This window comes from Salvelinus alpinus, chromosome 24, assembly GCF_045679555.1.
Source record: "Salvelinus alpinus chromosome 24, SLU_Salpinus.1, whole genome shotgun sequence".
Taxonomy (NCBI): domain Eukaryota; kingdom Metazoa; phylum Chordata; class Actinopteri; order Salmoniformes; family Salmonidae; genus Salvelinus; species Salvelinus alpinus.
In genome coordinates, this window is record NC_092109.1 from 16,167,195 (window position 1) to 16,297,932 (window position 130,738).

The 130,738-nt window shown below is 44.0% G+C and overlaps 2 protein-coding genes across 11 annotated transcripts; one reads left to right on the top strand and one right to left on the bottom strand.

Annotated features, from left to right (window-relative positions):
• Nucleotides 1-28,462: 28,462 nt before the first annotated feature.
• On the bottom strand, nucleotides 28,463-113,605 carry LOC139551756 (matrix metalloproteinase-17-like). Its single transcript, XM_071363068.1, has 10 exons — nucleotides 113,035-113,605; nucleotides 65,661-65,793; nucleotides 65,363-65,498; nucleotides 45,629-45,915; nucleotides 36,077-36,253; nucleotides 35,055-35,157; nucleotides 33,998-34,080; nucleotides 33,120-33,272; nucleotides 32,085-32,342; nucleotides 28,463-30,455 (listed from the first exon to the last, which is right to left on the bottom strand). Exons 1-10 carry the CDS (start codon nucleotides 113,224-113,226, stop codon nucleotides 30,130-30,132), a joined length of 1,848 nt encoding a protein of 615 aa, XP_071219169.1. The 5' UTR covers nucleotides 113,227-113,605; the 3' UTR covers nucleotides 28,463-30,129.
• A 2,188-nt stretch (nucleotides 113,606-115,793) lies between these two features.
• LOC139552242 (putative nuclease HARBI1) lies at nucleotides 115,794-119,495 on the top strand. 10 transcript variants are annotated; one of them, XM_071363784.1, is made up of 10 exons: nucleotides 115,794-116,774; nucleotides 116,865-116,926; nucleotides 117,009-117,095; nucleotides 117,183-117,224; nucleotides 117,293-117,467; nucleotides 117,547-117,582; nucleotides 117,681-118,235; nucleotides 118,305-118,420; nucleotides 118,517-118,628; nucleotides 118,723-119,495. In XM_071363784.1, exons 7-10 carry the CDS (start codon nucleotides 117,764-117,766, stop codon nucleotides 119,091-119,093), a joined length of 1,071 nt encoding a protein of 356 aa, XP_071219885.1. In that variant the 5' UTR covers nucleotides 115,794-116,774; nucleotides 116,865-116,926; nucleotides 117,009-117,095; nucleotides 117,183-117,224; nucleotides 117,293-117,467; nucleotides 117,547-117,582; nucleotides 117,681-117,763; the 3' UTR covers nucleotides 119,094-119,495. The 10 variants fall into 10 exon arrangements, 7 of the variants coding, with proteins under 7 accessions (XP_071219885.1, XP_071219883.1, XP_071219884.1 ...); XR_011670399.1 differs by having other exon boundaries at nucleotides 115,796-116,510; nucleotides 116,598-116,774; nucleotides 117,681-118,420; XR_011670398.1 differs by lacking the exon at nucleotides 118,305-118,420 and having other exon boundaries at nucleotides 115,796-116,510; nucleotides 116,598-116,774.
• The last annotated feature ends 11,243 nt before the right edge of the window (nucleotides 119,496-130,738 follow it).

Genomic DNA, 130,738 nt, shown 5'->3' on the forward strand with positions numbered 1-130,738 from the left:
TGGCCCACTTTTCTGCGTGCAACCACCTAGACTAGACCTATTACCTGGAAAGCAAAGTAAAGAACAGTAACCTAACCTACAATTGGCTGACGTCAACAGAAATTGCCTGCTATATTTGATAGCAGAACTGATGTAGTGTGTTATTATGGCCCAAGCACAAATTGTATGGAATCTTTTATAGCCTATACACATTTTTGGTGAAGTGAAATAACATGATGTGTGTTTGTATGATGTTCTCATAAGAACAGGTATGGGCTGAGTCAATCATTAACTGTCTTTAGTTGAAACCAAGTTTACATCTCTACTGGCACCATGTGTTATAAATCAGTGTTGCATGAAGGTCATGCAAGCGGCAGACCAGACACAACACAAAAAATGTCATTTAGCAGACACTTACAAGGAGCAATTGAGGTTAAGGGCCTTGCTCAAAAGCCTGGTCTCATAGACTAGACGTATTACATGTAAATCCGGGATGCTAAAATTAGTATGATATGTTACATAAGACAGAAGGTTACTTAAGGCAAAAATGAAAGGAGGGTGGTTGGTCAAGGTGGATGAGTGTGCATATAATGTGAACATCCAGCAACAGGTTCAGGTTAGGGTTAGCTAAAAGGGTTAGGGGAAGGGTTAGCTAACATGCTAAGAAGTTGCAAAGTAGCTAAAAAGTAGTAAGTAGTTGCAAAGTTACTAATTAGATAAAATTGTCCATCATGAGATTTTAATATGCAACCTTTGGATTGCTAGATGTTGCAAAGGATGCGTGTTTGCATCTCATCGAGGACAACTTTAGCATTTTAGCTAGTTAGCAACTACTTACTACTTTATAGCTACTTTGCAAATACATAGAATGTTGGCTAACCCTTCTCCTAACCTTAATCTTAGCCCTTTAACCTAACTCCTAACCTTAACCCTAACACCTAGCCTAGCTAATGTTAGCCAGGTAGCTAATGTTAGCCAGGTAGCTAATGTTAGCCAGGTAGCTAATGTTAGCCAGGTAGCTAATGTTAGCGTTGGCCACCTAGCGTAACAAATCATATGTTTTGCAAATTCGTAACATATTGTACGTTTTGCAAACATATTGTGCGAATTGTAATTCATAACATATCATACAAAATGGATATCAACAAATGAATACTAACCATACTAAATGGAGTGTTCGGATTTATGTACAGAATAACCCAAAATCCTCTGAGACCAGGTTGTGCTTAAGGCCATATCAACAGATTTTTCACCTAGTCAGTTTGGGGATTCAAACCAGTGACCTTTCGGTTACTGGCCCAATGCTCCTAACCGCTAGACTACCTGACACATCTTCCACATTGTCTATGCGCGTGTGCATGTGAATTATGCCTAATTATTATAGTTTATAATATGAATATTGAATAAGAACATGTAAGAAAGGGCCATTACTATGAATACTAGCTGCATGCCTATTAAAATATGAGTATGTGTTGTCCTGAGTCTTCTATCATGGCTACAAAACATAATGTAGGCTAATAATGAGGTTTGACACCACAATAGAATAGAATGTGAGAATATAATGTTGTCTATTCTGCAGTAGATTGGGCAATGTTTCTAATTCTAGGGACAAACTGACTAACAGACAGTACTTCAATTCGATGCAATGTACAGTATTTTCCCTTGAATGAATTTGAGGAGGCTACGTAGAAGACAACACAGACTAAAATAACATAGAGGGCAGGACATAGAGAACAAAATATCAAGAACAGCAGCTTACAGCAGATAAGGTTAGCTCATGTTGATATTTGTTTGCCATTCTTTTAAAAACATAGTTTTTTTTTAAACATCAGAAAGTATAACCCACTGGGCACAGACGTCAATTCACCATCTATTCCACATTGGTTCAACCAGTGGAAACAACGTTGATTCAACCAGTGTGTGCCCAGTGGAAACCACTTATGAGGCAAGTAATGTATTGGTTAAGAATCTTTATTTTGTACATAAAAAACAAAAAATCTAAAGGCTAGGCTACTTATTATGGGTGCTTAGAGGACACAGTCAGAATCTACCTACAACATGACGTATTACAGTAACCTAATGTCCTGAAATGAGTTTCCTACTGTCAATCTTAACCAAATTGACATCTCAGCACAGCAAGTTGGATGTGCGATTCAACGCATGCAGTACAAGGGTGAAGAAAAGATAAGCTACTAAATGGAATGTGGAAGCATTTAAAGTAGAATGAGCTAAATTGCAGTGTGGTTATTAATGACGATAATGATCTAGGCCTAATTATCTAGTTCAGGCTTCTACTAAATGATCTCATTAGCCTATCTTGTCATTATTGATTCGTTTCATAGGCACATTTGTGTAAAAGTATCAACATGGTCAGTAAAGCAAGTTCGAGCTTTGTGGTGGTCACATGTACATTGCATTCAGAAATTATTCACACCCCTTGACTATTTCCACATTTTGTTGTGTTACAAAGTGGGATGAATTGTCTTTGTCAACGATCTACAAAAAATACTCTCTTATGTCAAAGTGGAAGAAAAATTTTAAAAAATATTATTATTAATGGAAAATAGATTAGATAAGTATTCAACCCCCTGAGTCAATACTTGTTAGAATCACCTTTGGCATAGATTACAGCTGTGAGTCTTTCTGGGTAAGTCTCTAAGAGCTTTGCAAACCTTGTACAATATTTGCCCATTATTCTTCAAAAAAATTCTTGAAGCTCTGTCAAGTTGGTTGTTGATCATTGCTAGACAGCCATTTTAAAGTCTTGCCATAGATTTTCAAGCCGATTTAAGTCAAAACTGTAACTAGGCCACTCAGGAACATTCAAATGTCGTCTTGGTAAGTAACTCTAGTGTATATTTGGCCTTGCGCTTTAGGTTATTGTCCTGCTGAAAGGTGGATTTGTCTCCCACTGTCTTTTGTAAGCCAACTGAACCAGGATTTCCTCTCGGACTTTGTCTGTGCTTAGCTTCATTCTATTTCTTTTCATCCTAAAAAACTGCACAACAGTTTGGCTCTTGCCGATGACAAGCATACCATAACATGATGCAGCCACCGCCATGCTTTGCCCCAAACATAATGCTTTGTATTCAGAACAAAACTTTTTTTCAAGTATTGCTTTAGTGCCTTATTGCAAACAGGATGCATGTTTTTGAATATTTTCATTCTGTACAGGTTTCCTTCGTTTAGGTTAGTATTGTGGAGTAACTACAATGTTGTTGATCCATCCTCAGTTTTCTCCTATCACAGCCATTTAACTCTGTAACTGGGTTAAAATCACAATTGCCCTCATGGTGAAATCCCTGAGTGGTTTCCTTCCTCTCTGAACACTGAATCACCTGTATCTTTGTAGTGACTGGGTGTATTGATACACCATCCAAAGTGTGATTCACAGAGTGAGTCTATGTAACTTATTATCTGACTTGTGTTGTGGAAATTCAACACAAGGGACACCTGAAGTCATTTTTTTTTTGTTTTTAAAAAAAAAACTTTTATTAAGATAGGATTCTAGGTGTAATTTAGATTTTTTCCACAAGATGGCAGCAGTTTCAAAGTTTCAGACTGATCCAGTGAAGATTACCCCACTACACAATGAGCAACAACCGTCCCGGTTTAGGGACACCGATCCCATAGAGGTTTTTAATAAGTTTGAAGCAGAAAGTAAATATATAACAGAGATTTGTAATAAATATATAGAGTAATATTGTTAGGGTAGACTAAAATGAAAACAATGCCTTCCAATAAGGATAATGTTATCATGTTTGTTTAGTTTTTTAACATTACAATAAGGGTAAAAGAAGAACATTGTTTGAGAGTGATCCGTGTGTATTAGCAGTAGTGATTGAGAGGGTCTTCCTATTGGGAAGAAAGACTCCTAGTTGAAGGAAACAGACATGGACAGTAGTGAAGGTAACAAATTTAATGGTAATATTAGTGGCTTTCAGATATCACTCTAATAATGCAATACTTTAGTAATTTGAAGAAGTAAATGTTTCAATATAAGGTCACATGAAGAACAGAGGGATTGAGCCTTGGGACTGATTATATTAGAGGCTGCCATCTGGTGTTTGGGTTAGATATAAGCTTCCTGTGGACAAATAGATAAGCAGCCAGTGAAAATGAGTGGTACTCACTGAACTCAAACAGGCTCTAAGGGACACAGTGGGACATTTAGGCAGAGCTATGAATAATTGAATAAAATACGTTTTTGACTATTTCCTATTATTATTACTGAATTCTATAGTTTGGGTAAACCAGTGATTTAAGTAAGAAGGTAACGTCATCTAAAACAAGAATCTGTTTCCATTATGTGGAACTGTGTCCAAAATTGAACTAGATCCAAGTAAATGTTTTTAGTACCGAATAAAGCCAGCACCAACTTTTTGAAGGACCTATCATATTAGTTAAACAACAGGTTTCATATTTTGGCTAGTTTATGTCACAGGGACAGTCAGTACAGGACATATTATGTCAGTGCAACAGGTCAAAATGATTAGATTACAAGAAAGGGGATCTGGGATTGTTTACTTTAGAAGGTGCCTATTCCGCTTAACGGGACACTATATCATCTGATGTGTCTGAAATATGATTCTGCACACACATACATTTTCAAATATTACACATTTCTAATTTGGTCAGATTTGCATTGCTAGTTATAGCCTAATGTTAGCTAGCTAACATTGGACCTGGTTGGGGTCTGGCTGGGCCACTCAAGGACATTCAAAGACTTGTTTCCGAAGCCACTCCTGCGTTGTCTTGGCTGTGTGCTTAGGGTCGTTGTCCTGTTGGAATGTGAACCTTTGTCCCAGTCTGAGTTCCTGAGCGCTCTGGAGCAGGTTTTCATCAAGGATCTCTCTGTACTTTGTTCTATTCAGCTTTCCCTAAATCCTGACTAGTCTCCAAGTCCCTGCCGCTGAAAATCATCCCCACAGCATGATGCTGCCACCACCATGTTTCACCGTAGGGATGGTGTCAGGTTTCCTCCAGACGTGACGTTTGGCATTCAGGCCAAAGAGTTCAATATTGGTTTAATCAAACCAAAGAATCTTGTTTCTCATGGTCTGAGTCCTTTAGGTGCCTTTTGGCAAACTCCAAGCGGGCTGTCAAGTGACTTTTACTGAGGAGTGGCTTCTGTCTGGTCACTCTACCATAAAGGCCTGATTGGTGGAGTGCTGCAAATATGGTTGTCCTTCTGGAAGGTTCTCCCATCTCCACAGAGGAACTCTAGAGCTCTGTCAGAGTGACCATCGGGTTCTTGATCACCTCCCTGACCAAGGCCCTTCTCCCGCGATTGCTCAGTTTGGCTGGGCGGCCAGTTCAAGGAAGAGTCTTGGTGCTTCCAAACTTCTTCAATTTAAGAATGATGGAGGCCACTGTGGTCTTGGGGACCTTCAATGCCGCAGAAATTGTTTGGTACCCTTCCCCAGATCTGTGCATCGAAACAATCTGTCTCGGACTGACAATTATTTCGACCTCATGGCTTGGTTTTGCTCTGACATGCACTGTCAACTGTGGGACCTTATATAGACATGTGTGCCTTTCCAAATTTCTAAAAACCTTTTTCGCTTTGTCATTATTGTAACAAGTGCATCAAAGCTTGGACCGAGAGACTGAAAAACAGCTTCTATCTCAAGGCCATCAGACTGTTAAACAGCCATCACTAACATTGAGTGGCTGCTGCCAACATACTGACTCAAATCTCTAGCCACTTTAATAATTAGAAATTGGATGTAATAAATGTATCACTAGTCACTTTAAACAATGCCACTTTATATAATGTTTACATACCCTACATTACTCATCTCATATGTATATACTGTACTCTATACCATCTACTGCATCTTGCCTATGCCGCACGGCCATCGCTCATCCATATATTTATATGTACATATTCTTATTCATTCCTTTACACTTGTGTGTATAAGGTAGTTGTTGTGAAATTGTTAGATTACTTGTTAGATATTACTTGCATTGTCGGAACTAGAAGCACAAGCATTTCGCTACACTCGCAATAACATCTGCTAACCATGTGTGTGTGACCAATAAAATTTGATTTGATTTATGAACTCAGTCACCGTGTCCATGTATACGGTCAGACCAGCATTGAATAAACCTTAGGACTGGTACTTCCTGTTTGAATTTCTGCCTATAGGAAGGAAGGAGGAAAATGGAGACATAATCTGATTTGCCGAAGGGAGGGCGGGAGATGGCCACATAGGCATTTTGAATGGGAGAGTAGCAATGGTCCAGTGTTTTACCAGTGTGAGTACTACAGTCAATCTGTTGGTAGAACTTCGGTAGCGTTTTCCAAAAATTTGCTTTGTTAAAATCCCCAGCTACAATAAATGCAGCCTCAGGATATGTGGTTTCCAGTTTGCATAAAGTCCAGTGTAGTTCCTTGAGGGCCGTCGTGGTATCGGTTTGAGGGTGTATAGGTTCAGGTAGCCTATACAGGACAGTTGTAAATTTAAAAAAATCTATTTGTAACTGATTAGTATGCTATTACAATAGCAACTTTAATTACTGAACAAGTAATGACATTATTGCCACCAGCCAGCATTCTAAAAATGGCAGCATTAGGACACTGTATACAGCTTCGTGAAATGTTAGGCTTAACATGAGAAAATGATGACCAAATCAAACCTTTATCCATTAGCTGTAGCAAAGCTTCAAGCAAAAATTGTGCCTAATGACTTTCGGCAATTGCCATTGATTAGGCCTAAATTAATTGATGCATCTTGCTGACAAATTGACCTTTTTTTGCAGCCTGAAAAGTTGGGACATCTGAAATGGGGCTGAAACTGTCCTGGGAAAAACGTGATGGTCACCCTAACACACATGGTCAATTTAGGTCAATTTACTAGACCAGGCTACAATGCGTATTACCATGAACTTCTAATAAGCATACTGGTAGCCAGTGATGTAGTGGTAAAACAATTGGTGGGTAAACTCTTATTGACGGTCACGGTAAAAAAAAAGAAGTTATGCTCCCTGTACTTTCAATGCATTTTTCTGAAAAAGGTGAGTAAACTTGCGCTTACCCTCCAGTAGGCCTACAGCACTGCCGATAGCCTACCCTGTCAGCCGAGGCAATTTTACACACGCTGTAATACACATGAACACACACAGAACAAGTAGCCTACATACAATATAATAGCCTACATGAGTTTGATCAAAACATCTTTTACACCCTAGTTTATGAGTTGTCCATAATTCATGAATTAATGCTTGGAGTCTAAACAGATCGAAACGCAAACCGTGCCAACAGGTTCAAATAATGATTGACATATTTTCATTAAAAACGTTATATTGAGCAATTTATTCATACTATTTCATCCTTCCACAAGATATAGTCGCGGCATAAATCTAGGGTTGCTACCCAAGCCGGCTGGTCGTTCATTCTATTGGCTTGGTTGCTAGAGACGCGACCCAGTTGTTCAGTCTTTTTGTTCTGTGTCTATGAACCCGACCCTGTCGTTTGTTCTAAATGTTCCATTGCCATACTGGCTGGCAACATTATTATCCCTTGCTTGCTAGCTAGCCAGCCAACTACGGCTAATTTACAGTCATGTCAAACAGTGCCGCCAGAATAACAGCAAAGTAGCCACATTTGCATTTGTTTAAGCTGTTTTCTAGTGACATTTATTTGGATACATCCATAACAATGAGCTAATGAGGTGGGATTTCGCCCTGGCAAAGAAAATGTGCTCTCTCGTCAGGACACTGTTGTTCAGAGGAGTTAGCCAACAACACAGCTGACACAATCACTTCAAACTGAAGCTGGAAAGACTGCAAACTAGCTGCACTTCGTTTCGTTTGACCTTTTTTCAATTGACATTCCTTTGTATATATACATAAAAATTATGCCAGCTGATTCATGATTTCGACTGGCTGAGAAACGCTGCCTGCCTGTCTGTCTCGTCCCAACTCCCGACACGTTCATTACTATTGGACAGCTGGAGATCAAATTTGAATATTGAAACGTTGTTGCAAATGTTGGAGAAACAGACAGCAAGGTTATACAAATCTAAATGTTAGATTAAAAGAAGTGTGAGATAATGTCTAGATGCTTTTTTATAGTGGAGATCAAGTTTATAAATTGCCTGGCTTGGCTGATGAGACAGTGAATTGCGTAGTCAGATGGAACAGAGTAAATAGGCATTTTAATGTCATAGATTTAGCAGGTGGTAACTTGTGGAATAGACACCGTCTGGAATGCGGTTTTAACCAATCAGCATCAAGATTAGACTCACCCGTTGTATATTTGTCATTATTAAGCATTTAACAATTGAATTAGAACATTGAACTTAAACCCTGTATGAGTCATGGACCTTGGAGATCTCGAAAAATACACTGTGAGTGTAACTATGGCAATGTATCATTTCATTATGTTTCACTGTGAAAACAGTTCTCAAGGGCACACAAATCCAAAATAATGTAGTCCTATGCCGTTACAAAATCGAATGCTTCTAACCTAACTTTAAATTCTTCTAACCGAAAGAGTCACCTTACTGTCATTATGTATAGGCGACTTGTTGGATGGATTGGATGCGCATCGGTGTCTAGCTGTAGGCTAGTTGTCTAGTGATATTGTTGACCATCTGGGAAAGAAAACAAATAATAGAGCTAAATAAGTGGTCTACTACTTCTGGCCAAGGATGGCACAGAGAACATATGCACACACCTGAGCACTCTAAACAGATGACTGACAAAAGCAAACAATGATAAATCAACAGATAAATCTAATGCATTGGAATAAAGGCATAGGTTATTTTTTTTATCAAGGACGCATGGAAAACAAATGGTGAATATGACGAGGTACAAAGGAAATCTATGCATAAAGGAGCTCAGCTTGAGGCCGAAATTCAGCACTACTAAATGGACAGCAACTGCCACATAGAAATAAATGGTTTAAACCATAACAGACAGGTGGGGGTGTTCGTTTAATTTGGAAGCTTTTATTTTCGTATTTACCACTGTAAAACATATTTACCAATACATTTTAAACAAATAGGGAATGGATACATTTGCATTTTTTAGAGATCCTCCAAAGTTGGACTTTGTTGCTTTTAGGGGAGCTAATGTCTAATTCAGGGGATCTTAACCCCCCCTGACTCCCCCGTAATTTGCACCCTGCTAGCACTACAGAAAGCCTACCATCGATTCGATAGGCATGCAACCACATACATAGTATAGACATGTCACAATTTCAGCACCATGGACGGCGATCGGTAGTTTATACTTTGTGGCTGTCGGTCTGGCTGACACATTCGAGGTCTCTGGCCTCCAACCTTGCGGGGGTCCAGAGAAACTGCATTACGCCAGTATGAACAGGGTAAAAAATGCACCTACCATTGGATTGTATTCAAATTTCCCAAAGTATTTCATAGTTTTGATGTCTTCACTACTTTTCCACAATGTAGAATAGTAAAAATAAAGAAAAACCCTTGAATTAGTAGGTGTTCTAAAACTTTTGACCGGTAGTGTATATGCCTAAAATATTTAGTCATGGCTCCGAATGTCTTGAACGTGAGATATAGAATACATCAGAATAGATTAGAATTTAATTGAATACTGAATAGAGCATTGCTTCATTATTCTCAGATGGAACTTCATAATTAGGCTAGTTAGAAGTGGTAATGGAAATGTTGCAATAGGCTGCATGGATGGTCACACTGTCCAATATAGGCTATTAAATAAAATGCAGTAATGTCATATGGCTGCATCATTAAGCTTAAAACACATTAGCTGTTTGTTACTGCACTTATTGATCACAAAACATTGGCTTTATTGGCTGTGTGTTGCGTAATGTGGGTACAATTGAAGCCTCATACACTCAAAAAGACAGCCAAAAGTTAGTTGAATTTCCAATATGTTGTCACTATGCTTTCAAACATTTATAAGCACAGCAAAGTTCAAATAGCAGAACCAAATGACCTGGATTGCAGTTGAGATTACATTAAAAGTACGTGGTGCAGGTGATCAATGCCGTTTGAGATTCTGCACAGATTATTACAGAAATTCGGAATATCTCCACAGACCTGCGACGACTTATGCATGATATCTTGAACATGCATGCTTTATATAACAAAGGAGTTGATTGTTGACTTCAGGAAGCAGAGGGAACACGGCCCGATCCACATCAACAGGACTGTAGTAGAGAGAGTCAGCAGTTTTAAGTTCCTCTGCTGTCTATGTCCACATCAGCGAGGACTTGTCATGGACCACCAACACCACCACTCTTGTCAAGAGGGTGCAATAGCATCTCTACTTCCTGGTACGGGAATAGCTCCGTCCATGACCGCAAGGCCCTTTAGCCGGTGGTGAAGACGGCCCAGCACATCAATGGACTCCACCGAGGACTCCGATTATGATCGCTAAATACTGCACAATTCAAACACTTGCCCCTCAATCCCCCCTTCCCCAAAACACGTGTAAGTATTGGACTATAAATTGTGCCTTCCTGTATTATACTTAGGCTAAAATATTATTTATATTCTACTGAGCCATATACAGTTGAAGTCAGAAGTTTACATACACTTTAGCCAAGTACATTTAAACTCAGTTTTTCACAATTCCTGACATTTAATCCAAGTAAAAATTCCCTGCCTTAGGTCAGTTAGGATCACCACTTAATTTTAAGAATGTGAAATGTCAGAATAATAGTAGAGAGAATAATTTATTTCAGCTTTCATTTCTTTCATCACATTCCCAGTGGGTCAGAAGTTTACATACACTCAATTAGTATTTGGTAGTATTGCCTTTAAATTGTTTAACTTGGGTCAAACGTTTTGGGTAGCCTTCCACAAGCTTCCCACAATAAGTTGGGTGAATTTTGTCCCATTCCTCCTGACTGAGCTGGTGTAACTGAGTCATGTTTGATCTGCACATGGGGACAAAGATCGTACTTTTTGGAGAAATGTCCTCTGGTCTGATGAAACAAAAATAAAACTGTTTGCCCATAATGACCATCATTATGTTCGGAGGAAAAAGGAGGCTTGCAAGCCGAAGAACACCATCCCAACCATGAAGCACGGGGGTGGCAGCATCATGTTGTGGGGGTGCTTTGCTGCAGGAGGGACTGGTGCACTTCACAAAATCAATGGCATCATGAGGCAGGGAAATTATGTGGATATATTGAAGCAACATCTCAAGACGTCAGTCAGGAAGTTAAAGCTTGGTCGCAAATGGGTCTTCCAAATGGACAATGACCCCAAGCATACTTCCAAAGTTGTGGCAAAATGGCTTAAGGACAACAAAGTCAAGGTATTGGAGTGGCCATCACAAAGCCCTGACCTCAACCCATAGAAAATCTGTGCGAGCAAGGAGAATGTACATACACTAAGTTGACTGTGCCTTTAAACAGCTTGGAAAATTCCAGAAAAGGATGTCATGGCTTTAGAGGCTGCTGATAAATGATGTCAATTAGCCTATCAGAAGCCTCTAAAGCCATGACATCATTTTCTGGAATTTTCCAAGCTGTTTAAAGGCACAGTCAACTTAGTGTATGTACATTTCTGACCCACTGGAATTGTGATACAGTGAATTATAAGTGAAATAATCTGTCTGTAAACAATTGTTGAAAAAATTACTTGTGTCATGCACAAAGTAGATGTCCTAACTGACTTGCCAAAACTAGTTTTAATGACTCCAACCAAAGTGTATGTAAACTTCCGACTTCAACTGTATTAACTTACCTTGATGTGATAACAGTCTGTTTGCCATGACAATGAACGAGCATGGCAGAGGGGAATGGGCTAGCCCAATAGTTTCATTGAACAAAATTATGAGTATGTTGGGACAGGAGGACTGAATGGTTTATTGGTCTATAATCAGGCATTGGGATTAAAGACATGATGCAGTATGTTTGTTTCTACTCAGCGGCAGACGAGCCACTTGGGTTGGAGCAGAACAATTCTATCATTGGTTCCTGAATCAACTAGGGCTAGTTGTGCAACAATCTAAGAACAGTGTTTACATTACCGATCCAGGAACCAAATAAGTATTGGGGACGCATTTACAAGTTTTAGTTTGAGTGGTTGTTGTTGCAGAACAAATGGGCCATGACTTTGATGTAATGCTGGCTGAGCTGTGATAAAATATGAGTAGGTTAGAGTTATTTGTTTGGACTTTCCAGAGATGCAAAATAAAAAAAGAGATCAGATCTCAAGAGGACAGGCAAAAAGAGACGAGGGGTTCAAAAAAAAAAGTTTGCAGTTGGAGACAGGAACATCCTGTGAGAAAGTTGAGAGTGATTGACACAGTTTCAATAGTTCTGTATAATCAATACCATTGATGTATAGAAAGTCACAAGCATGGAGGATCCTATCATTGATCTATTCAATTCTGTAGCCACAAGTATGTACAAAAGTGGATTCCACTCAAATTAGTGGATTCGGCTATTTCAGCCACACCCGTTGCTAACAGGTGTATAAAATCGAGCACACAGCCATGCAATCTCCAAAGACAAACATTGGCAGTAGAATGGCCTTACTAAAGAGCTTACTGACTTTCAGCTTGGCACCGTCATAGGATGCCACCTTTCCAACAAATTTCTGCCCTGCTGGAGCTTCCCCGGTCAACTGTAAGTGCTGTTATTGTGAAGTGGAAATATCTAGGATCAACAATGACTCAGCCACGAAGTGGTAGGCCACACAAGCTCACAGAAGGGGACCACTGAGTGGTGAAGCGTGTAGCGAGTAAAAATCATCTGTCCTCGGTTGCAACACTCACTACCAAGTTACAAACTGCCTCTGGAAGCAACGTCAGCACAAGAACCGTTTGTTGGGAGCTTCATAAAATAGGTTTCCAAGGCCGAGCAGCCGCACACAAGCCTAAGATCACCATACGCAATGCCAAGCGTCGGCTGGAGTGGTGTAAAGCTCGCAGCCATTGGACTCTGGAGCAGCGGAAACGCGTTCTCTGGATTGATGAATCACGCTTCACCATCTGGCAGTCCGACGGACTAATCTGGGTTTCCCGGATACCAGGAGAACGCTACATGCCCCAATGCATGGTGCCAACTGTAAAGTTTGGTGTAGGAAGAATAATGGTCTGTGGCTGTTTTTCATGGTACGGGCTAGGCCCGTTAGTACTAGTGAAGGGAAATCTTAACGCTACAGCATACAACAGCATTCTAGACAATGCTATGCTTCCAACTTTGTGGCAACAGTTTGGGGAAGAACCTTTCCTGTTTCAGCATGACAATGCCCACGTGCACAAAGCCAGGTCAATACTGAAATGGTTTGTCGAGATCGGTGTGGAAGAAGTTGACTGGCCTGCACAGAGCCCTGACCTCAACTCCATCGAACATGTTTGGGAGGAATTGGAACGTTGACTGCTAGCCAGGCCTAATTGCCCAACATCAGTACCCGACCATAATGCCCATGATTTGGAATGAGATGCACGAGGAGCAGGTGTCCACATACTTTTGTTCATGTAGTGTATCTTATGAGCCATTTACACATTCACTTTGTATTTCAGAACAAGGGCAAGTGATTGAAAACTCAAACTAAAGAATCTATCCTGCGAGAGTGGGACATTCAGACCAAGAGAAATAACAAATAGATAAAATGTACACTGGTCTACAGAGACGCAACAGGGGAGACAGAGAGATGGCGATAATGGAAGCAGTTTTAAGAGAACATCAGGAGAGGGAAGGACATTCAGGAATGAAAGACATCGGCAGAGAGGATAGATGCGATGCATGAGAGAAAGATGGAGGAGATGCACTGGGAGATTGAGATATTTAGAGAGATGGTGAGAAAGGGCGTGTCTGAGAGGGACAGAGAGACTAATACACATGGAGAGAGAAATAGAAGACATGCGGAGGAAGATAAAGACTAACAGAGAGGGGAAGAAATGGCCAAAGTCAGAAAGAGATAGAGACTGCTACAAATGGAGAGAGAAGGAAGATATGCAGAAAGAGAGAGACTGCTACAAATGGAGAGAGAGAAGGAAGATATGCAGAAAGAGAGAGAGACTGCTACAAATGGAGAGAGAGAAGGAAGATATGCAGAAAGAGATTGAGAGACTTGGAGACAGGGGCGTCATTTCAGCTATACGTAGGGAAGGCAAAGTGAAGCTCATTTTCTGCATTCCTACTCCCGCCCTTATCACCTTGGCTGCTGTAACTTCATTCAATCTCAGTCGATAGGGGACTTAACATTCTGCAAACACGTCATACAGCAATTAATTGCTACGCGCTAGTTCAGCCCCGGGATCAAAAACTCTAGTTTAGTTTCATGTCAAGTCAAACAACAGTTACCTATCTACAGCTATTTTCCACCTCTGCACTGTTTTGAGAGAAAAGTTGCGCTATTCACTGCAGAGCTGCATCGATGCGCTGTCCCAGAGATACTGTATATAATGACGAGATGGTCTTGTCTCTGCCCAAACAATGGGAGTCATTGTCTCAAAGGCGGGAAGACAGGCAGTCTGGTTATCGGTCTGCTTATTGTGGACAGATTTTGAGTAAACTCTCTCACTTAGCCTATTCCTCTCTGGCTGTCCATGGTCGATATTCCCTTAATAACACATGCCACTTCGATACAGCTACGACCGGAAGTTTAAAAAAATCGTAGCAGGTTAGGAGAACTTACGCAGCAGGTTCGGAGAATTAACGTAGCAGGTTAGGAAAATTAAGTTACGGTTAGGAAAATGCACTTCTAACCTGCTATTAAAAGTCACTCCGGTCGTAGCTGTATCAAAGTGCTGTGTATTTAAGGAGTACCAAAGTCCAGCCTTCCCGCCCTGCTCTGAAACGCCCGCATGGTCCTAAAGCCATGCAGCTAATAATGCTACACTGCGTTTGCCTTTTAATCGGGATTGGAATGATTTTAGTAGCCTATTTTAAATTGTTGGTGTTGAGCTAGGGTATACCCATTGAGGCCTCTGCTTGGAGAGGTTTAGAGAACGGTGGAAAGTCAGAAAGAAACAATGGAGGATGGAGAGTGAAACCAGGGAGATGGAGAGGGAGATGGAAGGACTCATAGAGAAGGTGAGAAAGGGTGATGAAGAGAAACAGAAAGTGATGGAGACACTGGCCAGAACGGAAAGAGAGATGGATGTGATGCAGAAGGAGATAGACCTAATCAATTATTGAGGAAGATGGAGAGACAAAGGGACGCAAAGAAAGATGGAACATGGAGATGCAAGAACAAAATAAATTATATAAAAGACAGAGGTGGAGATTAGAGAGGTGGGGCAAAACATGAAGAAAGAGAGAAATACAAATTCAACAACTGAGAAACAGAATACAAACGTAACAAACAAGCTGAATGAAAGTGGCGAAGAGAGAGAGAGAGAGGTTCAATGACACAAAGACTAAAATGTCGGGGGGAGGAGAGGAAATTGTGGGAGGAAAGAGAGACAGAAAAACAGAAGGGACAGAAAGACAAAAAGAGAGAAAAAAACGATCTAATACAAAGCATGTTTAGGGATGGTGGCAAGGAAACAACTATGAGAATTGAAAATATAGAATATATAGAAAATATAGAATATCAGAGAAAAAAGAAACAGAGACAACACTACCTAAAAACAATAGCGTAAAGTGATGTGGACAAAGTCATGACAACAAAAGGGAAAGAGGAGAGAAAGGAGGAGGAAAGAGAGATCAAACTGAATGAAAGTGACAAGAGAGAGAGAGAGAGAGAGGGAGAGAGAGAGAGAGAGAGTCATTGACACAAAGACAGAAGGAAGTGACAACAATGGCGGATAGAAGCGATATTGGGGAGGAAAGAGAGGACGGGAGAAGAGAGTAAAACATACATATTTAATGCAAAGCTTGTTTAACTAGGCCTGTCAGTTAAGAACAAATTCTTATTTACAATGACGGCCAAACCCGGACGACGCTGGGCCAATTGTGCGCCGCCCTATGGGACTCCCAATCACAGCTGGATGTGATACAGCCTGGACAAGGAAGATACAACAGTAGATACATTGATAATTGAGGAGGTAGGTCTACAAAAAATTGAGTCAGAGAGGGAAACAATTTCAAACATCAGGGAACAAAGAAAAAGGGACAAACCACTTAAGAGCTGTCTTGTGATGGCAACGGGGGAGACAGAGGAGGGAGGAAAGAGAGATGAAGACAGACAGAAGAACAGAAAAGACAGCATGGCTACATGAATTTAAAAGCTTTCAAGATTTAAAAAATAGACAAAGACAGGGAGTTAGAGTGGAAGAAAATGAAGGTAATGGAGGGAGTGAGAATCCAGAAAGAGGAGGAGAAACAACAGAAAGAACAAGAAAAGCTAATTTACTTGGAGGAAAAGAGAAGAGTCAAGACAAATAGTAGAAGAACAAAGGAAGTCCAAAGAGAGCTGGATGACAGGCAAAAACAGATAGAGGGAGATAGTCCAGAGAAAGGAGGATAAATGGATGGCAAGGGAAAAGGAAGAAACAGAGAGTAATATAATAAAAATACAGAGAGAACAAGCTAAATAAACTGTGGGGAACAGCAGAGTCGAGCCAATGAGAGGAGGAAAGGTGGAAGGCAACTACTCAGCAAATGGATGAAGAGAAAAGGAAAAATCCAGAAAGTGGAGAAGAAACTGATGTGGAAATGCAGGAAAGACAACAAGAGATTGATAATGAAGATAAAAAACAGACAGAACTAGAAAAAGCAAGGGAGAGGACGAGAGAGAGAGTACAAGATGGAAATAAAAGGATGTGAGGATAAAGGTAACAAATGGATGGATGGAGAGAAAAGAGAGAGAAAGGGGTGCAAAATGAATCAGAGAGGAGGGGAATTGGAGAGCAGAGGTTACACAGTTAGCAATACAATTCAATTGTGTATAGAGGCAGAAAAACAGCTAGTATTAAAACAGGAGAGGAAAATAGAGACAGAGATGGGAAAAAAGAGCAGAGTTAAAAGGTTGGAAGAACAGTTTGAAGAACAGTTGAATAGGGCAAGACAGGCAGAGGCAGAGAAACATTGAGCATTAGAGCAGGAGAGGAAGATGGAGAGAGAAGGAAGAAAGACAAGAACAGATTGAAAGACAAAAGAGTAAAGAAAATTGAGTGGCAGAGCAAAGAGGAAATGAGGACAGAAGAGAGTAAGGATGATGTTGAGGGAAACAATCATACAGAGAAAAAGAAAAAGAAAGCATCAGGAGGAAAATCAACTGGGGAAATGATCAAATCGAAAAAAGAAACACGGAAAATCGAGAGAACGTTTCAGAGGAGGAAGGTGGTACCTAAGTTATACAGCATAGGTAAGTTAGTTGCTTCCATCTCTTCCACTGAAGTCAAAATGCCAGAGAAGCCGGTGTTTGGAGGATATATTGGCACAGGTGTTGTTAGGCCCGAGATGAAGTCGAGGGCCGGCAAACCGTGCCAATATATCCTTCAAACACTGGCTTCGAGGGCATTATCACTTTTATACAACGGGTTACCAACATATTAAAATAATGATTGACATATTTTCATTAAAAACTGTATTTCGATAAATTTATTCATACTATTTCATCCTTCCACAACATATAGTCCCGACATTCGTTCTATCGGTTCGGTTGCCAGAGATGCGACCCAGTCGTTCACTCTTTTTGTTCGGTGTCTATGGATGCGACCCAGTCATTTGTTCTAAATGTTCCATTGCCATATTGGCTGGCAACGTTCTCATCCCTTTCTTGCTAGCTAGCCAACTACGGATAACTTACAGTCAGCCAGAATAACAAGAGTAGCTGCATTTGCATTTGTTTAAGCTGTTTTCTAGTGACATTTATTTGGATACATCCATAACGAGCTGAGGCGTGATTTCGCCTTGGCACAGAAAATGTGCTCTCTCGTCAGGGCACTGTTGTTCAGAGGAGCTAGCCAACAACACAGCTAACACAATCACTTAAAAGTGAAGCTGGAAAGACTGCAAATGAGCTGCACTTCGTTTTGTTTGACCTTTTTTCAATTGACATTTCTTTGTATATATCCATAAAAATTATGCCAGCTGATTCATGATTTCGACTGGCTGAGTAACGCTGCCTGACTGTCTGTCTCGTGCCGACACGTTCATTACTATGAGACAGCTGGAGATCGAATTTGAATATTGAGACAGACTGCAAGGTTTATACAAATCTCCGCTGTTGAAAACTAAATGTTGGTCTAAAAGAAATGTGAGATAATGTCTAGATGCTTTTTATAGTGGAGATCAAGTTTATAAATTGCCTGGCTGGGCTGATGAGACAGTGGATTGCGCAGTCAGATGGAACAGAGTAAATAGGCATTTTAACGTCATAGATTTAGCTGGTGGTAACTTGTGGAATAGACACTGTCTGGAATGCGGTTTTAACCAATCAGCATTCAGGATTAGAACCACCCGTTGTATAAATATTTTATAGTTTTGGATTCGACATTTTGAACATTGAGATATTAAAGACATAATAGATCAGAAGCATAGTATATTAAGGAGTGAAAGAGACTGGGTCTCTGTAGAAAGACAGATAGCTGTGGAATGTGTTGGGTGGACAAGAGGAGAGCAACGTGTTGATACAGGGGACACTGATGGACATCTGTGGATTAGTTGAGGTCAGGAGGTGAGGACAGGTCCCCTGAAGGGAGTAATAAGGGTTTGGTATCTTGTTACTCTTTTCCTGTTAAACCATAAGATGTAAGGATTGGAGAGAAGGAGGAGTGTCTTAAGTGGGATATATACACTGCTCAAAAAAATAAAGGGAACACTTAAACAACACAATGTAACTCCAAGTCATTCACACTTCTGTGAAATCAAACTGTCCACTTAGGAAGCAACACTAATTGACAATAAATTTCACATGCTGTTGTGCAAATGGAATAGACAAAAGGTGGAAATTATAGGCAATTAGCCAGACACCCCCAATAAAGGAGTGATTCTGCAGGTGGTGACCACAGACCACTTCTCAGTTCCTATGCTTCCTGGCTGATGTTTTGGTCACTTTTGAATGCTGGCGGTGCTCTCACTCTAGTGGTAGCATGAGACGGAGTCTACAACCCACACAAGTGGCTCAGGTAGTGCAGCTCATCCAGGATGGCACATCAATGCGAGCTGTGGCAAGAAGGTTTGCTGTGTCTGTCAGCGTAGTGTCCAGAGCATGGAGGCGCTACCAGGAGACAGGCCAGTACTTCAGGAGACGTGGAGGAGGCCGTAGGAGGGCAACAACCCAGCAGCAGGACCGCTACCTCCGCCTTTGAGCAGGAGGAGCACTGCCAGAGCCCTGCAAAATGACCTCCAGCAGGCCACAAATGTGCATGTGTCAGCATATGGTCTCACAAGGGCTCTGAGGATCTCATCTCGGTACCTAATGGCAGTCAGGCTACCTCTGGCGAGCACATGGAGGGCTGTGCGGCCCCACAAAGAAATGCCACCCCACACCATGACTGACCCACCGCCAAACCGGTCATGCTGGAGGATGGTGCAGGCAGCAGAACGTTCTCCACGGCGTCTCCAGACTCTGTCACGTCTGTCACATGTGCTCATGTGCTCAGTGTGAACCTGCTCTCATCTGTGAAGAGCACAGGGCGCCAGTGGCGAATTTGCTAATCTTGGTGTTCTCTGGCAAATGCCAAACGTCCTGCACGGTGTTTGGCTGTAAGCACAACCCCCACCTGTGGACGTCGGGCCCTCATACCACCCTCATGGAGTCTGTTTCTGACCGTTTGAGCAGACACATGCACATTTGTGTCCTGCTGGAGGTCATTTTGCAGGGCTCTGGCAGTGCTCCTCCTGCTCAAAGGCGGAGGTAGCGGTCCTGCTGCTGGGTTGTTGCCCTCCTACGGCCTCCTCCACGTCTCCTGATGTACTGGCCTGTCTCCTGGTAGCGCCTCCATGCTCTGGACACTACGCTGACAGACACAGCAAACCTTCTTGCCACAGCTCGCATTGATGTGCCATCCTGGATGAGCTTCACTACCTGAGCCACTTGTGTGGGTTGTAGACTCCGTCTCATGCTACCACTAGAGTGAGAGCACCGCCAGCATTCAAAATTGACCAAAACATCAGCCAGGAAGCATAGGAACTGAGGTGTGGTCTGTGGTCACCACCTGCAGAATCACTCCTTTATTGGGGGTGTCTGGCTAATTGCCTATAATTTCCACCTTTTGTCTATTCCATTTGCACAACAGCATGTGAAATTTATTGTCAATCAGTGCTGCTTCCTAAGTGGACAGTTTGATTTCACAGAAGTGTGATTGACTTGGAGTTACATTGTGTTGTTTAAGTGTTCCCTTTATTTTTTTGAGCAGTGTATATCTGGATGGGACAAATGTTGGGTTGTCTGATTACAGCTGTACAGAACCTTTGGGAAGAATTAAACTTGGTTAAAGCTTCTCTAGTGTCCTTGAGTTATTTACTCTGAAAAAGAAGAACCTAACAATAGTTAAGTTCCTTTTTGAGAAAGGAAGTAAAAATGTCATGACTTAGGTATTGTTTCATTATACAATACCAGTCAAACGTTTGGACACACCTACTCATTCAAGGGTTTTTCTTTAGTTTGACTATTTCCTACATTGTAAAATAATAATGAAGACATCAAAACTATGAAATAACACATATGGAATCAAAAATGTGTCAAACAAATCAAAATAGATTTTATATTTGAGATTCTTTAAAGTAGCCACCCTTTGCCTTGATGACAGCTTTGCACACTCTTGGCATTCTCTCAACCAGCTTTACCTGTAAAACTTTTCCAACAGTCTTGAAGGAGTTCCCACATATGCTGAGCACTTGTTGGCTGGTTTTCCTTCACTCTGCTGGCCAACTCATCCCAAACCATCTCAATTGGGTTGAGGTCGGGTGATTGTGGAGGTCAGGTCATTTGATGCAGCACTCCATCACTCCCCTTGGTCAAATGGCCCTTACACAGCCTGCAGGTGTGTTTTGGGTTATTGTCCTGTTGAAAAACAAATGATAGTCCCACTAAGCACAAACCAGATGGGATGGCGTATCGCTGCAGAATGCTGTGGTAGCCATGCTGGTTAAGTGTGCCTTGCATTCTAAATAAATCACAGACAGTGTCACCAGCAAAGCACCCCCACACCATCACACCTCCTTCTCCATGCTTCACGGTTTGAACGACACATGCAGAGATCATCCGTTCACCTACTCTGCGTCTCACAAAGACACAGCGGTTGGGAGCCAAAAATCTCAAATTTGGACTCATCTGACCAAAGGGCAGATTTCCACCGGTCTAATGTCCATTGTTCGTGTTTCTTGGCCCAAGCAAGTCTCTTGTTCTTATTGGTGTCCTTTAGTGGTGGTTTCTTTGCAGCAATTCGACCATGAAGGCCTGTTTCACGCAGTCTCTTCTGTACAGTTGTTGAGATGTGTCTTACTTGAACTCTATAAAGCATTTATTTGGGCTGCAATCTGAGGTGCAGTTAATTGCAGATTTCTGAGGCTGGTAACTTTAATGAACGTATCCTCTGCAGCAGAGGTAACTCTGGGTCTTCCTTTCCTATGGCGGTTCTCATGAGAGCCAGTTTCATCATAGCGCTTGATGGTTTTTGCGACTGCACTTGAAGAAACTTTCAAAGTTCTTGAAATGTTCCTGATTGACTGACCTTCATGTCTTAAAGTAATGATGGTCTGTCGTTTCTCTTTACTTATTTGAGCTGTTCTTGCCATAATATGGACTTTGTCTTTTACCAAATAGGGCTATCTTATGTATACCAACCCTACCTTGTCACAACACAACTGATTGGCTCAAACGTATTAAGAAGAAAATAAATTCCTCAAATTAACTTTTATCAAGGCACACCTGTTAATTGAAATGCATTGCAGGTGACTACCTCATGAAGCTGGTTGAGAGAATGCCAACAGTGTACAAAGCTGTCATCAAGGCAAAGGATGGCCACTCTTTTTTGGTTACTACATGATTCCATATGTGTTATTTCATAGTTTTATGTCTTTACTATTATTCTACAATGTAGAAAATAATAAAAAATTAAGAAAAACCCTTGAATGAGTAGGTGTAGGACTGTGTGGTGCCAGGACAACAACCTCTCCCTCAACGTGATCAAGACAAAGGAGTTGATTGTGGACTGCAGGAAAAAGAGGACAGAGCACGCCCCCATTCTCATCGACAGGGCTGCAGTGGAGCAGGTTGAGAGCTTCAAGTTCCTTGGTGTCCACATCACCAACAAACTAACATGGTCCAAGCACACCAAGACAGTCGTGAAGAGTGCACGACAAAATCTATTCCCCCCCAGGAGACTGAAAAAAATTGGCATGGGTCCTCAGATCCTCAAAAGGTTCTGCAGCTGCACCATTGAGAGCATCCTGACTGGTTGCATCACTGCCTGGTATGGCAACTGCTCGGCCTCCGACCGCAAGACACTACAGAGGGTAGTGCAAACGGCCTAGTACATCACTGGTGCCAAGCTTCCTGCCATCCAGGACCTCTATACCAGGCTGTGTCAGAGGAAGGCCCTAAACATTTTCAAAGACTCCAGCCACCCTTGTCATAGACTGTTCTCTCTGCTACCGCACGGCAAGCGGTACTGGAGCACCAAGTCTAGGTCCAAGAGCCTTCTAAACAGCTTCTACCCCCAAGCCATAAGACTCCTGAACTAGTTAAATGGCTACCCAGACTATTTGCAGTGCCCCCCATCCCCTCTTTACACCACTCCTACTCCCTGTTGTCATCTATGCATAGTCACTTTAATAACTCTACCTACATGTACATACTACCTCAAATAACCGGTGCCCCCGCACATTGACTCTGTATCGGCACCCCCCTGTATATAGTCTTGCTATTGTTATTTCACTGCTGCTCTTTAATTACTTGTGACTTTTATCTCTTATTCTTAGCTGTATTTAAAAAAAAACTGCATTGTTGGTTAGGGGCTCATAAGTAAGCATTTCACTGTAAGGTGACCTGTTGTATTCGGCGCATGTGACTAATAAAATTTGATTTGATTTGTATCCCAACTTTTGACTGGTACTGTATACCAACCGTTTCTTTCCTCTGTCAGGAATCAACAGAAAAACAAGAGTGGAACGAAAGAGGGAGAAGAGGAAGCAGCATATAAGGGAGGAGGAGAAGAGGCAGAAATGGGAAGAGGCCTGGTAAAAAACTTTAGCGGGAGAGAGCTGAGGAGAAGGACAGAAAGAAAGACCAAAACGAACTGAGCAGGGAGGAGAGGTATGAGAGGTGGGATGCCCCAAAAAAACAATATGGTCTGAGAGACTGGCTAGGTGTGTGAGGACCAACAGCAAGAGTATGTCACAGAGGACTTCACAGAGTATGTCACAGAGGACTTCACAGAGTAGTCACAGAGGACTTCACAGAGGACTTCACAGAGTATGTCACAGAGGACTTCACAGAGTATGTCACAGAGGACTTCACAGAGTAGTCACAGAGGACTTCACAGAGGACTTCACAGAGTATGTCACAGAGGACTTCACAGAGTATGTCACAGAGGACTTCACAGAGTATGTCACAGAGGACTTCACAGAGTATGTCACGGAGGACTTCACAGAGTATGTCACAGAGGACTTCACAGAGTATGTCACAGAGGACCTCACAGAGTATGCATGAGCATATGGCAGAAAAGACAGTTGAGGTACAGTATGTACATTATCTGAGAGTAACTTAAAAAATGTTACTACTATGTATATTTTTCCATAGTTGCTTGTCAAATGTCAACAGTATGTAATTCTACTAATGTGTGAAACTCTAACTTCTAATCTTTCTGTTCTGTTTCTCAGATTGAACGTTTTCAACTGACTAGGCATATATGCTGCTCCACCACACTTTACCCTCTCAATTCATGTATTCTTTGCTTTCCTATTTAGACACTGGCCTCCTTCTCAGACGCCAGAGCTTCTTTCCTGTCTTCTCCACCTGAGTTCCATATGCTACCTTCATCCCTTGGATTGGTTCATCATCCATACACCTTTATCCTTCTATTATTGTCATTTTTTTGCAAGTGTTTTTGCAAGTGCTTACTTAATTTCCCCCCCCCCACCACCACCAGGGGGCAGTGCAGGTCTACTAAAGTGAGGACGGGGGAGCTTGAGGTGAGGTACTGTAAATGAGCGACACAGTATGCCGAGTTTCCATGTGAGATATACCAAAGTGTTTTACCGAAAAGGCTCAGACTTTTCTGTTTCCATCTACGCGGGCAGGCACCCTTGACTCACTGGGCCATGGCTCCAGCGGACCTGCTCTCACTTGGGGCCATTGCAAGGCCACTGGTACTTTTCAGCAGGCATATACACTGCTCAAATAAATAAAGGGAACACTTAAACAACACAATGTAACTCCAAGTCAATCACACTTCTGTGAAATCAAACTGTCCACTTAGGAAGCAACACTGAATGACAATAAATTTCACATGCTGTTGTGCAAATGGAATAGACAAAAGGTGGAAATTATAGGCAATTAGCAAGACACCCCCAATAAAGGAGTGATTCTGCAGGTGGTGACCACAGACCACTTCTCAGTTCCTATGCTTCCTGGCTGATGTTTTGGTCACTTTTGAATGCTGGCGGTGCTCTCACTCAAGTGGTAGCATGAGACGGAGTCTACAACCCACACAAGTGGCTCAGGTAGTGCAGCTCATCCAGGATGGCACATCAATGCGAGCTGTGGCAAGAAGGTTTGCTGTGTCTGTCAGCGTAGTGTCCAGAGCATGGAGGCGCTACCAGGAGACAGGCCAGTACATCAGGAGACGTGGAGGAGGCCGTAGGAGGGCAACAACCCAGCAGCAGGACCGCTACCTCCGCCTTTGAGCAGGAGGAGCACTGCCAGAGCCCTGCAAAATGACCTCCAGCAGGCCACAAATGTGCATGTGTCTGCTCAAACGGTCAGAAACAGACTCCATGAGGGTGGTATGAGGGCCCGACGTCCACAGGTGGGGGTTGTGCTTACAGCCCAACACCGTGCGGGGCGTTTGGCATTTTCCAGAGAACACCAAGATTGTCAAATTCGCCACTGGCGCCCTGTGCTCTTCACAGATGAAAGCAGGTTCACACTGAGCACATGAGCACATGTGACAGACGTGACAGAGTCTGGAGATGCCGTGGAGAACGTTCTGCTGCCTGCAACATTCTCCAGCATGACCGGTTTGGCGGTGGGTCAGTCATGGTGTGGGGTGGCATTTCTTTGTGGGGCCGCACAGCCCTCCATGTGCTCGCCTGAGGTAGCCTGACTGCCATTAGGTACCGAGATGAGATCCTCAGAGCCCTTGTGAGACCATATGCTGACACATGCACATTTGTGGCCTGCTGGAGGTCATTTTGCAGAGCTCTGGCAGTGCTCCTCCTGCTCAAAGGCGGAGGTAGCGGTCCTGCTGCTGGGTTGTTGCCTTCCTACGGCCTCCTCCACGTCTCCTGATGTACTGGCCTGTCTCCTGGTAGCGCCTCCATGCTCTGGACACTACGCTGACAGACACAGCAAACCTTCTTGCCACAGCTCGCATTGATGTGCCATCCTGGATGAGCTGCACTACCTGAGCCACTTGTGTGGGTTGTAGACTCCGTCTCATGCTACCACTTGAGTGAGAGCACCGCCAGCATTCAAAAGTGACCAATACATCAGCCAGGAAGCATAGGAACTGAGAAGTGGTCTGTGGTCACCACCTGCAGAATCACTCCTTTATTGGGGGTGTCTTGCTAATTGCCTATAATTTCCACCTTTTGTCTATTCCATTTGCACAACAGCATGTGAAATGTATTGTCAATCAGTGTTGCTTCCTAAGTGGACAGTTTGATTTCACAGAAGTGTGATTGACTTGGAGTTACATTGTGTTGTTTAAGTGTTCCCTTTATTTTTTTGAGCAGTGTATATAACAATGGATAACTGTGAACTTGAAAACCTTCTCACAAAGCAACTGTCTTCATAATGCAGAGGTTGTTGATTCTGCTCGCCCCAAGTCTTTAATGTCACACTGCTGATGGAAACACAACTACACTAGAGCTGACGTTAACATACAACACTGGCGACACCCTGGTGTGTTAGGTGGAAGGAAATGCAGCACTACAGTAGTAGCCTAGTAGTAGAACACCTCACCCTCCCCAGTAGTAGCCTAAATGATAACCAGGATGTCACATGAAACATCCACTGCTGCATTCCTGCTCAGCAAACCCCAGCGCGACAGACTCACAGACACACAGTAGCAATGCAGCCTCTCTAGACTGCCTTAAAGGTTGGGTGTAGAGGAGGGGGCAGTTTGGGAAATTTCGATCCATGAGCCAGAGCACCTCAGCCAGGGCAACGTTTTAACTCTTACCGTTCAAGTAGTCAGTGTGGTGCACCATGTGTCATGTATCATTGCAGGAGTGGTTGTACAGTGCCATGTGGAGGCACATCAGAAAGGGTTATTACAGAACAGGTGTGTGTCAAATATCCCATCTGCAGAAGAACTAAGGTCAAAGGATATTTCCATCTAACATCAGACTGACAAATGCGATATGTGCTGGCTTATGGCTCATATAAATAATGTTATATACAATGTAGACAGTACTGAGATGTGCAAATTCAGTGGTTGTTCTGTTCTCAGATCCGGTGTGTATTTTCATGTCAGAACCTTCCAGCAGTGCAGGTGGTGTAACCTGTCGGAAGGAACACCATCTCCTGTAATTGCTACCAATATCACCACAGATGCTGTGCTCTGTAAGTGTTTTCTCTGGTCTTGGATGTGGAGCGGCATGGTGGCAGCCCAGGGGTGATTGATTGGCTCTCCCTGGCCCATCTGGAGGATACCCTGCTGCGGCTCGGTCCAAAGCCTCGCGGTCTCAGTTCTGTCAGTCTGAGTGAAGGGATTGAGGTTCTCACACGTACACACATGCACAAACGCATACATTACACACACAGGTGGAGACCAGTGGAGGCTCTCCTCAGAGGTGTAAGGGGAGGACCATCCTACTCAGTGAATTTAATAAAAATACGAAAAATGAAATAATTATCCTTTTTAGATAAAACTATACTAAACGTCAAGTAACTGATTAAAACACATTGTTTTACAATGAAGATAGCACCATGGTGTAGCCAAATGGTGTGTGGCTGCTATGAAAGTGAACTGGGGGTGATCAGGCTGTATTCATTCCGCAGGTTCTGTTGCAAAACATTTCTTAAATAGAAGCAAACGGAACGAAACCGGGAGGGACCTACCTGAATTTCTCCAATTGAAACTCTCGTTTTAGTATGAACTTGCCTTGTTTGGGCTAACTGTTTGGCAGTAACTTTCTGTTACTGCCAGATCAGCTAGATGCAGGCAAGACTGTGCAAAGCAGTATTGAATGTGCCAACTTGATTACTCCAATTTGTCTCTCGACCTACGCACCTATGTTATAAACTTTAATTTGTGATGGGTATAGGGCAAATTCAAGTATCATGTAGTAGCCTAAACCTATCAACAACAAAAAACGTCCTCCCTAATCTTAAACGGCACCGACTGTCAATGTCACTGTCACTGTCTCACACACACAAGCACGCACGCACGCACGCACACACACACACACACACACACCTCCCCCCCTATAGTGCACACCTGGCATTGCTGCTAGTGTCTGAGTTTAGATCCCAGTGTCTCCTGCAGGTCAGAGCACAGCTGTGCGTGGAGGTAAGAAGGGTTGTATGTAGTGTAGCAGGGTTGTGCAGAGGTCAACTCCAACCACATGTTCATTACCTTTCTGGTTGAAACAACTTGTCATGATCTTCCTTGAAATTGGAATCCCTTTGAACATAATGATCTTTTGCCCTGTACAAAGACCCCTCAAGAGTATTTTGCTACTTTAAATGTAGTCAATTGGCAATAACTCCGTTTCTTTATTTTGACCTGGCATTGTGCTGCTTATGTAACCCATGAAATTAGTCAGACAGTTTCTTCCCAAGTTCAACTGCTGCAGCCTCTGATCTGCAAAAAACACATGGCACGTACTGCTGCTTTCTCTGTGTGCTCCTTTCTTAATGCTAGAAAACAGTGGAGGCTGCTGAGGGGAGGACGGCTCATAATAATGTCTGGAATGGAGTGGAATGGATGGAATGGAGTGAATGGAATGGAATCAAACGCATGAAAACCATGTGGTTGATACCATTCCATTGACTCCAGTCCAGCCATTATTATGAGCCGTTCTCCCCTCATCAGCCTCTGCTGGAAAACGGTTTGTTTCAAACCTCATGCCATGCATTGTGTGTCTGCTTGAGTGTCTGCCTGACATTTATTTTTCCTTGAGTCAATAACACAATATCTGGAGTGTTATTGGCTCTAGTCACTGAATTCTGTCACAAAACACATGTACTACACATAATCCTGAATAAACAGATCTGAAACAAGGAATGAATGTAGAAGATGGCTTGTTACCAGGACGAGATTGGCATAGTTTGATTGGCATGGTTTGTTTTGCAATGAGGAAACAATAACCTGCGTGTGTACATAAGAAACATGGCTCCCAACAACACAGACAAGAAAGTAACTGCCAGCCTGTGACGGCAGTCGACGCATTGTCCTCCTCTTTCTGTTCAGCTTGGGCTCCCTGTGACACAAAATCATTACACGACCCAGTACCCTCTGTCTTACCCCCTCTTTATTTTCCTACAAAAATATTTCACCTTAGAAAAGACGGCTGAGAAATGTACATATTTTTTTTTGTAACTGCCATAGAACTTTTCACCTCAAATAGATCTGTATATATAGACTGTAAGTAAATATATCTTAGGAATATTAATAAATCTAGTTGTGTTTTGAGTGGGTGCCCTCCTCTCAGCAGGCAGGTCTCTGGTGGATATCCATGTCCAGTCACTGTACTGGTACCCAGACATCCTCCTATCCTTAGAGATAGTTCATGTTAGGAGAGACAATGGAGAAGGAGAACGGCGCAGCTGGGTGACCGCTGGGTATCGCTGACCGCTGCAGTGACCACTGACCAGACCAGACCAAGGCATCATGAAAACCCCATCAAGCACATCCCCGAGTAGGGCACGACCACAATCCCTCTGTGCTTATTACAAAAATACATCCTAATAATCAATACTAACAGGGTACCCTCTCTGATAACGGCAGGAGGTGCTACTGTATCTCAGCTGAGAAAAAAATAAAGATACAGGAGCAAAGGTCTCAAAAGGGCCCGCGAGTGCAGTCAAGGAAGGAGAGTCAGTGTCATTACAGGAAGTAGTGTCCATTCCATCCAGATAGCCCTGACATTAGAAACTCAGTGAGAGAACAAGCTGTCCAATTATAGTGGAGTGTCCATCCGACCAGCCCACACATTACCAGTTGAATGAGTGAGAGGAGACAGAAGCATTTGTCCAGCTAGCTCAGACTGTAAAAAAAGCACATGGAGTGGTCTGTGTGTGTGTGTGTTTGAGGGTTCTTAAAGTAACTTTCCAGTAAAAAAACACTTACAAGTTAATATTCTGCTAACTCATACGCAAATAATGCTGTTGATTCATCCTATACTAGTATTTGTGGCCAAAGCATAAATTGGTGACAAAACACTTGAAAAACCCAACCTCAAACAGTTTAAAAAATGCTTGGTTATTTCCTCAGAGAGGATGGTCATCTTCCTGAGGAGGATGAGCTAGCCAATCAGTGGTCTAGTCGTGTGAATATTTTTAATGACCGGTATACGCCAACACCATTCTGTTGTTGGGGCACGCCCCACAACATTCCAACAAAGAAAAGCTGTTTTTTAACATAATACATTTTTGGGGGGAAGGAAAACTATTTCACTAATATTGTAATTAATAATAGGTCATATTTCACAGAAATCCCAAAACCCTGGAGTTACTTTAAAGCTCTTATAGTGATTGCAGGAACAAGGGGACAGGGAGCACAGCATCCCAGAGTACCACTCTCCTGCTAGACTGCTTAGTCACGGAGGGACATTTTGCTATAAACTTGTTATCATTATCATCATCAAGTTTATATACTATTTCCATTATCGTCATGTTATCACATTTCTAATTCAATCCAGTATCATAATTTAAACATCATTCATTTGAAAGCATATTGATCCATTGAGAAGGATTTGGTATAATAAATAAAACAAATTAACAATGAGGATCCCAATTAAGATAACAATAACAACAAATTCCTCCAGTCATCGTTTTGATTCGATGGTGTAGCTGGTCTGGCAGTACCCAGGCGAAAAGCCCCTTAAGCCACTCCCCCGCTCTCAGCAGATTGGCTGCTGTACTTCCTGTCACAGAGTGAGGCCGCTCCCCTCTGCTTACATCATAGAGGGACGTAGGATAGTACCCCAGAGAGAGTCAAGAGGGCAAGTAGCCAGAGGGGGGAGGGTGAGGGCTGGGCTCCCAAGGGCGAGGCAGAGTTGGAGGTGCAGGAGCACACCTCGTAGCCGTTTTCTGCGTGGTCGGCGTGGTGCTGCCCGTGTAGCCGCGTGTTAGCCGTGTTATTGGCCTCTGTGGCTGGGGAGTCCGACTGCATCTCTGTACACACCAGCCAGTCCTTTCCTATGGACCGTGGGTACCCAGCCTCCACCTCCATATCACTGCCCACCACACGCCAGTACTCCTTCCCCTTGAAGAAGTATGAGGAGCCTTAATGAAAAGAGGAAGAAGACAAAGAGGCTGCATAAGTGAAAAAGAGGGTGTGATGATTGATTTTGCTATGGTAATACATCATTCACTTGATTCTGTCTCGCTGTTTTTCGTCCAGTCCCTCTCTCTATTCACCAGTTTGTTTTCCCACACCAGTACGTATTCCCACAACAAACTCTCATTCTCTTCCTCTCTCTCAAATATATTTTCCCCCCCCTCATCTGTCTCCTGTCTCTACAAGCCGCTATCTCTTCCTCTCACTCTCTCTACCTTCCTTGCTCTTATCCTCCCTAGCACTATCTCTCCCACTCTTTCCATCCCTGCCACCACATCCACCTCTGTCCCTGAGGTCTTTGATGTGCTTCCAGTTCCCAGGCCCCCAGGGTCCACGTGTGTATGTATGAATCCTCTGGTGGCTCAGACTGTCATTTTTGCGCGTGGCCTGTGCTCACCGACATCAAACAGCTCCGAGCAGGACCTCTAGAGTTGGCAGCGGTACAGAGCCCAGCACACGGAGGAAAGCGCTTACATACACTCAGCCACAGGAGTCGCTACAGGGGAGAAAGGATCTAACTGGCTCACGTGGAGACTCGGCTGGAGCTTGCCATGCGTGTGTGTGTTTATGCACTGTAGAGTGAGTGTGTAAAATGGCTGTGTGTGTTACTGAATAAGGGGTTTTGATAACTTGTGTTCACTATACTGTATGAATATGTTTGATAAGCTATTCGATTTATTTGTAGCTACATTATATGCTTGTTTGTGTGTGTGTGTGCGCGCTTGAGTTTCTGTGAGACAGATAGAGAGGTGAGGGCTGTATACTGCATGTGTGCTTTGGTGTGATATGACTTACCAATGTGTCAGACTGAGTGTACTTTAATTACTGTTAGACTGGCCTTCCACTGGTTAGGGTCTGACTGAGATAGGCACTGCTGTGCAATAGCTGGGACATGATGCCCTAGCACCATCCTGCCCCCCCCCCCCCCCACACACACACACTCCAGCTGCAGGCGATTGCTGCCATGACAACCCAACAATGAATACACAGGCTCAGCAATGAAAACACTATGGTTGCATCCCAAATGACACCCCATTCCTTATACAGTGCACTACTTTTGACCAGAGCACTATGGGCCCTGGCTAAAAGTAGCGCTTTAAATAGGGAATAGGATGCCATTTGGGACACAGCACCTATCATTCCCAGATCACACTCCAGATCAAAAGACCGAATATAAAATTACATGTTAGGGGCCGTCTGCATTGAGGGCTTTAGAATGCATAGCGGCTCCACCAGGACTGTGGTTTAGGCAGGCTTGACTGACCAATGACCTGGGCTGTTTTTGACTAGATTAGTCTCCAGTCTGAGAGAGTTAGAGGGCAAGGGGGCTGGAGAGGAAAAGGACCCAGTGTGGGTTAGTAGTGGATATACTGTAGAAGTAGACCTGTCAGGACCCTGAAGGCAGGGATGAATGACATACACTCAGGTACTCTATTCTTTTTTACTAATGCTTCCGTTATTTTTGTGTATTGTCAAGTGCAGTGTACCGAATGTGTATTTCAGCTTGTATTTAGTTTTACGAAGTGAGCGATATGTGTATATGTAGTGAGTAAATGTGTGTGTCTAATACTCACCGTCAGACCATCGCATGGCATCGTCTAGTTGGGACGGGATCCCCTTCCACAGTGTGCTGTCTTTGGGGTAGCCCTGATCCATACGCCGTAGATGGTCGTCATAGCGCCAGTAGCGGTTGTCCTTGAAGAAGTAGGTCTTGTCGTTGTGGAGCCACACGAAGGCTGCGTCTACACCCTCCATAGGCAGGCCGAAGTCACTGATTGGCCGAGGATAACCCTCCTCCACGTTGTTGTCCTTGAATATCCAATACTTCAGTCCTGAGGAGGCGGGACAAAGGAATGTCAATCAACGAGAGTGAACTGGATAACTTGTTTAATGTAATAACTCAACTGAATGAAAGTGACGTGTGATTAAATGTGTTTTGTGATTAAACTATTCAATTGACTGAAATACAGACATACAGGTTTGTATTTTTTTGTTTTTGTGCTTTGGTAATCTTGATTGAATTTTAAACTCTCTGATATCCACAAAACACCCTCCAAGGCCAATGATGACACATGAAAGCAGCAATCAGCAGTTGAAACAATAACAAAGTGTTTCCTCACCCCTGTTTTTGGTAAAAAGCTGAGGGATGCAGCCGGAGAAATGTAACCACTCTGAAATTCATTGACAGAGCTATGGTTCCAAGAACTGACCATCCATGATATAAAATGATAGTTTTAACCATGTTTGAGGCTATATAGTGTTTGTTTACATGTGCTTTATTTACAAACATTGGAGTAAAACAAGTTTATATTTTCTGTTCTGATGGGGTGTGACAGTTGAACTAAGCTCATGAGGCATTTATAAATTATATTCTTCAAGAATCAATGGGTACATATCATTCATTTTTAAGTCCAAAAATGGAAGTAGCAACTGATAGACCTCTTTTCATGTGTTTCTCAGAACACATTCATCTTCCTTTGACCAGCCCCAATATATCAAAACCCTTCAAAATTACAACAACACACTCCCTTTCATAGTTAGCATCATTGGTATAATAGCTGACCTCCCTGCCTCAACCACGACCACGGCTGAGTTTATGAGTTATGTACCTTTGAAGAAGACGATCTTGTGGTCCCCAGGTCTCTCGTAGACAGCGTCCACACTGTCCAGGTTGGTAGGCAGGCCTCTCCAGAACCTGTGGGTCTGAGCCGGACGCAGAGACACCAGGTGCTTCTCCCGCGTCAGACGCCAGAAATACTTCCCTAGGAGGAAGAGAGAGATAGTAAAAGAAAAGTAGGAAGAAAATGTAAAAAAGTGGAAGAGAGAATACAAAGTCCTTCTCTCTCTGTTTCAGTGTTTGTGTGTGTCTGTACAGGATTGTGCACTGTATGTGGAGTGCATGTGTGTGTGTGTGTTTGTATGCATTGTATGTGTGTTAATTGTATGTGTGTTAATGGGTGTTGTCCAGAGGAAATAAGATAAATGGTCCACAGGGAAAACATGTGTGGACACCTCAGGGCATATTGTACCCAGGCAGGCACACAGCTGGCGGAACCAACCAAGCGAACAGGGAGAAGCAGATTCAGCCTAGCTCCCAGTATCTGTGTCGGACTGCCTTAGTCTAAGTTTGTCTGAGTTTGGTCACAGCCTGTGTATTATTACTTTGTAATCTGCAGCTCTACAGGGTATTAACAGCGTCCATACATACTTAACTTTAATTATTACCAGGAGTTCTCTTGAGGTTAACCGATGTTAATTAAGATTTTTTTTTGCAAGACAGACCTGTCTCATAAAACCTTATAACTGGACAGTAAAATGTATCCAATTGATTGTGTGAGTCAGATGGAACTGGGGGCCCCTCTAGGGCTATCCCCTGTCTGGGAGTGTGAAGGTGTGTGTGGAACTCAGAGAGATATGCTTGGCTGGGTTCTATATTGATCGCAGGCAGCGCCACACTCTGTTCTCTCCTTCTGCCCTCTCTCTGTACCTTTGAAAAAGAAGGCCTCTCCACGAATCTGGGCCACTGCATCGAAGTGACTTGTGCACCTGTTAGGGGCATCTCGTGCCGGCCTAAGAGAAGAAAGAAGGGAGAGAGGGGGAGGGGAGAGAATGAGAGAGAGAGGGGGAGCGAGAGACAAAAGTGAATAATATAATTAATTGAAGAAACTAAGACAGAATGTACTGTACACCAAACCACTTCTCAATCCCCAGTCAGACGTACTGTAATGTGTGTACGTTTTACTATGCCAGTCTAAATCAGTGTCTTCTCATCTTAAACCAATGTGTGCGTGTCTCTGTTTGTTTCATGTATGCAAAGCGCCCATGCGCACTATATTTGTGTTTATTTACTGCGTATGCGTGTCAATTAAAAAACGAGCCAAACATCAGAGGAGATGTTATCGTCCTGACGCAGGAGACCGAGGTCCTCTCACGCATTATCCCAGTGCTAATGACTGAGTTAAGCGCTTGACGTGTCTTGGCTGCAAATGACGAGGCAATTACAACGACAGGGCTGCTTTTGTGAGAGGCTACTCGCCTAGATCCTTATTAACAAAGATCTCTATTCAGGGCTTATTAACAGAGGAGCTGCGCAGAGAGGACTATATTAGTGACCTTTGTCAGGCTAAATCCACCTTGTCCACACATCATCCAGCAAGATGGAGTGGAGGAGAAATGAGAAGGGAAAGCTACAGAAAAGAGGACAAAGTCTCCGATTTGTATGAAAATCTATTATATTAGATGAGTGCTGTGTCATCTGGAGACTGGATTTGGTATAAATGGACTCATTTTGTACTGTGAGCACACGCTCGGCTGTACTTTACTGTGACTGGAGAACAAGGTGAAATAAGGACTGCTATCTCTCACTGCTGCGGCGTTGTGACAATGTCCAAACTCGCTGACCTCCAGGACAGATAGATGACTGAGGGAGAGAAAATGGGTCTGGAAGTTTCTGAGCTTCAGTTTGGAGGTATACAGGGGTGTGTAGATTTAATGTGTCTGCCTGTGTGTCCATGTGAGTGTGTGTGTGTGTGTGTGTGACTTACGGGACAGTAGATCTGTTCTCAGGGAGGTCCAGTAGTACAGGTGGGTCAGCGGTCTGGGAGGGATCATCAGGACGCGCCGTATGAGACACTGAATCTCTCACCCCTGGGAAAGATGAGAGGGCAAGGGTCAAGTCAACTGCACCTTGACACGCAACCCACATTCAGATACAGATTTACAACACATAGGCTGCGTTTAAACAGGCAGCCCAATTTTTATATATTTTTCACTTATTTGCCTTTTGACCAATCAGATCAGCTCTTTTGCCCATAAATCTCACTGTTCATTAACAGTGAGATTTCTCTCTCTCTCTCTCTCTCTCTCTCTCTCTCTCTCTCTCTCTCTCTCTCTCTCTCTCTCTCTCTCTACCTTGCCCGCTAACTCAAGTCTCTTTCCTTCTCCCCCAGCCACTTATCCCCTCTCACCTATCAGTCTTCCTATCCTCCTCGCCTCCCTCTCTCTTCGCCCCTCAAGTATCTGTCTTCCTCTACTCTCCTCCTCTCCTACCTCTCTCAGTAGCATGGCACACAGTGATAAGCAGGGCCTGTGCCACAGGGATGACCAATTAAAGCCCTCTCTTCGCTCCTTGCATATAAACAAATCAATTCTGCTTCCTGTGCCGAGGCCTTGGGTTTTCTGCTCTGCACCGCCGTGTCGCGCTGAAGGATGGGCGGCCACATCCCGCTAGAATCATGGGTAATTATAGGCGACATTTGCAGTGAGTGGTTGAGGGGTGGTGGTGGGAAGGATTTTCCACACAGCATGTGTACATAGAAGGGATGGCAGGATGCCAGTCCAGGGATCTGTGTAAGTGAGGTAGGCAGGGGCAGGTATAGAAGAGTTATGGAGGAGTAGCTAGGCAAGAGGTGTTCAGATGTGTGACCGAAGGATAAAGATGACTGAAATAGGAAAGATAGGTGGAGAGTGGAGAGAGATGACTGGAATATGCAAGATGGAGAGGGGGAGGAGAGAAAGATAAGTGTTGGTTATAGTATAGGAGAGAGACGTGGGCTGGAGAACGTACCGTAGAGCTGCCAGACGCGGACCTTGTCCTCATAGGGGAGGTCGTACTTGAGTGGGTCCCCCACAGGACCCTGGTAGTACGGCCTCATGATGGACTCTATTGCTGAGGTGTGGGCCAGGCCAATAGCATGACCAAACTCATGCACTGCTACCGCAAACAGATCCATCCCGTGAGAGTCTGAGGGGAGAGAGCGAAAGGATAGAAGTGAGAGAGATAACAGTGAGATTTCTCCATCCATTGGAGCAGAGAAATACTTTAATAAAGCTTTTGTATCATGAACCCACCCCTCACTGATAGACAAGACAAAACAGAAGAATGTTGTGTTGGACTGCCCTAGAAAGCCTTGGCTTGTGTCAACTGGAATGGCTAATAGGAGCAGGAGCCTATTGTGACATGATGAGGTAGGACCCAGGAGCAGAGAAGAGAATCAGACGATAGGTGACCGGGTTGATGCGACTCAGGATCTTGAATGGTCCTACGTAGTGCAGGGCGAGATTCCGAGAGTCCACTTTTAAGAGGAGATCACGGGTGGACAGCCACTCCCGATGACCAGGTCGGAGGAGCCGAAGGGGCCTTCGTTTTCGGTTTGCCTGGTGTTGTTTTCAAACAGAGGAGCGGAACAAGGAGGATTGCGCTCTGGTCCAGGTGCGGCAAATTTGTCAAATGAACACCTCTGCTGAGGGCACCCCCGCTTCGGCCTCTTGTTCAGGAAACGGGAGGGGGGCGAACCCAAACTGACACTCGAAAGGCGACAGTTCGGCAGTGTGTTGTAAGCATATTCGGCCCAGATGAGGAACTTGCCCCAGTTGGTGACTTGAGTGGAGACAAAACAGCGGAGGAACTTCTCCAGCTCCTGTTTGACCCGCTCAGTCTGCCCATTCGTCTGTGGGTGGAACCCAGAGGAGAGACTCCTGACACCCCCAACAGGGAGCAGAAGGCTTTCCAATACTGCATGATGAACTGGGGGCCACGGTCCAAGACAATGTCCTGTGTGAGTCCTTGTAGTCGAAAGACATGGCTAATCATGAGATCAGTTGTCTCTTTGGCCGAGGGCAACTTGCATAGGGCGATGAAATGGGCGACCACCAGGATAGTGGTAAGCCCTTGGGATGGAGGTAACCCCATGATAAAGTCTAGGGACAGGTGGGAACCAGGGCCGTTTGGGGATGGGCAGAGGTTGGAGCAACCCAGCCCGTTGCTGTCGTGAGGACTTGCTTTGGGCACAGATGAAGCAGGTCGTAGCGAAGGATCTCAGATCCTCAATCATGTTGTGCCACCAGAATTTCCGCCTCAGGAACTCCAGTGTCCGATTAACCCCTGGATGCCCTGTTCATTTAGAGGAGTGTCCCCATTGTAGTACTCGGGAATGGGTTGAGCGTGGAACATAAAGTCTGTTAGTGGGTCCCCTGCCGGAGTCAGGTTCTCTGTCTGGGCTTGTCGGTCCGTGGTCTCAATACCACAGGGACCACAGGGGCCACAATGCGGGAGCTGGGGATGATGGGCTCGGGGTCTTTCTCCTCGTTAGAGACATCATGTTGTTGGGACAGGGCGTCTGCTTTCTGGTTCTTGGATCCCAGGTGATAGGCTAGTGTGAAGTTGAACCTGTTAAAAAACAGAGCCCACCGAGCCTGGCGAGTGTTCAACCTCTTGGCTTCTTGAATGGAGACCAAGTTCTTGTGGTCCATCCAGATCACGAAGGAATGAGGTGCCCCCACCAACCAGTGTGGCCCACCAACATGTCCCGTGTGGCTCAGTTGGTAGAGCATGGCGCTTGCAACGCCAGGGTTGTGGGTTCATTCCCCACGGGGGGACCAGGATGAATATGTATGAACTTTCCAATTTGTAAGTCGCTCTGGATAAGAGCGTCAGCTAAATGTAAATGTAAATGTAAATGTAAATAAACCAGTGTCTCCACTCCTCAAGGGCCCACTTAACTGCCAAGAACTCCCGGGTTGCCAGCATCGTAGTTGCATTCCACCTTTGAGAGCCGCTTGGAGAGAAAGGCACATGGGTGCAGTTTCCTGTCTCCCTCATTCCGCTGTGAAAGGACCGCCCCTGCTCCAGTATTCGAGGCGTCCACCTCTACCATGAAGGGACGAGCAGGATCAGGATGAACAAGGATGGGTCCGGAGGTGAAATGTCCCTTGAGCTCCTTGAATGCCCTGTCAGCCTCGGGGGTCCAGCAAAACCGGGTCTGGGACAGACGGGTTAGGGCTGTGAGAGGCGCTGCCACCGCACCAAAATTGCGTGTAAAAATTGGAAAAACCCTGGCCTTGTTTGAATGAGGCGGGACGGGGCCAGTCGGTGACCACCGTAACTTTTACGGGGTCCATTTAGATGCCGGCGGGAGAGATAATATGAGAGATAATTTGGCCCAGGAATGAGACTTGGGATACGTGGAACTCACACTTCTCTATTTTGACATATAGCTGACTCTGCAGGAGGCGTCTCCAGACTTGGCAGACATGCAGGATGTGTTCTGGAAGGGTCTTGGAGAAGATCAGGATGTCGTCGGGGTAAATAAAGACGAAACGATTCAACATGTCCCTAAGAGTGTCATTAACCAATGCCGGTAAGTTCGATAATCCGAATGGCATGACTAAATAACCATAGTGGCCACTAGGGGTGTTAAAGGTAGTTTTCCATTCATCTCCCTCACTGATTCTCACCAGATTGTAAGCATTGCGCAGGTCCAGTTTGGTGAAGAATTGGGGCCCTTAGGCAAGCTCCAAGGCGGAGGACATCAGGGGTAGGGGGTAACGGTTCTTAATCATAATCCTGTTCAGCCCTCGGTAATCGATGCACAGACCCCCATCCTTCTTTCCCACGAAGAATAAGCTTGCGCCAGCTGGGGATGTTGAGGAACGAATGAAGCCTGCCTCCAGCGACTCCGGGATGTAGTCGTCCATGGCTGCTGCTTCAGGGGCCGAGAGGGAGTAAAGAATCTGAATCTGCAGAGGGATGGGGCATTTCACGCAGGGGATTTGTAATTCTCTGGCGAGGTCCTGATCAATGAAATGATCCGCGGCCCCAGAGTCCACAAAGGCTTGAATATGGTGCTGATGGTTGTCCCAGTGTAGGGCCACTGGTAGTGACAGACGGTGACTGGGTAGCCTGGGAGTGACTACACAGCTTGTCAGGGTCTCCCCCTGTCCTGGCGAGCCCCTGTGTTTCCTGTAAGCTCTGGGCATGTAGAATGGACAGCAGCCTTTGCACATGCGCCTGTCGCCTTCCTGTGGGCTCAGTGCGTCCCAGCTGCATGGGCTCCTCAGTACTGGGGAAACCAGGATACTGGGATGGTATCAAAGGGGCGCTGTCTCACTCATTCTTGGATGCGGTTGTCGATCTTGAATTCAAGCGTTATCAGGGACTCAAGTTCCTCTCCCAGTTTCTGAGAGGCCAGTTCATCCTTGATAGAGTTAGATAGACCTTGGTGGAAGGCGGTGACCAGTGCCTCAGTATTCCACCCACTCTCGGCAGCGAGGGTGCAGAACTTAATGGTGAAGTCAGCCACTGGTCTGGTCCCTTCGCGGAGTTTGAAGAGCCGGCTCGCTGCTTCTCATCTGCCGATTGGGTGGTCGTTGCAACTCGAAAATGAAGGCTGATATCAAATCAAATTTTATTGGTCACATACACATATTTAGCAGATGTTATTGCGGGTGTAGAGAAATGCTATGGAGCTGCAGGATGGTGGCTGCTCTTCCCACACCACCGTTGCCCATGCCATGGCTTTACCCGAGAGTAGAGAGAGGATATAGGTGATCTTGGCCCGATCGGTGTGGAACAAGAAGGACTGTAGCTCGAACACCAGAGAGCACTGTGTTAGGAACCCCTTGCATCTTCCCGGGTGGCCGTCATACTACTCGGGGCCTGGGATCTTCGGTTCTCGGTGCAGGTTCCCTGGGAAATCTACGGTGACGACTGGAGCACTGGACGCTGAGACTTAGGCAGTGGCTCCTCCTGGGTTGTGGATGTGCATTGGTTGGAGGGTTGTCGGTAAGTGGCCGGAGAGTCTCTGATATTTGGGAAAGTTGTTCTTGCTGTCACCCCAGCAGTGCTCCTTGGTGGGTTATAACATTCTTGATCTGGTCGATCTCTGCTGGGTCCATGCTGGAGGCAGACGCTTGCTGTGACATTAGGTAGAATCCAGGAGCAGAGAAGAGAACCAGACGAGGAACCAGTGGTTAAGAATAAAACGTAAATACTTTACTTGGAAAAAGTTTGACAGTAGGTACAAAGTAAAACTGGGACAACAACCAACACTAGGACTCGAAAACCTACTCCGGAGACAAACACACACAGCAAACAAATCAAGCATCTGCAAAGGGTAACAGAAAACACACATCTCTTAAAAGGGAATCATAATTAGTAATAGAAAACACCTGAGTGTCATAATAGTCTCTAGGGCGGTCTCTGCCGCCCTCTTGTGACAGGTGGAACCATGACGCCAATCTCCTGTTTCTGTAGCGTGAGGCAGCTTGATGTACAAGTACACCGCCTGGATAGGACGCTAGTCTATTGCAGGGCCTTAACCCCAATTGATCTCCTTAATGTTGAGTGTCAAGCAAAAAGCAAATCGTTTTTACAGTCTTTGGTATGACTCGGCCGAGAATCAACCTCCAAACTTTTCAATCTCCGGGCAGACACAGTGTTTTTCTCTTACTTCTAAACTCATCTTCATATAGTTACAGTTAAGAAGACTGGCAGACAGGCACAGAGGCTTTTAATGCTTTTAGGGTAGTGGTGCAGAGAGATAGTTATGGAAATGCAGTCTGATCCACGAGCTGTCAGTCACAGACGAGCATGGAGGGACACCTGGAGCGAGGGCAGCATGCTAGAAATACCGCTCCTCTCCTCCACGGCTGAATTTGCTTAAAAAAAAAGAAAGAAAACCTGTTTCGTCTGGCTCTGCTAAGCGAGACCAAGAGTTCTAACCTGTGGCTAAGAGATTTCGATTGCGGCTCTACCATCCACCAAACTCGGTGTGGTGTGTTCGTGTGCCACAGCTAGCTAGGTTCCCTGATGCTTTGTGTGTGTCTAGCTTTAGATTAGCACAGGCTTGGCTGCGTCTCAGGGTCATGCTCAAACACAGACAAATGAGAGTGTTGGTGATAGATTCACTCCTGGTTAGTGTAGCCACCAGGGCGAGGAAAGCCCAATACTAGTTGTAATCTAAGGGAGCACATTGTGCAGAAATTGAATGGAGAAATGGTGGATGAGGAAGGGAGAGAAGGGAGGAAGAGAGGAAGGGATAATAGGAGGGAGAGAGGTTATGGTACCATGGTGCTATTTCCTTTACGAGGAGTATGCAGGGTGGAGGAGGAAGCATCTGGGCTGGGATGGGTGGCAGCAGGAGGTACAGAGAGAGAGAGAGCGAGAGAGTACAGGCCAGATGGAGTCTGTCTGTCCCATTAGATTTAGGGATGGGAACCTTTTCTAAAAGCAAGCCACAGGTGGCTAGAAAAGGGTGCTGCTGGGAAAACTTTAGGAGTCTGTGGAGGATGAGAGGAACAATCCCCTATTCCCTTTTAGAGTCCTTTGTACACTGACTACAGCAGGTTCAGCCCTGTGACTGTTTACTCAGCCAAAATGCTACCAGCTTTGTGGAACCTGACTCCATGCCCCTGTGACCATCTCCAAATATGACTAGGGCTCCATTTCGATGTCTCTCTCCATTCCTCAGGAGAGGGCTGCTGTTCCTCTGTGGTGATGGCGATGGTGGTGATGGCGTACAGCCTGTTAGCCATGGGGTGTACCCTGGTCTCTGAGGAGCCAGTCAGCCAGAGCAGGAGACTAAATGACTGGCTGACAGCTTGATAATGTGGATGAGCAGGGTGGAGCAATTTCTACCTTCTCTTCTCTGTCTCTCTGTCTCTTTCTTTCTCTCTCCCAGTTTCACACAAACATGAACACACTCAAGTGTGCACACGCACACAGGCATGAACCAAAGCCAAAGTGAAAACACACCTGCTTAATGAGCCTTTTGTTTCGGCCACCGTAAGCTGTCTGCATTAGCGAGCAATCAGCGGTGAGATAATGAATAAAAGCAATGTGTCTGCTGTCAAAACAAAAACAGCCTTCCATTTATGTGACTCGGGCCCCAGGAGCCTACCCTGGCCACCACATTTGAAGTCACCCCTTACAATCAACCAGTGGGGAGCAGAATGCTAGCGAACTTAAATGGAGCGTTCAGCATTCTGCTAGCTCCACTGTTCTTCAAATGCCAATTTTAAATTCAGTGGTAATTACATACATTAGCAGATCGCCCTCAAAGGGTGGAAAGTTGTAAGGTCCTTACAAGAACAATACAATGGGAGATGTTTTCAGAGAATAGGCAAGGGGCGAAAGAAAAAAAAGGGTGAGAGGAAAAGCAATTACTCAAGTCCTTATTCCTCTGATAACGTCCATCCTTCTTAAGAAGATTAGGGCCCAGGATGTCTACTGAACCACCGCGTTTCACTGCTAGCTCTTGACCTTACAAGTTACCAACCTCTCCAAAGATGATCTTCTTGTTGGAAAGTTGCAGCAACAACAACCCACTCCAATATCTAGGATATTGGGGGAAAAAAGCCAGGGCCAGGCCTTGAATCCTGATGCAGACTGACTGAAAAGGACCTTAATGAAAGAAGCACCTGTACGGCTCGCTGTTATGACAGAGAACGAGGGACAACTAGTTAAGGTTTAACTCCCCTTTCTAACCCAAAGCACCAACAATGTTTTCATTACGCATGTCAAAGAACACAATCCTTCAGTGTCTTAAAACACAACAACAACCATATCACACATACATGTACATAACATTCGTCAAGGTAAGGCATTGGTATCAGTTTTAGTAAGTGATCTTTGAGATTAGTATCCTACTGTGGGGGGGGGGGGGGGGGGGGCTAAGAGTCGCAGTGTTAACCCGACGGACTGGGATGTTGAGAAGAAGTTAAGAGATGTTTAATTAACTGTCTTTCCTGCGCCTCGGCAACTCACGTCTGCCACCAGAAAGTCAAGGATAACACGAAACGCAAACAAACACAAATAAATCCAAGTGCTGAAGGACTAGATGGTGGTTTGGGGCATTTATTCGTTTCAGTAAAAGGGTTCATATCATAAGCAAATACTGGAGCGATCTCATTCCCTGTGTGGGTTGAGAAGGGTAAATCATAATATTTATCATCATCATTATCCTTCACTTCCACCTTCGCATCATCATCATTTATTCATGCAGTGATGTGAGATGGCTTGGAGAGAGGCTGGATTTTCCAATCATCTTCCTTCACTTTCTCCCACTTCATTAAATCTAACCCTCCATCCGCCAACCCTCTCAGTGTATTCCCTTGACCCCCACCGCCTCTCTCCCTCCCTCCCTGTCTGCTCCACCTGCCAGTCCCTGTGTAGGCAGCTGCTGCCTGCCTGCCCGGCCTGGTCTGGCCTGGTGGGAGCCCTAATTGGAGCAGAATGAGCCACTGTCCAGGAGCATATGGTCCCCAGGCCTCCTGCAGGACAGAGGGAGACCAGGGCACGGCCTGGCAGCCTGGCCCCATCACCAGGCATACAAGCTGGGCCAGTCTGCATCACACAGCCCCGCTTCTCTCCTACCCCCACCTCCTACCCCCCACCCCACAAGCAAGCATACAAGGCCCTCCCTCGTCCTCCATTCGGCAAATCAGATCATGACTCCGTACTCTTGCTTCTTATTTAAAAGCAGAAGCTGAAACAGAAAGTACCTGTGATTCGCTTTGTTGGGAAATGGTCACCAAAATCAGAGGATATGCATCGACGAGCTAACCACCTCCGTCACCAGCTCATTAGAAAATGCATTGGCAATGTTGTACCCACTGTGAGGGTTCGCTGCTTCCCCAATCAAAAGCCCTGGATTAACACCAAGGTTGGGGTCAAACTAAAGAGCAGGGCTACCGCACACAGAGCTATTGTAGACAACCCTGATGCTACAGCCGAAGACAGGAATAAGTACAAGAAGGCCCACTATGTCCTCCGCAGAGTCATCAAACGAGTAAAAAGACAATGTAGGAAAATGGTGGAATCGTACTACACAGGCACCAACGCCCGCCACATGTGGCAGGGGCTACAGTCTATTACGGATTAGAAAGGAAGACCCAACCGTGATCTGCCAAATGGTTCCTCTCTACCAGATGAACTCAATGCATTTTATGCATGCTTTGACAACAACAACGAGCCGGGAGTGAAGGCGGTAACCGACCCAGAGGACTGGGTGATCTCTGAGGCAGACGTGAGAAGGGTCTTTAATCAGGCACCAACAGGCTTTTGAACAGCTTCCATTCCCAAGCAATACGACTAATAAATAGCTAACAAAATAGCTGAGTTTACCTTATATCTTTATTGACCTTTTATTTCAGTCTCTATGCACACTCACAGGGCCCTACACACTCACACACACTGTCACTCCAACACACACACATGCACACAAACACTCACTCACTCCATCATTTGCTCACTCACACATAATATGCACATACATTTATTCTGACTCCACACCCACGCACATACAAGCGGCTGCTAATCTGTTCATCTTATATCCTGTTGCCTAGTCACCTTACCCCTATACTGTACATATCTACCTCTATCACTCAAGTATCCCTGCACATTGTTCATATGGTATTGGAACTGACTTTTTAAATATATGCTTACTTATTTACTTTATTGTGTATTTCATATTTCCTATTCTTATTTCTCAAGTTTTTTTTCTAGTAATACATCGTTATTGATTATTGCATTGTTGGGTTTTGAGTTTGCAAGAAAGGCTTTTCACTGTACTTGTGCATGTGACATTAAAACTGCAAACGTGGGTCGGTTTGTCTTTGGGAGGGGGCTGGATCTGTCCTGCCCTGTTAGAGAGGTAATGGGCCAGCATACATCACACATTGCATCACCTCTCCAGATGTGTTTGTCTGTCTGTCTATCTTTGGAGGTATTGGGCTTGGCTACAGTGGAATGTTAATCTATAAACTGTAGGATCTGCACTTCTGGGTGCTCTCAGCGGTTCTAGTCTCATCATAGACAGGGAGACGTAGGTGGAGCTCATTCTTGAGAAAAAGAGGCAAACATTTTCCAAAACTGTCTGCACCCGTCTGCCACCCTCTTCCTCCGTCTGTCTCGGGAAGGAAGGAGAGGTAAGGTCATAACAGAGAAGGCATGACTTTCTCCATCAGAGATGGACAGGGAGGGAGCGATGGGAAGCACATTGAGTCCACTCAGTCTAATGAGAATGGGAGAGGGGAGAGGGAAGAGGAGGTGGGCAGTCCTCAGCCGAGCAGCCGAGCAGCAGCAGGCAGACTTAATGATTAATGAGAGCATCCCTGTGTCTGGGAGCATTTAGTAGATCTGATCAACCCATGGCTGACCGACCAACGGCTGGAGCTGCAAGGTGTCACTGGGCATCACACACATGTACCCATGTGCAAACTCCTGGAAATGCACTTCATACACATAAAAATAATGAACAAATGAACATGATATCACATATACAATACATGCACAATACACACTAGTCAATAAAGGTACAGTAAACCACCAACCACTCACCTGGTGATCTGAAGGTCCAGGCCTCATCATCATCAAAGTGGGTGTCCCCTGCCGTGAACCTCTCTCCGGGGAAGAAGGCGTGTGCCACGGTGCCTCCCGGCCCATCGAAAGGGTACCCGTCGTTGTGGTCGGCCTTGGTGAAGTCGATCTGAATGTCTGCGTCGTTGCCCGCCACTTCATGGAAGTTGAGGGGTGAGATGTCACTCCAGACCTTGAGGGCATAGTACATGAGAGCTCGTACCGTATCTCGACCCAACAGAGGAGACTCCTTAGGAAAGGTACGAATCCTGGAGATGGAGAGGAGAAGAGAAGAGGGAGAGGGGACCAGGTGGGAGAAGAAGAGAGGAGAAGAGGAGAGGATGAGAGGAGAGTGGAAGCAGATGGAAGTAGGAACAGGGAGAGAGGAGAAAAAAGAAGAGGAGGAGAGAACGTGAGAGGTCAAAATTAGAATACAGTACAAGTACACTGGCAGAGCTGCATTCACTGTTCAACAAAATGTTAGCTGATGCCAAAATATTGCCAGTTCATGCATGACTACAGGGCTTGTTTGCAGATACCCACTGATTGTATCTCCTTTTCCATTTCATGGCTTGGTGAGCCCTCGCAGCTGGAAACACATTGACCATAGTGTTAGAATACATCAACATCTTTGAACTGAGTTGCGGAGAGAGAGGAGAAAGACACAAAATTAGATTTTTTAGGAATAACTTTTGAGGTACTCTCCTCCCTCCTCTCTCTCTCTCTCTCTCTCTCTCTCTCTCTCTCTCTCTCTCTCTCTCTCTCTCTCTCTCTCTCTCTCTCTCTCTCTCTCTCTCTCTCTCTCTCTCTCTCTCTCTCTCTCTCTCTCTCTCTCTCTCTCTCTCTCTCTCTCTCTCTCTCTCTCTCTCTCTCTCTCTCTCTCTCTCTCTCTCTCTCTCTCTCTCTCTCTCTCTCTCTCGTGTTCTCTGTCTACCTACCTCCCTCTCCTCCCCTCCCCCCTCTCTCTCCCTCTGCTGCAGCAGTAATAGGATTTGAATAAACAGTGGGGTAGTCATACTCTCGCCCTCTCTATACCCTCCCTCTATTTCCTACCCCTCTTCTCTCACTCTCCTCTGTGTGTGTTTGTCCAAACCGTACAGAGGGTGATTGGGAAGCCACCGTGCCACTCCCACACACACATCCCCTCTCCTGCGAGGGCCATTTTTGCCTTTCCACCCCAGACCAGATCGGTAGGAAATGTATGTAAAGTTCACCTGCTTGAGGCCTGCTAGGAGTCACCCACACACACAGACCCACACACACACACAAACCCCACCACATACACAGACACAGACCCACAGACAGATCCCACTACACATACACAGACACACAAGACCCCCCCCCCCCCCCCCCCCCCCACACACACACACACAGACCAACACACACAGAGTGGGATTCACTTAGCTAGCCATCCTCCATTCTCTATCCACTAAGACCAGGACTATCACATTCCCCAGCAACAACCCCAGACCAAACACACGCTCAATAGCATTATTACAGCTGCTTGGTCAGCCGTAGTGTAGGAACAGCAGCTTGCTAGCCAAGGTCAGAGGCAGCCTCCCCTGCATCACAGATGCACCTTAGAGACTGCTGCCCTATGTACAGAGTCTAGATCTGACAAGCGAGGTATGTGATGTCCCCAATTTCTTTGAGCATTCAATATGGCTCAGTGTTATTGTACAGTCTTGTTGACGTGTCGATCATTTTGGACCCCACTGTAAATAGATGCATTTTTTGTTGTTTTGGCTCTGTACTCAAGCACTTTGAATTTGACCTGATAAAATGACTATGTAGCATGTCTATGTATCATATGCAGACTGTCAGCTTTAGTTTGAGTGTATTTTCATACACATCGGGTGAACCGTTTAGAAATGACATCCCTTTTTGTATATAGTTTCCCCCCATTTTAGGGGACCAACAGTTTTGGGGAAAATTAACTTATATGTGTATTAAAGTAGTCAAAAGTTTAGTATTTGGGCCCCTAGTATTTAGCACACAATGATTACATCAAGCTTCTCACTCTACACACTTGTTGGATGTATTTGCTGTTTGTTTTGGTTGTGTTTCACATTACTTTGTGCCCAATAGAAATAAATGGTAAATCAAGTCTCCCAGGCGCAACTCAAATGTTGACTTTTCGTTGGCAAGTCCAGTCACAGCACCTGCACTTCTGCACTCCCATAGTCTGATGACTCAGAATAAGAGTGGGGGGAAAAACGAAGAACGTTGAAACAAAGTCATTTTTCTCTTTCTCACTTAAATCTCTCAGCAGGATTAACCTCCCTAGCCCTGATATGAAATGAGCTGTCTTTCTCTCTTCATGGAAACTTATATATGCAAACACACAGATTCTCTCTACTGACAGACATATGCAGACACACATGGACGCACGCAGGTGCGTTTAAAGGATGTCACGGATTCTTGCTGAACAAGTACCTATTCCTCCTGATTCGGCTCAGACCCAGGACCTCTGCTTTGAAAGCACATGTGACCGCCCTCCCAGAGACTTTTGCCACTCTTATCAGTTGCGCCACATGAAAAGCTAGCTGATCGGCTATTCAGTGGACACACACACACACACACACACACACACACACACACACACACACACACACACACACACACACACACACACACACACACACACACACACACACACACACACACACACACACACACAAAAAACATAGTGCTCTTGTACACTAAGGACCTGGGGAAGAGTTGCAGGGGTACTATTTGAAGGATGTGCCTATTTGAAGGCTAGAAAAGAAATTGCAGCTCTCGACATGTTTAATTAAAAGTAGCTCTCCTCCCGGGTGGCGCAGTGGTCTAGAGCACTGCATCGCAGTGCTATGCTGCGCCACCAGAGTCTGGGTTCGCGCCCAGGCTCTGTCGCAGCCGGCCGCGACCGGGAGGTCCGTGGGGCGACGCACAATTGGCTTAGCGTCGTCCGGGTTAGGGAGGGTTTGGCCGGTAGGGATATCCTTGTCTCATCGCGCTCCAGCGACTCCTGTGGCGGGCCGGGCGCAGTGCGCGCTAACCGAGGGGGCGGGTGCACGGTGTTTCCTCCGACACATTGGTGCGGCTGGCTTCCGGGTTGGAGGCGCGCTGTGTTAAGAAGCAGTGCGGCTAGGTTGGGTTGTGCTTCGGAGGACGCATGACTTTCGACCTTCGTCTCTCCCGAGCCCGTACGGGAGTTGTAGCGATGAGACAAGATAGTAATTACTAGCGATTGGATACCACGAAAAATTGGGGAGAAAAGGGGATAAAATTTAAAAAAAAAAGAAGTAGCTCTCATGCTAGAAAAAGTTGGAGACCCCTGCTCCAGAGAGAGCCCTGCGTGAGTCTCTGTCAGCCTTGAACGAGACAAGTCTTCTTTTCTTTGTTCCTCTGAAAGGGACTGCCACCTCTGTCCTGCTAAACTGTCTAGGGCCATGAGAAAATAATAGGAATTATCGCTGACACAGGGACTTAACAGTAACTCTATTCTTTAACTTTGACACACTGGTCTGACTAATAACTGAGTGTTAAAAAAGATCATCGCAAAGTTAAAATGCAGTGAACTTGTGAGGTTTAAAGATAGTGTCCTTCAGCAGGATAATACTCCCGTCCCTCGATAAATCCTTTGTCAGGAGTGAGGCCCATCTTCCTCCATCTCCCTGTCAGAGTGGCTATCCCAGCCGTCAATCACGGCTCTAATGATGACAGCACAGGGAGAAGGGTGGAATTGATGTGGTGTCCCCTCGTTATTAGTATCACTTTACGGTAACACCCTCATCATTAGATCACCCAGCTATGGTACAATGACGATGTGATGGGGCTTCCTTAGGTTCCTTGGGTCTGTCCTTTGGTTCACATACACCTGACTCTCTCCTCCCCTACTGTATCCCTAAAAGATATATTTCCTTAACACTTGTGTGTGTGTACACCACTGGACATATGTGACAACCTATACTGTATCCAACTTATCACTCTTATCCATGCTCTTTCTCTGATCCATTGTATGCATTAAGTCACTCAAATCCAAATAGGAACCAGAGGGTACACTAAGGTCATGGTGACAGAGTGACTGATGCTTATAATGACTATCTCCTTCCTCCACTGCAGCATGTTAACCCCAGCCAGCCAGCCAGCTGGACTAGACAGACAGTACAGGGGAGTGAATCAGAGCTTGAGACCGACAGACAGACAGACAGACAGGAAAGTGAATTAGAGCAGTAGACAGAAAGACAGACAGATAGACAAACAGATAGACATGGACGTGAATTAGAGCAGTAGACAGATTGACAGAGAGCGTGAGAGAGAGAGAGAGAGAGATGGAGGGAGGGAGGGAGGCTGCTCTGCTTTCCCCACCTATCGGTTCAGGTGATTAATACATCCGCTAACGAGCAGGAGGCTGTCTGCTGGGGGATAATGGCCTAACAGTGTGCGATGAACTGGACTGTGTGTGTGTGTGTGTTTGTGTGTAGGTATGTGCTTGTGTGTGTCATTAGGAGGCCGTGTCTTCTGTCTAACTATAATGTGATTTATGCTTGATTCAGCAGGCTCTGTACGGAGGGGGTGACGCCAATGCAGATCCTCCAGAGCCTTGCAGAGGCCAAATTGAGCTCAGCACGGCGATGCCGTGCGCCTCCCACATTTTGTTGATGGTAGCTGGGGGCGGTACATCCTGTATAAACACACTCACTTTCTTGACAACTTCTTTCACAACAAACATGGATGACTTTGATGAAAGGGGTTCGCAAATATAAACATCTTTATGATTCCTCGTGTAGGGATTTGAAAGACATGAAAATGAAAATAGTCTGGGTAGCCATTTGATTAGATGTTCAGGAGTCTTAAGGCTTGGGGGTAGAAGCTGTTTAGAAGCCTCTTGGACTTAAACTTGGCTCTCTGCTTGCCTTGCGGTAGCAGAGAGAACAGTCTATGACTAGGGTGGCTGAAGTCTTGGCAGGAAGCTTGGCCCCAGTGAATTACTGGGCCGTACGCACTACCCTCTAATGCCTTGCGGTTGGAGGCCGAGCAGTTGCCATACCAGCCAGTGATGCAACCAGTCAGGATGCTCTCGATGGTGCAGCTGTAGAACCTTTTGAGGATCTGAGGACCCATGCCAAATCTTTTCAGTCTCCTGAGGGGGAATAGGCTTTGGTGAGCCCTCTTCATGACTGTCTTGGTGTGCTTGGACTGTTCGTTTGTTGGTGATGTGGACACCAAGGAACTTGAAGCTCTCAACCTGCTCCACTACAGTCCTGTTGATGAGAATGGGGGCGTGCTCGGCCCTCCTTTTCCTGTAGTCCACAATCATCTTCTTTGTATTGATCACGTTGAGGGAGAGGTTGTTGTCCTGGCACCACATGGCCAGGTCTCTGACCTTCTCCCTATAGGCTGTTTCGTTGTTGTAGGTGATCAGGCCTACCACTGTTGTGTCATCAGCAAACTTAATGATGGTGTTGGAGTTGTGCCTGGCTGTGCAGTCATGAGTCAACAGGGAGTACAGGAGGGGCCTGAGCACGCACCCTTGAGGGGCCATGTGTTGAGGATCAGCGTGGCGGATGTGTTGTTACCTACCCTTACCACCTGGGGGCGACCATCAGGAAGTCCAGGATCCAGTTGCAGAAGGAGGTGTTTAGTTCCAGGGCCTAAGCTTATTGATGAGCTTTGAGGGCACTATGGTGTTGAACGCTGAACTGTAGTCAATGAATAGCATTCTCACATACGTGTTCCTTTTGTCCAGGTGGGAAAGGGCAGTGTGGAGTGCAATAGAGATTGCATCATCTGGGGATCTGTTAGGACGGTATGCAAATTGGAGTGGGTCTAGGGTTTCTGGCTATAATGGTGTTGATGTGAGCCATGAGCAGCCTTTCAAAGCACTTCATGGCTACAGACGTGAGAGCTACGGGTCAGTAGTAATTTAGGCAGGTTACCTTAGTGTTCTTGGGCACAGAACAGTGTTCTTAGCCCTGAATCACTACGAGTGGTGCGTTTTAAGAGGTGCAGACCAATTTATTGGATGTGTATGACTCACTCCGCTATCTTCTGCTCCCCGAAGCGCAAGAAGTATTAATGCTCTGACTTCTGTGGAGGCTGAATCGCTGTAGGCCACTGCAGATGGCGGATTGACCATAAACCGGCTCTAATGCTGGGGCTGTTCCGGGTTCATGTCGCAACAGCTAGGTCCACCAACCTCCGCTCTCCCCAGCTAATCAATCTTCATCCCCACATTAGTCAGTTCTGAAATCAGCCTATCGTGGTGTCCTATACATTACTCCAGTCAACGATAGCGAGTCTCACGACATCAAGGCATTATTACTGGATTTACCATGATCATTGTTCCATACTTCTCACTGTTAAAGGGATACTTTGGGATTTTACTTCTTACTTACTTTTTACTTTACTTTTAGTCAGATGAACTAGTGGATACCATTTTTATGTCTCTGTGTCCAGTATGAAGGAAGTTAGAGGTAGTTTCGCAAGCCAATTCTAACTAGCGTTAGAGCAATGACTGGAGGTATATGGGTATCTGCTAGCATGCAGATAAAGGGCCTCAATGCCAAAATCCTGAAATATTCCTTTAAGTGTTGTCTCACAGGTGACTAGTCTATCTTTTGACATCAAACCAAAATCAACCAGTCTCATACTTTAAAAAAATATATGATACAAGGACAACAAAACAACACAAGATCAATCCCTAGTTTGGGGTTTAAGATACAGTATTATATGTTTGTGTGTTCCTAAAATAGAGCCTGTTTTGGTTTGGCTGTGAGCCTCTGCTATTGATTATGTTACAAATACCCCTTCCTTCAATGAGTCGATATGGTAATCCAGCCCAATAGAGAATAACCTTCGCTGACAGGCTAAGGCTGCTAGCCCACTAACAATACTATAGGCCACAGGAGGTTGGTGGCACCTTAACTGGCTCGTGGTAATGACTGGAGCGGAATATGTGGAATGGTAACATATACATCAAACACATGGTTTCCATTTCATTTGCCCCATTCTTCCCATAGCCTCCTGTGCCATGGGCTCTATTTGAACGAACCCAACGCAATGGTAAATGTAGGCGCAGGCTGTAGCGCTATAGGTTCTGGGGTGTGTCATAAATATTTGAGTTTTTTTTACTATTACAATTATCGGCGCACTTGCTGGCGTTTGATGAATAAACAAGTTGTGGTAGTGTCGAGGCTTGGCCCCTCACTGGCCAATCAGAACGTGCTCCATGGTGAAATATGTGGTTGCTTCCAGTTGTGTATTTACAATCCTTTCATGTATTGCCTTGGAATCAACTGTAATTCCAATGTTAGTCCATTATAGTCTGTTAAATGGCTTTCAAAAACGAAATAACTAAATATAGACATATCTTTGCTAAATACGTTAACTTGAACCCATTTGCAGTCCACATTGTTCTAAGTAATTGCATGTCTTCAATAGCATTCACACTGATATAGGGGCTCCTACTGTACATTACATTATGGCTGAGCAGGGACATGCCAAACATTGTCAATAAGCAAGATTCAATTCATTATTGATAAGGCCTAAACAAAGCGAAACAACATCTTGTTTTAAATATGCTATGTCACACTTACAGGCACCATAACTTCGGCACGTGGGCATAAAATATTAAAACAAAGCAGACTATGGGGGGTTTTACTCACATCCAAACTTCTCACAGTAGCTGAACAAATATCCTATATAAATAGAGAGGGAGAATGTCCTCTCACCGTTATACTGCTCCCAAAAAGGCCTACATTTTCTGAACATAATCGGAACCATCTTACAGATCACATCGCATTCCCACATCTCCAGAAGTTGCATTGCATGCGCGCAACGCATAAAACCAGGAAGGTGTATCATTCTAATAAGATTGGTTGTAATAAAATGTAATGAAAAACAAGGAATCTGTTTATAAAAATAAATTCGCTGTTCAAATATTCTTTATTGAACACACACAAGAATGGTGTATAAGTATTTTGTAGAAAAGACAAGGATGAAATTCTTATCTAAACATAAAAGAGAAGACAGAAACAAAAAGACCCAGAGTTCTAGGTACAAAGTAAATAATACAAAACAAGGACATGTAAACAGAAAGAGGGCAGATGTCAATTGAAGTCTCCAGAACTTCAGAGACTATCCTAACAATTCCACACCAATAACCATACAAGCTAGAGCATAGGGCAAAGCAGTGGAGTAGTGTACCCTGCACAGCATGACATTTATCACACATAGGGGAGGTATCAGGAAATATCCTATGCAGCTTAGTTTTGGAATAGTGTAATCTGTGTAAGATCTTGAATTGTATGAGACGGTGTCTGGAGTTAATGGAGCAGGTGTGGATATACTCCAAGCTATCTTCCCAGTCTGCTACAGAAATGTTAGTGCTTAGCTTTTCTTCCCATTTTGCTTTAATGGCATCTGTAGATGGTGTGCTAACAGATTGAAAAGCGTCATATAGACGAGATATCAGTTTGCCTGAGGTGGGACAAATGTTGATGCATCCGTCAAACATGGAAGGTTTAGCATTTCTAAATGTAGGAAGATGTTTTCTAACATAGTCTCCAATCTGTAGGTATCTGAAAAAGTTACTTCTGGGAAGATTATAGGTTTCCTTCAACAAATCAGAGGCAATGGTCCCTTCTATAAATATTGTAGATCCCCTGTGGTATTGATCCCTAGTTCTCCCCATCGCTCAAAGGTGTTATCAAGGTTAAAGGGGGCAAAGGAGGGATTCCTGGCAACAGGGAGCAGGAATGATATTGGTGTAGGGTCAAAGTGGACTTTAATTTCCTTCCTGAGAATTTATTCTATATCCTGAGAAGGTACCAAACAAATTAATAAAATACATAGAATAGCTGGAATACTAGATTGGGGTTATTTTACATAGAGGAGAATGTAATCTGCGTATAGAGAAATCCTATTTAGAGTATCTTCAGTATTATAGCCGTGTATTGCTGCATGAGATCTGATTGCCTGAGCGAGAGGTTCAATGTTTAGAGCAAAAAGCAGAGGCACAACCATGCCCCTCTATAAAGGTTAAATCGGGGCGACAATGATTGGTTAGTGAGTATTCTCGCACAGGGTTCCTCTATAAAAGCTGGATCCATTTCGTGAACCCATCTCCAATATTACATTTCTGTAGGACCGTGAATAGATAGGACCACTCAACTTGGTCAAAGCCCTTTTCGGCGTCAAGAGATATAACGGCAAGGTCCACGCTGGGTAACCTCTGAGAATACATAATGTTGCAGAGGCGCATGAGATTGAAAAAGGAGTTTCTGTTAGGGATAAAGCCAGTCTGGTCCGAATGGACCAATTTTCCCAATAAAGTGCTAAGCATAATAGCCAGAGTTTTTGTGCAAATCTTTTGGTCTGTATTAAGGAGAGATATTGATTTGTATGACCCTACCACTTCCGGATCTTTACCCTTTTTATGAACAACTGTAATAAACGCCTCATCGAAAGTAGGTAGGAGATCTCCATCCTCAATGGCCTGAACCAACATTTTGTGCAGGTAGGGAGAATGTTGCTGAATGTTTTATAGGGAATCCATCTGGGCCTAGGGTCTTGCCACTCTTTAGAGATGTAATTGTTTCTCGAATTTCTCCAAGAGATATTACCTTATTCAGGAAGTTGGAATCTTCCTGGTTCAGGGATTATGATCTGCTTTAGATGTCTCGTAAAACTGACAAAATCTGTCATTGATGTCCTTGGGGGGAAGAGAGTAATTTCCCAGTTAACTTTGTGAATCACTCGGTCACTCTCAGTTTTTCGAAGTTGTCTGGCAAGTAATTTGTGTGGTTTGTCACCAAACTCAAAATATGTTTGCTTGGCATAGAGAAAAGATTGAGCAATTTTAGTTGAGAGAATCTGATTATATTCAAATTTCAAAGCGGTAATAAAATAAAAATAATTTTCCATAGATGGATGACTAGCATTCTCCCTATCCAGTAAGTGAATTTGTCCCTCCAATTCTACTCATTTTTCTCTGTTTTGCCTACTCCTGGCAGCCTGAATGGAGATGATACAGCCTCTCAAATAAGCCTTCACTGTTTCCCACAATAATGCTGGGGTTAGTCTCTGTGTTGTCGTTGGTACAGTGCCTTGCAAAAGTATTCATCCCCCTTGGCGTTTTTCCTATTTTGTTGCATTAAAACCTGTCATTTAAATTGATTTTTATTTGGATTTCTTGTGATGGACATACACAAAATAGTCCAAATTGGTGAAGTGAAAAAAAATACGGAATAGTGGTGTGTGCATACTGTATGTATTCAACCCCTTTGCTATGAAGCCTCTAAATAAGATCTGGTGCAACCAATTACCTTCAGAAGTCACAAAATTAGTTAAATAAAGTCCACCTGTGTGCAATCTACAGTGGGGAGAACAAGTATTTGATACACTGCCGATTTTGCAGGTTTTCCTACTTACAAAGCATGTAGAGGTCTGTAATTTTTATCATAGGTACACTTCAACTGTGAGAGACGGAATCTAAAACAAAAATCCATAAAATCACATTGTATGATTTTTAAGTAATTCATTTGCATTTTACTCTGCCTAGGCGTCCTAGCGGGACAACTTCCGGTGAAACTGGAGGGGCGCAATTCAAATAAATAATCAGAAAAATTATGGATATTAAACATTTAGGTACATACAAGTGTCTTATATCGGTTGAAAGCTTAAATTCTTGTTAATCAAACTGCACTGTCCAATTTACAGTAGCCATTACAGCGAAAGCATGCCATGCGATTGCTTGAGGACGGCGCCCCACATCAAAATATTTTTCCACCGGCACAGGTTTCATAAATTCACAAATAGCGATTAAATATTCACTTACTTTTTGAAAATCTTCCTCTGATTTGTCATCCAAAGGGTCCCAGCTATAACATGTAGTGTCATTTTGTTAGATAAAATCCTTCTTTATATCCCAAAAAAGTCAGTTTAGCTGGCACCATCGATTTGAGTAATCCACTCGTTGAACATGCAGAGAAAGGAATCCGAAAATCTACTGCTACACTTTGTTTCAACAAGTCAAAATACGTTTCTATTTACTCCTCAGATACCCTAAAATGTAATCAAACTATAATATTTCTTACGGAAAGAAGTATGTTAAATAGGAAACCGATTTTAGCAGGTGCGTCTTGTCTTCATCGCGCGCCCAAACACGAATTTCCAAGACTGTGTCCCTGTACTAAAACTGATATTTCTTATTCGTTTTGGAAGTTACAAGCCTGAAACCTTGAGCATATACTGCTGACACCCCGTGGAAGCCATAGGAATTGCATCCTGGGAGCTAGAATTCAGTATGCCCCTTTAGTTTCCATTGTAAGAGCATGGTCTCTCAAAAAAACAATTCTGGTTGGTTTTTCTTTGGATTTGCTCCTTACATATCTATTGTGTTATAGTCTCCTACATTATTTTAACATGTCTAGAAACTTCAAAGTGTTTTCTTTCCAATGGTACCAATTATATGCATATCCTGGCTTCAGGGCCTGAGCAACAGCCAGTTTACTTTGGGCACATCAGTCAGGTGGAAACTGAGAAAAAAAGGGACCTAGCCCTATGAAAACCTGGGTCAAACCTTTCGAGTAGCCTTCCACAAGCTTTCCACAATAAGTTGGGTGAATTTTGGCCCATTCCTCCTGACAGAGCTGGTGTAACAGAGTCAGTTTGTAGGCCTCCTTGCTCACACACACTTTTTCAGTTCTGCCCACAAATTTTCAATAGGATTGAGGTCAGGGCTTCGTGATGGCCACTCCAATACCTTGACTTGTCCTTAAGCCATTTTGCCACAACTTTGGAAGTATGCTTGGGGTCATTGTCCATTTGGAACACCCATTTGCGACCAAGCTTTACCTTCCTCACTGATGTCTTGAGATGTTTCTTTAATATATCAACATCATTTTCCCTCCTCGTGATGCCATCTATTTTGTGAAGTGCACCAGTCCCTCCTGCAGCAAAGCACCCCCACAACATGTTGCTGCCACCCCTGTGCTTCACGGTTGGGATGGTGTCCTTCGACTTGCAAGCCTCCTCCTTTTTCCTCCAAACATAACGATGGTCATTATGGCCAAACAGTTCTATTTTTGTTTCATCAGACCAGAGAATATTTCTCCAAGAAGTATGAGCTTTGTCCCCATTTGCAGTTGCAAACCGTAGTCTGGCTTTTTTTATGGTGGTTTTGGAGCATTGGCTTCTTCCTTGCTGAGCGGCCTTTAGGGTATGTCGATATAGGACTCGTTTTACTGTGGATATAGATACTTTTGTACCTGTTTCCTCCAGCATCTTCACAAGGTCCTTTGCCGTTGTTCTGGGATTGATTTGCACTTTTCGCACCAAAGTATGTTAATCTCTAGGAGACAGAACGTGTCTCCTTCCTGAGCGGTATGACGGCTGCGTGGTCCCATGCTGCTTGTACTTGTGTACTATTGCTTGTACAGATGAACGTGGTACCTTCAAGCATTTGGAACTTGCTCCCAAGGATGAACCAGATTTCTGGAGGTCTACAGTACTTTTTCTGAGGTCTTGGCTGATTTATTTTGATTTTCCCATGATGTCAAGCAAAGAGGCACTGAGTTTGAAGGTAGGCCTTGAAATACATCCACAGGTACACCTCCAATTGACTCAAATGATGTCAATTAGCCTATCAGAAGCTTCTAAAGCCATGACATCATTTTCTGGAATTTTCCAAGCTGTTTAAAGGCACAGTCAACTTAGTGTATGTAAACTTCTGATCCACTGGAATTGTGATACAGTGAATTATAAGTGAAATAATCTGTCTGTAAACATTTGTTGGAAAAATTACTTGTGTCATGCACAAAGTAGATGTCCTAACCGACTTGCCAAAACTATAGTTTGCTAACAAGAAATTTGTGGAGTGGTTGAAAAATGAGTTTTAATGACTCCAACCTAAGTGTACGTAAACTTCCGACTTCAACTGTATATACACACAAACATTTATACCAAAAACTAAATTAAAATATACACATAATAATAATAATAAAATGCTTAGAGAAAAAATGTAAGTACAAATAATAATTATATGTACACACACCTACAAATATATACACAAACACCACAGGAGGCTGGTGGGAACTTAATGGGTAGAACGGGCCTGCGGCAATCACAGAAGCAGAACGGCACAAAACTCCAACATGATATCCAGGTGTCTGATGCCACCCCATCTGCCCCGCCCCAACCATCACCACCAGTCCTCTGCCAACAATAAATAAAATGTATGATAATAATACTAATAATAGTATTAATAATAATGCAAGATTTGAGAAATAAATAAATAAATAACAAAACAAAACAAAAATGGGGGACTAGAAGAATATCCATCTGAAAGTGTCAATGATCGAACCTGGCAAGCCACTCGAACAGGCATCCTCTAACCTCCAACGACAGGGCAGTCGTCCAGCCAGAATGAAAGTGAAATGAAAGTGAAATGAAAGCTCTGACCACCCTCCATTGGCCCGGCTAAGCGTCTAATATGTCCGAGAGCAACAATAAAACTACAGTCGGCAGCACTTGCCGAGACAGTTTATTAAGATTTCACCCGCTATGGCACATTTGAGTCCATGAGCAGACCCTAACACACAATGACAAGGCGCTCTAACCCGTACGGGGGATTGCTGTATATTCCCAAATAATTCTGAGTCTGGCAGGGAAGAGAAAGGCTGGGCGAAGATGGAGTTTGTAGAGTTTGGTCATGACATCTCTGTAGCCGGCGCGGTGCTTTGCCACATCGGGCGCATAATCCTCATAGACACGGAAGGGATGTCCTTTATGTAACAGGTTACACCTCATTCGAGCCTCACGCAGGATAAGATCCTTGGTCTTGAAACCGTGACAACAGATGATTACTGTGCGAGGTCGTTGGCCCGGGTGGCACGGGGACAAGAGATGATAACTGGGCGAGGACGTTGGCCCGGTCCTGGCACGGAGACAAGAACGCGATGTGAACGGTCCAGCAGCGGATCCGAAGCCAAAACATCCGATCCCATTGTATCCCTCAATAGCTTGGCGAAGAAGAGCCAGCCTCCACTCCCTCTGCCTGACCAACAACGTGAAGGTTATGACGTCTGGACAAACCTCTAGGCCGACCACTTTCACAGAAAGCCCCTGCACACTCTCCTGAAAGGATGTGCATAGCTTCTCTAAGTTGTCGATCCTACCAGGATTGAATTCAGAGGCCTTCTCAAGGTTCCCAATACTCTGGCCCTGCGAAGAAACCTTTCGAATGGTGCTCTCGATTTTGGTGTCCAGTTCAGCAATAGTAGCCTTAAAACACGTAGTTCTCCCAGAGGCCGGATAAGTTCTGAAAGTGTCACGTTATTACCTGTGCCTTCCGCTATGTCTGTCTCGTTGTTTGGTGGGGAGGAGGCCTCCGACGAGGATTTATTGTCCTTTAATCGCCTATTACCCAGCATGTTCACATAAAAAATGTCAATATTGTACTAGAAAGAAACCACTGTTGTAAAAAGTAAAGTAGGTTAAGTTAGAATGTTTCACAAACACAGCCGTTCACTCCAACATGCTAGCTCCGCCCCTTCAATCTGTTTTTTTGAACAACAACAATAAATAAATGTAAATGTAACGACATCATAAAGTCGCCAGGATAAAAATACTATTTGTTATAGTAGGGAGGGCCTGGGGTTTGAACATATTAAACGGAAAACAAGCAATTGTTACAGGTTACAGATAACTTCTAAATACGATGGGCATGACATGTAGCCTACATCATGGAGGGGGTTTAACGCACGGGACCTGCATGGCTAAAATAATGTGGGCCTGCCTGTAATGCAGAGATAAAAATGGAATGTCTACTCACTGTTTTACCCCTCTCACACTTGATATTTTAATAAATCTTTGGTGATTTAAGATTTATTTTCAAGCGGTCTCAGGAGCCAAACCCTTTATCGACAATATTGACTACTTCGTGATTGCATTGGGCATTTTAACCTGTTGGGGATGGGGGCGCTGTTTAGACTATTTATGCTAACTTGGCTAATTTTTGAAACGGCTTCCCACAAAATCCTTGATCGTACAATATGCATATTATTATTATTATTGGATAGAAAACAGTCTATAGTTTCTATAGGAGTTGAAATTTTGTCTCTAAGTGGAACAGAGCCCATTCTACAGCAATTTCCCTGACATGGAGTCAGATTTGAGAAATGTTGGCCACTCTTCTGAACTCAGTTAAAAGGGCACTGTCGTTGCTATGACTATACGGACACTTCTTACGTCTTCCCCTGGATGCCTTTACGTGATGACGATTCCAACGGGGTCGATTGCACGTTCACAGGACCTACAAATGAAAAAACTCTGAAGCTAGTCATTCTTTGGGAGCTGCGTCATGAGCCTAGAGGACACCGGCGCGCACCTGTTCCAAGCGTTAGTTTAGCCTGTTATATTTCTCCGGTCATCTTTTCACTCGTTATAGGAGTTAAAAACATCATAAGGTAGTTAATTTAAAGCGTTTTATAGCAATTTATATCCGTTTAGTGCGATTTTGGGACATTTATTTTTGCAACGATGTGAAAAGTTGGGCACGCTTTTCAGTTCATCCCGAACGCAGTTGACATTTCCACATGGCAAGAGGACAGCTTTCCACCAAAAGATGATTTCTCCCAAGAAAGGATCCTTTGCCCAAGATACTGATGGAAGAACAGCTCAAGGTAGGACATTTTTATTATGATAAATCGTGTTTCTGTCGAAACATTTTAGTGGCTTCGGACGCCATGTTTTTTGACGTAGCATCGCTTGGCGCAAGCTGTATTGAAAAGTAAGGATAATTTAAAAAATGTAATTCCGCGATTGTATTAAGAATTAAATTGTCTATCAATCCCTGTCCACCCTATATTTTTTAGTCACGTTTATGAGTATTTATGTATAAGAGTAGATCACTGTCTAAGTGGCGCACAGACTTTTTCTGACCAGCTGAGCTACATTCCACATTGTCTAACCATGATTTTGGTGGCTAAATATAAACATTTTCGATCAAACTCTATATGGATTGTGTAATATGATGTTACAGGAGTGTCATCTGAAGAATTCTGAGAAGGTTAGTGAAAAAATTAATATATTTTGGCGATGTTTACTTTTATCGCTCACTTTGGCTAGAATCAATGCTGGGCTGCTATGTGCTATGTGCTATGCTAATATAACGATTTATTGTGTTTTCGCTGTAAGACACTTAGAAAATCTGAAATATTGTCTGTATTCACAGGATCTGTGTCTTTCGATTCGTGTATGCTGTGTATTTTTACGAAATGTTTGATGATTAGTAAGTAGGTAAACACGTTGCTCTAAGTAGTTTGTCTATTCCATTTGTGACGGTGGGTGCAATTGTAACCGATGCCATCTACCTGAAATATGCACTTTTTTCTAACAAAACCTATCCCATACCATAAATATGTTATCAGACTGTCATCTGATTAGTTTTTTTCTTGGTTAGGGGCTATAAATATCTTAGTTTAGCCGAATTGGTGATAGCTACTGGTGTTGGTGGACAAATAAAAGATGGTGGATTATGCTAATGTGTTTTTAGGTGCTAATGTGTACATCTTTACATATTGTGTCTTCCCTGTAAAACATTTAAAAAATCGGACATGTTGACTGGATTCACAAGATCTGCGTCTTTCATTAGCTGTATTGGACTTTAATGTGTGAAAGTTAAATATTTAAAAAAAATATTTTTTTTGAATTTCGCGGCACTGGTTTTTCAGTGGGGGTGGGGGGGGAGTGCCGCTAGCGCCACTCTCATCCTAGACAGGATTTTAACTAAATACAAAGTATACATGCATCCAAGGCACATTAGTATACTCTTGTTCGACGCGAATATGGACAGTGTGCGTCACGGCTGGATAGGCTGTGTTTCCGCTCTCAAAATTAATGTCATAACCAACTGCGTTACCTCTAAAAACAGTTTTTGTTTGGTCTTAAATATCCTTACCAGCGCTGCCTGAAATTAGAACTTTGGATCATGTTGTAAAGGACAAGTCTAAAATATTTCCCCCCCTCCCATCTGAGCGCAAGTGTGCTGATATAAGACAGGTAAATTGCCGAACCTGGCGTTAGGTCTGGAAAATTACAGTTTTTAGATGATGAAATTGCCAACTAACGTGCGTTTGACACTAGCGCCGCCTTAACACCAGCTGAAAATAGCTCCCTATATATCTATATGTGGAACTATTGAAGTGTGGACTCCACTGAAATTCCCTGAGTGTGTTTGTGTGTATCCCTCTCCACACAGCTCCCAGCCAAGCCCCTGCCCCATGACCCTCTGCTCTACACCAGCCCCTTATCTCCAGCGCTCTCAAACAAACCATTAAGGAACATTATTACAGTGTTTGAGCCCTGACCTTACTCTCACTGGGGCTGGTAGACCCGAGGCCAGTCTGTGAGAGCGGTAAGTAGAAATGACTGAGAGAGAACTTCACCTGTTTAAAGAACTTCTGTTGACTCTTTAGATGACTGGAGGAACATGGATTCAAGCTTTTTTTTCTGGGATGCTTTCATTTACACGGTGCAGTGAGGCAAGACTGGGTTCAAGTCAACAGATAATCAATGGGTGCTACTTTCTAAACCCCCAGGTAAAGAAGCGTATACAAGATCTGCTTGGTCTCTGAGCTCTACGGCCCAAACCAAGAAATGTGTGAGAGAAAACTCCAGCTCTGCACCCAATGAGCACAGTGTTTTCAGGATTATGTACAAATCAGTACTAGTGTGAATACAAACACATTCTCCCTGGTCTCAACAGACAGTCAGGCTGCCAGCAGACAGGAGAGGTGAGAGGAGAGCAGGAGCAAGCAGACAGGAGCGAGGCATATGATTGGCACTAGAATGCAGGCGAAAGAAGGAGAGAGGGAGAGCGAGAGGGAGAGAGAGAGGGAAAAAAGGAAAGAGATAGATACAACTGCAGGATCTGTCAATGAGGGGGAAGAAAGGTGTGTGTGTGTGTGTGTGTGTGTGTGTGTGTGTGTGTGTGTGTGTGTGTGTGTGTGTGTGTGTGTGTGTGTGTGTGTGTGTATGTATGTATGTAATAGAGGCTATGTATGTGTCAGCAACTTTACAATCCATCTCTCTCAGCTCTTTCATGCACACGTATGCACGCACACAGAAATGTTCCATATGCACAAAAAGCGTATTTCTCTAAAAGTTGGTGCGCAAATGTGTTTACAGCCCTGTTAGTGAGTATTTATCCTTTGCCAAGATAATACATCCACCTGACAGTTGTGGCATATCAAGAAGCTGATTAAACCGCATGAGCATTACACAGGTGCACCTTTCGCTGGGGACAATAAAAGGCCACTCTAGAATGTGCAGTTTTGTCAAACAACAACAGATGTTTTAAAACTTAAAACACAGATGTTTTAAGTTTTGAGGGAGTGTGCAATTGGCATGCTGACTGCAGGAATGTCCACCAGAGCTGATGCCAGAGAATTTAATGTTCATGTCTCTACCAACGTTGTTTTAGAGAAGTTGGCAGTATGTCCAACTGGCCTCACAACCTCACACCACGTGTAACCATGCCAGCCCAGAACCTCCACATCCGACTTCTTCACCTGCGGGATCATCTGAGACCAGCAATCCAGACAGCTAATGAAACTGAGGAGTATTTCTGTCTGTAATATAGCCCTTTTGTGGAGATAAACATATTCGAATTTGCTGGGTCTGGCTCCCCAGTAGGTGGGTCTGGCTCCCCAGTAGGTGGGTCTGGCTCCCCAGTAGGTGGGTCTGGCTCCCCAGTAGGTGGGTCTGGCTCCCCAGTAGGTGGGTCTGGCTCCCCAGTAGGTGGGTCTGGCTCCCCAGTAGGTGGGTCTGGCTCCCCAGTAGGTGGGTCTGGCTCCCCAGTAGGTGGGTCTGGCTCCCCAGTAGGTGGGTCTGGCTCCCCAGTAGGTGGGTCTGGCTCCCCAGTAGGTGGGTCTGGCTCCCCAGTAGGTGGGCCTGGCTCCCCAGTAGGTGGGTCTGGCTCCCCAGTAGGTGGGTCTGGCTCCCCAGTAGGTGGGTCTGGCTCCCCAGTAGGTGGGCCTGGCTCCCCAGTAGGTGGGCCTGGCTCCCCAGTAGGTGGGTCTGGCTCCCCAGTAGGTGGGTCTGGCTCCCCAGTAGGTGGGTCTGGCTCCCCAGTAGGTGGGTCTGGCTCCCCAGTAGGTGGGTCTGGCTCCCAAGTGTGTGGGGCTATGCCCTCCCAGGCCAACTCATGGCTGCGCCCCTGCCCAGTCATGTGAAATCCATAGATTAGGGCCTAATGAATGAATTTAAATTGACTGATTCCTTATATGAACTGTAACTCAGTAAATCAGTTGAAATTGTTGCATGTTGCATTTATATTTTTGTTCAATATAGTAATGGTTTCACCCTCCCCTCCCCCTTGCTTCCCTTCCCCATGACCCTGGCCTGCACACACATCCATCTGCAGTCCAGCACAGCGGTCCGCATGCAGGGACTGTTTGTACAATGTTTCACCCATTTCATAAAGTATCTTCACACATCCAACGCTGATCCTCCCTGAAATCCAACACACCTGCTCAACACCAGTTGCAATCGTTATCCATGGACTAGATTGTACATGCAAAGCAGGTTATGTGTTCCCTACCATCCCTGGTACCATACTCTCTACCATACCCAGTCCACTCTACATCTCCTCGGTCAGCCTCACACTGATAGCACACAGACTGAAGTTGTGGCCAGGTGTGTTTATTCTATTGTAGTGTACTGTACCTCCAGGAGAGGTGTCTCTTGCTCCACTTGTTCTGGGGCGTCAGGGCTCGTCTCCTGCGGCCCACCACCGCCTCGGTCTCAGACAGGTCCGGGAGGGAACACCTCGGGGTCTTCATCAGGCCCAGGGTGGCTTGGTCTGAGCAGGGGAACAGATACGCAGATGTACACGTTCATATTGAGTAGTAAACTAGTGAGAGTGTCCACCCATTAATCAATTAAAGCTGTATGGTTTTAGCAGAACGTAAACAAGACAAAGACAAAGACAGTGTGTGCATACGTGCCACACACACACACTTACCCAGCACTCCGGTCTCCTCCAGTCCTCCAAACTTCTGCATAGCTTTGATGGCTTTGGTCAGGGCCTCCTTGGTCTGGAGCTGTCCAGTCACCGGGTCAGGGGGTGGGAGATACCCAAACTTACTCAGCCAATCCTGGAGGAGACAAAACAGGAAGTGTTAAGGACCATTCCAGCTATTCCAAACCCCTGTGAATGTGTCAGTGTTATGAATGTGTAGGTGTGTGTATTTAAACATCTACAGTATACATTTGATGTGTATTTGAGCACGTGCATGAGAATATTTGAGGTTATACAACGGGTATGTCTAATTCTAGATGCTGATTGGTTAAAACCGGGTTCCAGCAGGTATCTATTCCACATGTTACCACCGGCTAAATCTATGACGTTAAAATGCCTATTTACTCTGTTCCATCTGACTGCGCAATACAGTGTCTCATCAGCCCAGCCAGGCAATTTATAAACTTGATCTCCACTGTAAAAAGCTTCTAGACATTATCTCACATTTATTTTAGACTAACAATTAGTTTTCAACAGCGGAGATTTGTATTAACCTTGCTGCCTGTCTCTCTGACATTTGCAACATTGTTCAAATATTGAAATTCAATCTCCAGCTGTCCCATAGTAATGAACGTGCCAGGAGTCGGGACAAGACAGCCAGTCTGGTAGCTTTTCTCAGCTAGTCGAAATCATGAATCAGCATCATTTTTATGGATATATACAAAGAAATCCCAATAGAAAAACACAAAATGCAGCTAGTTTGCTGTCATTCCAGATTAAACTTGAAGTGATTGTGTTAGCTGTCTAAGTTAGTTGGCTAGCTTCTCTGAACAGTGTCCTGGCGGGAGAGCAAATTTCCTATGCCAGGCGAAATCGTGCATCATTAGCTCATTGTTATGGATGTATTCTGTTATTCTGGCTGCACTGTTTGATGTGACTGTGTTAGCCGAAGTTGTCTAGCTAGCAAGCAAGGGATAAGAACATTGGGAAAGGGAAGGGAAAGGGGAAGCCTAGTCAGTTGCACAAATCTGAGAGTTAATCATGTCTGGCTAAAATGAAAGTTAAGTACTGACATCCTCTCTAACCACTCAAGCATTTTCTCCTCCATCTCTGAGCATGCAGTCAGAGTTGGTTAGTTTTAAATGGGCTTTTGATCAGCGTTGAGTGATGAACGACTTGCACTGATAGCCAGGACCACCCCTTCTATTGACAACACTCCACAAATTCCATTACCCAAATTGCTTTGTGCTTACACCGCAATCCTACCGATGATATGTGCCTCCCCATTCATGGTATTAGCAGAGTTCAGGGCTGCAAACTGGGAAAAGTTTCTGGTGCAACATTTTAAGGACTCTAACTTTTACTAGGAAGCACATGAAGTTACGTTTTCTAATCAAAATGTACAAATCCTTCTACCTCATCAAATAAATAAAAAATCCTTTGATTTTAAACCAATTCATAACTCCAGCTAACGAACAAAACTAGAAAGTTAGTCACCATGACTACACTAATCAGTGTGTGTGTGTGTGTGTCTGTGCGCAAGCATGTGTACATGCACGCGTGTGTTTGGCATCTCAACTCTTGGAGTGTGAAAGAGAAAAGTGACACTTCTGAAAGTGTTGATTCTGGAGCAGTGTGTTTGCACCTCAGCAGTGCTGTCAAACCAGGGCACTCTGACTTCCTGCTTGCTTAACTCAGCAGCCAGCTCCCTATATCACCACACTACCACACTACCACATGTGGACACTCAAACACAGTCACTGGCCCAGAGCCTCAGTCTACTGCCTGACCTATGGAAGCCAATCTAACACATCTGATAGCTGCAAAGGCTACTGGAGAAAGAAGGAAAATGGAAAACGTTGCCATCTATAGCAGCTGAATTAGAAGAATGACGACATCAGCATTTCACTTGTCTGCTGACTGGAGAGTGGAGAGAATGGAGAGAGATGTTTTGTGGGTCGAGGGGTTTTGGGCGCTACTGGGCCATTCTGCTGAGCTTATAGGTTCTGTGTTGCCCAAAAGTCCAACTGCCACCACACAATCCAGTTTTTAATGTATTAGATTCAGTAGAGCAAAGTGTTTGGTAAACTATGAGTGCCTATTGTATAAATCTAAAGCTTTTCATACTGTACACTGGCTTGGGCATTCCCTATGCGGACTCTGAGACACACCTAATACCCAGAGAGAGAGAGAGAGAAAGAGAGAGAGAGAGAGAGAGAGAGAGAGAGAGAGAGCGAGAGAGAGAGAGAGAGAGAGAGAATACAGAGGACAGTGCCTGGTACTGAAAGGACAGCCCCCAAGGAGGACAACAAGTAATATCCTCTCTTCCCCTCTTCACTAAATCCCAGTCTCATGTTGACTGTGGTGTGCTACACTCCCTGCTGACACTGTTTGTGTTGACCAAGCATCCAGCTGTGTCTCTCTGTGGAGAGAGGGCTCACTCTGTCTCTCTCCGTGTGTGTGTCTGTGTGTGCCTGTGTGTGTGTGTGCATGAGTTTGTGTTTCTGTGTTTCTGTGTGTGTGTGTGAGTGTGTGAGTGAGTGAGTGAGACTGCTCTCCTCCTCTGGCTGGCTGGGAAATCGATGCATGACAAGTTAGAATACACAGCTCCTCCATGGCATTGACCTGGCACAGTTATCAACTACAGTGTGGGCTCCTTCAGCACTGGGAGATGAGATTCCTATCACCCGCAACAACACAACACAGCCACACACACACCACACCAGGACACCCACACTGCCACAGTCCTTTCATCTACTTACACAACTCTAAACCAGCCTCTGATTAAAAGGCGAGGACAAGAACCAGCGTACACCGTTGAGGATCAGAGTTATACCCCACTGGGCTGATGGAGAAAGGGAATACCAATATAATCGTATGGGATTTGACTCAATCACAGCGCAGATGATTTCACCCTACATAATTAGTCCATCACTCTAGCAATGAGAAAACCAGCTTCCAACAAAAAAAGCTATGTAAGGGTCAAGCAGACAGGCACTTTGTCCTCTCCTTGAGTTACTTACAGTAAGAGACCTGAACTATAAGTGTGTGCGTGTGTTTGTTTGTGTGTGTGTGTGGGTGTGTGTCTGTGTGCGCAAAAGCTCAGGAATGGGATCGGTATGTCCTCACTAACAAGCAAAAAAGCCAATGTATTTAGGCTACACATCAAGCGAGACAGAGAGAGAGAGAAAGAGAGAGAAAGAGAGAGAGAAATGGAGAGAGAGAAACAGAGAACCTCATAAGACATCACAGTAAAATGGAGGGATGTATTGCAAAAGGAAATAGCAAAATGGCATTATACTGGGAAAGATGAGCTAATCTGTGGACATCAGAGAGCTGGAGTTAAGATCAGACTGAATGGTGGATTGGCCGCTGTGGGTGAAAACCCAGCACTCGAAGAAAGAGGAAATTAGGAATGTATGCATAATTATTTAATAACATGCACCATACATGTGAGAGAAAATAGCTGTATGTAGCAGTAGAAGTATTGTTGTCTGTTATATTGTTCCAATCAGAGTAGGGATGGCAGGGTTGGGGGAAAATACAAGGGGAATTATAAATTGTGCAAACAGTTATATTGATAGAACCCACAATCTATCTGCAAGATTAAATCTGATCTACCCCCCCCTCCCCCCATGAAAAAACACCAGAGAATCTAGGGGCAATAACAGGCTGGATCACCTCCAACATGTCGTCCTCCAACAAATTGAAAACCTACAGCAAGGTTGATGTTTGTTTAGCTGTAAGGCAAAACAAAAATCTGAGTGTGTGTGTGCCTTTGTCCTTGTGTGTAAAGTATTTTATTCAGACCTTGCTGCGGCATGCTGCTGTGTGGAATCTCACTTGACCTTTGGGGTCTTTAATGACAAAACAAAGCAGACACATCGATCCTCCTGAATCTGTCCTACCTGCAGCATTTGTCTTCCACTATCTTACCATTTCTCTCTCTCTCCCTCTCTCTCTCTCTCTCTCTCCCTCACTCTCTCTCCCTACCTGCTGCCTCTGTCTTCTACTATCTTACTTCTTACAGCATTTGTCTTCCACTATCTTACCATTTCTCTCTCTCTCTCTCTCTCTCTCTCTCTCTCTCTCTCTCTCTCTCTCTCTCTCTCTCTCTCTCTCTCTCTCTCTCTCTCTCTCTCTCTCTCTCTCTCTCTCTCTCTCTCTCTCTCTCTCTCTCTCTCTCTCTCTCTCTCTCTCTCTCTCTCTCTCTCTCTCTCTCTCTCTCTCTCTCTCTCTCCCTACCTGCTGCCTCTGTCTTCTAGTATATTACAATTTCCCTTACATCCCTTTTCCCCTTCTCTCTCTGTCACCCCCTCCCTCTCTCCTTTCCTCCTTCTCTCTCTTCCCTCTCTGACAGTTTAACCTGGCATGATGTCTGGCTCTGTGCCACTCACCAGATACAGTGAAAGGTTAATAGGCAGATTGGATAGGGAGGAGAGACACAGGGGGCTTCATCCATAGGCCCACTGCATGTAAAGTGAAAGAGCACCCCTGAGGGTTGACAGGCGATGGGTACAGGGAAGAGGGGCTAACGAAACCAAACTCTGCTACAGTCTCAGAGTAATAATCAAAGTATTGGCTGCAGAAACACTTCTGAAAGATACAATAAAATACATATTTTTTTCTGGTCTGTCTGGCCAAAAATAATAATAATTAGAGAGAGAGAGAGAGAGAGAGAGAGAGAGAGAGAGAGAGAGAGAGAGACGCCCAGTATTCCGCAATCCCATCTCATCCAATCCAGAGCAAAGTGTGGGAGCAAAGCATGATCGGTGATGAGCTCCTTTTTTTCCTGCTACCTGTTGCCGCCGGCAAGACTGTCAGTCTCCCGGCTATAGACACCTGCACTTATCTCAGAAACAGTCAGTCTTTCCTGAGCAGCCCCCGCTTCTCCTTCCTGACCCCTTACACCTCTTCCCTCCCCTGGCTCCCCACTTTACCGGCAGACCTGCCTAGCAGCCACGACAGGAGCAGTGGGGAGGAGAGAAGGAAAGGCAGATGGGTAAGGACATACCGTGTCTTCGGAAAGTATTCAGACCCCTTGATTCAATTAATTGGACATGATTTGGAAAGGCACACGCCTGTCTATATAAGGTCCCACAGTTGGCAGCGCATGTCAGAGCAAAAACCAAGCCATGAGGTCGAAGGAGATAGGATTGTGCCGAGGCACAGATCTGGGGCATTGAAGTACACAGTACACAGCGGCCTCCATCATTCATAAATGGAAGAAGTTTGTAACCACCAAGACTCTTCCTCGATGACCCGATGGTCACTCTGACAGAGCTTTAAAGTTCCTCTGTGGAGATGGGAGAACCTTCCAGAAGGACAACCATCTCTGCAACACTCCACCAATCAGGCCTTTATGGTATAGTGGACAGACGGAATCCACTCCTCAGTAAAAGGCACATGACAGCCCGCTTGGAGTTTGCCAAAAGGCACCTAAAGACTCAGACCATGAGAAATAAGATTCTCTGGTTTGATGAAACCAAGATTGAACTCTTTGGTCTGAATGCCAAGCGTCACGTCTGGAGGAAACCTGGCACTATCCCTATGGTGAAGCATGGTGGTGGCAGCATCATGCTGTGGGGATGTTTTTCAGCGTTAGGGACTGTGAGACTAGTCAGGATCGAGGCAAAGATGAATGGAGCAAAGTACAGAGAGATCCTTGATGAAAACCTGCTCCAGAGCCCTCAGGACCTCAAACTGGGGCGAAGGTTTACATTCCAACAGGACAATGACCCTAAGCACACAGCCAAGACAATGCAGGAGTGGCTTCGGGACAAGGCTCTGAATGTCCTTGAGTGGCCCAGCCAGAACCCGGACTTGAACCCGATCGACCTGAAAATAGCTGTACAGCAACGCTCCCCATCCAACCTGACAGAGCTTGAGATGATCTGCAGAGATGAGTAGGAGAAACTCCCCAAATACAGCTATGCCAAGCTTGTAGCTTCATACCCAAGAAGACTCGGGCTGTAATCACTGCCAAAGGTGCTTCAACAAAGTAGCAAACATTTCTAAAAACTGCTTCTGCTTTGTCATTATGGGGTATTGTGTGTAGACTGATGAAGGAAAAAAGCTTTTAATCAATTTTAGAATAAGGCTGTAACGTAACAAAATGTGGAAAAAGTCAAGGGGTCTGAATACTTTCCAAATGCTCTGTATTCTCAGCCCTCTGGGGAAAGCTGTCCATGTCTTTCATGTCCCTGGAATGAGTTGATGCTATAATGTAACTGTACAGGGCATGCCTATCATCTATTTGTTGGTCTTTTACCAGCCCCTAGGGCAATATGTTTGTGTTTTTACATACTATTTGTACATGTTATTTGTTATACAGGACCAGAGAAGGAATTATAGGGTTCATAACAGGTCCTGACAAACAGTATAGTGAGCTGTGTGCTGTGTGTGCTGGTAGAGTATGTCTCAGGGCCTTCTAAGGATTTATAGAATTTTTATTTTATTTTAGTATTTACATTTATTTTAAATATATATTTCATTTGTTCAATAATTTACATTATATTCTGATTATATCTATTCAGTTTGTGTAGGAAAGGGAAGGATTAACACTTTAGAGAAAAAAAAGATCCAATCAGGATTTGTCTTTGCTGGTCTCTGGGGAGAAAAATCTAGCTAACTAGCTCAGCCATTGGCTAGGCCCTCTGAAGCTAGATAGAAGGCATCGGCCATTCAACTGTATTATGACAGAATTTTGGAGTGAGAGTGAAAAACCAATTAGATTTAGACTTGCAATGGGTGGGACCGTTATTACATACTTTTGGGTAAAAACGTCTACATTCTCGAAGGCCCTGAGACGTCAGTACTGAGAGGACAATAGCAGCAGTAGTTTTCCCACGGTATAGCTAACTTTTGTTATGTGCGGTTGTGGCTGCAGCAGCAGATGTTATCGAGGACTCGGAGGATATTGCTAATTTGTTATCATCGACTTTTGAAGATGAACTTTCAACAATAAATTACGTTTCAAATGATCATCATCTGGTAAGTGGCACTGTTCTTTATTGCAGCTAGCTTGCCGTTAGCTATCTCTTTGAAAATGCGTGTGAAAGTTAAAACATTGTTGCATTTAAACTTAAGATCACCAGTTACTTTATGTCAGTGGTTGGAACTGAAATTATTTTCCAATTGTTTTGTTCTGAACAAAACCATAATTTCTTTCATTCTATTCCACTGTTCTGACCAGCAAAATTAAGTTTTGAATCAGTTCGAACCTCCAAAAAAGTTACGATTTATATAGTTCCTTTCTGTTTCTTTTGAATCCTTCACCAATCAGTGCAGATAGAGCAGCTTGATATATGGAGCGGGCAAGCTATTGTTGTTTACCAAACAATTTGATTAGCTAGTTTTAAGCATTCAACTTTCAAATAGCTCTTTGTTGACTGAATGGTACTCCCTAAAACACCCAGAAAAGGCTACTCTCCTCGATGTTATCCTCACAAATAATCCTGATAGGTATCAGTCTGGTGTTTTCTGTAATGATCTTAGTGATCACTGTTTTACAGCCTGTGTTCGTAATGGCTGCTCAGTGAAACGACCTGTCCTGATTTGTCATAGGAGCTTGGTAAAAAACTTTAATGAGCTTCCTTCCTTCATGGCCTGGCCTCTGTAAAATGGTATAGAATCAGCTTGATCCCCTCTGTCGAAGACGCTTGGACTTTCTTTTTTGATATTTTCAGTGGTATTGTTAACAAACACGCCCCCATAAAGAAAATGAGAATTAAAAACAGGTTCAGACCCTGGCCGTGATCTTGCAGAGTTACTCCGCCTCAAGAATTGCATTTGGCGAAAGACTTGGCACACGGTTACTCAGGCTGACTGGCTCTCGTTCAGGCAAATGAGAAATAAGTGCACTCAGGCTATCCGGAAGGCCAAAGTTAGTTACTTTAAGGAGCAGTTCTCTCTGTGGGTCTAAATCCAAGAAGTTCTGGAAAATGGTTAAAGACCTGGAGAATAAACCCTCCCTCCTTAAAGTTGATGATGTGGTTGTTACTGACAAGAAGCACATGGCTGAGCTCTATAATCACCACTTCATTAAGTCAGGATTCCTATTTGACTCAGCTATGCCTCCTTGCCCGTCCTTACCCATGCTAGATTACGTAGACATAATTTATAGATCGACAGGTAAGGGTGCTCTCGAGCGGCTAAATGTACTTTACCATTCGGCCATCAGATTTGCTACCAATGCTCCTTATAGGACACATCAATGCACTTGATACTCCTCTGTAAACTGCTCATCTCTGTTTACCCGTCACAAGACCCACTGGTTGATGCTTATTTATAAAACCCTATTAGGCATCACTGCTCCCCATCTGAGATATCTACTGCAGCCCTCATCCTCCACATACAACACCCGTTCTGCCAGTCACATTCTAATAAAGGTCCCCAAAGCACACGTATCCCTGGGTCGCTTGTCTTTTCAGTTCGCTGCAGCTAGCGACTAGAATGAGCTGCAACAAACACTCAAACTGGACCGTTTCATCTCCATCTCTTCATTCAAAGACTCAATCATGGACACTCTTACTGACAGTTGTGGCTGCTTTGCGTGATGTATTGTTGTCTCTACCTTCTTGCCCTTTGTGCTGTTGTCTGTGCCCAATAATGTTTGTACCCTGTTTTGTGCTGCTACCATGTTGTGCTGCTGCCATGTTGGGTCATGTTGTGTTGCTACCATGCTGTGTTGTCATGTGTTGCTGCCATGCTATGTTGTTGTCGTAGGTCTCTCTTTATGTAGTGTTGTGTTGTCTTTCTTGTCGTGATTTTGATGTATTTTGTCCTATATTTATTTTTAATCCCAGCCCCCGTCCACGCAGGAGGCCTTTTGCCTTTTGGTAGGCCCTCATTGTAAATAAGAATTTGTTCTTAACTCACCTAGTTAAACAAAGATGTAGGATGCGAGACGTTACTGGAATTTTGCGGGTGGGGAGAAAGCAAGAGAGGGTGGAGGCGGAGGCTTGGCTCAGAGCACTGGGCATCTTGTTATGACATGCATTAGCTATCTGAATTAGCCCCACAGAATCATACCTACGGATGAGCGGCTTCTATGAAGGAACTTTGAACTTCTGAGAATCGACTTAACGTACCGGTAGCCTACTGTATCTATGACTGTGGTAGATAAAACTTAATTGCACACTAGTGATCATACGCAATAGAACCATATTCTGCATTGTGAATTCATGTGGAATTTTATCAATTTTTCTGTTTAAACTGTTTAAACGTTAAGAACATTCTTCCATTCGTCACATCCCTAGTGGCAACTAACTCAAAATGCGGCACTGGACTGTTTGATTCATTCATGATGTCATCAAAACGCATTGCTTCTCCTGCATCTCCTGTTCCTCGAAACAAATAAATCCCCCTGAGGGCAAGCCAGACTGTACGCCACTGGACCCTATCACTTCCAGGGTCACAGATCAAATTGACAACCTAGTTGGACAGATTAGGAAGATTAGGGAAGTGTAGGGCTTAAAAAAGGGACACCCAAAAGGTATGTGGAGGATACTGGTGGCTATTGTACTCCCCCGGGTTGTTCTGAGACCTTGGACATGCAGTTCAGAGTCAGAGCAGACTTTAGAGCAGGCAGGCGGCACATGGGCACACATACACACACCCTGTAATCCCCTAACACTCTGTCACACACACTGCCTGGACACACAGACAGACACACACTCACACACACACAGACCATGCACGTACACACACACATTCCCCCCATACATCCCTGCACACACACACTCCCATGCGAGTCACCAGATTAGTATCCACTCTGTGTAACATTGGGAGTTATAGGTTTTTCCTCTATTCCGCAGTGTAAGGAAATTACTTTCCCTCTTTTCTCTGTGTAATCCCTAAGTATCAGCAGTTACCAACAGTAATCCTAATGGTCTAAAAACATGCAGCGGTGCATCATATCCAGCTGCACAGAAGGGGAGAAGGGGAGAGAAAGAGAGATAGAGAGAAAGAGAGAACCAGTCCTAAACAGAAAATGTAGTTCCAGTCGCTTCATCCCTCCTGTTGTGGATTAGGACACTGGCAGGATCACATAACACGTGATATCTGATGATATGGGGAGATTCAATTGGACAACAAGGGAGGACTCTCACACTGAGCTCTAAGAGGTCAAAGTGCACAACCCTTCCTCTTCCACCGCTGCCCTGCTGACTCTAACTAGTCAGCTGGTTCTACTCATCATGCCACCACACACAACCGCCATGAACAGCCATGTGTCCCCTTCTGATGACCTTCTCCATTCCACAATGCTCCTCTGTGGGGCCCTCAGGACCAGCTGCAGACCAAGGTTCTTTTATCTGCCTTAGTGACAGGAAGTGAATCATCCGGCCAGACTTAACCCGCTGACCCCTCTCTAGCCCTCCATATCAGTTGTGGAAAAATAGCGTTTACACAGCTATTTCACGATAGGGCCAGGCCAGGTCAGATCAGACTAGCTGATACCGTGTTCCTCCACGATATGAAGTCTAATGAAGCGTGAGGCTTGAAGTAGTATGAAGTTTACATAAAGTGTGAACATGGGTTTGGCCACACCCCGTTCAAAGCTAATGTGAGGATAGTGTAAACAGAAAAGTTGCAAATCTGATAGTGAAGTAAGGCAGATGGTTACTTTGCATATTTTTTAGGTGTAAAAAGTCACAGAGAGAGAAACAAACACAGCCTAACCAAGAGACACACAGACACAGGCACACACACTTGCACACACACACAACTGTTCCGGTTCAGAATATTCAGAGGCCATTTGTTTCTGATGCAAAGATTCAATCTCAGTTGACATTTTTTTTGAGGGGGATGAAGTTGGGTGTCTTCAAAAATCATCCAGATCCCTTTCCATTACAGACAAAAACGTATTATCGTTTGCCCTAAGCCGTTCCATCTCAAAAGCCCTATAATCTCAGAGAAACGATTTATGTAGCTTAAAAAAAAAATGTGTCTGTGATACATTGATGGGAGGATTCAGAACAATTGTGTGCTCTGAGCTTGGCTGAGGAGAGGAGCCGAACAACAAAACACAGTTTGTCTTTGAGAGTAAACAGAGTTTAGTGATGGATGAGCGAGGGAGGAGAAAAAGACAGGGAGAAGAGAGAGCACATGCAGGCGACACTCTGGGGGGTTCGGAGCCTTACTGTCACCAATATCCAACACCAGATTTGATGTGGATTATAAACAAGCAAAAGTGAGAATGAATCACTGTCTTGATCCTATCTTGCATCTTTTATGCTTTTTCTTCTCACCTCTCCTCATCAATCCAATGTTCTCTGTTCACATGCTGCCATAATCAAACGTTTCCTTACAAACACAACTCTCTCAGTTGAACTCACTAGGGACCAATTCCCATAATAAATGTCATTGTCTCCGAGGCGGATAACTGGAAAATACAGTTAAACACTGCTGACTGTGGTTGTCGGCTCTGGCTACAAGTTGCCGGTGGTAACTGATCTACAATCAGCTTACCCTCACCCCAACCTATCAGTTTCATTTTAACAATGCATGTTCTGTCAAGTTCTGATTAAATAAGAAAGGACCAAACATGACGTTTCACCTTTACTAAAGCTATGGAGCGTATAGGCCGACTGGGCTGGTTCATTCCTATATTGTGCTGTGTGTGCAGTATGTTGACAGCACATGCTGGCCCTGGGTCATAACGATCACCAGAGGATGAGCAAGGTGCAGAGGTGCTCACACACACACACACACACACACACACACACACACACACACACACACACACACACACACACACACACACACACACACACACACACACACACACACACACACACACACACACACACACAGCTACAAGAGCCAAAGGGAAAGAGGGGATTTAACCAGCAAAACAAGTGAAGCAGGGAATGGAAACCCAACGTGCAAGCAGTCCAAACACACACCTCCATCTAACGCCAGAGGAAAGACAGATTAAAGATGGCTGACGGGTAGAGCTTTATAGATGTAACTTCCATCAGGAGTTGCCAAGTTCTCTAGGGGACCAGAAGCCAAGATAGATGCAGGATGATGCATAAAACAGTCACGTGTCAACTGCGTAAACAATAAACCGCATGACAGACAGAGAGAGAGAGAGAGAGAGAGAGAGAGAGAGAGAGAGAGAGAGAGAGAGAGAGAGAGAGAGAGAGAGAGAGAGAGAGAGAGAGAGAGAGAGAGAGAGAGAGAGAGAGAGAGAGAGAGAGAGAAAGAAAGAAATAGAAAAGAGAGAGATAGAGTAAGAGAAAAGAAGAGGAAGAGAGAGCTAAAATGAAAACAAGCTAACCAGCAGAAGAGAGAGAGAGAGAACCTTGCTGCCGGTCCCATTGTTCCAGTACATCCATATTCAGGCTGCTGGTAGCAGCACAAACAACAAGTATGGATCGATACAATGGAAACTCTTAGCATTCAACACAGAGCTACATTAATACACACCTCAAGAGACTGATCAATCATAGACCAGAAGGAAGCCATCCACCACTGAAGAGTAAACACACACACTTGTAATACTTCAATACCTGCCTTCATACCACCTTTATTAGAGTACTACTGTAGAAGTGCACACAGGAGAGGGTACTACACAGTATATCTAGTATACGTAGAGATGTCCATCATGATAAAGGGGGCGCAGGGGGTAGTCTCAGAGCTCTTCTATAATTATATACTAGAGGACACAAGAGTGTATGGTTCACATGACGAGGGAGAGGTCGCTACACACCGGGGAGAGTTTATTTAGTCACACGCTGTCCACACACCAAGAGGTGTGAATGTCAGAGAGACTGCCACTTGAAAATCAAATGAGCCAGATGCACTAAGCTACGGAGGGCGATGTGTGTGTGTGTGTCACTGTGCATATGTGACTGTGTGACTGTGTGTGTTTGAGTGTCACCATGTATTTTCGTTACATACTCTCTTGGGTCACACTTGTGTCTGGTCTGTCATCAGCCTCTCAGAAGCCCCTTCAGGGAGCGAGCAGTGTGGAGTCGACACTAACCTTTCCAGACACACACAATCTGACAGCGATAACCCTGACACGTGCGCGCTCGCTGGAGGAAGCGCACGTCAACACAGTGCGCTGCACTTATCCTCTTAGACCTGCGGCGTTTTGGCGTTCGGTGATGCAGGTGTGTGTTCAATTGGGCGTGTGTGTGTGAACGTGTTTGTGTCTTAGTGGGTTGACACCCTGAGTAGGAAACAGCTTCATCATAACCCGTCCTTAAACAGAGACCAGAGCAAGGTAACAACACCTGCCGGTCTTGTTCACTGTAATATGATTTTATGTGTGTTTGAGGGTGTATGAAATGGAGTGAGTGAACAATATTTGGCATGTTTGTCTGAGATTATGCTTTTACTTGTGTGTCTAAGCTGTACAGTGGCGACCCGTCATCTGTTTAGCTAAAAAACAAAAACAAAAACATTTTTGTTGTTGTTGTTGCCTGTTTAACATGTTATTTTGGCATTAATACGTGTCACATATCAGTTTGCAAACAATGTAAAAAAAAGAAGACTTTTGAGATAATAAAGCCACGTACAAACATGGTCTCTGTTTTGCTGTCTTGAGTAAGACAGCTCCAAAACACAGGTGTTTCAGACTAGCTCAGTGCTTTCTGTGGTGGAGGGGCAGTCAGCGGAAAATACTATGTGTAGGGGTCGGAAATGTTCTGGAATTGCAAATTCAACAATGTGGTTCAGAAGGAATCAGTGGCTAACTGCAAGCATTGCAAAGCAATCACAATTTTTCTTCCCCTGCCTGATATTTGGTGGAGAGGGTTTGCGGTCCAAGTCTGGGATTAAGGGTCTCTTTTCCAAGCTTAAAAGGATAAACATTCACACGCAACACCATGGGCCAGAAAAGGTTGAATACACTGGCCATGCTGTCAATCGAGAATGACTTCTGCCGCATTAAAAACAACTGGAAACTCGGAACTGGGAAATTTCAGACTTCAGTGAGTTCGAGACAACTGGGAACTCTGGGAACTCTTAAAAAATATGTTTTGAATGATCATCCAACTTGGAATTACAAGTCTGGAACTCGGTCCTCTTTCTAGAGCTCTGACCTGAAGATCACTGACGTCATGAATCAACCTTGTTTTTTCAGAGATCCCAGTTGTCTTGAATGCACCATAAATCAAGAGAATGACAGACTTTGATGACAAAGTTTCATGACAAAAGTTGCCCACAAGAAGGACTACTGTGACACCTTTCTATTCAAGTCAGCACACAACATGCTGCTGCATAAATTATGTAATATGCCAGGGAGATATGTATACTGTAGCTAAGAAAGTGTATGTTGGGTAGTAAGCTGTTAGTAGCCCATGTGCCTCACCCTAATAATTTGGTTCCTTTCCCCCTCATAAATTATCCTACTGTTCTGACTTGGTGGTGCACATGTAGCCTATAGCCTGTTTTAGATTAACATCATAATCGAATATTGGAAGAACTTTCATTGTCTGCTTATATGCCCCCTTTATTTATCCTATGGTTCTGACTTGGTGTACAGGGAGAATACTGTAAGAATGGCCCATGTTCTGAATTCTGTCACTGTACATTTCAAAAGTGCTGAACAAATAGTTTATTGACTACGTCCATCTTAGCTTGCTCATTAATGTCTTAATCGAAATTACAGATTGCCTCTTATCCGCTCATTGTTCCTTTATGCCATAGTTTGTACATCTCAATTGTCAGTAGAAACCACATTTGTTTAAGCAAGTCAGCCATATCAGCTATGCTCTTTTTTTTAAATACAGTAAATAAGGCTGAATGAACTGCCAGACAAGGCTCCGCTGATTTCCAGGTGTAATGTTGAGTTTGCCCCACCAAGATTTACATGCTAAAAGGTGTATCTGAGTGTGTCTGTGAGTGTACCTCGTCACTTCTGAGAGTGAGTCTGTGTGCATGTGTGTGTATGTGTGCGCGCGCACATAAAAGTGTGATTCTCGGGGTGCGATCCCCAGTGTGATGTGGAATGTGTATGTGCAACACACAGGCAGAGGCCCATGTATAAAATGCAGCCGATAAGTTAGTCTTAAATCCCTGGATCTCGACATTTGATGTAAGGGAAAAGAGATAGAGCTCCTATCTGTCCCTAAGGAGGGAACTGACTGCTGATAAAAAAAAGAAAGGGAGGAAAGGAAGAAAGAAAGAGAGACAGTGGTAGGGGGGAGAGAGGGAGTGGGAGAGAGAGAATTAGAATGAGAGAGAGCAATGGAGAGACAAAGACAGAGAGAGAGAGAGAGAGAGAGAGAGAGAGAGAGAGAGAGAGAGAGAGAGAGAGAGAGAGAGAGAGAGAGAGACAGAAGGAAATCAAGGGACAGTACGTGTGGTCCCATCAGGTACATCAGTGACAGGAGGCTAATGGGTATCAGACTCCATTGAACAGGCACGGTCACCCCTCATAGACACAGGACAGGTGATTCATTAAAATCTGCTGGGAAGGATGGAGAGCGAGAGAAGGACGGCGGTAGACAGAGGGAGGGGATCAATATGGCAGATCCATCACACTGGCCATCTTCTGCGGGGATAACTACGACCCGTTAATGGTAACTATGGTCGTCAGCTCGATGAGAGCGATCTGCATCAGATGGGTCAAGAGAGTGTGTTGTGTGTAGGGGGGAGACATGGTTCTGGATGGCAGCTGTTCCTCCGACGCCCAGTTTTTTCCAAAGAGGGCTAACTGTAGGCTGATTCACTGCAGTAACATGACAGTGATGGAGGCTATGGCATGGCTAAGAACAGCCTCTGATAAAGGTATCTCAGCCATCCCATCACTGGCACCTTTTCACTGTGGTGGAGGAAGTGCCTCTTCCTGGCACCATCGCGGCGTGCGCTACAATTGCCCCCCCATCACCCCTTGGCAAGTATTTACAGGGAAAATAAAGACCAAATCCCACATCAGAGGCTCTCAGTTAGTCAGCGTTTTATACGTGTGCTTATGAATTAAACCCTGCCAGGGAAAACACACACGGTAAACAAGAGTCAGCTCAAGTTAGAAAATAAACAAACCGTGATGTCGGAGCCAATTTGGAGACGCCCTATAACAGTCGTTTTATTTAACTGCCAAAGTGAGTCCAAACTTCCACAACCGTTTGATGTCTGATCTCTTTTGGGCAACGATCTAACGTGGCACCATGCCAAAGCCCACAAACAGAAGGCTTGAATAAAGCTGGCCTGGTGCCCTACTGTGATATTTAGTCCATATGTCACGGAGGGAAAAGAGAGACGCACAGTCACACACACAGACTGACTGCCATCGACCAGAGACCTGCCAAGGAAAATCTGCATAACTGTTAGATGCCATCTAGTGCTATGATGAATCCCTGAGTGTGTGTGTGTATGTGTGCATGGACAGTATAACATTGTGTGTCTGTGCAAGGGAGAACGCAAACGCTGGAGCTGTTTGAATGGGGGAGTGGTTTGTGTTTGTCTCTGAGTTATTACCGTGTGTCTCTTACCGTGTGTCTCGAGTGTGACTGTATGCATATGAGTATGCATTTATTTGTGTATGTCTGAGTGTTATTGTTACCATTTCTATGAATGAGGTTGAGTGTCAGTACGTGTATATTAATGTGTGTGTGTCTATGTATAACTATGTGTGTGAGTATTTACGTAGGCCTCTACAATATGTGTATGTAACTCATGGCCTGGAAAGTAACCGTGTGACAGATGTGTGCTGCTGTAGTGACCAGTGTCATAAAGACAGATTTGCCCTCCTAGTCTAAGCCATGAGCCCCATTGACAACACACTGAGTAACAGCAGCAACTGGCGTACAACTCTCACATACTCAAACCAAAGCAATAAAAAAAACACAGACAAGCCCCATCAACGCCACAGGATAAACAAACTTTTCATCCTGCAAGGCAGACAGTGTGAGAGTTTCTACTGTCATCTTCACATACAGGGATATTACAACCCCTAGCTGCAACAAACTACTACTATACATTAGACACAATAGCAATTTCCCCAGGAAAGGTAGGAAGGGAAACAGCACATCACAAATAAAACAACATTTCAGAGTAGCCACCGGCGATGAAAAGTGCAGCACAGTGTCGGGTGACAAGCGCTTACTGTGACAAAGTTTTCATGTGTTACCTGAGTACGGGGACCATGCCAGCAGCTTTGAGAGAGGGTGGAATGCCAGGGCCCACTAGAATGACCCGCCGGAGATAGTCTACATAGCCTAGATACTGCGTGCCTTGTTCATGGAGAGAAGTGGAGAGGACACAGAACCCAGAGCCATAAAACAGCACGACAATGTCCCACTGTGAATCACCATCAACCAGAGGTGGAGAAAAAGGCTATTTTCAGAGGCAAAGACTTCACTAAAGACTTTCAGACTTTCAAACACAGTGAAAACAAGTACTGCTGAATCTAATAAAAAACTCCTAAGTTGAAAATGGACAATTGATTCAGTTGAAATAAGGTAAAGCAGGAGATTGTGTATTGGTTGGAGACTGAGGGGACACTAGCTGCTACCTAACACCCCTAGACTGGATTGTCCTTAGAAATGGTGTTAATGTTCAAACTCCAACAACACTCCCATGAATAAAATAGCCCAAATGCTATGGCATCACAGAACTTTAGGTGTGTCCCGGCTAGCACATAACATTCTGAAAACCATGTGTTTCTTAGAGCTGGTTATTTTGCATACAACCTTCCCACAACTTTCTGGGAATGGTGCAGGATAGCTGCTTGGCTTTGGAATATTCTCAGCACATTTAAGGAACTTAAGAAAGACATATTTTCTTGGTATTTCATTACTTTAACAGAACGTTTCCAAAAAGTTCAAACATGGTGTAACGCTTGTCGTGGTTGGAAGAAGAGGACCAATGCGCAGCGTGGTAAGTGTCCATATTGTTTTAATATGAATAAATGAACACTGAACAAAAACAATAAACCGACAAACGAACACTCCTGTACGGTGACCCAAAACACAGAACAGAAAATAATCACCCACAACACACAATGACAAACAGGCTACCTAAATATGGCTCCCAATCAGAGACAACGACTGACACCTGCCTCTGATTGAGAACCATACTAGGCCCAACACATAGAAATAGAACAATAGAACAAAACATAGAAAAAACAACATAGAATGCCCACCCCAACTCACGCCCTGACCAAACTAAAATAAAGACATAACAAAGGACCTAAGGTCAGAACGTGACACATGGTTACATTTAATTTAACTTTTGGTAATGTTCTAGGAACGTTATCCAACTGGTTTGACATTGGGAATGTTCTCAAATACACTGAACAAAAATATAAACCCAACATGTAAAGTGTTGGTCCCATATTTCATGAGCTGAAATAAAAGTTCACAGACATTTTCAATACGCACAAAAATCTAATTTCTCTCAAATTTTGTTTACATCCCTGTTTGGGAGCATTTCTCCTTTGCCAAGATAATCCATCCACCTGACAGGTGTGGCAAATCAAGAAGCTGATTAAACAGCATGATAATTACACGGGTGCACTTTGTGTTGGGGACAATAAAACCATAGACCACATGTAACCACACCAGCCCAGGACCTCCACATCCGACTTTGTCACCTGCGGGATCGCCTGAAACCAGCCAACCGGACAGCTGATGAAACTGTGGGTTTGCACAAACAAATAATTTCTGCACAAACTGTCAGAAACCGTCTCAGGGAAGCTCATTTGCGTGCTCGTCGTCCTCTCACCAGGGTCATGACATAACTGCAGTTCGGCATCGTAACCTACTTCAGTGGGAAAATGCTCAACTTCAATGGCAGCTGGTACGCTGGAGAAGTGTGCTCTTCATGGATGAATCCCGGTTTCAACTGTACCATGTAGATGGCAGACACTGTCAATGGCGTCATGTGGGCGAGCGGTTTGCTCATGTTAACGTTGTTAACAGAGTGCCCCATGTTGGTGGTGGGGTTATGGTAAGGGCAGACATAGGCGAAAGACAACGGACACAATTGCATCTTATCAATGGCAATTTGAATGGACAGACATACCGTGACAAGATCCTGAGGTCCATTGTCGTGCCATTCATCTACTACCATCCCCTCATGTTTCAGCATGATAATGCACGGCCCCATCTCACAAGGATCTGTACACAATTCCTGGAAGCTGAAAGTGACCCAGTTCTTCCATGGGCTGCATACTCACCAGACATGTCACCATTGAGCATGTTTGGGATGCTCTGCATCGACGTGTACAACAGCGTGTTCCAGTTTCCGCCAATATCCAGCAACTTTGCACAGCCATTGACGAGGAGTGGCACAACAGTCCACAATCAACAGCCTGATCAACTCTATGCAAAGGAGATGTGTCGCGCTGCATGGGGCAAATGGTGGTCACACCAGATACTGACTTTTTTTTTTTTTTTATTAAGAATTTTTGGAATTAAGAAACATTCTTCTGTTGTAACGTAGACACAGGGAGTCAGGAAGCCGGTGTAGTTTGTGAGTTTAATAACAATGAGCATGGCACAAACCAAGAGCAGCGTCCGATATGGAAACACAAACAATACTACCTGATGAGTGATAACAAAGGAGTTCTATATGAAGGGTAAGTAATTAGGGCGTAATGAAGTCCAGGTGTGACTGAGGATGAGACACAGGTGTGCGTAATGGTGGTTGCCAGGTGTGCGTGAAAATGGGTTGCCAGGACCGGTGGTTAGTAGACCGGTGACTTTGAACACTGGAGGGGAGGAGCATAACATAACTTTTCCTACAGGTTTCCTCATGGTTCTATTTAAAGTCATGTTCTCAAAATGTTCCAAGAACGTTAAGAAAACTTTCCATAAAAAACAAGCAAACCTTCTTAACATTCAGAGAATTTTCAATTTTTTTTATTTAAAAACATACATTATTTCCTCAGAACGTTAAGAAAACTTTCCTTAAAAATCACAAGAAGGGGCCTCCCGGGTGGCGCAGTGGTCTAGGGCACTGCATCGCAGCGCTAGCTGTGCCACCAGAGACTCTTGCTTTGCGCCAAGGCTCTGTCGCAGCCGGCCGCGACCGGGAGGTCCGTGGGGCGACGCACAATTGGCCTAGCGTCGTCCGGGTTAGGGAGGGTTTGGCCGGTAGGGATATCCTTGTCTCATCGCGCACCAGCGACTCCTGTGGCGGGCCGGGCGCAGTGCGCACTAACCAAGGTCGCCAGGTGCACGGTGTTTCCTCCGACACATTGGTGCGGCTGGCTTCCGGGGTTGGATGCGTGCTGTGTTAAGAAGCAGTGCGGCTTGGTTGGGTTGTGTTTCGGAGGACGCATGGCTTTCGACCTTCGTCTCTCCCGAGCCCGTACGGGAGTCGTAGCGATGAGACAAGATAGTAATTACTAACAATTGGATACCACGAAATTGGGGAGAAAAAGGGGGTATAAAAAATAATATATATTAATAAAAATAAAAAAAACACAAGAAAACTTTTGCTACGTTCAGAGAACGTTCTAAGAATGTTATTTAAAAACATATACATTCCGTTCTCAGCATCAACAAAACTTTTTTTATTCTCTGTTTTGTTAAGTGTGTTTGCCGCGCCCACTAATTGGCCACACCTGATCTTAATGAGTGCTTGTTTTCTTTGTTTTGGGGTCTGTTTGAATAGAGTAAATGAACAGCTTTGTATGCGTAAAAAAAAATGGCATGCTAGCTCCATCCTGGTGGCGCAGTGGACTAATTCCATGGATGGGAAACCGGGGATTATACTGTAGGTTTGAATCTCACTGATGCCATGTCACAATAAAAAAGAAATGTATTTGCATGATTAATGCCTAAGGAAATGCATTTCTAATAAGATAGCAGTGTTATTAGAAACGTTTTTGAAACATTCATTTTGACCATTAGTACAACCTCCCAGAATTTTTTTAGGGAAACATAGTAGCTTTTTCTCAGAACCTCCCTGCAACCTAAAAATGTACGTTCCCAGATCAGGTAAAATGTTCACTTCCGTTCTCAGAATGTTAAAAAAAATATATGTTTTACCTTTCAGGAAACGTATGGCTTCATTCCCAGAACCAATGGGAAACCAAAAACGTACTTTCCCACAACTTACAAGGAACCAAATGTGCTAGCTGGGGTGTGTGTGTCAGTGATCCAATTCATGCAGTGACCTGTGAGTTTCTATAACTCAGCTCATGCTAAATTAGATCTCATTGCCGTGCTGAATGGTGAGGAGGGGTGCCCATACAGGGTTTAGCTGGCAGAGCAGGGTGGGTAGTGATACCCACCCCACACAGGGCACAGGAGGTTTAGTGGGTGCCCCGCAGCACCAACTGATCACAGTAGCCATCTCACTAATGACTGCTAATAAGCTACTCCGTCTCCTCTCTCTTTGATTCGCCAGTCATCATGTAGATGGGTTGTTCGATGGAATTAGTCCCTTTGGGTAGTGTAACTCGATTAATCGTTTTTTTTATTTCACCTAATTTTAACATTATGTCATCAAGACCAAATCTTCAACTTAATAAAAAACATGTTTTAAATAATACAATTGCTATATCAATAAATCAATTAAATGTATTTATAAAGTAATTTTTACATCAGCAGTTGTGACAAAGTGCTTATACAGAAACAGCATAAAACCCCAGAGTAAGCAATGCAGATGTAGAAGCACGGTGGCTAGGAAAAACTCCATAGAAAAGCAGGAACCTAGGAAGAAACCTAGAGAGGAACCAGGCTCTGAGGGGTGGCCAGTCCTCTTTTGGCTGTGCCGGGTGGAGATTATACGAGTACATGAACATTAATGCCAGATCGTTCTTCAAACGTTCATAGATGACCAGCAGGGTCAAATAATAACCACATTGGTTATAGAGGGTGCATCAGGTCAGTACCTCAGGAGTAAATGTCAGATGGCTTTTCATGTGTTATTCTTGACGTGTTATGCTCGAACCACTTAGTTTTCCACCACAAAACACCAGAAAATGTCCAAAAAGAGTCAAATCAGATCACCTGCTTTTACACTGTGATTTGACTATTAGATGTTCAATGTTTCTTTTGAAAAAAAATATTTAAAAAGGAATAGTTTCTCCATATTAGTCCCCAGTTCAGTCCACGTAACAGGGTCAACCTTAAAATCAGGGACAGTTATTATTTAAAATAATTTTCCCCTTAAAATTAATCACTGATCACATTAAAATAAATAATAGTCTCCAGAAATGACTTTGTCAAAACAACAGAACAACTAGGGCTTTACAATAATGGTGAAAACTTATGTGGGTTAAAATCTTCCTAGAAGTCAGAGCAAGTGCACAGTGACATGCCAAAATGCTGAATTTTGGCACATTAGCAAGTCTTTATTCATATAACATAATTTTCCATGTGGTCTATATTAAAAGCCACTTCATTTAATATAACAGGCTTTTGAAATTCTATATTGGTGTACAATTTCTACTTAAAATATGAAAGGGAACTCATTTTGTGGAATGACCCAGATTAGTCTGTGATGCCAGACTGGGATCAGGGGGCTCACCTCACCGCACCGCAGGGCTGCTGTCAAACCACAGCCCCAGACACTTACCCCTAGGCAGAGCAAGGAGATCCAAGAGGACGGAAACATCAATGTAACCTTAATGACAGTCTGGCAGCCAGGCAACAGCAGTGGGCTGCGGCGCTCTATGAAAAAAATGCAAATCGCCTACCAAAAGACTAATCCCATTCACACATATACTGTATGTGATGAATACGTGCTCATGATGAGCTAAATGATAAATACAGCACTTCACACAGCATGTTTACACACTTCTATGAGTTATCGCAATGCATATTCATCGACCTTGGATCGTTTCACAAAAACAGGGGGAAAAATGCGTATATTTGTCTGTGTGAATAAATACGATTTTTTGGGACTGTCTTCCGGTCTAATTTATTCATAGACTGACATATTGGCACTTGGTGAAACAGAACCATTTAATTCCAAGGTGAATCAGAGTTTTATTAAACCAGTGTATTCGTAAAGTGGAAAAGGCAGTTAGGGTTGCAGGATGCAAACCACAGACAGATGGAGGAGACAATTGATCTGGGTAAATTGATAATAACACGGCGCTGAGCACAGTAGGCCTGTTCTTTATTATCTTCACTTTATGCAGCAAATCCTGATTTAGTCCATTACAGGGTGCTACTTAACAATGAGAGACGACACAAAATGAGAGGATTCAGCTGGGTTCGCTTGTTTATGGACTTGGGAAGGAACAGTCGTGCCACAAAAGACTGGGAACAACAACATCTCTCTTTCGCTGAACACTTCTTGTTAGATGTTGGATGGAGGGCAGAGTTGAAGAGGGCAAGGTTTTTTTTCCAGAACATAGGCTACATCATAGAATTAAAAATGAGTAATTTGTAGGATCTCTGTGGGCTACATGCTCTTAAGGTGTCTTAACGCAAGTAAGGACCTGGAGCATCTCTTTGAGTCATTTGGAGGGCAATGTATTAGTGTGGCTGCATTTCCTTTCCTATACTGTACATAAATATATAAGACACCCTACTGTGACCCTGTTTTAAAGTGCACCAGCTTCATTCTAGCTGGGCTCGGCCCATTACTCTTGGTTGGTGTGCCAATAACGACCAATCAGATCAACGCCGGCCTGAAATCATATTAATAAGGGCATAAAAAAATTATGGAACTGATGATCCGGCACATAACTGAATGAATGGCCAACCATTAAGGTCATATTGACTTGCTAGCTTATTAAATGCCAACCAGCTTCCAGTTGCAGCACTATGCATCTTCACAGGGACAAGTGTCCGTCCTAAAGCCAAAGTGGGGATGGAAGAAGAGAAGAGGGGGGGAGAAAGGTTCAGATTATTTAAATGAAAGCCATAAGAGGGAGTGGAGAAAGAGATCGTAAAGATATTGAGTATCTTGCATCACAACACAACATAGTGTGTACATCAAGCATTTATTTATACAGACTCCCTGTAAAGGCCTAGAAATGTCACGTTCGCTGGAATAATGATCGGGCCAAGGCGCAGCGAATGTTGAGTTCCACATAATTATTTAATAGTGAAACTTAACAAAAACAATAAACGAACAACGAACCGTGACTACAGAGGTGCTACATACACTTACTCAAAATACAATATCCCATAAAACGCAGGTGGAAAAAATGCTACTTAAATATGATCCCCAATTAGAGACAACAATAGCCAGCTGCCTCTAATTGGGAATCATACAAAATCACCAACATAGAAAAACAACCTAGAACCCCACATAGAAAATATAAACTAGACTAACCCCCCAGTTACGCCCTGACCTACTCCACCATAGAAAAAAAGGACTCTCTATGGTCAGGATGTGACAGTACCCCCCCCCCCCCCAAAAGGTGCGGACTCCGGCCGCAAAACCTGAAACCAAAAGGGAGGGTTAGGGGGGGTGTCTAGTGTCGGTGGCGGCTCTGGTGCAGGACAAAGAACCCTCTCATCCCGCAGATCCACCAGCATCGGAGGTGGCTCTGGTGCGGGACGAAGAACCCGCTCATCCCGCCAGCATCGGGGGCGGCTCTGGTGCGGGTCGAAGAACCCGCTCAGCTCGCGGATCCACCATCTTTGGTGGCGGCTCTGGTGCGGGCCGAAGAACCCGCTCATCCTGCGGATCCAGCCATGGACCCAGGCTGAACACTGTGCCTGGACTGTACCTAGATGCCGAGGAAGGCTCCTGCCATGGAGCGGGACTGGACACCGGTGCAGAGGAAGACTCCTGCCATGGAGCGGGACTGGATGCCGTGTCTGGACTGGGCATCGGCGCAGAGGAGGGCTCCTGCCATGGAGCTGGACTGGACACCGTGTTTGGACTGGACATCGGCGCAGAGGAAGGCTCCTGCCTTGGAGCTGGACTGCACGCCGTGCTCGGACTGGGCATCGGCGCAGAGGAGGGCTCCTGCCATGGAGCTGGACTGGACACCGTGTTTGGACTGGGCATCGGCGCAGAGGAAGGGTCTTGCCATGGAGCGGGACTGGACACCGGCCCTGGCCTGGACATCGGTGCAGAGGAAGGCTCCTGCCATGGAGCAGGACTGGACGCCGTACCTGGACTGAGCACCGGCGCAGGAGAAGGCTCCGGCCATGGAGCTGGACCGGACGCCGTGCTTAGACTGGGCATCGGCGCAGGGGAAGGCTCCGGCCATGGAGCTGGAGGTTCCAGACCGTTGACCGTCTCAGGAGGTTCCGGACCGTCTCAGGAGGTTCCGGACCGTCTCAGGAGGTTCCGGACTGTGAAACGTCGCCGGAAGCTCTGGACTGGGGACTGTCGCCGGAAGCTCTGGACTGGGGACCGTCGCCGGAAGCTCTGGACTGGGGAGGCGCACTGGAGGCCTGATGTGTGGGGCCGGGACAGGTGGCACCGGACTGGTGACACGCACCTCAGGGCGAGTGCGAGGAGCAGGCACAGGACGCACCGGACTGGGAAGGCGCACTGGAGGCCTAGTGCGTGGAGCCGGCACAGGTGGCGCCAGACTGGTGACACGCACTTCAGGGCGAGTGCGGGGAGCAGGCACAGGATGTACCTGACTGGGAAGGCGCACTTCAGGGAGAGTGCGATGAGCAGGCACAGGACGTACCGGACTGGGAAGGCGCACTTGAGGGAGAGTGCGAGGAGCAGGCACAGGACGTACCGGACTGGAGACACGCACTTCAGAAAGAGTGCGAGGAGCAGGCACAGGCACAGGACGTACCAGACTGGGAACACGCACTTTAGGAAGAGTGCGAGAAGGAGACACATGACGTACCGGACAGGAGAGGTGCACTTGAGGCCAGAAGCGTGGAACCGGCACAGGTTGCACCAGACTGCTAACCGGATCCTCTGGTCAGATGTTGAGCAGAACACACTTGCACAACATCTCTCTCATCTCACTCTCTCCCAACTTCGTCATTGCCTCCCTGACAGTCTCTGGCTCTTACCTCTGCTCAGCCGCCAGCTCCATGTGCCCCCACCCAAAAAACTTGGGGTTGTCCTTGGGCTTTCTGTAGCCGCGAACCCTGTCGTCGTTGCTGTCCTCCATTATCTCCTTCCGTCTGTCGCTAAGGAATGGTTTCGCATCTCCCCATCACTTCTTCCCAAGTCCAGAAATCCTTCCCTCTTTGGGCACGCTGCTTGGTCCTGGTTTGATGGGATATTCTGTCACGTTCGCTGGGATAATGATCGGACCAAGGCGCGGCGGATGTTGAGTTCCACATAATTATTTAATAGTGAAACTTAACAAAAACAATAAATGAACAACGAGCCGTGACTACAGAGGTGCTACATACACTTACTCAAAATACAATATCCCATAAAACACAGGTGGAAAAAATGCTACTTAAATACGATCCCCAATTAGAGACAACAATAGCCAGCTGCCTCTAATTGGGAATCATACCAAACACCAACATAGATAACAAAACTAGAACCCCACATAGAAAATATAAACTAGACTAACCCCCCGGTCACACCCTGACCTACTCCACCGTAGAAAATAAGGACTCTCTATGGTCAGGCGTGACAAGAATCTACTGCAAGTCAAATCAAATGTATTTATATAGCCCTTCTTACATCAGCTGATATCTCAAAGTGCTGTACAGAAACCCGGCCTAAAACCCCAAACAGCAAGCAATGCAGGTACTGCAACACTGTTATAAAGATCCCCCAACATCAGCAGAGAATGAACCAATCAGTAAAAACAGTACTTTGGCCACTCAGAAAAAGAAAATCTTCTGCTTTGTTTCTGGCTTGTGGGACTAACTATTTCTTTCCATGTGAAGGCTAGAGCTCTTCAGCAGATCTGTGGACTTTTCTGCAAAGCCAGTGAAAGGTATGTGAGCACTGGAATACCCAGAAGCCACAGGGGTCAAAGAAGTGAAAGCATAAACCATATAGACAGAGAAAAGCCCATTTCTATCCCCGCTTAGCTACATTCATACACAGTATTCTCTGAGCAGATACAATTTCCCAGGGTGACTTACAATGTTGTTAACTCAGAGGCAGTAACCAATTTACTGAAAATCCATTTTAAACGAAGCCGGTGAGGTGAGGAGTCCATATTAAGGACACAGTGAGGGGCATTACCTTTAGTGGGCTCCCTGCTGAGCCAATCCCAGCCCACACAGGTATCCTGCCTGCCTTCTACACCAATAAGTTTTTTTATAGACTGATACAGGTTTATGAATTGGTAGTTCTTGGACTTTGTATGGGCTGTCAGAAATCTAGAGAAGCAGTGTCAATCAAGGAGTAACTTGTTTCATTCTGAAGTACTTTTGCACAGCACTTTAATGAATTAAATTGTTATTAAGACAACCATCCATCCAGAGAATAGACTCTCTCTCTCTCTCCCATGGGCTCGGCTGAGAGAAAATCATGTCAACAACGAATTGTTCCACTAATGATGACTCTCCAATATGTGTGGTTAAGATGATTTTCATCACAGTCTGATTATTCTCACCTATTAGCTCATTCCCTGATCCTATCAGTGTCTTCTATCTAATTAGCACTAGTAGGCCTCTGAAAACAAGCTGCTAGCTAACCCAACCTGCTCCTGCTCCTTCTCTTTCCAACTTCCTTCCATAAGGACCAGCAGAGGAATAGGGTCTCGTCGTGAGAACATTACACGGCGGGCTTGAAGCTGATTCTACACTACACATCAAACGTCTTCATTCCCCATAATGATTTCTCTGAGGGAGCTTTTTCGCTTTCATTTTTTTCACTGCTCCGCTCTCCTTTCGTCTTGTTAAGAACTGACAAATGCTAATGAGAGACAAACGGCGGCATCACCTGCTGTGTGGCTTAGAACAACCTGGAAAATGAACAAACTTACTAAAAGCCAAAGGGTCCTGTCACCTGCATCAGTAACAAGGTGGCTTTCTACATTCATTTTTCCTGCTTACTCATAGTGGGAGCTGACTGCTTGTCAGCTTACTGACGTACTTGCCCTTACTGACGTACTTGCCCTCACACGGATACTTTATGCATACCACACACATTCTAAACAAACCTGATCACATGCAGACACACACGCACACAATTTTTTCGTTATTCTTCCTCAAATTTCTGCAAGCAATCTAAGAAGAGCTCTGTTGTTGCTTTGTGGTTTCCTTAATGGTGCTTTAAGGTCGTGCATCACCAGATTAGTTGTCTGGACTCTGTATTGAGATGTGATGTGACAGGAAAGACAGCGCAATACCAGTAACCACAGTAATTACAAAAGCTCCTTGGTCATTTGGATGGCAATGGTGACTATTTCATGATCTGGGATGAGATGGGGAGAGGGGGGACCCCTCGGCTAAAATAAGACCTGGGAGGGAGCACATGGAGTTGATTTGGGGTTTTCGTGGAGTGTGGCAGCTTCGTTCATAAACCACAGTTGAGTGCAGGAATCAATGTGAGCCAATAGAGAGAGGGAGATCGCTTGCAGCTCTGTTCCGGAGAACAATAATTCCCACTCCCTCTCCCACACAATTTGATTCATTACCACTGTAAGTCATACTTTCTGGCATTTGGAATTCCCTTGAACATCTTTTTTTGACGCCAGCAACATTACAATGGCATGAATTAAGTCTAGAGATTGCAAATGCAGATTTCTGGCCAGTGAAGTATTGTTTCCCTGTTCCATTGCTATGATCCATTGCTTCACTCTGATAATAGTCAATGTTGCTTGGAATATTATGAGGTAATCCCATTTGGTGTGTGTGAGTTTATGTATGCTTATGTGGCTGTTCTGCATGTGTGGTTGTTTCAGGAAAACAAACTTCTTCATCTTGTTATCTTAAACCTCACTGCAAAGTATGAATATTTGATCTATCAACGGTCTGAATATGCCTGTCTTCGTGCTGATCGATAGGGTCTGGATGAGGTCAGTGCAGCAATCCCAGACTGCAGAGCTGCTGCGGCTGCCAATATGTCAGGATCTGCAAAACCTCACGGATAGGGCCTTTGAGGCTGTCTTAAACCCTTCAGCAAATCTGACAATCTCCTCAAGAACATTTTCTGTTAGTTTGGGGAACATTCTATGTCAGCAAAAAACCTTTTTAGCATGTTTTGTTGTTGAAGTTAGAAGAACATTCCCTTAATGTCAAGCAGAACTTATCTAGAACGTGGATACAATGTTCTCAGAATATACAGTACAACATTAATGTTCTATATGAGTTTTATGGGACATTACAAGAACATTCATGCGTCCAGTTTTCTGAGGGTTAGGAGAATATTCCATCAACATGCCACCAAACATACACAGAACATGGTTGCCATGTTCTCAGAATATACATTATTAATGTTCTAGACATGTTGCAAGAACATTTATGTGTCCAGTTTTCTGAGGGTAAGGAGAATATTCCAGCAATGTCCCACCAAACATAGAATTGACACAATTGTTTACATTGTGCATGTTCATTTATACAGTAATTCATATTCAACATGTCCTCACCTGTGATTTGAACTCACAACCTTTTGGTTCACGGCATTCAGCGCTTCCTTCTACGCCACCATGTCTGTGTCAGCTCTCAGTTATATTGGATTATTATTATTTTTTAAATTATTATTATTTTTTTACTCCTTTTTTCTCCCCAATTTCATGGTATCCAACTGGTAGTAGTTACAGTCTTGTCTCATCGCTGCAACCCCTGTACAGACTCGGGAGAGGCGAAGGTCGAGAGCCATGCGTCCTCCGAAACACAACCAAACCAAGCTGCACTGCTTCTTGACACAATGCACATCCAACCCGGAAGCCAGCCGCACCAATGTGTCGGAGGAAACACTGTACACCTGGCGACCTGGTCAGCGTGCACTGCGCCCTGCCCGACACAGGAGTCGCTAGTGCGCGATGAGACAAGGATATCCCTGCCGGCCAAACCCCCCCTAACCCGGACGACGCTGGGCCAATTGTACGCCGCCCCATGGGCCTCCCGGTCGCGGCCGGCTGCGACAGAGCCTGGGCTCGAACCCAGAATCTCTGGAGGCACAGCTAGCACTGCGATGCAGTGCCTTGGACCACTGCGCAACCCGGGAGGCCCAGCTATCAGTTAATTTGACTATTTTCTCCTCATTGATTGAACTATTTAAACAATTTAAGGGCTTTCTGTATAGTTGTCTAATGTTGTTGGGGCATATGAACCTGTTTTAATGATACTCTTGAATCACTATGATCAATAAAAGTTATTATTGAATGTACTTTTAATAGAGCTGAGATTTAATTTGTTCACCCTATTGCTTACACCTATCAAGTGCCTAGGGAGGAGGGGTTAGGTTTTCTTCTGGACATGGCCTAACTCAGGGGTCTCCAATATCTTCTAGCACAAGAGCTAAAAAGAAACATGTTGCGAGCTACTCATTTTTTCTAGCTTTCAAATGGACACAATCTTCTTTTCTCCTCTCCCCTGCAACTCTTCCCCGGGTCCTTAGTGTACAAGAGAAAGTAGTGAACTATGTTTTCTGTCAATATACCTGGTAAAATAATGGTTAATAAACAACTCTATGAAATCCGAGATTTTTTAACCACAAAGTTTTACTTTTCCATGCTTTTTTTTTCACTCACAAAATTACAGTTGTTCATGGAGAAACACAAAAGAAAGTTGATGTTTTGAGTCCAGGTCAATACTTAAATCACATCAGAAGACAATTTTTTTAGGTCTGGGAGAAAACAAACATTTTTTTTTTGACCTTCGCCTCTCCCGAGTCAGTACGGGAGTTGCAGCGATGGGACAAGACCGTAACTACCAATTGGGGAGGAAAAAGTGTAAAAAAAAAATAGATATGTTTCTGCTTATAATATCCAATATTTTGCTAGGCTATTTGTTAGTCAACTGGTCTATAATTAGATACATGTATAGTAGCTTCTCTTCTGTCATTATATATTACCTTAGAAGACTAAATAAACCCTAGCTCACCAGAATAACGTAATAAATCAATAAAATGAATGCTTCAATCTGCTTATTTTGCTGAGCAAAGACGATTAGGGATCAGGAGAAAATAAAATTATGAAAAGATTTTCTGTGCAAAATGTCCATATGACATCAGTTTGACCGGTTGTAAGGAAATAAAAAGCAGTGAAAATGACCCAATATGTGTCTGATCATTTCAGTTCGGCTTGGATGCATATTTTATGTGGTTGAAATACTATCAGCTTCTATGATGCTGATAAAGATAGCACCTCTACAGACAGTATCTCACTGTGCATTTGCATTCTCTCAAGATACTGAAAGAAAGAAATCCTATTTCTCCATTTATGTTCCCCAGTAAAAAAAATTGCCTACATTTGGTGAATGATTTTACTGCATCAAATGCTTAATTCTGCAGAAACCATTGGCGCTTTTAGCACGTAAATCTTGGTGGAGCAAACTCAACATCTTTTTTTTAATGCATGCCAGCAAAGCCACTACACAACACAACAAAACACTAAACAATACATTCATTGCATTATAATGATAACAAACGTTGCCCACAAACTGTTAGGTCCTACATAAAGCTGTCCCAACAGCAGAGCTTTCTTTTCAGCACCATGGAGTGAATCCCTACCATCGCTACACCTGGCGGTGCCTTGTCTGGCAAGGAAACAGTGAATTCAGCATTTACTTCCTTTTTCAAAAATATAGTTGACATGGCTGACTTGTTTAAAGCTCTAACCCACCTGCCCTGAATGACAGCTCGCCACTTGCAGGAGTTAATATTAAGGCTATGAGTGTCCAGATTTCAGTTTCAATTTAACCCATCTGAACAGTAGGCTACTGTTCCCTTGACGTGCCATAGGCCTATTTGAAGTCCCGTCTTGTGACTGTCGAATTTGTATAGCGCCTCACAATCATCACACATAACATACAGTAGCTGGCACTGCTATCGTCCTCTTTTACCACTTCACCAAATATTTCCCAAACATTACTTTTCTGGCCCTCCCTTCTCTTTATTTTCAACTCTCCATTTTGCAGCTTTTCTCTTATTGAATTCAACTCCAACATTGTCCTTTTTGCCTACTTGGATCGATGTTCCCAAAAGCATTTGGTGATTGGCGTGAAGGCTATTTGACACGTGTACAGTTAGGCCCTAAAGCTTAGGCTTATGCACTAATGCCAGATAGCCTAAAATAATGAAAGAAAAACCTAAATGTTTAGATATAAATTGCACAAGAATGATACATTTATGGATTTCTTTCAGGTATTGTTTTCTCTTTATTCAACTCGCCCACCACCCACCTGCCCTTCATCCACACATGAATCACTCTAAACCCCGCCGCCCCGCGAATATAACTGCGGGGACTGCGGCTTATGAGTCAACCCACGCATCACTAGTGCGCCCCCCAGGGTGCAGATTATTGTTTTTAAGGAACTCACTACTCTCCATAGTTATTCTGACAAGTTGCATAAGGTACAATTTCGAAATTGGGTAGAGCATTAGCAGTTTTGCTCTTGTCATTTTAGTCATTGCAGACCTTAGAGAGCTATTTATAATTTGCCAGAAATGTCTAGATCCACTAGTTAATGTCAGCTAAGGTGTTTTAGCTAGGTTTGATGAAAGGCGGGCCCGGGTGAAAAAGTTTGAGAATTGGAACAGTTATTGGAACAGTGGTTAGGGCTTTTGTCATTGGTGCTTGTGGCCTGGGTTCGAGACCCACTAGGGGAATCACCCTACTCTTACATCACTAGCCAAATACGTTCATGTCATCGTTTGGCAACAGTTACAACACACCTATCTGATCTAATTCAAATGTGTTTCTTATTGAAAGATAAGAATTGGTAGAATTCCAGATAGCTGAGCATCTCAAAGGGAACTCTCTATCATGTGTTTTTTTTTTTTTATCCACACCACATATACAGTGGGGAGAACAAGTATTTGATACACTGACAATTTTGCAGGTTTTCCTACTTACAAAGCATGTAGAGGTCTGTAATTTTTATCATAGGTACACTTCAACTGTGAGAGAAGGAATCTAAAACAAAAATCCAGAAAATTACATTGTATGATTTTTAATTAATTAATTTGCATTTTATTGCATGACATAAGTATTTGATACATCAGAAAAGCAGAACTGAATATTTGGTACAGAAACCTTAGTTTGCAATTACAGAGATCATACGTTTCCTGTAGTTCTTGACCAGGTTTGCACACACTGCAGCAGGGATTTTGGCCCACTCCTCCATACAGACCTTCTCCAGATCCTTCAGGTTTCGGGGCTGTCGCTGGGCAATACGGACTTTCGGCTCCCTCCAAAGATTTTCTATTGGGTTCAGGTCTGGAGACTGGATAGGCCACTCCAGGACCTTGAGATGCTTCTTACGGAGCCACTCCTTAGTTGCCCTGGCTGTGTGTTTCGGGTCGTTGTCATGCTGGAAGACCCAGCCACGACCCATCTTCAATGCTCTTACTGAGGGAAGGAGGTTGTTGGTCAAGATCTCGCGATACATGGCCCCATCCATCCTCCCTTCAATACGGTGCAGTCGTCCTGTCCCCTTTGCAGAAAAGCATCCCCAAAGAATGATGTTTCCATCTCCATGCTTCACGGTTGGGATGGTGTTCTTGGGGTTGTACTCATCCTTCTATTCCTCCAAACACGGCGAGTGGAGTTTAGAGCAAAAAGCTCTATTTTTGTCTCATCAGACCACATGACCTTCTCCCATTCCTCCTCTGGATCATCCAGATGGTCATTGGCAAACTTCAGACGGGCCTGGACATGCGCTGGCTTGAGCAGGGGGACCTTGCGTGCGCTGCAGGATTTTAATCCATGACGGCGTAGTGTGTTACTAATGGTTTTCTTTGAGACTGTGGTCCCAGCTCTCTTCAGGTCATTGACCAGGTCCTGCCGTGTAGTTCTGGGCTGATCCCTCACATTCCTCATGATCATTGATGCCCCACGAGGTGAGATCTTGCATGGAGCCCCAGACCGAGGGTGATTGACCGTCATCTTGAACTTCTTCCATTTTCTAATAATTGTGCCAACAGTTGTTGCCTTCTCACCAAGCTGCTTGGCTATTGTCCTGATCCACGCATCACTAGTGCGCCAGCCTTAGGGTGCAGATTATTGTTCTTACGGAATTCACTACTCTCCATAGTTATCCTTACACAGCTGCATCTGGTACAATTGCGCCATTGTGGTAGAGCGTTAGCAGTCTTTGCTCTTGTCATTGTAGTCGTTGTGGACCTTAGAGTGTCTATTTATACAGGTAACAGAGATGTCTAAATCCAGGTGCAGTTAATATCAGGTAAGGTGTTTTAGCTAGGTTTGATGAACAGGAGGGCTTCTGGTGAAAAAGTTTAAAAACTGGAACAGGTACTGTGAGCAGCCGGTTAGAGCTTCTGTCACTGGTGCTGGTAGGCCTGAGTTCGAATACTCATGTCATGGCAATCACCCTGCAACTTACATTACTTAGCCAAATACATACAATGTGATTGTTCTGGCATTTTTGTTTTAACATTCCGTCTCTCATCTAGTTCGAATGTGTACCTTATTGAAAGATAAGAATTGGCAGACCTCTAGATAGCTTTGTAAGTCAGAGAAAACTCTGCAAAATCGGCATGTGTATCAAATACTTGTTCTCCACACCACATATAGATGTAGAACAAACGTGTCTCTGATAAGGAATCACATCAGCTCTAGTCATAGTGTTTCTATCTGAAACATTCCAAATGTTTTGCCTAAACATGGTCCAGGAGGGAGTGTTGTGTCTGACAGAAGCATACCTAGAACATGGTTGCCGTATTCTCAGAGTATCAGAAATATGTATATTTACAGTAGCATGTTTGTACATTCTCACATTTGCCATTTAAGCAATGAAGATGCCAGTTATACCAAAACAGTACATAACACAGTCCATGAAAAATAGACAACAGAATCACTTGGGACCAGTGTTGGGGGTAATATAGTGCCTTCAAAATGTATTCAAACCCTGAAACTTTTTCACGTTGTTGTGTTACAGCCTAAATTTTAAATGAATTAAATTGATTTTGTGTCACTGATCTACACACAACATCCCGTAACGCCAAAGTGGAATTATGTTTTAAGAAATGTTTACATATTGTGACCCACCACCTGGATTTGGTCCTATGTAGCAACATTTGAAATTGTGATTTTTACATTGGATAAAAGTAGAGAATCAGAGCTAGAAAATGGTATATCATACACTGTAGTTGAGGAACAATGGAAAAGTAATTCTGCTTTGAAAGTTGATAAACTTGTAACCCCACTTTTGAGAAGATTACCCATGAATGGCACCCATTCAGCATCATTCACACCCTCTTAAGCCTTAACCCCACCCATTTATTTAAGTTAGTGAATAAGTTAGTGTAGTAAACAACCAAATATTTCAAGGCTAAAAGTGGTGAATATAGTAGCAAAAAGTAGTAGTAAAAATACATGTTTATCTAGTCCTTGGCCTATATGCTAATCTGACTTTGGTGCAGGTCATGTTGTTCTTGTCACGGCCGTCAAAAGGAGGAGACCAAGGCGCAGCGTGGTATGCGTACATTTTTCTTTATTCTAAGGATGAACACTAAACAAAACTAACAAAATAACAAAAACGAACCATGAAGCTATTCAAAATGAGTGCTAACAGGCAACTACACATAGACAAGAACCCACAATACCCAAGGGAAAATGGCTACCTAAATATGGTCCCCAATCAGAGACAACGATAAACAGCTGCCTCTGATTGGGAACCATATCAGGCCACCATAGACATATATATACCTAGACCTACAAAAAACCCTAGACAAGACAAAACTAGCATACCCACCCTAGTCACACCCTGACCTAACCAAAATAATAAAGAAAACATAGATAACTAAGGTCAGGGCGTGACAGTTCTTCACATTACCATCTCTGGTAAAGTCACACTATATGAAATAAAATGAATGTTTATTTGTCACATGCACAGGATAACAAATGTGTAAACGGTAAAGTAAAATGGTTACTTGCATAGTGGAGTCTTTTGTCCAGTAGCTAGCTAAACAATGAACCATAATCCCAACTCATACTACCATGCACCATGCATGAATCTGCAGGTAGCTAAAGATAACCAACTAGGTTCAATTGAGCTAGCTAGCTAGCTAACATTAGGCTATAACTAGCAATGCAAATGGCTTTCTGAGATACAAATAATATTACTACACAGATCATACACCAGTGTTGTGTTCAAGACCACCTAAAGTGAGACCAATTCAAGATCAAGACCGGAGTGAATCGAGTCGGAGTCAAGACCAAGACCGGGAGGGGGATGAGAGGTCTGAGACCGAGTCAAGACCGAGAACCATAGAGAAGTAGTTTGGGGGTGCCGCAATTTTTTTCTTTGAAGGATTAAAGGCCCAGCGCACGCACTACTTTTCTAAAAAAAACGTTTCAAAATATTTTTATGTAGCTTTTAATTATTATTTTTATTTTTCAGGGGGTGCTGTAGAACCCTCAGCACTCCTACTTCCCGCGGCTATGCCAAGACCAGAAACGGAGAGTCCACATTTAAGACCGTGACTGTAATTTTGTCAAATTGTCACCATAATAAGTGTTCAAAATGTCCAGTATTTCTGTGTTCATATTTCACATCAACATTCAGAATAAATGCATGCTGAAGGACAATAGAGCCTCTCTACACATTTTTACTAACCCAAACACAGTTGGGAACAATGAAGGCCTTCTACGCTTTCAGAGAAAGGCTAAGGATATATAAAATAATAATAATAATATTATTATTTTCAATTATGTTCTGATTTAATCGCTTCAGTTTTTGAAAAGGGAAAGGGTTAACACGGATCCCAAACCGTCTGCGAGCATGCGCCATCGTGCGCCATCGTGCATAAATGTATTATGTCCCCCCACACCAAACGCGATCACGACACGCAGGTTAAAATATAAAAACAAATTCTGAACCAATTATATTAATTTGGGGACAGGTCAAAAAGCATTAAACATTTATGGCAATTAAGCTAGCTAGCTTGCACTTGCTAGCTAACTTGTCCTATTTAGCTAGCTTGCTGTTGCTAGCTAATTTGTCCTGGGATATAACATTTTTGTTGTTATTTTACCGGAAATGCACAAGCTACTCTACTCCGCCAATTAATCCACACATAAAACGGTCAACCGAATTGTTTCTAGTCATCTCTCCTCCTTCCAGGCTTTTTCTTCTAGACTTTATATTGCGATTGGCAACTTTCATAAATTAGGTGCATTTCCGCCACTGATCTCGTTCGTCTTTCAGTCACCCACGTGGGTGTAACCAATGAGTAGTTGGCACATGGGTACCTGCTTCTATAAACCAATGTGGAGATGGGAGAGGCGGGACTTGCAGCGTGATCTGCGTCACAAATAGAACTGACTTCTATTTTAGCCCTTGGCAACGCAGACGCTCGTTGGCGCGCGCGAGCAGTGTGGGCGCAATAATTGAATAATATAGATTTCTATTTATTTTGTAATGCTCGCGCATGCCACGCGAGCGGTGTAGTCAGCCTGTTAACACTGAAGAGAAAAAAATATCCAATCATGATTTTTTTTTGGTGGTCTTTGGGGAGATAATTATAGCTAGCTAAGTCAGCAATTGGCTAGGCCATCAGAAGCTTGATAGAAGGTATCTGCCATTCAACTGTATTAGGGCAACATTTTGGACTGACAGTGGAATCAACCAATTACATTGACTTGTAATGGGTGGGACCGTTTTAACAAAAACGTATGGACACTTCTGTCTTCACAACCAGCCGTGACCAGGAGTCCCATAGGGCAGCTCATAATTGGCCCAGCGAGCTTGTCACACACTGAAGGCCTAGGTCCAATAGGTTCACCATTGCACAAACATGTCTATAATAGATATAAAAATTGTTACAATGTCCCCCTGTTTCCCCTTACTAATAGTGAGTGCGCAACTTTCTGAAAATGTCTCCCTCTCTTCCCTACGAGCGAGTCAAGGAAATTCGGAGTCCTCACTGTCCTAGACTGAGTAAAGGCTGAGTAAAAATGTATCCGACACACCGAGACAAGACCGAGACACTCAATGTGTGGTCTTGAGACCAGACTCAAGACCGAGACCAGTCTCGAGTACTAAAACACTGTCATACACTTAACGTTAGCTAGCTAGCTACGCTTTAACATGCAATGAAAACAACTTTCTGACAAAATTAGAACAGGATATCTGAAAATGTAGCTAGACTCTTACCCATATACACGGATGAACGCTTCTCCTTCTCTGCCATGGATCCCATTGTTGCCCTTAGTTTGAAGATGTAATCCGGAGGACAGGTGTTTTATACAACAGCCTTCTGTGTTCTCTTTTCGAGACTCTCCGCATTTGGTAATCATCTCTCTGCTTCCACCCCCCATTCCACTGATTTCAAAACTCGGTCAACTTCTTCCGTGACAACAACACTGTTGATCTCCATTTCTTCCCCATCACTGTCATTAGAAGACTCTACAGTCGTGGCCAAAAGTTTTGAGAATGACACAAACATTAATTTTCACAAAGTCTGCTGCTTCCGTGTCTTTAGATATTTTTGTCAGATGTTACTATGGAATACTGAAGTATAATTACAAGCATTTCATAAGTGTCAAAGGCTTTTATTGACAATTACATGAAGTTGATGCAAAGAGTCAATATCTGCAGTGTTGACCCTTCTTTTTCAAGACCTCTGCAATCCGCCCTGGCATGCTGTCAATTAACTTCTGGGCCACATGCTGACTGATGGCAGCCCATTCTTGCATAATCAATGCTTGGAGTTTGTCAGAATTTGTGGGTTTTTGTTTGTCCACCTGCCTCTTGAGGATTGACCACAAATTCTCAATGGGATTAAGGTCTGGGGAGATTCCTGGCCATGGACCCAAAATATCGATGTTTTATTCCCCGAGCCACTTAGTTATCACTTTTGCCTTATGGCAAGGTGCTCCATCATGCTGGAAAAGGCATTGTTTGTCACCAATCTGTTCCTGGATGGTTGGGAGAAGTTGCTCTCGGAGGATGTGTTTGTAGCATTCTTTATTCATGGCTGTGTTCTTAGGCAAAACTCCCTTGGCTGAGAAGCAACCCCACACATGAATGGTCTCAGGATGCTTTACTGTTGGCGTGACACAGGACTGATGGTAGCGCTCACCTTGTCTTCTCCGGACAAGCTTTTCCCGGATGCCCCAAACAATCGGAAAGGGGATTCATCAGAGAAAATGACTTTACCCCAGTCCTCAGCAGTCCAATCCCTGTACCTTTTGCAGAATATCAGTCTGATGGTTTTCCTGGAGAGAAGTGGCTTCTTTGCTGCCCTTCTTGACACCAGGCCATCCTCCAAAAGTCTTCGCCTCACTGTGCATGCAGATGCACTCACACCTGCCTGCTGCCATTCCTGAGCAAGCTCTGTACTGGTGGTGCCCCGATCCCGCAGCTGAATCAACTTTAGTAGACGGTCCTGGCGCTTGCTGGACTTTCTTGGGCGCCCTGAAGCCTTCTTCACAACAATTGAACCGCTCTCCTTGAAGTTCTTGATGATCCGATAAATGGTTGATTTAGGTGCAATCTTACTGGCAGCAATATTCCTGCCTGTGAAGCCCTTTTGTGCAAAGCAATGATGACGGCATGTGTTTCCTTGCATGTAACCATGTTTGACAGAGGAAGAACAATGATTCCAAGCACCACCCTCCTTTTGAAGCTTCCAGTCTGTTATTCGAACTCAATCAGCATGACAGAGTGATCTCCAGCCTTGTCCTCGTCAACACTCACACCTGTGTTAACGAGAGAATCACTGACATGATGTCAGCTGGTCCTTTTGTGGCAGGGCTGAAATGCAGTGGAAATGTTTTTGGGGGATTCAGTTCATTTGCATGGCAAAGAGGGACTTTGAAATTAATTGCAATTCATCTGATCACTCTTCATAACATTCTGGAGTATATGCAAATTGCCATCATACAAACTGAGGCAGCAGACTTTGTGAAAATTAATATTTGTGTCATTCTCAAAACTTTTGGCCACGACTGTACAATGTCTGGTTCAATGAAAATGGTTAACCTAAATCGGGGATTTCCTCATTGTCGGATTCATTTTCAGAGTCAGAATGGCAAGATCGTCCTCCAGAAAATAGTCGATCACAACCTTTTCCCACTGATCGCTGTCGATAGCGCCTGATAACTTCAGATAGGCAATGTTGAGAGCAGAAGCAAAACTTTTTTACTTCTTCATGATATCTTTCAAAAAAAGTAGCATTAGAAAGGATTAACTACACATGCTGAGCAGCTCATGTTATAGACAGAAGCATACTACATGGCAGATCAATATGAACTCATCTTTCGGCATGTCCAGCCTAGCCATTATCTAGGCCAATCATGGCTAGCGTGGCTAAACCAACTAGGCTTGTAATTTAACAATTTTATTCATATTTACAGATGGCATACAAGTTTGTATTAAGGCACATAAAAGTTCACATGTTCCAGAAGGCATTTCTGCCAAAAAAACGCATTTTAATAAAAAAACAAAAAACTTTCAAATGCATCTTCTGTGATGTAGTGACATGCGACATACGGGACATACGGCTAGCTTCTTGAAACGGGTCACAATTAATAAAAAAACAGAAAGCTGAAATGTCTGAGTCAATAAGTATTCAACCCTTTTGTTATGGCAAGCATAAATAAGTTCAGGAGTAAATATTTGCTTAACAAGTCACATAATAAGTTACATGGACTCCCTCTGTACGCAATAATGGTGTTTAACATGATTATTAAATGACTACCTCATCTCTGTACCCCAGACATACAATTATCTGTACGGTCCCTCAGTCGACCAGTGAATTTTATGCACAGATTCAACCAGAGCAAAGAGGTTTTCCAATGGTTTGCAAAGAAGGGTACTGTACCTATTAGTAAATGTAATATATATTTTTTAAAGCAGACGTTGAGCATGGTGGGGCTTTTAATTACACTTTGGATGGGGTATCAATACACCCAGTCACTACAAAGCTATAGGCACCCTTCCTAACTCAGTTGCCGGAGAGGAAGGAAACCGCTCAGGGATTTCACCATGAGGCCAATGGTGACTTTAAAACAGTTACAAAGTTTAATGGCTTAGATAAATATACTAACATAAATGACAGAGTTCGTCAAATTTCTGTCCTGCTAGAGCTGCCCCGGTCAACTGTAAGTGCTGTTATTGTGAAGTGGTAAGGTCTAGGAGCAACAACGGCTCAGCCGCGAAGTGGTAGGCCACACAAGCTCACAGAACGGGACCACCCTGACCTCAACGCCATCGCACACCTTTGGGATGAATTGGAACGCCGACTGCGAGCCAGGCCTCATCACCCAAGATCAGTGCCCGACCTCACTAATGCTCTTGCGGCTGAATGGATGCAAGTCCCCGCTGCAATGTTCCAACATCTAGTGGAAAGCCTTCCCACAAGATTGGAGGCTGTTATAGCGGCAAAGGAGGGACCAACTCCATATTCATGCCCATGATTTTAGAATGAGATGTTCAACGAGCAGGTGTCCACATACTTTCGGTCATGTAGTGTACAGTATATTATTGTTTTATTTTCCATACATTTAAAAAAAATTGTATGTTAAAATAACTGTGTGTGTGAGCATCCTTAACCTTGCTAACAGACAAAGAGCTATGAATGGATAAGTGATTCACCAATCAGGGCCTTGATTGGCAAAGCAACATTAATGTGTAATAATTTGTAATGAAGATTTTTAGGACACAAATGTTCTTGCACTGTTCCCATGAAACGTGTCTAGAACATTAATATCTTATGTCCTGAGAACATAGCAACCATGTTCTGTGTATGTTTGGTGGGATGTTGATGGAATATTCTCCTATCCCACAGAAAACTGGATACAATGCTTTTGCAACGTTCCCATGATATGTGTCTAGAACATAAATATATTATATTTGGAGAACATGGCAACCAAGTTCTGGGTAAATTCTGTTTGATAATAAGGTCAATGGTCTCTTGGAAACCGTCCTTGCACATCACTGGAACATTCCTATGAAAATATTAGGTAATAACCTAATGAGACTCTTAAGAGAACATTCTCTAAAGCTGTGGGAACATTTGTTGTTAGCTGGGTATCCCTCCTTCTCTGTACAGTAATATATTCTCTCCTGCACTGCGGCCTCCTCTCCCTAGACATTGTTCCTGAAATAATCTCCTTGCCCGGAATCTGTCCCAACCATGCCGTGCAATGGACGTATGGTCACAGGCGTCCAAAGTGCCAACTGAAAGTAGGACAGACGTGCTAAAAGTGGACTAGGAACCAGGGGAGTGTGTGAAAGAGAAGGCATACCATTATTATTAATATCCCACATCACTTTTATCTAGGGCTCTATTCAAATCTGTATGATTTAAGCGATAGAAATGTGAAGGTAATTTCCGATTGCGCCGATATATGCAGCGTTTACCGTGAATGCGGTCTCCGCTAACATTTCCTTTAAATTTCAATCATGCTGTAATGCTGAACTTCCACGATACGGATTGGATAGAGCCCATAGTAACATACCATAACTCAGACACACTTGAGTCACGACTCACAACTACAGCTGACGAGGACAATTAAGTAAAAATGTATCCTCTCTCCTCTCCACAGGTGCAAATCTCTCCCCAGAGCATTAGCCCAAAGAGACAGTTCCATCCCAGCCGCAGAGAGGGTATTGATTTCATGTTTGCCACTTGTCTAAGTGGTGCGGTAGCTTTTTTTGTTTGGTGTGCGCTTCTTTTGTGCCTCTCTGTTTGATTTCTCCTTTCAGAGCTACACTAACTCCTACCCATTTTCCCTTCCCCCGTCAATCAATCCCGCTCTCTTTCATTTACCTGTTCCCGACGCCTCTCTGTGTAATTGGAGCAGACTGGGGTTGGTAAAGGAATGCATCCTGTCTACAGAGTTCCAGAGGAGAAATGCTATAGGTGGGACAGAGTGAGCTGAGAGGAAGTGACACGACTGGACTGTGTGGTGTGAATTCAAGGGTGTGTGTGTGTGTGGGGGGGGGGGGTGTATCCTCCTCTCGTCTCCACTCCACTGGAGATGGGACCAGATGGTGCTCTCATTAAAGAAATTACAGCAAAATGAGATTCTCCGCTTTAGGATATAGACGGGCTGGTAAGATCGATACCATCCTGCCACACTCCAAACAGAATGGGGGACTCAAACAGTAGCACATCGTATCTACACAAATTTCAGCCGGAATCATTTCACACTGTTTCTTATAAGCATTGTGCCTACATTTAGGGTGTGATAATAACCAGTGTTGTAGTGGTAAAAAGAAGTGGGCAAACCATAAACTCCAGTAGGCAATCGAGTTAAGACAAACAACCACCGATATAAACTTAAACGTCTAACATTTTAAAAACTGTATTGTTTGCAGTTTGGTTGCATTTTAATGTCGGCCTATATGGAAGGTAGGCCATTGGGAGTTATTCATATTGAAACATATCTTATTTTTCTTTTCTTGATTTGTTTGATAAAATTAGTACAGATTCTTTCAGGGGACCCCACATGGGGCTCCGGCACCAAGTTTGGGAACCTCTGTACTATCTTCTTTCTCTGCTTGCTTCCTCTCTCTCTTTGTCTCCTCTGTCTACTCCTGCATGCGTCGCAGCCTGCCTCAGCCTCGCCACTGTCTGTCTCACTAGTACTCTCTGTAAAGCAAAGTTATGATGAGAACTTAGTTGTCTTTTGTTACTGCTGAGGTCAGGCTTCGTTTAACGTTAGCTTCTTACCTTCTAGTCAGCTTGCTCACACTAGCCAGAGAACTATAACGTTAGCTTCTTACCTTCTAGTCAGCTTGCTCACACTAGCCAGAGAACTATAACGTTAGCTTCTTACCTTCTAGTCAGCTTGCTCACACTAGCCAGAGAACTATAACGTTAGCTTCTTACCTTCTAGTCAGCTTGCTCACACTAGCCAGAGAACTATAACTTTACTGCAATACTATACTGATAATAACTCTAGTTTTGCAAAATATGCTGTTTTCTTTCTACTGCAACTACACGTTCTCTACAGGAGTGATTTGCTGGCTGATTAAAACATCATCTCCGTGCTTCCTCAACTGGTCTATATGACAGCTAAAGAGATGCTTGAGAGCTGTGAGAGTTGTCCACTGGGGAGTTAGGGCTATCAGCAGACTGTAATCCACAGGGGGAAAATGACATTATGAGCAGAAAGCATATTGTGCTGATTATAGCTTGCATGTGTCCATTTGATCCCAATTCCTAGAATGTTACAAAATTGCCAATCGGACTTTGCATGTGATGTACAATGACAATAACCCAGACATCGAGACAGTGTCTAGTGTGTCTCTGGTGGGCTGTCTGGAAGGGGGCTTATCCCAAGCCCCTGGTGAATAGTAGTCTCCGACATGGTTCTGCTGAGTTGGGGAAATGGCCTCCCACCCTAATCAGTGAGCAACACACTCACCTGCCCCACGTAAACCTTACTTTAATCCCAGCTGGCTGCAGAAGGGGGTGAGATGGGGTGGCACTCCAGGGGATAGCAGTCTTTACATCTGTCTGTCTGAGTATTGACCAATGCCCTCCCGCAGCGGTAACTTCTACGCACCTGAGCCTGCCCAGCTGAGCCGGACACACCCAAATGCACACCCACACAACTTGCACCAGTACACACCGACATGCACCAGCACACGCGTTGAATCGTCTCTGTAATCATCTGATCACATATCTGCTGTAAAGCCTGTGTTGTGGATGGGCTGGTTGTGCAGATTAATGATGCGCTGGTTGACTCATAACCCGCAGTCCCTGCCGTTATATCAATGGGGCGGCCGGGTTTAGGGTCAATAAATATTGTGTGTATGAAGAGCGGGTGGATGGCGGGCGGGTTAAATAAAGAAAAAACTATTTATATCTATAGGCTACATTGAGGTTTTTCTTTCATTATTTTAGTCTATCTGGTATTGGTGCGTAAGCCTAAGATTTAGAGCCTAACTGTACACGCGCCAAATAGCCTTCACGCCAATCGCCAAATGCTTTTGGGAACGGGCAGAAAAAGCTAACATCAATCCACAGAGGCAAAAATAACAACGTCAGAGGTTAATTCAAATACAGAAAAGCTGCAAAATGGAGAGTTGAAAATAAAGAGAAGGGAGGGCCAGAAAAGTAATGTTTGGGAAAGATTTGTTGCTGTGGTAAAGATGATGTGTGATGATTGTGAAGCTATACAAATTCGACAGTCACAAGAAGGGGACTTCAAATAGGCCTACGGCACATCAAGGGAACCGTAGCCTACTGTTCAGATGGGTTAAATGGAAACTGACATCTGGACACTAACTGTAGGTTAACGTCTCACATAGCCTTAATATTAACTCCTGCAGAATTAAGCATTTCGTGCAGTAAAATGATACACCAACAAGAGAGGAGAAATATGATTTCTTTCTTTCAACATCTTGAGAGAATGTGAATGTCCAGTGAGATAGCATCTGTCAAGGTGCTATCTTTATCAGCATCATAAAAGCTGATAGTATTTCAACCACATAAAATAGGCCTAGTCGGGCGGTTGCAGATGGGTTATTAGCATTTGTGGGCGGGTGTGGGTGAACAAACAGCTGACCCGCGCACCACTAGTGCGGAACGATCCCGCCTAAGCCTTCTGCCTCCTTGCTGTGCCACATTAATAAGGTTCAGTTATTGGCCAACTTATTACCCCGCTAAGCTGGCCATCGTCTGTACAGACACATCCCAGTAATGGTGCCAGACAGGCCCTGGCCCACACAGTAACACCGGGCAATTAGAGTGTCCACTGTGTTGAATGTGTCGGCTCCACAGAGACATGATGCAGCTTTGTTAAATGTGCACGCTTACAGCACCTACACCACTCACGGGGCTCCAGGGGTGCCATGTAGAGGTCAGCACATGAAAAAGCATTTGTGTGACCCTTGTTTATGAGCTAAAGCTGTGAGACAAGATCATCTTCTGCCCCCTGCCCTCACAGCCTTCATGCTAGTGAATGAACTTTGAAAACATAGGGAGGAAGATCTGCAGAGAGAGAGAGAGAGAGAGAGAGAGAGAGAGAGAGAGAGAGAGAGAGAGAGAGAGAGAGAGAGAGAGAGAGAGAGAGAGAGAGAGAGAGAGAGAGAGAGAGAGAGAGAGAGAGAGAGAGAGAGAGAGTTTGGGTGGGGAGGGTAAGGTAGGGGCAGGACATTTTACAGATGACTGTCATACTGTACAAAAGTATTTTGGGGACAATAATCTTCTCTATAGAATGGGGAAATCATTGTAAAGCTTGGGTACTGGTTCTTGAATGCAGGCCTGCATAAAAAAACTATTTTACTCTGATGGTACTGTCTAAATTAAATGGTGTTGGAGAACTTCTTTAAGGGATAAATGAGGACCATTTATAGAATTTCTCGACTTTCAACTAATTTAATGCTTGGATGATTGTGTAAAGTGTAAATGACCTCTCTGATTATTTAAGCAGCAATTTTTCTCTACTCGCTGAGAGGAGCGAGCATCCTCGCCATCGCATCACCATCACCCCGTGGCTCCTGTGGCGAGCAGAAATATTGAGGCACTCAGAAATGCCATTTCAAAGTGAAACATGTCTTCAGGGGTTACACATTTACTTCTCCATGAGCTCCATAGCCTACAGGGCAATTGGCCTACACTCTTGAGCGATATTGCGTTTGAAATCTGCTTACATTTTGGTAGCATTTCTTCAACCGTTCTTCAATTTCTTCCTCTCTCACCTCTCCACCCGCAGGCAATGACGGCCATGATTCTGATTTGCATTTACAAACAGTTCAAAGCGTTCCTTCATCGTTCTGTGCCATGCGTGTAAAGTGGCCACGGTATGTGTAATATGTCATAGGAATTGTAGCCTACATCATATTGTGCATGTGAAAAATTATAAATCAGGGTAATTACAATCTTATACAAGATTGACAACATATTGATACGGTCTGCACAGTGATATCGAGGATCATGCAGAGATATTTTCACTCATACAAGCTTGTACGAAACGTAACATATCATACTAAATGGAGTGTCTCGGATTTTCATACGGAATAATACGAAATGCTCTGAGACCAGGTTGGACGGAGCAGTCGCTCACATTGCAGAGTAGCCCATGACCGATGTCCAAATAAATAATTATGGATAGCCTACTATTAAAATATTTACTGAAAGTCAGACTGATTTCAGGGCACAGAAACAATACTCACTAAAAATTATTCACTCTGCCTTTTATCTTCTGTTTCTAAACGACTGAAGCCATAAGGCTACAATAAAAAGCAACCTATATGATTTCTCAATGTTCACTGAAAGCGCAGGAGTTACACTACTATTATACACCATAGTTGGCATCGTCTTGATATGCTGATAATGAACTAATATGAGGTCACCTATTTCAACAGCCTATTGTCGGCCTATGTGGATAAAAGTTTAGTTATATTATTCTAGGAACTGTGGAGGCTACGTAGCCTATTTAACCAAGAAAAATGTGTCCACTGCAGTAGCCTATGTTCAAATATTCAGTGTAAAGTGTCGGAAGAATATAGGCACTTACCACCCCCATATCCATCTGTTCGGCCGTCAGAGATGGTGCTGCAAGAGCCTGAGATAAAAACCAAAACATGGGAAGCAGGAACATCTCTGGAGAAATAATCCAAATGCGCCGCGCGAACTGAAACATTTGAGAAATCATGCCCCGCCACTCGCTGCTCCTGCAGCGCTCAGACACCGACCCTGACCGCCGCATTCACCAAATAAATCACCCAGCTCTGGATACCTCTGATATGCGGTCAAATTTGGACGAGAATTCTACCTCACTGTTGCGCGTAAACACATGAAACACATATCACATAGAGACGAAAATGTCTTTAAAAACATTAAACAGTTCGTTTTCACCAAGATCCGCGTCCTGAAAAACCATCTCAGTCATATTGCTGATCCTTGGTGGACCACCCAATTACGCCAACGATTACCAGTATTTACAAAGAAATATAACTTCCGGCATAAGAGTCTACATTTATTTCAGAATATCCAATATGCCCATGAGGCAAAGAAAATTAACCCGTTAAATATTCCCTCTGTAACACAAGCAAACGGAGATAGGCTCGTGCTCCCTGCGCGGTGTGTCAGAGACTGAGACAGACGCACGATGAGAGAGTGGAGAGGAATTTAGCCAGTTGCAGAATGGGAGGAGGCGATACAAAAGGCGCATTATTCAGTCCACTTAGAATGTGCATAGTATTGAATTGTGACATCTTTTTAATATTTAGACCCTCGGTTTCAGAGTTGCAGGCACAACAGTGTGCACATCAGATAGGCCTATACATGCGCAACAGAGATGCCATCTCTGCATTTTGTTCAAATGAAAAAAGTATTGTTTCGCAGGGTGAAATGTAGCCTGTAGGCCTATAAATTCATCATTAGCCAAATTAACGTATAGACCTACACATGATGCTACCCATAGTTCAAAGGCTTACCTACCAAGAAAGTTGATATAGGCACACCAATATGTTTTAAGACCAGATGATGTTGCAAAAACTTCTGTGTAGGCTACTTGGCCTACGTGATGCAAGCCTACAGTAGACTAGCTTACATGGAAACAACATATAACGAAGTAGAGGTTTGTGTATATCCTGGTGCGAGGTTATGCGCGCGGAGAGAGAAAACGAGTGAGGAGAAAGACAGCCACATATTATAAATACGTATCTCTACGAAGGAAGCCTCGGCTCCCAGGTTTCTCTCATGTTGTACAGGAAGTGAGGTGAAAGCCTGGGCACTGGGCAGAGGGTAAACTGTAGAGAACATGTTCGCGCTGTCTCACCTGAGGGAAATCAGTGGGTAGCCTTTACGCCTTACTGCGCCGCTTCTATCAACAGAAGTCAGTCAACATTATTAAGTATTTCTCTTTGGCCTTCAAGTTTAATCTATAGAAAAACATATACACGTATCGAACTGGTGTCTGATTCTTTACATGAGTCATGCCTCGAGGCATTTCAACTTCACGTCTCTTGAAGTACACTACGCATCAATGTCATGGACCTATTCGTGTTGGACAAGTCGACAAGGTTAGGCCCTGCTCTCAACCTTTACGAAGTTGAGAGATTTTGTAATATTTGACCTCAGATAATGATAATTATAACAGCCATGGGTCTGCCAAGGTTAGACAGATGGTGCGTTGACTAGTTTGGGTAATAACTTATCTGTATCCTGATAGGACCTTGAGTCTTCTGTCTGACATGTTTATTGGTATTAATCACCTGAGTTCTTCCAAGGACATTAACATTGAGGAAGGCCTAGTTGATCAAGATACACAATAATATATATGTTTTACATTATAGCCATCTCCATTCCTCAAGGATGGAAATGGTTATAGCACATTTGTAACATATATTTTGGAGAGTGCATCCTTCTTACACCTAAGCACACTAACATGTTTTAGTAAAGCCCTTCTGTGTTTGTGCCCTCATTCCATTGAAGAGTTAGGCACTCTGGGGATGACTGACTTAAAGGGGCACTGGGGAGTTTACACAGCATTGTGAAATGATTGACAAATGGGGCCTTGCAGTACCTATAAAATGATGATATGCAGTAAGGGCCCACCAGCCTGCAGTTATAGATAGAGCCAACTGACTGATGTAGGTTACTGTTTTTGTCTGGCACACACACCCACGCAGCCTTTGTTTTGGTAAAAAGCTGTGGGATTGGCCTGGAGAAATGTAACCATTCTCAAATGTGTAGACAGAGCTTTTGATGCAATGACTTTTGAGGCTATTCGGAGTTTGTTTACATTTACATTGTTTACAAACATTGGAGTAGAACTAGCTTATATTTTGGGTTCTGATTGGGTATGAGATTTGAACCAAGATCATGAGGCATTTATAAGTTATGTTCTTCAAGAATCAATTGGTATACAGTATCAGTGGTGTAAAGTACTTTAGTAAAAATACCTTTAAAGTACTACTTAAGTAGTTTTTTGCAGTATCTGTACTTTACTATTTATATTTTTGACAACCTTTACTTTACTGCAAAACCTAAAGAGAATTATGTACTTTTTACTCCATACATTTTCCCTGATGACCAAAATTACTCGTTACATTTTGAATGCTTAGCAGGACAGAAAATGGTCCAACTCGCACACTTATCAAGAGAACATCCCTGGTCATCCCTACTGCCACTGATCTGGCGGACTCACTAAACACAAATGCTTTGTTTGTAAATTATGTCTGAGTGTTGAAGTGTGACCCTGGCTATTCATAAATAAATAAATAAATAAATAAATAAAGAGAATTGTGATTTCTGGGGCCTGTTGCACAAAAGTAGAATTAAGACATCCGGGATAAATGACTCAGCTGAGCTCAATGAAGCCAAAACATGTGCGTCCAGGCTTAATTGGTTGCACAAAGACCAAGCCAGGATGAGCAGACACGGATTCATTAAGCCAGGTGAAACCAATCCTGGATAGGTGCGCGCTCACGGCTCACTCAAATAGACCCCGCCACAGATCACAGATTAACTGATTTACCATGGCAACTAGAGCCGCGTACTTTTCCCCGTCGGAAGCACAAATCCTCATGGAGGCATACGAGGAGGTAAAAGATATAATTAAGAAGAAAGGCAACACCGCCACAGTGATAAAGCAAAGAGAAAAAGCGTGGCAAAGTATTGCAGACCGCCTGAATGCGTAAGTAGTGCACAATTACACACTCACCGCTCCGCTGAAACATCACAATTACAATTCAAATATTTAATTCACATCTCCAAAAATGCAGTTGTACTGTAATTATGAAACGGTTAAATTTTTAATTGAAATGCACTGCAGATATGAGTGAAATTGTGTAAAGTAACTCCATCACACTGTATAAAGCTATGATAATTTTTTTGATATTTTTACTGAAAACAAGACAAAAATACCAAGTAATTTTTTGCAGTGTGACTCCATTAAATGTGTGTGTGTGTGTAGATTAAACATGAACGGGCCAAAACGGACATGGCAGCAGGTCAAAATCAAATACAAGAACATTCTGCAGAATGGTATGGTCCCTGACTAATATTTAACAAAGCACAAGCATATATTGTACCCAGAAGGTGCCTGCTCACACATTGTCTGTACTGTTTTAGCAGTGAAAAAGAATACCCACAGACAAGGCACGGGTGGTGGGTCACCAAAGGCTGACCTTACCCCAGCAGAGGACATGGCCTTGGAGCTAAATAAAGGCAGGCCCGTCTTAGAGGGGATCCCTGGGGGGAAAGAGACGAGCATAGGTTCCTCCCAAGATGCCACCCGCTTCATTCAAGGTATGTCCTTCCATCTCTACATGGGATACAACCACATTCATATTGAATCAATTTGGACTGTCTGACTTTGGTTTACCTATTGCCTTGCAGTGTCTGGCAGCACTGTGTTCCTGTTAGAGCCACCAGCACAAGCACCAGACGATGCTGATCCAGTGAGTACTCCATCAAAGGCATACTGTAGGCCTGGCATGTCTTGTCTACTAGCTTCAATATGAATCCGATTAAATGTGATAGGGTGAAGGCCCCAGTGCAGCAGCAACAGCACATGATGGAGACGATGATGAGGAGGAGACCATCTCTCTGGATTCCAGAAGGCATGAGGTATCATGTTAAGACTGTGAAAGTACTATTTACTCTACAATGGTGAGGAGTCCTCATCAAAATCAAAAAATCGAATTTCTTTTACAGGACCCAGATGCTATACAGTGGGAAAACCAGCCTGGCAACATAGTGCGTATTAATAAAAGGACACCACATCCTGCCAAATTCCAGCTGCGCTAATTGTATTGTGTTCACAGAGCTCACAAGCTATCAGAAAGTTGTATGGCAACCACCTCCGGCGCCAAATAGAACTGGCAGACATAGACATTCAGTACAAGAAGAAAAAGATGGAAAATCTTGCACTGGAGTCCGAAATAAAAAAGAGGACAATTAGGAAACTGGACCTTGAAATAAAAAAAACTTGAGAGGGAGGTGAGATATGCCTTCAATGTACACTGTATGCTAACTGTAACACAAATGTATTAATCATTATTTTTCTTTCCTCCCCCAGCTCCAAGAAGATGACACAGCTCAAAATAAAAATTAGGTATATTCTCGTAAAGTCAAGTGAGCCATGACATATGAGCTCTTATTGTGAGCACACAGGACGGTGGCATCTTTCTAAGGTTTTTTTTATTTTCCCAGCAATCAGTACAACCAAGTCATCGTTATAAGGCATCGCCCTCTTTTGCCCACCCCCCCAGCACCAGGTGTGGCCACTAGCCTATATGAAGGCCCAAAATTGTGTGTTCCTTTCTGCTCTGACAATGGCATGCCCATTCGTGCGAGATGTGGTGGATGAAGAAGCACTTGTGCTGAGGAGAGCCTTCAGGCGAGAAAGGGTCTTCAGGGACCGGTTGGACCCACTGGCCTTCCCTGATGACCATCTATATGAAAGATACAGGTTTTCTGCAGATGGCATCAGGTATCTATGCAGACTACTGGGTCCCAGGATTAAGCACCGCACTGCACGGAGCCATGCACTGAGTGTGGAGCAAATGGTTTGTGTGGCCTTGCGCTTTTTTGCTAGTGGAGCCTTCCTGTACTCAGTGGGGGATGCAGAACAGCTGAACAAGGCCACAATTTGCCGCACAATAAGGAGTGTGTGTCTGGCTATCAAAGCATTAGCAGATGTCTTCATCTCCTTCCCTGGCCACAGAAGACTCTGTGACATCAAAGAGGAGTTCTATAGGATTGCAGGTAAGAGGATCTACAAATTACAGGACAACTGTTAACACATAGTAGGATACTCATTACTTTGTGTGACAGGTTTCCCCAATGTCATTGGTGCAGTGGACTGCACACACATAAGGATAAAAGCCCCCTCAGGTGCCCATGAGGCCGATTTTGTGAATAGGAAATCCTTTCACAGCATTAATGTTCAGGTGAACATAACTTTTTGATATTGTCCATTGACGAACACTCTGCATTGCCAGTGATGTGCATTGATTGGTGTAATATTCCTCATCTTATGATTTCAGATGGTCTGCAATGCTGACTGTGTGATCAGCAATGTTGTGGCAAAATGGCCTGGCTCAGTCCATGACTCCAGAATCTTTCGGGCCTCTGAAATCTATCAGTGCCTATCACAAGGTAAGCCACACAACCCCTATTTATAACCATCATGGCTGTGTCAAGAATATCACTGTGTTTATGAGGTAGTAATGATGAGATTTTGTGTTGACAGGTGAATTCTCTGGTGTGTTGCTGGGAGACAGGGGGTATGGCTGCCAGCCTTTTCTCCTGACACCTTTCACAGACCCCCAGGAAGCACAGCAGGCCTACAACCATGCCCATGCCAGGACCAGGGCCAGAGTTGAAATGACCTTTGGCCTCCTGAAGGCACGCTTTCACTGCCTTCACAAATTAAGGGTCAGCCCTGTTAGGGCATGTGATATTACTGTGGCTTGTGCTGTCCTCCACAATGTGGCCTGCCTGAGGAAGGAGAGGGCCCCCAGAGTGCCACCAGCCATGGACTGGGACAATCCGGCAATCTTCCCTGATGACGACAGTGGTCGGCTGCTGAGGGACCAATATGCGTTGAATTATTTTAGTTAGTATGTGTGCTTTCAATTTTGGTTAAATATGTCCTGCGGTGGCAGAGGAATTTGTTTTTTTTTGGGTTCGTTTTTTGACGAATTTGGCCTCTTATGATGTTTGTGCGGTATACTGTGTGTAATACAAGGCTGCAGGGAGGCTACTGCATCCATTCATTTGTCTGTTCAGTTGATGTGTATGGATTTGTCCTGCATTTATTTTAGTGTGCAGACATGCAGGGTGTGTTATATACAGACCTTTGAATGTGTATGTATCATTTTGTATAATATGCTTGGATTCTGTGCTTTCCATCTTGTAGAGTCACTGTGACTTCAGTTTCGAAAGGAGCTGATGGTTTACCTGCTTTGTTTTGTCCTTATTCAATAAAGGAACATAATGTTACACATTGTGTTTTTATATTCATATGGAATGTGTATTTGTTTATATGACAGAGTACTAGGGCCACACTGAAGAAAAAGGATAAAGTCATAAATTTATGAGGCTGGTTCTTTCTGCAGAAAAGCTACATATTGTTTTTACAGTTTTGATACTTATGACAATGTGATACTTAATATTCTGGCACATCAGCATGTCTTTGTTTATGAAACCATACTGAAGTACAATTTCACGAAATGCCCCACATCTGTCATTTTAACAACTGTCCTCCTTTAAAACAACTGGTTACAATATTATGACTTGTGTTTTTTCCCCTCTGTGGCCCTAATATTCTATCATTTTATATATAGCCTTATAGTCTATGGGAAACTGTAAATTATCTAATGATAGCAACATCATCTAAAAATCATTTTTTATCCAAAATCATTGAAATTAATGATCACAAACGTTTAAATAATAACAGTGGGTCTAGTTATATGTGATAACAATGTATAGTGAGCAGTGAAATAACTATTGGTTTCCATTTGTGGTGACTGCTGACTGACATTAGGGATGAGATTAAATAGATCCTGGAATTTAGCCTGGTCTGGAGCAGGCTAGCTCCACAGAATAAATCTCCATGGTAATTTATACCATAACATATCCTCCTGCCCCCTATCCATCTTTAGTGCAACCGGATTACGGATCAATTGAGCCAGGATCACCAAGATATCCTGGCTTAATCCCTTATCCTAGTTTTGTGCAACAGGCCCCTGGTTTGCGTTTAAAAAAAACAATCAACTACATTTACTTTTGATACTTAAGTATATTTAAAACCAAATACTTTTACTCACATAGTATTTTACTGGGTGACTTTCACTTTCACTTGATTCATTTTCTATTAAGGTATCTTTACTTTTACTTAAGTATGAGAAATTGGGTACTTTTTCCACCAGTATATCATACATTTATAAATCCCAGAATTGATGTAGCAACAAAGGATTCTAGCTTTAAAGAATAGTTAGGTCTCCTCCATTCCTCCGAAACCCATGGATCTTTATTTCAAATATGGTTCCTGTATAAAAGCATAAATAGATATTATCATTATCTTTTATCAGTTGGGGTATTTAGCAAACCAGTGATACATGTTATGGCTTTTTTGTTGTCGTTAGAGACCAGGAGCCCCCAGAATATACAAGTGAGTGTTCAGGGAGCCAACTGACACCCAATTAAATATACACATCGCCAGCAGCAAACTCTTTGGACTGAAAAGAGTGCGAATGCCTCTGAAATACAGAAGCTGTTTTATTTTCTACCCCTCATTACTCTGGTATTTCAAAAGACATCACAGAAAACTACAAACCAATTCGGAAAAAAAGCAGAAATCATCACAATTACACAAAATCAGAGGGTTCGCAATGGAGAACAGACAATCAGATTATCCATACTCTTCTATAGCAGATGAGTAGCACTTTGTTGTTGTGAATATAAAAGACACAATTATGACATCTTTGTGTTGTGATGTTCAAAGTCACCAGTAAGGAGAGAGACTCTGAAACAAGTTTAATTAATAAAGTGACAGCCCTATTGTACCAAGCTTTGTATGTAAACGTGTATGTATGTCTGTATTATGCTACCTCCCATGTTCTAAAAACGTCTGAAACCCTACCCCTTCAAAGAATATCTTAAATAATCCCACAGCACCCCTCCCTCCACTATTTTTTTTTGGGACTTTCAGGAACTAACAGTTTTTCGTACTAAATGAGAATAGATCTTGTATTGTCACACACTGGATAGATGCAATGACGTGTTGTTTTACAGGGTCAGCCATCGTAGTATGGCACCCCTGGAGCAAATTAGGGTTAAGTGCCTTGCTCAAGGGCACAGACAGATTTTTCCCCTTGTGAACTATCACTGACTTTGCTGATAGCTACTTCAAGTCGCTCTGGAATTACTAAAATGTCAAATATAACAATGTAAACGTGTTTGAACTATAGTCTGTTGAAACTTTTCCGAAATGTTTCAAATCATATGCACAAAGACAGCCTTTGAATGAAAAACATGAGAGGTTAAGCAATCTCTATGATGGTGTTAAAATTCCTACCAGACTGTTTGACCCTTGACTCCATCATTATCAACACAATTTCATGCAAAAAGCGTGAAAAGAGGCCTAAAGCTATCCAGAGATGCATTGCCAATAGACATAAACACCTTCTCTTCCCACATTGTCTATTCAGATCAGGTACAACAGTCTGACTGTCATTCATATGAAGCCTTGAGGGCTGAAACATGTAAAAATACATTATGCTTTATTAGTTCCCAACAAAAGCAGTATTAAGTTATCTGAGCCAAGGGGTAATATCCTCGCATTACAATCTCAAGTCGCAGACCTTGCTGTAACATTATATTAATGTTTTTGAAATGTTGTGTTTCCAATTCAAATTTCCAATTTAAAAAAAGTTCGAGCTCATTCACTGCATTGCTATACAATTGAAAAACTTGATGATTACTACAAGTTTAGATAGCTGGCTAGACTAACTAGACTAATATACCAATCTAAAATGTTTTAACAGATATGGGCTAATTGAGTGACTGTCAGTGAATGACATATAACAAGAGGAAAACTGCTGATGCACAACCAAATTACAGAGGTCTGGACCTCGATCTGCTCATATGTAGCTACGGTCCTGATGATGCAACATAATTATTGCATATTTGGTGAGATTACATAACATTACCTCAAACATGACCTAAGGCAATTTAATGATTGTGTATAACAAAACAGAACATTTAAGAGACATTCTATTGGTAACAATCTGAAGGCTTTTTGGAGCAGGTTTTGGTACCATGCCTAACCCTGTAATCTTTTCACCTCTCAGGTCAAGCCTGGGATATGTATAAGGAACACAAGGTTTTCATGTCTACTTTTCAGTTTATATCTTGTCTATTCTGAGTATGGATATTCATGCTGAGGGACTTTAACATATTTTCTTGCTATATATAAATAAAAAAATTGTGAGCCAGTGTCTGAGACGGTATCTGTCTGCCTGTAATTGTGTTTATCACACTGTGCATCTCAACCTGGTGAATTCCGCATCTCCACTGCCAGCACTGCCTAATGGGCATTCCCATTGGACAGGTTAAGATTACAGTCTTTACAAACAGACATACTGTACATGTCAACAGGGCATTAATGAATATCTTCGGCTTTTGTACTTTCTGGCTTTTTGTGTGTGTCTGTGTGTGTGTGTGTGTGTGAGTACTGAAGTATAACCAAAAAAGCTCAAAGACAATAGCATTCCGTAGAACATAAAAAATACTATAGATCCATACACACACAAGAAGTCGAGGTTACACTGTTAATGAGAAATATTCACATCATATCCGATTCCTGTGTTATATTCTCTCTTGCAGAAGGCTATAATGTTATTCCTCAACAGACTTAGCAAGACCCCAGAACCCTCTCTGAAGACACAGATAGCCTAAAGTATGAAGGCCGTCTTGCATTGTTGTGATGCACATACAGATTACATGAAGTCACATTTATTCAGTCCCCCGGAGAACGTGTCTTCTTTTCTCATTCCGATCATGCCTTCTCCCTCCACTCACATTCAGTCTAGAGCAGCTGTAAAAAAAAATACACCTTATCTGAGAGAGAGTCTGGCTTTGGTACTTTCAATGCATGCTTTTTATTCTGCTTTATGGAAGCACCTTAAAGCGTTTTTAAAAGAAAGTAAGTGCTGTTATCAACCTGTCAAGCTTCCTTTTGTTACACACACCCATATACTCCGTGACAATCCCTGGATGTGTGTGTGTGTGTGTGTGTGTGTGTGTGTGTGTGTGTGTGTGTGTGTGTGTGTGTGTGTGTGTGTGTGTGTGTGTGTGTGTGTGTGTGTGTGTGTGTGTGTGTGTGTGTGTGTGTGTGTGTGTGTGTGTGTGTGTGTGTGTGTGTGTGTGTGTGTGTGTGTGTGTGTGTGTGTGTGTGTGTGTGTGTGTGTGTGTGTGTGTGTGTGTGTGTGTGTGTGTGTGTGTGTGTGTGTGTGTGTGTGTGTGTGTGTGTGTGTGTGTGTGTGTGTGTGTGTGTGTGTGTGTGTGTGTGTGTGTGTGTGTGTGTGTGTGTGTGTGTGTGTGTGTGTGTGTGTGTGTGTGTGTGTGTGTGTGTGTGTGTGTGTGTGTGTGTGTGTGTGTGTGTGTGTGTGTGTGTGTGTGTGTGTGTGTGTGTGTGTGTGTGTGTGTGTGTGTGTGTGTGTGTGTGTGTGTGTGTGTGTGTGTGTGTGTGTGTGTGTGTGTGTGTGTGTGTGTGTGTGTGTGTGTGTGTGTGTGTGTGTGTGTGTGTGTGTGTGTGTGTGTGTGTGTGTGTGTGTGTGTGTGTGTGTGTGTGTGTGTGTGTGTGTGTGTGTGTGTGTGTGTGTGTGTGTGTGTGTGTGTGTGTGTGTGTGTGTGTGTGTGACGTAACCCATAGGGATTATTATACATGGATGACCCATAACATCAGATAATGACGCAGGGACTTGCTCGTACTCTTCTTTCAAAGATATTGGGCCAACAGACATACAGTATCTTCAATTAATTATCTTGGGAAAAAATGATTGATCTTCAATAGAGTCAGCCATAGGGATAAATGGTGGGTAACAGGAAAAACATGCTACTGGTGACTTTTTCATGTTTCATTTGATGAGATGTTGTAGATCTTTCAAGACTGTCAACTATGTGTGATGAACATACACGAAAGAAACCCATAAGAAAAGCATGCTAACATGCAGAGAAAGACCAGGAGACCAAATAAACCGCCATATCAATATTTGCCCAACCTTTGGAGTAAAGTGCTCCTTACCTTAATTGTCTTCATTTAAAACCCTTCAGAACTGCCTTCCCTGCAGATGAGATTGTGTGTTTCAATCAAAGAGAGGAAATCAAATGGGTTATACATGTCAGCATGTACCAGATTGGATCAGACTGGGGCTGTCTGTGGCGGATGAGGAGTGGCTGGGGCTGGTGCAGGGTCTAGGCGGGGGGGGGGTCATGTGTCTGCCTCCCGAGACAGGATCTGATTTATGGGCCGCGGTGTCCAACCCTCCCTGCCTCCTCAATGTCACCCTTCAGCTTGTCTCCGTCTGATAGCCACCACAGAAGTGTTAGCACAACCAGCCGTGATCGGGAGTCCCATAGGGTGGCGCACAAATGGCCCAGCGTCATCCGGGTTAGTGGAGGGTTTGGCCGGGGTAGGCCGTCATTGTAAATAAGAATTTGTTCTTAACTGACTTGTCTAGTTAAATAAAGGTTAAATAAAAAATAAACGAGGCCAACAATGTAAGGAACAGGATAGTAGGAGGAAGTGGGGGTGGAGGTGGGGGTGGATGATTGAGTGTAGTCTGGCCCAGGAGTGTGAAGGTGAACGGAAAGGCTCTGAAGCAACGAACCACCCTTGCTGGCTCTGCCTGGTCGGTTCCCCTCTCTCCACTGGGATTCTCTGCCTCTAACCCTATTACAGGGGCTGAGTCACTGGCTTACTGGTGCTCTTTCATGCCGTCCCTAGGAGGGGTGCGTCACTTGAGTGGGTTGAGTCATTGACGTGATCTTCCTGTCTGGGTTGGCGCCCCCCCCTTGGGTTGTGCCGTGGCGGAGATCTTTGTGGGTTATACTCGGCCTTGTCTCAGGATGGTAAGTTGGTGGTTGAAGATATCCCTCTAGTGGTGTGGGGGCTGTGCTTTGGCAAAGTGGGTGGGGTTATATCCTTCCTGTTTGGCCCTGTCCGGGGGTATCATCGGATGGGGCCGCAGTGTCTCCTGACCCTTCCTGTCTCCGCCTCCAGTATTTATGCTGCAGTAGTTTATGTGTCGGGGGGCTAGGGTCAGTTTGTTATATCTGGAGTACTTCTCCTGTCTTATTCGGTGTCCTGTGTGAATTTAAGTATGCTCTCTCTAATTCTCTCTTTCTTTCTCTCTCTCTCGGAGGACCTGAGCCCTAGGACCATGCCTCAGGACAACCTGGCATGATGACTCCTTGCTCTCCCCAGTCCACCTGGCCGTGCTGCTGCTCCAGTTTCAACTGTTCTGCCTGCGGCTATGGAACCCTGACCTGTTCACCGGACGTGCTACCTGTCCCAGACCTGCTGTTTTCAACTCTCTAGAGACCGCAGGAGCGGTAGAGATACTCTTAATGATCGGTTATGAAAAGCCAACTGACATTTACTCCTGAGGTGCTGACTTGCTGCACCCTCAACAACTACTGTGATTATTATTATTTGACCATGCTGGTCATTTATGAACATTTGAACATCTTGGCCATGTTCTGTTATAATCTCCACCCGGCACAGCCAGAAGAGTACTGGCCACCCCTCATAGCCTGGTTCCTCTCTAGGTTTCTTCCTAGGTTTTGGCCGTTCTAGGGAGTTTTTCCTAGCCACCGTGCTTCTACACCTGCATTGCTTGCTGTTTGGGGTTTTAGGCTGGGTTTCTGTACAGCACTTTGAGATATCAGCTGATGTACGAAGGGCTATATAAATACATTTGATTTGATTAGATTTTTTTGGAGGTGGGGGTGGAGGAGGAGGAGGAGGAGGTGGGGGTGGAGGATGAAGGGGAAGAGGAGAAGGGGAGGTTACAGGTTGAGATGCCCAGGTGAATACACCCTTGGGGAAATCAGGCAGCACCTTAGGCAGCATCAATAGTTGACCTATTACCATACTGACATGCATTCATTAGTGATGGTAACCCTTCTGCAACCCAATCTCAGATGTTTATTATCAGTAATCCCTGGGGGAAATGGCTTTGTCATGTCTCTTGTGATCCATGAAGGATCTATTCAAGTTGATCCCCTAAAAAAACATAGACCCTTATCACCCATTACTCTGCTTAGTCTCTGAACTCCAACTACCCTCGTCCATCTTCCTTTCCCTGCAGTCTCTCTTTTAGAAACAGCCATCTTTAAGCATACAGTAGTATTCCTTCCCACCTAGGCCTCTCACATCCATTGGTGTCGGTTACTATAACGTTTAACAGCAGCAGCAGTTCAGAGAGCCCTCTACCTGCGACTCCTTTAATGTGAAACGGCGCTCTGTGTTAGGAGCTTGTTCCTCTGATCTGCAGGTTCTCAGAATAAGCCATCAATGATTTAGACCAACACTAGGAGCCCTCTCTTCTCCCCCTCCTCTGCAAGAGCCGCAGGTGGGTTAGCTAGCTAGCGCTCCTCACACATCTCTGAAGAATGATCAACCCTGCTTTTCCTCATTCCTTGCATAATTTCAGTGTAGCTATATTGTTCAGAAAGCCCTGCCTCTCCACCACTTGTACATTTGAGCTACAGTACTATTTTATTACCTAGTGGAAAGTCTCCTTCTCCTGTCTTATAACGCCACGCCCCATATCCATGTTTTTCTTCCTAGCCATTTTTCATCTATTATCTGTTCCATGTATATTGCTGGGCAGTGCTTTATCTATTATCGAAATGTAAATTGATGGATTTACGAGAGTCTAAAAACCATGTGCTAGCATCCCGTGGAACAGACTCTCATCCAGGCATTCTCTCAATCATTTTGCCTTTAATTAATTAGCTAATTAATCAAATTAAGCTCCAAAGCTGATTTATGGTACGTTGTGGATTAGGCATGATGAATAGAAGCAGGGGACATGGAGGATTCTCCTTCTGGGTAAGCAGTACCACTCACTAGAGGCCATATTTAATCCATGGATCTCCACTTTTGACTTTTGATTTCACACCAGACACGCCACGCTATGCACCAAGTGCTTTGTGTTAGCAGTTTTGCCTTTGTGACATGCAAAATGATCGGTGAATGCTCTGTGATTCATCATTAGTGGCAACCGGATGATTATTCATTTGATTAAATCTCCGGCCTTATCCAAAAGCCGACATCGCATAATGAAATCTGATACTCTCAGTGAGAGATGGCTCGAGACGGCGGGTAACAACGTTCATGCTTCAGAGCCGTGGATATACACGTTTCCCCCCTCATTCCATCTACCCCCACCACCTTCATCCCTGGTGTCTAATTGAAGAAGATCAGCGTTGGGAAATTGAAATCAGACAGAGGACATATACACGTGCACCATACATATGCACCTTTTATCTCCTCATGTTAATCAGACTCTAATGTAACCCCTCTCGGTTGCGTCTCTCTGTGAGAGATGTTTTCTAGATTGGACGTAGTACTCTGCTGCCTGAGAGAGAGGCTCGTCTGTAACAGCAGAGAGGTAATCTCATTTCTCACCTCCCCCTTGTCATTCCCAGTGGGAACACACACACTGAATAAAACAAATAATGCACAGCATAGATTGTCCTCTGATTCCAATTGCAATCTAGCGGAGTGTGTGCGTTTGTGCTTGTGTAAGTTGAGTACTCCTTCAGGAAGCAGAGGAGGGAACAAGCCCCGATCCACATCAACGAGACTGCAGGAGACAGAGTCACAACTTTTAAGTTCCTCTGCGTCCACATCACCGAGGACATTTTAATTGACCATCAACACCACCACTCTTGTCAAGAGGGTGCAACAGCGTCTCTACTTTGTAAGGCGGCTGAAGAAATGTGTCATGCCACCCCGGGACCTCTCCAAATACTACCACTGTACCATCGAGGGCGGCCTGACCGGTTGCATCGCGGCCTGCTATGGGAATTGCTCCGTCCACGACCGCAAGGGCCTCCAGCAGGAGGTGAAGACTGCCCAGTACATCACTGGGACCGTGAACCCATACCATCCAGAACATTTACTCGAAACGGTGCCTGAGGAAGGGCCCCACACACCCCAGCCACGAGCTGTTCTCTCCCTTAGCGTTGGGCAGACGGTAAAGGAGTTTAAGGTTTGATACTGTACCAACAGGCTCAGAGACAGTTTCTATCCACAAGCCATCAGATTGCTGAACACTTGAACTGGACTGACCACCTGCACTGATTCTCCGCACCTCAGCACACATGCACTCACTCATGCACACACACACACACACACACACACACACACACACACACACACACACACACACACACACACACACACACACACACACACACACACACACACACACACACACACACACACACACACACACACACACACACACACACACACATCACAACTGCTGCTACAAGACTCTTACTACACTGCTAAATTTCTACATTTGCCCCCCATCCCCAATACACATGTAAATATTGGACTATAAATTGAACCTTTCTGTATTATACTTATGATAAAATTATTCAATTTGATTGCCATTTACTTTACGTTCGTATTCTTATCTTTTATTACTTCTAATTGTTGTTTGCATTGTCGAGAAGGGACCTGCAAGTAAGCACTTCATTGGATGATGTACAGTGCATTCGGAAAGTATTCTGACTTCTAGACATTTTCCACATTTTGTTATGTTACAGCCTTGTTCTAAAATTGATTTAATATATTTTTTTCCCTCATCAATCTATACACAATATCCCATAATGACATTGCGAGAACAGGTTTTTAGACATTTTTGCAAATGTATTAAAAATTTAAATAATTATTTACATAACTATTCAGAACCTTTGCTATGAGACTTGAAATTGAGCTCAGGTGCATCCTGTTTCCATTGATCATCAAATCAAATCAAATGTATTTATATAGCCCTTCGTACATCAGCTGATATCTCAAAGTGCTGTACAGAAACCCAGCCTAAAACCCCAAACAGCAAGCAATGCAGGTGTAGAAGCACGGTGGCTAGGAAAAACTCCCTAGAAAGGCCAAAACCTAGGAAGAAACCTAGAGAGGAACCAGGCTATGAGGGGTGGCCAGTCCTCTTCTGGCTGTGCCGGGTGGAGATTATAACAGAACATGGCCAAGATGTTCAAATGTTCATAAATGACCAGCATGGTCAAATAATAATAATCACAGTAGTTGTCGAGGGTGCAGCACCTCAGGAGTAAATGTCAGTTGGCTTTTCATAGCCGATCATTAAGAGTATCTCTACCGCTCCTGCGGTGTCTAGAGAGTTGAAAACAGCAGGTCTGGGACAGGTAGCACGTCCGGTGAACAGGTCAGGGTTACAGATCATCCTTGAGATGTTTCTACAACTTGTCTGGAGTCCACCTGTGGTAAATTCAATTGATTAGACATGATTTGGAAAGGCACACACCTGTCTATATAAGGTCCCACATGAGGTGAGGTCGAAGGAATTGTCGATAGATCTGCGAGACAGGATTGTGTCGAGGCATAGGTTTGGGGAAGGGTACCAAAACATTTCTGCAGCATTGAAGGTCCCCAAAAACACAGTGGCCTCCATCATTCTTAAATGGAAGAAGTTTGTAACCACCAAGACTCTTCTTAGAGCTGGCCGACTGGCCAAACTGTGCAATCGGGGGAGAAGGCCCTTGGTCAGGAAGGTGACCAAGAACCCGATGGTCACTCTGACAGAGCTCCTGAGTTCCTCTGTGGAGATGGGAGAACCTTCCAGAAGGACTACCATCTCTACAACACTCCACCTGTCAATGTTCACGAGAAGACCCAGATGCAGAGTTACGAAGTAACAAAAGCTTATTACAAAAACAGGGGGGGTAGGCAAACGACAGGTCAAGTGCAGGCAGAGGTCAGTAGTCCAGAGCAGAGTCTGAAAGGTACAGAATGGTAGGCAGCCTCAGGGCCAGGGCAGGGAGAGGTCAGTAATCCAGGGTGGTATGGCAAGGTACAGAACAACAGGCAGGCTCAAGGTCAGGGCAGGCAGAATGGTCAAAAACCGGGAAAGCTAGAAAACAGGAACTAGAGACAGACAGGAGCACGGGGAAAAAACTGGTAGGCTTGACGAAACAAAACGAACTGGCAACAAATAAACAGAGAACACAGGTATAAATACACTCGGTATAATGAGAAAGATGGGCAACACCTGGAGGGGGTTGAGACAAGCACAAAGACATGTGAACAGATCAGGGCGTGACACCACCAATCAGGCCTTTATTGTAGAGTAGCCAGACGGAAGCCACTCCTCAGTTAAAGCCACTTGACAGCCCGCTTAGAGTTTGCCAAAAGACAACTAAAGGACTCTCAGAACATGAGAAACAAGATTCTCTGGTCTGATGAAACCAAGATTGAACTCTTTGGCCTGAATGCCAAGCATCACATTTGGAGGAAACCTGGCACCATCTTTACGGTGAAGGCTTCTCAACAGTTTTTACCCCCAAGCCATAAGACTCCTGAACAGGTAATCAAATGGCTACCCGGACTATCTGCATTGTGTGCCCCCCCAACCCCTCTTTTACGCTGCTGCTACTCTCTGTTTATCATATATGCACAGTCACTTTAACCTCTCTAGGGTATGTGG

What these genes read in the sequence shown, in the direction of transcription:
- LOC139551756 (XM_071363068.1), bottom strand. Translation starts at nt 113,226, where the DNA reads ATGCGGCGGTCAGGGTCGGTGTCTGAGCGCTGCAGGAGCAGCGAGTGG. An exon ending in AACAGATGGATATGGGGGTG is followed by an intron (nt 65,794 to 113,034) that starts GTAAGTGCCTAT and finishes TGTCTCCTCCAG; the next exon opens with GATTGGCTGAGTAAGTTTGG. An exon ending in AGAGGCCTTCTTTTTCAAAG is followed by an intron (nt 33,273 to 33,997) that starts GTACAGAGAGAG and finishes TCTTCCTCCTAG; the next exon opens with GGAAGTATTTCTGGCGTCTG.
- LOC139552242 (XM_071363783.1), top strand. Translation starts at nt 117,764, where the DNA reads ATGAAGGCCCAAAATTGTGTGTTCCTTTCTGCTCTGACAATGGCATGC. An exon ending in GGAGTTCTATAGGATTGCAG is followed by an intron (nt 118,236 to 118,304) that starts GTAAGAGGATCT and finishes TTTGTGTGACAG; the next exon opens with GTTTCCCCAATGTCATTGGT. An exon ending in CTATCAGTGCCTATCACAAG is followed by an intron (nt 118,629 to 118,722) that starts GTAAGCCACACA and finishes TTGTGTTGACAG; the next exon opens with GTGAATTCTCTGGTGTGTTG.